This window comes from Chionomys nivalis, chromosome 16, assembly GCF_950005125.1.
Source record: "Chionomys nivalis chromosome 16, mChiNiv1.1, whole genome shotgun sequence".
Lineage (NCBI taxonomy): Eukaryota > Metazoa > Chordata > Mammalia > Rodentia > Cricetidae > Chionomys > Chionomys nivalis.
The window spans coordinates 5,996,601-6,107,880 of NC_080101.1; the positions used below are offsets into that span (position 1 = coordinate 5,996,601).

The window sequence follows — 111,280 nt, forward strand, 5'->3', positions numbered from 1 at the left end:
CTCCAACTCGCCTCCCTTACTCCCCAGAGTCTAGGCTTCCACTAACAAACATCCCCGGGAGAGTACCCACGGGTTCCAGGGTGCAAGGGTGTGGCGGCCGCGTTTCACACCAAGAATACACGGGGCCGCATACCTGCCACCAAGCTAGTAATATTTCGGACGGAATCCGGTCCCCAAGAATAGACCGGTTTGAAAGAGAAAACTCGAGGGAACTACACCTCTAGCGCTTTTCAAAAATGTCAACATGACCTACCTTGCCCCTTGGTGGCTCGTGGCAGGGGCTGGGGGTGGAGTTGGCGGTGGCGCAAGAGTCTGTGGGCGCACGCTGAGCTGGAGACCTTAGTCAAGTCACACTCCCAGAACAAATTCAAGAGACGGGGTGGAGAGCGTGGGGATAGGGCAGGAAATTTAACAAAAAGCTTATTTGGCCGGATTCATGGAGGACTTTTTGAGGCCGGCAGGCAGATGCATTTTATTTTGTATCCAAAGCAAATCACAGTTAAAAGTGCTCCGATCCTGGAGGGCGTTCCGGCCTCAAACCCACTTAACGAAGTGTATAATAGAGAAGAGGCTGCAGGGTCCTTCCTCCCGGGGTCCCCTAGCTACTGTGAGCACTGTGGTTGCGCCCCGGGTCCTGCCTAGTTAGCTGGGCGTCGGGTTCTGCGGTTGGGGTTTTGGGGGTGGCTCCTCGCCCCGAGGTGGAGAGCGAGCGCCAGCTCCCGCGCCGGGTCGACGGGCTGGGCCCGCAGGACTTGACCCTCCCGCTGTTTGCACTTCGAGGTGTGCTGGGCTCAGGGGCGGCTGTCCCCGAGTTCCGCAATTGCCCGCACCACCTACCCGGGCGGCCGTAGGCCGGTCCCTCCCAGGCGCCGCGCCCAGGGCCTCACCTCTGGCCTCCTTTGGCCTCCCGGCGCCTTGGCCTTTCGCGCGACCCTTCAGTTCCTAACCCCACCGCCAAGGCTTCCCTCGAGCAGGGACCCTTTCCCCGCCGTCGCGGGCCCTAGGCCCCCTTTCCCGGTCTGGCCTTGGCTACCCCGAGGGTGACAACTAGCTCTTCCCCGCCCCCTCCCCTCCTCCTCTCCAGCCCCGGCCTCCCCATTCATCCAGCCTTTGTCTCCCGCCCCCTCCTCGCCCTCCCCCTCTAGCCCCCCCCACCGCTGCCACGTCGTGGTTTGAAGGAGCCAATGGGCGGGCGCCGCCAGGTGTCTCTTACCTGCACCACGTGGGGGAGGGGGAAAGGGGCGGGCAGGTAGAGCCACATCCCAACACAGAAAGGCTTTCAGCCATTGCTCGCGCCTCCCGGGGGTGCAGCTGGGCTCCTCGGCTTTTTTCATAGACGCACCAGCAATTGGATACAGAAAGGGCAGGCCGGCTGCTCCCTCCTTCCACCCCCCTTCCTGCCCTGGGTGTGGAGCGCCGGCCAGGTGTGGGCTTGGGTGGTTGGTTACCGCCTTTTGCCCTGGCGGCCGCGAGGAGGGGGGTGGGCGCTTTCTTTTTCTCTTGGAAGAGGCTTTTAGCACAGGTTTTCTCGTTCTTACTTCCAACCCCACCTCGCCACCACCCGAACCCCCTCCTCCCCCTCCCCACCTATCGTCATGACGGCGTCTCCGGATTACTTGGTGGTGCTTTTTGGGATCACTGCTGGGGCCACCGGAGCCAAGCTGGGTTCAGATGAGAAGGAACTGATCCTGCTGTTATGGAAAGTCGTGGATTTGGCCAACAAGAAGGTACTGCACAACGTTCTGGTCCAAACAAGGCGTGGGGCAAGAACTTTATCGTAGAAGTTAGAAAGGAGATAGAGGGCTTTTTTTTTCTTTTTGTTTGTTTGCACGCGTATGAAGCGGGGCCCCGAGGCCTAGAGAATCCGTAGTAAAGCAAACCTTTTGACTAAACAAACCTTGGGGCCATTTCAGTCTTCCGAAACCTGGCCCAGGTAGAGAGGCCCGCGCTGCCGAGCCACGTTCTCTGCGGGTCGTGGGACGCCTGGGCCAAGCTGTGGTTCTTGGGGCGCTGGGGTCCCTTCTAGGGCCTCGGCGACTTGATCCGGGTAGGGTGGGGGTGGGGCGGGGGAGCCGAGACCAGATCCCTGGCCGTCTAGGGAGCCTTGATTCTGCTGCTGGGTACCTGGAAAGCCTCGAGCCGCCCAGGGGAAGACGGGGGAGGAGGAAGAATTTTCAAATTGAAAAGGGGGAACTGACCCCTTATTCTCCACCCTTCACCCCCCCAAGGTGGGACAGTTGCACGAAGTACTAGTTAGACCGGATCAGTTGGAACTGACGGAGGATTGTAAAGAAGAAACGAAAATTGACACCGAAAGCCTGTCTTCCGCGCCGCAGCTGGACCAAGCCCTCCGACAGGTGACAGTTTGGGCCGGGCCACGCCGTCCACCCCCATTTCCGCGGCCCCCAGACCCGACCCAGCCCTGTGACTCTACGCCCTCGTGGAGCAGTCTCCGCTTGTTTCTGGGGCAAGGTGGCGAGACTCCCAGCCTTGTGTGTGGGCGTCCGGCCGGAGGGCGGGGAGGGGCTCTGTGCTTGTTCCTGGCCCCCCGGGTCTTAGGATAGAAAGGGATAGAAATTCGCAGGACTCTTTGGGCGGGAGTATCAGTCGCGTTTTCCCCCGGTGAAGTCTGAATCCTAGCTCCCGCAAGCCCAAGCACGGTCCTTAGTGGGTTTAGGTCTGCAGTCCAGCCACGTAGAGGAGCAGACCATCCGTGCACCCGTCATCCCGAGCTAGTTCTAGCTGCTGAGCGCCCGCCTGATTTCTTCCTCACGTCTCAATTTCCAAAGGCTCGGCTTCCTCATTGCTTCTTTAGTGCCTTCATTGGGATCCCAGGGAGGGGTTGCAAGTACGGACCTGTGGGCCTGCCTGTTGGGTCACCGTGGAGCTGGCGGGATCCCCTGTAGGAATTGAGGTGACCTAAAAACTGGCTGCTGTGCGTGCTGACGATTGCTAGAAACCTGGATAGGGCGGGTCTCAACACCTGTGCAGAGCTGTGTTCTGCGCCCTCCCAAGCTCTGCCGTAGCGCAGGAGTCTCCTATTAAAGGAGGAAGTTATTTCTACAGTATTATCTAAGAAAAGTATTACCCGCCGTACAGCGTTCTGCTTATTCAGTACACCCCCCCCCCTTGCGTATCGGAAGTGGGTGATTTAAAGCTGAAACATCCCAACATTTAAAAGACAGCCCCGTGGAATGATGTAATCTGGAGGCAAACTGTGAAAAGAGACCTCCGATAGGCTCATCCTGAATATCAGGGTTGCTGGTTAGTGAAACCCACTTCTCCCCAGCGGAAAAGCTGCAGATTGGTTGGAAAAGCATCCTTGCCTAGGACAAAGTGACAGGTTGGGGGTGGGGGTTGCGATATTGCCCTTGTCAGGCCTCAGAGTCCTCAGGATGATTTTTCTCTGATTATCTTCAAATTGGGCCCCTTTGACATGTTTGTAAATTCTGCTTTCGTTGCCTCCCTCCCGTGTTCTTGTTCTTGCAGTTTAACCAGTCAGTGAGCAATGAGCTGAACATTGGGGTAGGCACTTCCTTCTGTTTGTGTACTGACGGGCAGCTTCATGTCAGGCAGATCCTGCATCCCGAGGCTTCCAAGAAGGTAAGAGTGCTGGCTTCTGGAGAAGTGGATGTTCTCAGCGGGGGTGACTTGGGGAATCTGAAAACAAACGAACAAACCAGATCGTTTATTCAAATATGTTTATTCCGGCTTCTGGAAAAACAGCTGTACTTTGGGGGTTGTCTGGAGGCTTTTTAAAACATCATCCAGATTATTCTACTTTTAAAGAAGGGCAGACCGTGACTTCTGCCTAATGGTGCAGCTTTTCGTTTTGGAGCTGTAAACATGTTTTGAATCAAAAGGATGGTGGTGAAAGTCTCAAAGTGGCTGGAACTTGACACTGTTGTATTTGCAAGCAGGAGATAAAGCTGTAGTGAACAAGGGGTAACACGGTAGATTTAACATTATGTATATTTTATCACAATTGAAAAACTCATGTAATTTTCATGGAGGTGTCTGGGATTGTAGTAATTTTATAGGTATCCATCAGTGATTAAAACATCTTTGTTATGTATCAGCTTGACACTGCATTTTCCAAAGCTAATATAAGGTTTGAATTTTTGTCACTTACAGTAGAAAAGACTGGTATTTTACTGCCTTGAGGTAATTTTCTTGTGTGAGATGCTTTATCCGTGAAAGAGAATCAAAAACCTTGTAAACTTCTAAATACTTTTATTTAGGGCTGCTTAGATAACAATCACCAACATAAGCAATATTTTAGAACACTCCCTTTGATTTGAAGTGTTGAAAACCAAATTTTAAAGGTTTTGTTTGTTTTTGTAAATGGGTGGATTTTTTTTGAGACAGTCTGGCTCTGGAGTCCAGGCTAGCCTCAAATTCCAGGCACTCCTGCCTTGTCTGTGTGCTGGGATTGCAGATGCACTGAAGTCTTCTCTCAGTAGGGTTACCTTTAATTTACTGCCTTTTCTCAGTGTGGAAAAGACCATGCAATAAGCAAAACTAGTCTTATCCTGGATCCCCCATTTCTCTCGCTGGGAAGAGTGTTTTTGACAGGACAGTGAAGAAGAGCATAGACAACTGGCCCAGGGTAGCTGATTTGTGCTGTTTAGGGTAGCTGTGGCTGCGCCGCAGAGGGGCGGGCACTGAGGCTGAAAACATCGTGCGAGACTAAGAAAGTTGGTGGATTGGCAGAGACACGGGCAGGTACAGTTAGCCCGGTCCCCTTGTCTTCATTCTCTGAAGCAGAAAAAGCTAGTAAGTTAGTTAAATGTATAATGGCTTGAAAGTCTGCAGAAGAAGCCGCAGGTCCTCCACCTTGAAGGTGATCAGTCCTTTATAGGAATCTTAGTAGCTGGTTGATGTTCTGGAATGGTTTACCAGTAACCATGTCATGGACTCAGAAGTACAAAGGAGGCTTCCCCTCCAACCCCCAAGTCAACTTTTTACAATAATTTAACCTCTCCCAATGTTTTGAGATGGTTATAGCCCAGGCTAGCCTTTCATTGTTTTGGAGGACGGTCTATAGAGCCTCTCCCCTTATTTCCTCAGGTTCCGGGTTATAGGTAAGGGGCACTGTCCCCTGCCTCCCCACCCCGGTTTCTTCTGGTTTTTTTAGATGGATTGCTTTGAAGGGGAGAAAACTTGCAGAGAAAATAAGTTTGCTATACAGAAAACAGTAGGTGAAAATTTTCCCCTAACATGAGAATAATATATTTAAATTATATATAAAATATATAATATATATTGAATACTATAGGTGGAAGCATTATTTTTGCAATAGCATTTATACTATACAAACTTGTTTACTTTGCTTTATAACTTAGTGTAATGTCAATACATTTATAAAGACTAAATAAAATGCTAAGTATTTCAAATGGGAATAGTGATTTAAACTGATGTTTTCTGTTGGGTGAGTTAGTGCTGTAGATTTTCATGATCATAAGGCGTTGTGATTCATGCTTCATGCAGTTCTTCAATCATGCTGATTTCACATACAGTATAAGGAAATCAAAATGAGTAGAATCCACTAGAGATCTTATATATATTTAGTATTTCCTGGCTGGAGAGAGAGATGGCCCAGCAGTTAGAGCACTTGCTCATGAGAAGGACCTGGCTTTGGTTCCACAGGGTGGCTCATAACCATCTGTAACTCCAGTTCCAAGGGATCCAAAGCCTGCTTATAACCGCTGTGGGCACCAGGCTGACTCATGGTGTACATACACATGAAGGCAAAATACTTACACATAGAAAAATTTTTAAGCTTTTTTTAAAAAACATGTAATTTTTTTTAAAAAAAAGTAAATGAGAATTTCAAGTTTATGAACATTAACAATTATGAAGTTAAAAACCTCTAGGGCTAGAGGTGGTTCAGCACGTAAAGATGTTTGCCTCCAAGCTGAATAGAGTTCAGTCCCTAGACCCACATGGTAGAAGGGAAAATCCTGACTTTTCCAAGTAGCTCTGACCTCCACATTCATGTAATGGCAAGTGTGTGCTCCACCCAGCACATAATGTAAAGAGGGGGGTGGGATCTAAATTCTTCCTTGTAAGAAGTTAGTTTTATCGCAGTGCTCTTGCAGCTGAGCCAGGATGTGAGTTCAAAACCAGCCTGGGGCCATGGACAGTAGGTTCTGAACGAAAGCAGAATCCCAGAATTGCCTCAGCTACTCAGTGTTCGTCTGGCATCCTGGGTTCATTCCCCCAGCCTGCATGAAATTAGGTGTGGAGGCGCATGAGTGGCAGGGGATGAGAACTTCTAGTTCCGGGCTTAGCCAGGCATGGTGCACACACCCTTAGTCCCAGAACTCAGGAGGCAGAGGCAGTTAGATCTCTGAGGCCAGTCTGGTCATGAAAGAAAGAAAAGAAAGGGGAAAAAAAGGGTCAAGGTTTGCCCAGCCTTGAGTTTGAGGTCAGCCTGGGTTGACACAGGGAGACTCTTGTCTTACACAAACAAACATTGACAAAAGACCTTAACCAACGGTGTAGTATTTGTTTATCTGCACAGTGATCCTTACTAGCTAAGAGTGGAATAAGAGCTAAGAACCGCAGGTAACTTTCTCCTCTCTTTGGCATAAAGAGCCCTTTCCTTTTTGGTCTTTTGCTAGGAATTGAACCTTGAGAGCGTTGCACATGCTTGGGAGCCCCCCCTGGCTTTTTTGAGACAGTTTTAGTATATAATTCTCCAGCATCCCCCCTGGAATTATGTGCACTCTCTACCCTGTCTAGTTGTGTCTTTTTGTTCACATGTGCATCTGTGTGTGTGAGTGTGAGCGTGCACGCACACGCGGTGCTAGTATGCTACATTTCTCACACTGAGGTTGGGATAGATACCTTGGAGTCCATTCTCTCCTTCCTCTGTGATGTGGGTCTCAGGGATATCAAAATCAAGCCATTGGGTATAAGCATTTTTCTCTCTGAGCCACGTGAGCAGCCTGTGGTTTGTTTGATTGTTTAAGATTTATTTTATTTTAGCCGGGCGCACGCCTTTAATCCCAGCACTTGGGAGGCAGAGGCAGGCGGATCTCTGTGAGTTCGAGACCAGCGTGGTCTACAGAGCTAGTTCCAGGACAGGCTCCAAAACCACAGAGAAACCCTGTCTCGAAAAACCAAAAAAAAAAAAAAAAAAAAAAAAGATTTATTTTATTTTTTGTATGTTTTAGTGTTTTGCCTGCACAGATCATGTGTGCCTTGTGCATGCATGCCTGTGGAGGTCAGAAGAGAGTGTTAGATCCCCGGGCTTGAAGTGACAAGTGATTGTGAGTCACCATGTGAGTGCTGGGAATTGAACAGGTGTTTAACCACTGAGCCCCCATCACCCCTTGTGATGCATAGTTTAAAATCCAATTCAAATTCTCAGGTAAAGCCAGAACAATGGGCAAAAATGGATATGGAACTATAATTTAGGTCAAAAGTAATATTTTGCAAAGTATAAGGACTTCACTATTCCTAGCTTGTATAATAACAAATACGCATATCACTCGGACTCAACAGATCTTACCAGTTAATCGTAGTCTAAATTTTTCTGTGTAAAAACTGATACCTAAAACCACAGACAGTCTAAAATGATAACAGCTAGAAAAAGTCTGTTACAACCTGAAAAACAACAACTCAATGTTGCACATATATAATAGCTTCAGAAAGGGTTTGATAGGGGTAAGGAGTGGCTCAGCACTTAGCAGAGGATCTGTTCAGTTCCCTGCCCTCACAGCTGAGCTCCTGTCCCACAGGTTCTGACAACCTCTTCTGACTTCATGAGAACCCACACACATCTGGTGTGCATGCAGGCAACTATGTACAGATACACAAGACTAAATTAAAATGAAAAAAAAAATGGCTTGATGACGAGTGGTGGTGGCGCACACCTTTAATCCCTGCACTTGGGAGACAGAGGCTGGAGGATCTCTGTGGATTCGAGGCCAGCCTGGTCTACAGAGCGAGTTCCAAGACAGGCAAGGGGTACACAGAGAAAACCCTGTCTCCAAAACAAAACAAACAGAAGACAAAATGGTTTGATTAGAAGACACAGTGAACCAAAAACATTGTTATCTGTTTCATTACATTGAGATGACTTTATGAAATTGCTATGGGATCTCATGTATCGTGACCAAGCATTAAAAAATAGAGCCATTCCACATTGAATTTTATATTTCTAAAAATTGTGGTAAATTGTGCAATATCCCATTCATAGGTTCCTAGTTATTAGAGAAATATGGACCAGATTCATGTCTGTAACAACTTCTGCCTTCTCCTCCCTCAGAATGTATTACTACCTGAATGCTTCTATTCGTTTTTTGATCTTCGAAAAGAATTCAAGAAATGTTGCCCTGGCTCACCTGATATCGACAAGCTGGACGTAGCAGCGATGGCCGAGAGTATCCTTTAAAGTTATTTAAGAAGGCTTTGTACCCCTATCCCGTGCTTTTCTTTTTCTTTTCTTTTTTTTGTTGTTGTTGTATTTTCACTTTTTTTTTTTAATTTAAGTTTTGGAATTAAGAGCGGGGTTATGGCCTGGAGGGAGGTTGCCTTCAAACTTGTAGGTGTTCTCCCTGAGAGCCCCCGAGCGCTGGCATTAAAGGCATTAACCACTGTACCTGGTCAGGGAAATGCTTTAAACTTTGTCAGTTGCGTTCCTGTTAATTGTACCAGGAGGAAGTAACAGTGTAAATGATAGGTGTCTTTCAGAGTAGTCATGACTGAACTGGAGCTGATACGTGGTTTAGAGGTTTATGTGAGGTGCCTGCATTTATGGTAATAATTATGTGAATGTATCTTATATAAGGGTGTATGTGTGTGTGTGAGAGAGAGACAGAATGAATTAAACACACATAGACAGTTGATGGATTAGAAAAAATAGGAAGAATTTACACTGTCTACAGATCCCAAAGCAATTTGCGCTTGGTTACTTTGGTCTTGGGGTCTATTTGGCTTCCTTGTAGTCAATAAGATTTTTGCTTTGAAGTGGTAAGTGCCCTTTAGACTTGACCTGTTCAAAAAATATATATTAGTCAGGTCTTGTGATCATAATAAGATACTTGGGGGCATGATGAAACAGGGACTAAGCCAAGACGTCACGGAGCACACCTTTAATCCCAGCACGGGGAGACAAGGGGCAGGTGTACACACCTGTGAGTTTGAAGCCAGCTAGAGATAGATACACATGGTGAGACTGTCTGAGAAAATTGAGAGAGGGAAGCAGATTGTCCCCGAAGTATTTACTTACAGAGATAGTGTCTTCCTTCCTTCCTTCCTTCCTTCCTTCCTTCCTTCCTTCCTTCCTTCCTTCCTTCCTTCCTTCCTTCCTTCCTTCCTTCCTTCATTTCTTTTTAAGACAGAATCTCACTAAGTAGTTCTGTCTGTCCTACAGCTCACTATGAAGACCAGAGATCCTTCTCTCTCCCAAGTGCTAAGATAAGGTGTATGCCATCTGGCTGTGAAGATAGTATATTGGACGCTTCATATATTGTAGTCATTATGCGTACTGGATGATAGAGTCTTGACTCTTTTAAGCTCGTGTGTCCCACTACTAACCAGAGTGTGCAGGTTGTCACACTAGTAACCAGAGTGTGTAGGTTGTCACACTAGTAACCAGAGTGTGCAGGTTGTCACACTAGTAACCAGAGTGTGCGGGTTGTCACACTAGTAACCAGAGTGTGCGGGTTGTCACACTAGTAACCAGAGTGTACAGGGTGTCCACTAGTAACCAGAGTGTATGGGTTGTCCCACTAGTAACCAGAGTGTATGGGTTGTCCCACTAGTAACCAGAGTGTGTAGGTTGTCACACTAGTAACCAGAGTGTGCAGGTTGTCACACTAGTAACCAGAGTGTGCGGGTTGTCACACTAGTAACCAGAGTGTGCGGGTTGTCACACTAGTAACCAGAGTGTATGGGTTGTCCCACTAGTAACCAGAGTGTGCAGGTTGACACACTATATTTTCCCTACTGTGCAGTTAGTTGTGTTATTTTTAAACCTCAGTTGTTTGAGATGGTCTCAAGTAGGCCAAACTGACTAGAACTTGCTGTGCCATTAGGATGATCTTGAACTCCTGATTCTCTGTCCCCACCTCTTAAGTGCTGGGATGATAGGTTCTGCCGCCCTGGCCAGCCTGGTGTATTTTGTTGTTTGGAAAGCAAGTGTAGAAATGTGGATTTGTTTGGAATGTCAGTGGCTGTGGTACTGTGTTGGGAGTATTTCTTCACTTTAGATCCAATTAAAATATAGATTCCTGCTACTGTTTTGTTTTTGTTTCAGTTTGAAATTGGGGACTTGCTCTACAGTTTCAGCCTTGCTTGGGATTTGGGCTGTCCTGCATCAGCTCTTCCGGGTGCTCAGGTTGTATGAATGAATGCCACACCCAACTAAAATCTTCTATTTTTTATAGTGATTTTAGATCAGAGCAAATTGAGCAGGGAGTGCAGCTTTTCCATTAGTTTTCCCACCCTCTCCCACTGTCTGTGGCTTATGCACACAAGTTTGTTAAAACTAACCCCCCCCAGGCCAGGTGGTGGTGGTGCACGCCTTTAATCTCAGCACTCAGGAGGCAAAGGCAGGTGGATCGCTGTGAGTTCAGGGCTAGCCTGGTCTATAGAGTGAGTTCCAGGATAGTTAGGACTGTTTAACACAGAAACCCTATCTCCAAAAATCAAAACAACAACAAAAGAACTGAACCTCCTTTAAACACATATTCTCAGTCTATACTAGCATTCCTTTTGGTGTTGGGCGTTCTTGGGTTTTTGTAGGTATGTAATGATGTATCCACCATGTAACGACATGACACACAGGACTGTTCTTCCCTCTCTAACCATTTTACTGTTCCTGTGCTTTTGTCTTTTCCGACTTTCTTGTACTCAAAATGAAATAGCAGTAGTCTTTTCAGATTGCTTTTTAAACCCAACAAGACACGCCTAGTGTACTTGGCGTGTATTTTCATATTTTGGGGTCTCGTTTCCTTCTAGAGATGCAGTGTTGTCTGGCTGTACCTCAGCTGATTGCCTCTGCCTCCGGAACTTGCCGTCGATCCCCAGTGTGGCTGCTTTGAGTAGAGTTGTTCTAGCCATCACGATACCTGACTGCAGGTAAACATAGGTTTGTAATTTGTTTGGGCTAAGTACCGAGAATTGTGATTGCTGGGTTGTATATGATACAGCTTTGACCATTTGGGCTTCATGCAGTTTAGAAAGAGCGCATACAGAAGATGGCGAGAGTGCCGTCTCGTTCTGCACAGTTGTTCTGCCACTCAGCCCTGGCCCCCGTGATGTCACTTTCTGGAGGAAAAGGGAAACTTCAGTATTGAAGTCTTGTAACTGGGACTTGAGAGGGCACTGCCGGTCTGTCGATTTGCCCTTTGTGTTGGATATTCCCCGATGAAAGTTTTGTAGCCCTAGTCATTCTGTGTGAAGGGAAAGGAAAGACAGGGTTGGGGATATTGGGATGTGGCTCTGGTTCCTTCAACCCTTCTCCCCTCGTGTTTTTATGTATTTTTCTGAAATTGTTTCTAGCCTAGGTTTAGGTGTCTGGAGTAATTCCAGCTCCGGATATGCTAGCCACTAGTGAGTTACACGATGCTGGTGGAAAGGCCTTATCTGTCAGGTGCACTGTGCAGTGTAGCGTCTTTAATCAGGAGGTGCGGAGGGTGATGATGGCATGGTGGCGCGTCTTTTTTCTTTTTTTTTTTTTTAAGGAATTCTATTACATCCCTCAGAGAAATTAATACGAGCTACTTCCTATTGGCATTTTGATTATAGAGCCACTTGGTTTTTTCCCCCTTCCTCTTCTCTCTCTCTCCTCTCTCTCTCTCTGTGTCCCTTCTTCTGAAGAGGCAGCCTCTGTCTGCCTCTTTTTTCCCCTTCCTCTTTTCTCTCTCTCTCTCCCTCTCCCTCTCTCTCTCTCTCTCTCTCTCTCTCTCTCTCTCTCTCTTTCTCTCTCTCTGTGTGCGTGCACCTCTGCCTCCCTTCTCTTTCCCCCTCCCTCTTCTCTCTCTCTCTCTGTGCCCCTTCTGAAAAAGCAGCCTCTGCCTTCCTTTTTTTCCTCCTCCTCTCTCTCTCTCTCTCTCTCTCTCTCTCTCTCTCTCTCTCTCTCTCTCTCTCTCTCTCTCTCTCCACACCTCTGCCTCCGTTTTTCCCTCTCCCTCTTCTGGCTATGACAAAAAATGCTGCTGCTATGAACATAGTTGAGCACATGTCCTTGTGGTACAATTGAGCATCCTTTGGATATATACTCAAAAGTGGTATTACTGGGTCTTGAGGAAGGTTGTTTCCTAATTTTCTGAGAAATCGCCACACTGACATCCAAAGGGGCTGTACCAGCTTGTATTCCCACCAGCAATGCAAAAGTGTTCCCTTTTCTCCACAACCTCTCCAGCATAAGTTGTCATCAGTGTTTTTGATCCTGGCCATTCTTACAGGTGTAAGATGAGATCTCAGAGTTGTTTTGATTTGCATTTCTCTGATGGCTAAGGATGTTGAGCATTTGTGTCTTTCAGCCATTTTAGATTCCTCTGTTGAGAGTTCTCTGTTTAGGTCTCTAATCCATTTTTTTTATTGGATTATGTGATCTTTTGGTGTCCAATTTCTTAAGTTCTTTGTATATTTTGGAGATCAGACCTCTATACTGTAGCTCTGTAGTAGAATTTGAAGTCAGGGATTGTGATACCTCCAGAAGTTCCTTTATTGTACAGGAATTGTTTTAGCTATCCTGGGTTTTTTGCTTTTCCAAATGAAGTTGAGTACCGTTCTTTGGAGGTCTTTAAAGAATTTTTCTGGGATTTTGATGGGCATTGTATTGAATCTATAGATTGCTTTCGGTATGATTGCCATTTTTACTATATTCTGCCTACCCAAGAGCATGGGAGGTCTTTCCATTTTTCTGGTGTCTTCTTCAATTTCTTTCTTCAAAGATTTAAAGTTCTTGTCATACAAGTCTTCCACTTGTTTGGTTAGTTACTCTAAGATATTTTATGTGGCTCTTGTGAAGGGTGATGTTTCTCTGATTTCTTTCTCAGCCCATTTATCATCTCTGTACAGGAGGGCTACTGATTTTTTTGAGTTAATCTTGTATCCTGCTACATTACTGAAAGTGTTTATGAGTTGCAGAAGTTCCTTGGTAGAATTTTTTGGATCATTTATGTAAAGTATCATATCATCAGCAAACAGTGAGAATTTGACTTCTTCTTTTCCAATTTGTATCCAATTTGCACTCGTGAATGAAGGAAAACATTAAAGCAGAGAAGGGCCGGTTTTCACAGTCTTACCTAATTTGCTTACTCCATGTAAATACCTTTTTGTCAGGTTTGAGTGGGTCACTGAGGATCTATGGCTGGCCTACTCTAGATAATTTGTTCTGGAATGACCTGGGCTACATGAGATTCTAGCTAAAAAATAAACCAGGAACAAAAAATCCTTTATTTATGTTGTGGTTATTTCAATGCTGAAGACTAAACCTGGCAAGCACTGTGCCAGTCTTCCATACTCTACAACTCTTAAGTATACCTGTTTTCTCTTGTTGTTGTTGAGATGCTGTTCCACTGTGGTACTAGAGTAGCTTCACACTCATGAGCCTGCATTCGTAGCTTTCCAAGTCACTGAGATCACAGATGGAAGCTGCCACATTCACTTCTGTTGGCCAGTGCCTACATCTTACTACTTGTAGGGTATATCCAACTCATCAGGTTTGTTTGAAATTCCATTACTTGGCCCTTCATTAAGCTAATACCTCCAGAAAGTGGGTTTTGGTAGGTAGAGATCTTTGTCGTCCCCCCCTCCCTGGAAAGAGTAATTGGTGTTAAACTAGGACTTTAAATTCTTTTCCCTCATATTTCTGGTGTAAGAAGTTTTCCTGCTGTGGCTCCTACTTGTATTTTACAGTGGTATCAGGAAAGACTTTGTGAGTTTAGTCAGCCAGTACAGATGGGTTTAAAGGGGCTAAACCTTCAGGCCGTTTCACCGATGGTGCTGAACCTCGTCTATTGCTCCAGCTTTTCTGTGGATGGACACTTTGTTCAGTATAGTTTGAAACGAAGGGTTTTTCGGTGCTGAACCTCGTCTATTGCTCCAGCTTCTCTGTGGATGAACACTCTGTTCAGTATAGTTTGAAACGAAGGGTTTTGTTCCCACCGTCCTAGGCTGTATTCTTCCTTCCCTCTTGGCATTTCTGGTTTGTAAATCTGGCTGAGCCTGTCTGTGCTGTCGCGGCTGCCTGAGGGCACAGTGAGTCACTCCCATGACCAGCCCTGCAGGAGATCAGGAGGCACAGGCTCATCTCACCTTCTCAAAATGTGACGTGAAGCAAGTAATTGAAAATATAATAGGCCTCGGTGGAAGAAAGTATTGGTGCTAAAGCATTAGAAAACCCCAAGCTGGAGAGATAGCTCAGCAGTTAAGAGCGCTGACTGCTCTTCCAGAGGACCAGGGTTCAAGTCCCAGCACCCACACGGTGGCTCACAACTCTCTATAACTCGAGATCGAGGGGATCCAGCACCTTCACACAGACATACACGTAAGCAAAACACCAGTGCACATAGAAAATAAAAAAGGAATCATCAAAAAATAAAGAGATAATCCCCAAACTCACCTAGGACCAGGTTTGTAACTCAGCAGATGTGCATTTCCTAGCGTGTACAAAAGACAAGAAGGGAAGCCCTCCCTTTGTTGTTTGTGTTTGGATTCTGGTAAGGAAATGGAGTGAACAAATTGAAGAGGTGCGTATGAGATAGACACGTGTAAAGAGGTGAGCTGGGCATGGAGCAGGTCCAGTGGCTTGTAAAAGTTGTTACGGCTTCCAGCCGCTGGTCTCTGTGGTGGCACAAAGGGAAATAGGTTGGGATGTATTATATAAAGCCATATTAGCCAAAGGCCAGTGATGTATTCTTAATGAAAATGAGAATTTAGTAACATGATTCTTCAGCTGCCAATCGATTTCATCAGGGAAAGAGACTCTTCGTTTTTATTTTTGATTTCCCTCTCCTTGACTTATAAATTTAATTTTTTTTTCTCAAAAGTATTGCTCGAGGTAAAACAAAGTCAGTGAAGCTTTTTAGCCTAAAGCAGGTATGTGTGTACAGCAAAGTATAGAGGAACAGTTGGAGAACATCTCCAAATCGTAGGTCTTTCTTTTGTGGGTGTTGCTCTCCTACCTGATGGAATGTTGTGAAGAGAAAAGGAGGCGGATGATGGCACGGTGTGTTTTAATTGCCTTTGCTTCTGCCCTGTAAACAGATGCATACGTTTGTGTATTATTTGGCTATGCCTGTTTGGGTGGGGATCCTTTAAATAATCTGGTTATGATTTGTTATGTCGTGTATCTAGGTTTTTTTTTAATTGATATTTATTGAGCTCTACATTTTTCTCTGCTCCCCTCCCCCCTTCAACCCATTTTTTTTTTTTTAACGACAGGGTCTCTTTGTAGTCCTAACTGTTCTGAAACTTGCTGTATAGACCAGGCTGGTCTCGAACTCACACACGGCTTCTAGAGAATTATTTATTGGTGTATATTTGATTTGTTTATGAAAAGGAAGACTAAAATCACTAGAAGTAGGATTAGAAAATCTCAAACCTGGTTGGACGTGGTGGCTCATGTCTTTTTAGTCCCAGCCCTCAGGAAGCAGAGTCATTGCAAGTTCAAGGCTAGCACGGTCTATAGGCAAGTTCCATCCCAGCTGGACTGCACAGTGAGGTTTGTCTCAAATTAACAGAACAAAAAAGAACTCTCAAACCTCTATGTGAAACAAAAAACTGAGGCTCCATCTCTTGTCCGGGACCTTGTTTGTATGTGATGAAAGTGGCCATGTAGTGATGGTAATTGATGGGCTGACCAGAGAGAGGTGCGCCGCAGCCTGGTGACGGCCGCAGCTCTGCAGAAGCAGCTGGGGTGTTAGCATCTGTAGTTCCTGTCAGGCTTGGGGAGGAGTTCAACACCCGGGACTCTCTAGCCTACAGTGAATCATACCTTTTGCTCAGGTGTTTTCCCTGTCGGCGGTGGCTCGGAGGAGGCACTGTTGTTTCTCTGTTTTCGTGCCTTTACTACAATGTAGACAGAGGGCAAGATGCTGTTATTAAATGTCTACTTTGTGTCTTTATCTTTGTCTTCACACAGACCCCAGAAGGTGAGGTTGTCACAGCTTTGGCTTTACAGATGAGCTGGAGTTTAGCGGTTAAGTCGTTTCCTGGGAACTGTCTCTATGGAGAGGAAAGGGAGGCTGAGGGGTGGGGAAAGACTTGGAAGAGATGGGAAAGAAGTACTGTGGTCTCGACTGATTGACTAGCTTCTGAATTGTTGACTTTTGGATTCGACTTTTCCCTAAGTAGTCCATGAGGGATCTTATCTTTATTTCTTCTTTTTTTACAAATACTTTTTTAAAGTTTTGAACACTATCAGCTAGGGGACAGTATGGTGTAGGCAAACATTCCGCTAGGTGTCAACAGGTGCAGTTCCCACAGTATCATCTTTGATTCCTGCTAAAACCGTAGTCTGGGCTGTAGAGATGGCTTGGTGGTTAAGAGCACTGGCTGCTCTTCCAGAGGTCCCGGGTTCAGTTCCCAGAGCCCACGTGGCAGCTCACAACTCCAGCTCTAGGGGAACGGACTCCCTCACACAAAGTATATATAGGCAAAAAACACCAGAGCACATTAAATAAGTCTTTAAGCATGTATTCTGGACCTGTGAGATGACTGAGTGCTGCCGTGCCTCGGGACACGCGGGTTGTCCCACAGCACCCCCACACGTTGAATGCCAGTTTTTAGAGGCAAAGACCACACACAAAAATAATTAAAATACAATATAAATTTTAAAAATACTTCATTGTGATTTACACATAATACAAAATGTGGGAGACAAGCCCTGGTTTACCCAGAAAGTATCCTGGTGTGATCAAGGAGCATTAGGGTTGGTCGTGGTGTGTTCCTACATTCTCGACATGCTAAGGCTGAAGTAGGATTGCTTGAGCCCTGGAGTCCTGACCAGCCCGAGCAGCGTTGAGGTCACCATGTCAAAACACACATGACATTGCTGGTTCAGAGTGCTTGAATCATTTCTAAAATCTGCTGTGAAAGCACTTGGGTTTTATGGAGTACGGTTGAAGATAGGCTATCCCATAGGGCTCTGTGAGTATTCTGGAAGGGACGTTCTGGGTAAAGGCATGGGAATTGTGCCACTGGTATTGTCAAGTGTAGACTGCAAAGTTTAGACCTGGTCTTGACTGACAGCTTTATCTTCAGGTTACCTGGTCATTGCCTTGTATGGGTAATGATAAAGAATTTGAATTAACTTGGTTGCTTTATGATTCGACCCTAAGCGCACACAGTTTTCTCATGCATTTGTTTTTTTCTAAGTGAACAAACTTTCTTATTGAGGAACTTCCCTGGCTTCCAGGTTAACCTCTGCCTAGATCTGCCTTTACTTCTCCAGATGTTTCCTTAACAGCCCCACAGGTCTAAACTTTGAGAAGAATGACTCCGTCTCCCGATACGGAGCCTCTCAAGTTGAAGATATGGGGAACATAATTTTAGCCATGATCTCAGACCCTTACAGTGAGTATCGCAGTAGTGATTGATCTCGCAGCAGCGCCGGGCTCTGATCGCTTTGCTCAGCTTTGCCATCCGTAGCCAGGATGACGACTGTGTTTTCTCCTTTTCAGATCACAGGTTTTCAGATCCAGAAAGAGTAAACTACAAATTTGAAAGTGGTACATGGTAAGTGGTTGCGTACTAGTCCCTTGAACCTTAGACTTGTTCTTACTCATGGTTTTGAAGTCCCTCTAGATTTTCCTAATTTTATTAAACCTTCCAGTTACTATTCTTATTGTCAAGTAATCTCTTACTTAAAGCAAGCTTATAAGTTGAGGTTAAAATTTGATGTCGAGTGCTGGTGGCATGGCACCTTATTCCAACACTCGAGAGGCAGAGGCAGGAGGATCTCTGAGTTTGAGGCCAGAGTTCCAGAACAGCCAAGGCTGTTACACAGAGATACTCTGTCACAAAAAAAAAAAAAGAGAGAGAGAGAGACAGAGAAGAAAGAAAAGAAGATAAAAAAAAATTAGAAGTTGCTGTGTTTAATTTCTTTAACTGGCTTAGGCATATGCTGTTTAAGATATGATTCTTAAGTTAGTCTTCATGTCTGCCTAACCTTTCCAAAAAAAAGTGATAGGATTTGGAAGTTGTGGGGTGATTGGAAAGATGATGGTCATCTCTTAAGGTCATTACTGCTCTTGTTGAGGACTTGGGGTTTGGTTCCTAGAGTCTACACCAGGCAGTTCACAGCTCCCTTGAACTCCATTTCCAAGGGATCAAATGCTGTCTGGCCTCTGCACATGGTGCACATAAATTCATGTAGGCACACAAACATACACATAAATAACAATGGATCTTAAAAGGGGTTTTAATGTTCCTGGGCTAAGCTACCTATATACTATAGTAGCTACTGTATCACAGCAGACATCTAGGGAGGAGTCCGGAGCGGAATCTCTGTGATCATAGGTAGATGTGGCTATACTAGTCAGTCACTGTCGTGAGACTGTCTGGCACCTGGTGATAACCAGAAACTGCTGGTTTTACTGTCAGAGAGACCTTAGCGCTGAATTTTGTTGTACAGAAAGAGAATCAGTAGGAAAATGTCCTAGGATTAGTGAAAATATGGATGGGAGACAGACCTTTAAAAGGTCAAAATATATACTGGGCGCAGTTCAGGTGACTCACCAAGGTGTGGAGACTCCCAAGTGTTTCCATAAACACCCTGTGTTGCCTGGCACTCCCCTTTGCCGATGGAGATTCTTATACAGACCTCTGACCACACGCTCACACTCTCGGCGTGGGTTAATTGTAGCTCTGTTCCCATCCTTGCTGCCAGGCTGGATTTAACTCCCACACACGTGCTTGATACCTGTGAAAAAAGATTGAAACCCCAACCCTGCTTGACCTCAGTATGGTGTCTCAGTCCAGGAATCTTAGTACTGAGGTAGGAAGTTCTCAAGTTCAAGGTCAGTCAGGATGATTTATTGAAGGGCTGTCACCACGACAAAGAAAGAAACCTTCTTCCTTCTAGGTCAGGCCGTAAGGGTTTGGAAAGAAGTTGCTTCCTATAAACTGATCTGAGATGCTTTTGAGTGCTTGGCGGGCAAGGAGCTACGCAGCTGATAGACAGTTTCCTAGATGAGCTAGCTATACTGGACCTACACAGACAGCCATCTTTCTGTAGTGACACGGAAGATTTTTGTGCCATTTCCAGACAAGTTGTGAGGGTCCAGAGAAGTTGAACCTGCAAGTCAGTCTGGTCTCAAAGGGAAGCAGGTCTCCTCCGTCACCATGCAGCCTGTTTTGCATCAACTATGCTACATGATGTTGTGTTTGGTTTGCAGCAGCAAGATGGAGCTCATCGACGACAACACGGTCGTGAGGGCTCGAGGCTTGCCCTGGCAGTCTTCGGATCAAGACATCGCCAGGTTCTTCAAAGGACTCAATATCGCCAAGTTGGTTTTTCTTTGTTTCACCCCTCCCCAGAGGCGTAGCGGGTTTTCTGTCCTCACCCCCTTTCTTCCCTCTGTTTTGTTTCCTTCAAAGGGGAGGTGCGGCACTCTGTCTGAATGCTCAGGGACGGAGGAACGGAGAAGCACTGGTTAGGTTTGTAAGTGAGGAGCACAGAGATCTAGCCCTGCAGAGACACAAGCATCACATGGGGAACCGGTATATCGAGGTACGCGTCACGTCCCAACACCCTGACCTCTGCCCTTGACCGCTAACATGTGATGGGTGTTTTAGAAATGGTTTCATAATGTCTCTTTATTTTCTTAGGTTTACAAAGCAACGGGTGAAGACTTTCTTAAGATTGCTGGAGGTGGGTTGCTCTTACGTAGTACATACTTCATTGATAACCTGAGGTTTTGCGCGCACACTGCAAGTGCATTCCTGTGACCATAAATGGTTCTTTCCTAGTAAAACCTGGGGGTTGGTTTATAAATAGGGAGAAGAAATTTCCCATACCGCTGGTGAATTTAATGGACTGTAACATTTGCCCTAAGGCCTGAGCAAATCTACTATGTCTAAATAGCCATTGAGAATGAGACCATATAAAGGTGAAAGGGTCACTCACGTACAGTTACATACAGAGAGAAAGGTAGTTCTTGAGAGAAATGTTTCTGAACTGTCGGAAGCAGTCGCCTGCAGTGCCTGAGGCTATTATAAGTCTATTTCTAGATTTTTCTCAGTTATTGAGCTTCTCAGTGCTCAAGACCATGGTAGTTTCTTGAATTTGGAGGGATAATTGTCTAGATTTGGTTCTTTCTCTCCTTCTACCTTTATGTGGGCTCTGACGATTGAACTTAGGTAGGTCATCAGGTCCTGGTCTAGTATTTTTAGATACGTGGTATTCACAGAAATAAGAATAGAGGGGAAAAAAAATCATTTTTAGGTTGTTTTTTTTTTTTTGGTTTGTTTTTTGAGACAGGGTTTTTCTGTGGCCTTGGAGCCTGTCCTGAAACTAGCTCTTGTAGAACAACAGGGCATCCTGGAGTTCACTTTGTGGACCAGGCTGACCTCAAACTCAGAGATTCACCTGCCTCTGCCTCCTGGGAGCTGGAATTAAAGGCGTGCGCCCCTGTGCCCCTACCACCCGGCTCGTATACCATGTCTTTGTACATCCCCACGGAACTCCTGGAGCTTATTTTTAAGTATGCTGTAAAGTTTTATGCTTGTACTATTCTTTAGGGTGGGTCTCTGAACTGAAGCCGTCAATAGATTTTGACAAGGTGCCAGATTACGCTAGGGTGCCTCCGATTTTTCAGTATGTTTCTTTTCTGCTACTTTCTTTGGCTAAATCCTAAGGCTTCAGAGTTTAAGATTTGACTTTTCTTCAGGTGTCTGAAGTTCACAGCATTGTTTGACGTGGACGGGGCATAGATGGTGTATTTGCAGTTGCCGGGTTCTTCTGTGCCCTGGACTTGGATGGTAAACACTGCAGACGGACAGATGAGCTGGGTTTTGTTGTCTGCCTAGTGTGACCAGCCGTGGTGTTAGCGGGAACTGCAGATGTGCATTTCAGGGCATGCTTCCACGTGCACTGCTGCCCCGTGCTGCACTTGGAGCAGAGTTGGTGAATGTTGGAACTGGGCATTTGCATCTTCATTATTCTCTATGAAAGTTTCTTAATTAGAGGTAATGAAGCAATTATAAACACAATGCACTTTATTATCCTAATTCATTCTCCTAGTTTGTGGAGTTAACTTAGCAGATGTGGACACTAAGGCATAGATAAACTTGAATAAAGTCATGCCCTGGTAGACAGGATAGCTAAGATGCGACGTCGGTGTTCTGGATCGAGGGCTTGCGCCTTTGTTGTTGTGTAGCTGGACATGGAACTCAAAGACGTGCACTAGGCACAGAGTCCCAGGACCTGTGTGTCTGTCGGTGCCATGGCACTCTCTGTGAGAAGAACGAACAGGTGACCACTGATTTGTGTGGCCAGCTTCCAAAGATAAGGGGGGTGCTTTAGAAAAGTGCTGTGGGAAGAGTTTCAAATCTGCAGGGACTCCTGAGTCCTAGGATATTATCATTATGAATCTAGTGGTGGTGCAGATCAGAACGTTGGCAGAGGCCTCGTGGAGGCTCGGCAGTAGAGCGCCTCCTGGTGCTAAGGTACTGGCTCTGCTTCCCGGCATCTCACACCGTATTAAGAATTTTGCCATTCTAAATTTGGTCATATTGCTATCTTAACTCTTTCTCCCTGTGTATTCTAATATTCATTTTCTCTAGGGACATCCAATGAGGTAGCCCAGTTCCTCTCCAAGGAAAATCAGGTCATCGTCCGCATGCGGGGGCTCCCTTTCACCGCCACCGCCGAGGAGGTGGTCGCCTTCTTCGGACAGCATTGCCCCATCACCGGGGGAAAGGAAGGCATCCTCTTTGTCACCTATCCGGATGGCAGGCCGACGGGAGATGCCTTTGTGCTCTTCGCCTGTGAGGAATACGCTCAGAACGCCCTGCGGAAGCACAAGGACTTGTTGGGTAAAAGATACATCGAGCTATTCAGGAGCACGGCAGCCGAAGTGCAGCAGGTGTGTGCAGTCATGTGTTAAATAACTTCCTAAATAGAAATCACATAGACGTGAGAAAGAAGTTAACAAAAAATATTTTCAAACTGGCAAGGTGGTTCCTGAGGCCGTTCTCTTTACTTTATTAGTAGAGTTCAAAGTTCGGCTGTGAAGATAATATTAAGGGATCACTGTATGTTAAATGTATTACTTCGTGAAATGAAGTTGAATAAATTTCCGCAAAAGTCCGCATCTTGCAATATGTCTAGGTTTTTAAATACGTTTACCCAGATAGACACTGCCTAATGAGTACATTGTATTACATGGAGTATGTGCCTTGGTTTATTTTATTGTATTCATTTTTTTAAAGACAGCGTCTCACTCTGTAGCGCTGGCTGGCTTAAAAATTGCTATATACAGCAGAGCAGCCTTAAATTAATGGCAGCCCTCCTGCTTCCTGAGGGCTGGGATCGCAGGTGTGTAGTTCCGCGCACCAATTTACTTCATGTATTTGGCAGAAGTGGGCATTGCACTGTCCAGGAGGAGATGCATGAGCCCCTCATCAGGGCTTCTCAAACTTCCTTGCCCTTATCAATCACCCAGAGGACCCTGAGAAGCAGTCATATTTTATAATAGTTGTGTCTTGTAGCCATGTGTATACCCCACTGCATCCTTACCCCTTTGAAGATTTGATTGAGAACCTCCTGTATTCTACAGTGTGCCATACAGCTGATAACACACTAACTAGGGCCTGCAGGTCTAACAGGATTCTTGGTGAGGTTAGCGGTACTATGGAGGATGGGTTAGGAGCAGCAAGACTCTTTAAGTCCCTTGTGTTTTGCCTTTTATATAGGTGCTGAATCGATTCTCTTCAGCCCCTCTGATTCCACTCCCAAACCCTCCCATCATCCCGGTACTACCTCAGCAGTTTGTGCCCCCCACAAATATAAGAGACTGTATTCGTCTGCGAGGTCTTCCCTATGCTGCCACTGTTGAGGACATTCTGGACTTCCTGGGGGAGTTTTCCACAGATATTCGGACGCATGGGGTTCACATGGTGTTAAACCACCAGGTAAGGAAGTTAACTGTTAGAAAATGGGTTTGCTGTTCTGGGGGTCAAGCACTCCCCTCTACCAAGATCTAAGTATAATAGTCCAAAATTTTACATTACATATATTTATTTATTATGTATACAATATTCTGTCTGCGTGTATGTCTGCAGGCCAGAAGAGGATACCAGACCTCATTACAGATGGTTGTGAGCCACCATGTGGTTGCTGGGAATTGAACTCAGAACCTTTGGAAGAGTAGGCAATGCTCTTAACCACTGAGCCATCTTTCCAGCCCCAAAATTTTACATTACATTAAGAGAAGATTTAGCTGTACATATAAGACATCTTTAAGACATACTCTAAAAATTTGCCTGCTATTAGTGCGATTGTTGGAGTTCAGCTGTCTCCCTTATCAGCATTTATTATCAGTATACGATGAGTGTGTCCAGCGTTTCCTGTTGTAGCTGCTCAACTCTGCAGTTCTGGTGTGAGAGTGGCCACAGACCAAATGTAAGCAAAGAGCACACCAGTGTTTTGAAACACTTCACACCCACAGACGTGTGTGAGGCGTCCACTTGCACTCAGTAGAATGTGGACCCGGAAAGCTGCAGTCCTTAGCAATAGGTGTGGATCTTCGTCTCAGCAGCAGCAGGAATAATTGCAAAGCTTTTCTATAAAAGACTGAATTCTTCCCTATGCCGGGAAGCACTTACTTGCTTGGTGCTACTTGAGTTTTGGTTAAACAAATTTAATCCTGCTAGGTGCCGGACAGTCGACTGGTGTCTTGTGCCGTCTCAAGCAGGACAGAGTTCCAAATACTCACAGACTAAGTAGCACTAGATTAAAACTTTGCAAGTCTGTTAAAAGCAAAGAATTTAATTTTGGACAACAAGCATTTTCTCAGAGTGTTAATGGACGGAATGCAGACTTAAGAGTGGAAATACTCATTTTTTTCTGACTGCTTATTTCCCACGTGTTCCCACTTGAGGGTTTGTTCACTTTTGTAATTATCTTCCTACTTACTGGGCACAAGTAGTCACAAGCTCCAAGCCCTTGCACAGCCTTCTACACTAGCACGTTCTTCTAACACTTTGTCTGTGTAAGCCACACAACCTTTTTAATCTGACAAGTTATAGCCCACTTTGCCAGTGGGCGACTCCACTATTCGGCATCACTAGGGAATTATTTCTTTCAAGTTACTGTTTTCTAATAACCTTGGGGCTGTTACCCTTTGATTAACAACAGTAGACAGATTTGCCTCTCATTTGACCTCCATGACCTGGGGGAAAATGTTCCTTTGATGATGGCTCTTATCTGTCTTGTAGATGTTGGGTTTTCATCATGGACTGGGTTTGTTGCTAATTTCCCTGGTATGGTGACTATTATGGTAACTTGCATGGTAATCATTTGTAAAATAGTATAATATTATAAATGTTCCCTAGGAGACTTGGAGAACTAACTTTAAAAAGAGCCCTATAAACTGCTCATCTTCCCCCCCCTCCAGTGTGGTTCAGATGATAAAATATTGCCAAGGTGTTCGACTTGTATATGTAGCACAGACAGAGGCTTGATTCCCCCCTCCCCCGAGGGGAATTTTTGCTAACAAAAACTACCTCAGAGTACTTCTTTGAGCAGTTGAGAGAGAGAGGGGGAGCATGTTGGAAGGAATGGCTTCCCAGCGTTACAGATGGCATCTAGCCACTTAGTGTCATACTTTGCAAATCCCTGACTTACCCTCAAGACACCCTAGTCTCCAGCAGTGAGGGACAAGGATGTGGCAGGTCAGAGAGGAAGCAAGACAGAGCCAAAGGGCACCCACAGGCTGATTTAGTTTCCTGTCGGAGGATATGTTACTAGCTTTTCTCATCAAATGATATTTAATCGGATTTTTCAGAAGGGAGAAAAATCCACGATATAATCCTCCATTCTGAAGCTGCAGTCACAGCGAGCGAGACCTCTGGAAGCCCTGTAAATTTGACACTAACTTAGCAGAAACCCAAGGGATAGCTTTCGACCATGTCTCTCAGAACTGTTTTCTTCAAGATTTTGTAGGTCATTCTGGTGATTAGGGAACGAAGCCCAAATCAGATTTCAGCAGATCACACTGTCACCCAGATTTTGTGGCTACACACGTCGTATACTTGGGTGCTGGTCCCTTGGCATGCTGTGTAAGGGACGTTTACTTCCTTGTTGAAGGAGACAGCCTCCTTTGTTTCTGCTCTTCCTGCACACTAGGGCCGCCCGTCAGGAGATGCCTTTATCCAGATGAAGTCTGCAGACAGAGCATTCATGGCTGCACAGAAGTATCATAAAAAGGTCATGAAGGACAGATATGTGGAAGTCTTTCAGTGTTCCGCTGAGGAGATGAACTTTGTGTTAATGGGGGGCACTTTAAATCGAAATGGCTTATCCCCACCGCCATGTAAGTTACCATGTAAGTTTTTCTTGGGTCTCTGCGCTCTTCTACGCTGTGTGCTGGTAGGTGCTTCAGCTGCTCTCTGCGACACTCACTTCCTGTGCCCCTGGTTCTTCCTGAGGCAGGCAAGGGGGTTACACAAGGCTTTCCCATCTGAAATCACTAGTGTCTGGTAATCAGTTAAGACCTTGGTTGTGGACACCCATAGTTAGAGATGCTACACATACCTCCTTTCAAATTATATTCTTGCTTTTCCAGTGATAAGCATTTGGTTTCTGAGGCTTAGTGTGCTCCAGATAAGCACTGACTCTGGGAAGCAACCTGGCTATGTAGATAATTTAATACGCATTTAAAGGTAAAATATACGTTTGGCTGGATCCCTTCCTTTCTGTCTTTATTTTTTAATTTATTCACCATTCTTTTACACGTTGAACTTTAAGAAGGATGATTTGATGCCCATTTTGGATTCTTAACTGTTTTGAGCATCAACTATGTCTTCAAAATGATACCCTGGAGAGCATTCCTGTTGCTGTCCAGGATATCCGGAATGAGCAAGTTAGTAAACCATGTTTATATATAAATGCGTAATTGATTTGGCCAACGTTTGATTGGGTCACAGGATCAGTGCTTAATTCCAAGCTGTGCTCTTGCTCATTGGCAACTGGGTGCAAGCCGTCTGGAATCCTGTTGGAGAGGAATAAGCCCCGTAGTCTAGAAGCAAGGTTTAGTCAGTGGCTAAGGAAACCTGATGTTTCCAAACACGAGTCTCTTTTTAAAAATGCAGTTTTTAACCTGCATGTTGGATATGTTTAAAGACCTTGGGATAATAGTTCAAAGATAACTGGAAAGGGGCACCGGGTTGGTTTGCTGGATTCTATTAGAGTGGGCAGTTAATAGGCATTCAGTTTTATTTTGAGCAAAGAGAGATCTGTGGCAGTTACCTCTTTCAATTGTTTGTAGAATGTCTGGTGGGGCTTAATCCTTTTTTTCCCGTTGGAATTCCTGAACTCTAATAATTCCATTTACCTGCTGCTTGCTGTTGGTGAATATCTAATAGTTTATTGTTAATGAGATACAAGGTTTTAGAAATTATGATTGAGTGTAAAAACAATACTTTATGGTAAAACTTGAATGTCTTCTGTCCATAAATCACTGTAAATGTCAGTAACATTAACGTAATATCCCTTAGTGATTGTCCGTCAAATATCATGAAACAAATTCCCCATTGTTTCTTGTCCAGTTTATTATAGACTCAAGTTTTGAGACAAGGTTTCGCTATCTACCAGGCTGGCCTGGAGCTCAGTATCTAGGCCATGTTATCTTGGAGCTCACGGATACTCCTGCCTCATCCTCCTGAGTACTACTAGGACAATAGGTCTGAGCCACAATTCTCACCTAGCAAAGGAGGAATTTTAAATCCTATTTCATATAAAATTGTATTTCTGAAGACCTAGTCTTTAATAACAATTTTTTAAGAATATATTTCTGCAGCCGGGCGAATAATGGTGCATGCCTTTAATCCCAGTACTCAGGAGGCAGAGATAGGTGGCTCTTGGTGAGTTTGAGGCCAGCCTGGTCTATAAATCGAGTCCAGGAAAGCCAGGGCTCCTTTAACACAGAGAAATCCTGTCTCGAAAAACAACAACCAAAAAAGAATATGTTTCTGCATCTTTGGTTACAAAATGAAGACAAGATTTTTTCCTAAAATTGGTCGTGTTTCTTTGTAGCAGAAGAGTTGATTTCTTTAAAAGTCAGGAGTCCGGTGAACGTGTGCGTGTTTTCTGCCCCCCTGTGCTGCCACTCTTAGGTGACTGCCTAACCATACCACAACCACAAGACTTACAGAAATTGCCTGTTTTTTAAATCTAATCTCAAATACTTAAAGCAATTTAAATAATGATGGGGCTGATATTTCCCACTGAAGACTTTCTTGATGAATTTGGCAAAAGAAAATGCTGGTAGTGTCTTCATACTGTGCAGCACCTTGATTCACTGGAAGTTAGCCGGACCTGATGGTGCACACTTTTGATGCCAGCAGGGAGGCAAACACTCGAGACCAGTCTGGTCTGCATATCTAGTTCCAGAGCAGCCAAGCTCAGAATTACCCCCCCCCCCAAAAAAAAAACCAATGTAATTTCACAGTCAACTTTATTTTATATCCTGTGCTGTTTTTTCTTTCCATTTTTGTGTTGCTGGAGATGAGTCCGAGGGTCTGCTCATGCTGGACAAGGACATTCCCGCTGAGCTGCAGGCTCACCCTCTGCTTGTCTTCATAGCACGTAGCATTTACATCATGAGTTTCTTTCTTTTTTTTTTTTTAATATTTATTTATTATTACACAGTGTTCAGTCTGCAGGCCAGAAGAGGGAGCCAGATCAAATTACAGATGGTTGTGAGCCACCATATGGTTGCTGGGAATTGAACTCAGGACCTCTGGAAGATCAGTGCTATTAACCTCTGAGCCATCTCTCCAGCCCCATCATGAGTTTCTTGATGATTTTGCAAACCAGTTAGGAGTACAGGCTACACAGTGTTCTGTGGTGCTTCAGATCTTGGGGTTTGTGTGTGTGGTGCTGAGGACTGAACCCAGACCCTTCACATACTCCGTCACTGAGTATGCCACAGGCCTGACGTGAACAACAGAATTTGCAGGCTTGGCGGAGTTTCTGTTCACTACCAGGTGTGATTGTATGCATGTGGGTCCCACCACTGGGGAGGCTGAGGCAAAAGGGTTATGAGTTTGAGGCCAGCCTGGGCCATATAATGAGACTATCTCAAAAGTTCAAGGGGTGCCGATGTAATTACCTAATGTGCTCAGAGATGGGCTGGGCCCCTGGCACTATAATAGATAAGTATATACATACGTACTTACTTAGATGTTGAACCAGAAGTCCATGGTCATAACTGCTCACCATATTCTTCATAATGAAGGAGAAACTCTTAAGAACGAGGAAAGCCAGAATTCGTCTTGGAGATTTTCCTGTGAAGTTACCCCTTGGGGCCCAGTCACAGAATCTATTGGATCTCAGTGTGCTGACCCCATATTCTGTTGGCTTAGCTATCCATCTTCCATCCAGTGCATACGGTCTAGCTCGTGTAGTCATGCTACTTGGGAAAGCTCGAGACTACCAGCAGCTCCAGTGTAAGGGAGTCTGAGATCACGGAAAGTGCAGGGTAACTAGAAGATAGAGGAACTCCCTCTCCCTCCTCCCATTCTGCTAGGGATTGGACCCAGGGCCTAACCCAGGCTGAGCCCCCACCCCACCGCTTAACTACACTCTCAGCCCTAGATTGCATTTTTTAAAAACTTGACCCCCTTTTTTATATGTGTGGGGTATGGTTTGGTTTAGGTTTTGGAGACAGGGCCTCATGCTGTAGCCCTGGTGGCTGGCTTGGAACTTGATACATAAACTAGACTGGCCTTGAAGTCATGACCATAACCCTAGCCTCTGCTTCTTGAGTGCACCACCATGCCGAGCTCTTTCCTCTGGACTGTTTCCTAGTTGAACTTTTCTTATATGTCTGAAGGTGTAGATTAACTTCAAAGCCTAATTTTTGGATTGCCTTTAGGTGAAGATAATACACAGTTTATCTAACTTGTCACCTGTGGAACAGCTTTAGTGTAATATATGGTATATCCTTTTATCCCAGTCTCTTTGATTCATGTCATACTAAAGGGCAAAAGCATCCACAAAATCAAATGGAAGTTGCTTGGGATATAAAGAACTGTGGTGGTTTTTTCATTTAAAATGTGTAGCTGAGGCCAGGGTGATGGGTCAGCATTATGAGCATCACTGTTCTCGCAGAGGACCTGGTTTCAGTTCCCAGTACCCACATGGCAGCTCACAGCTGCCTCTAACTCCAGTATTAGGGGATCTAACACCCTCTTCCGGCATCCAAAGGCTCCTGCATGCACGTATTGTACACTGACTCACACAGGTACACACACACACACACACACACACACACACACACACGATCTTCACAGATACGCAGGTGGAAGAGTAACCACAGCCTGAATGCTGACACCGATGACAGCTGTTACCAGTGTGACTCAGAGTGTCTCTCTCTCTCTCTCTCTCTCTCTCTCTCTCTCTCTCTCTCTAGGCCTGTCTCCTCCTTCCTACACGTTCCCAGCCCCTGCAGCCGTGATCCCTACGGAAGCTGCCATTTATCAGCCTTCTCTGCTCTTCAGTCCCCGGGCACTGCAGCCCTCTACTGCATACTACCCGGCAGGCACTCAGCTCTTCATGAACTACACAGCCTACTACCCCAGGTAAGGCTCCACAGGAAGTGACTGCAGGGGCAGAGACAATGACTCCTTTGACAACCAGTGTGTGAGCTCACAAAAGAATATTGTCTCTCTCACTGAAGGTTAGGTGGCCGGCCATAGCTTCCGGTCACATCTCTGACCAATAGGTTGTTTTAAGACAGACTCGAAGTTTATTATTTATTTTGCGGTATGTGACTAGCATGGTCTTTAGGTTGCCTGTGAGTTCAGCTCTCCCCACGCTATCTCCTGTTGTTTGAACAGCTCGTGGGTAGTAGCTCTTTGTTCCTTATGATGAGGTGCTAACAACATGGAAATGAATCATGAAACAGAATAACTCAATAGGAGCGATTCTATTTTTTTAGGTTTGAATGTTAGCCCATAATAAATATAGTTGCTCTAAATGTCCCAATGCTTGTATTTGTTGCTCTTTAAATGCATACTGTAAACAAACCCAGAATGAAATTGATCAGTGTCTTCCTAGGGTTTGCATGTTTTATGTCTCTGCTGCTTTTCGGTTGGAGGCAGTTCCTTGGAGGTGGAACTGTGTAATGGAAGGAGTGTAATCTTGGGGAGTTGGGAGCTTTATCGTAATGTCAGTACTTTTTATTCGTTAGCTTGTTTCCTTCCTTCTGTTCCTCCCTTTATGTTTTAAGGACAGGGTCTCACTTCGTACCCCGTGCTATCTATACTGGCCTCAAATTGGCAGTAATTCTGCTGCTTCTGCCTCCCAAACTGCTGGGTTTACAGGTGTGTGCTACCATACCAAATCTATATCTCTTTAAAATTATGCTCACACACACACATGCCAGGGTGCATATGAGAAAGTTAGAACAAGTTTGAGACTGTGTGGTCCCAGGGATGGGACAAAAGTTGGCTGTCTTGCATCTTATAAAATGATGTAATTGGTGAAGAGTTTTGGAATCCGTTTTATATCTGTGCCTGTGATTCTAGTTTGGATATATAAGGAACAATTTTATTCTTCAGAGTTTTTTTTTGTTTTTTGTTTTTTGTTTTTTGGTTCTTGGTGTTTCAAGACAGTGTAGTGTCTCTGTGTAGTCCTGTCCTGGAACTTGTTCTGCAGACTGAACTCTGGAAGAGCAGCCAGTGCTCTTAATTTCCGAGCCGTCTCTCCAGTCCCCACACGTCTGTATTTCTAAATATGTACCTGTTTCTTTTTTAAAAACTATCCAGTTAACAGGCATGGTGGTGCACTCAGGAGGTTGAGGTAGGCAGATCTCTAATTTCAAGGCCAGTCTGGTCTACTTAGTGAATTCCAGGACTACACAGAGAAACTCTGTCTTGTGGAGATAACTTCATACCCTCACGCACGCACACAGCATAATATAACAATTTAATTTTAAACATTTGAGATTTTAATTTTCTCTGTGTTCCAAAGTTCATCTTTAACTTCTATAGGAGGATTCAGGCATGGATTTTCTGAATTGAAGTTGTGTGCTTTAGATTTTTCTATCCTGTGGGTATTGGTGATTGAACTCCATCCTCTTGGTGATGGCAAGCATCTTGATAGTGGTACCTCCTCAGCCCAAAGGGTGTGACTTGTTTTGAGATACATACAGGGGTGATGGATGGGTGTGTGTGTGTGTTCATCTATTTCTACCTTTCTGACTCTGCTTTTGACATCAAATCTAAACATATGGTTCAAAAGCTTGCTACAATTTCCTTGTGTTTTTATATTTTTAGCTTTCCTATTTAGATAAATGACTCAATTTGAGTTTGCTCTTTTTATTTGACTCTTACCTGTGGGCCTATGTGTGGTGTGGGAGTATAGGCTTATGTGTGTGTCGACCAGAAATGAGCTTGTACTCATTTACTTGGGTTCTTGGGATTGAGCTGTTTGCCAGGTACATCAATTGGAGTTAATTTTTTGTAGGATTTTGGGTGGGGATCTAAGTTGTGTTGTTTCATAACCGCTTAACAAACTGAATTTTGTTTATTAGTTTTTGTTTCTTTGCTTTAATGTATGATAAATTTGTATGTGGCTGGACATGGTGGCATGCGCCCTTAATCCCAGCACTCAGGAAGCAGAGGCAGGTGGATCTCTACGAGTTTGAGGTCAGCCAGGGCTACACAGAGAAACCCTATTTCAAAAAACCAAAAAGAAAAAAATAAATTAGTATGTGTGCACAGAGCACATGTTGAGGGTAAAGACAATCTAAGTTAAACTTCCTCTCTGCCACGGAGCTACATTGAAACTTACAATGTCTATGATCTTAACACTCAGAAGGTTGAGACAGGAGGATTACAAATTTGGAGTGAGCCTCAGCTATTTACTTTATCTTAACTAAAAAGATATGGGCTATACTGGGCAAGCTTTTTAGCCATTTTTAATTTTTCTGATGCTTTCAAAGTTGGTGATGGAGACTTCTTTTTTTTAGATTCCATGTGGGTGTACCCATGCTCTTGTCATTAAGGTTGGGAGGTTAAAGCCTTTGGGAGTTAGTTCCACCTTCCACTTTGTTGAAGCAGGGTCTCCTTGTCCCTGCCTCTGGACAGTGGACCTCAGGCTAACTAGCACAGTGCTTTGAACCAATGTTTTTATCTCTACTTCTCATCTCCCCTGTGAGTGCTGGAGTCATAGGTCTGCGTCACCGCATATAGGTTTTTATGTGTGTTCCAGGTACTGGACAGGTACAGTGGATGCTTTTATCATCTGAAACATCTCCCTGACTCAGGGAGTGAAGAATCTTAGCAACGTTCAAGTTTCTGTTTATCAACCTGGCTTGTAGGTCTTTGAAGTAACATCTCCCCTGGCCCAGGCTGGCCTGCAGCTTGCTGTGCAGCTAAGGATGGCTTTGTGCTCCTGCCTGCAGCTCCCAAGTGCTAGGATTACAGGTCGCGAGCATAAGCTTTATAGATACATGGTGTCCAACTCCTGTACTTTTGTGAGCTCTCCCTGGGAATGTTCCTGTAAATAGAATTTTTTTTATTGTCGTGGTGTTCTTTTTTATATATAGAAAAGCAATTGAAGTTTGTGTTCTTTAAAATGACCCTACTTATTAGTCTATTAGGTTTTTTTAGTAACTCTCTTTTAGTTTTCTATATGATAAGTAAGTACATGTTTGACTGTCAGTTTTATTGAAAAGTTTATTGATTTTGCTGATTATTTGAATAATCCTTTTAAAATCTTGGAATTTAGATTTTAGGTTGATAGAAAACTCTTCCCTCTCAAGGAGATAGACAGGTTCCTTGAGTTTCCTTATGGCTTCTAGAATATAATCAGTAATTACAGTTATGAAAATTGAAACTAGAAGCCAACTGGTGTGCACGCCTTTAATTGAGCACTCACGAGGCAGAAGTAGGAGGATCTCTATGAGTTCAAGGCCTACCTTGTCTGCTTTGTCAGTTCCAAATTTATAGAAACAATTTGGGCAAAAGCAATAAATTATAATAGGATGGTGTCTATGAATAAGGTCGCCAGGAAAAGGACAATACTTCCAGTGCTTTGCAGAGAAACTCTGTCCCAAAAAACTGAAAGAACAGTTAGGTGAACTTGAAGTTGGGATAAGTTTATTGGAATGGTTGCCATCTTGAGAGCAGATTTATTGTCCTTTATAATGTTAAACTTCAAATTGTGGCTTCTTAAAGACATGTTGAATTGTACATGCGCGGATGTGTGTGTGCAGGCAAGGGTTGCACGTGCCATAGCGCAGGTGTGGAAATCAGAGGATAGCTTTGTGCAGTCAACTGTCACCGTTGCACTTCGGTGTGGGTTTCAGGGACCGAACTCAAGTCATTTATCCAGTGAGCCATCAGCCCTTCTGGTGACTACTTGTTTGTTTAAGAAGCCCTATTGTATTTAATTAACACTATATCCATTTTGTGTTTGAATGTGTGTACGTGTGCCATGTCTCTCTCCGCCATGTGGGTCCCAGGCATCAGACTCGACAGTCCTTTACCCACTAAGCTGTCTCCCTGGCCCATTATCCGCTTATATCTTGAATAGATTTTGAAGATACCAGAGACCCCATCTGAATTTATAGAAGATCTTCGGGCAAAAGCAATAAAATGTGATAGGAGAGTGTATGAAAATAAGTGTGCTAGGGACATGACAAGACTTTCATGTCCTTTATACAGGAGTCCAGGTTGTAGTGACGTATATGGAGAAGTCTTTGTATATTACACTCAGCATAGCAGATATTTGATATAAACAAATACACTCACCGAATACTGGTTAAATATGAAGAAAATATTGAACTTGAGAGATCAGTGTGGTTTTCTAGTTTGACATGGTGCTAACTGATGTTTTCAGTAAGAAATTATTTAATTTTAGGGTCTCTCTCACCTCTGTAAAAACAGAGTTATTGGCTTGAAGGGTGGCTGGAGCATTAGATTCAATTCAGCATACGAACCATTTCTAGTGTTGATTGCACAAGTCTCTTAAAACAGTGATTTCAATCTCATTTTTCATTAAATTCTCTTGGATTGCTTTAAAATATATTGGTACAGTCATGGGACATCTGACTTTTCTTGAGTCTTTGATTTGTAATTTGGAGGGGTGGGTAGGCAGGGTTATCAGAAGTGTGAAGGTCTCCCAGGGCTATTCAAATTTGTCACATAGTTGACATCTACTGATTAGAGACTTAAAGGTTTGGTGATGGATGCCCAGTGCTGTTTCCAGGCTTCCAAAATTTAATGAGTGATAAGATAACAAGAGTAAGAGAATGTCATGGAATCTTGGGAGTGATTGAATGTTAAATCCTGGTCTGGGAACTGAAGGTGTTGATCTTCCCTGTGTAACCGCAAATGAAAGAAAGGATTCTGGGCTAATTCCTGTCATCTATGGCTGGAGGCTCATCTGGTAACTTGTTTGTTACTGTCATGTAAGGTGGCTTCTCTGAAATGTACAATTAATTACCTCTACAGGAAGTGGCTGGAAGTTCATAATCTGAAGTTGGAATCAGCATTGCTTCTTAAGTTTATGACTGGGAAGGCCGGGCGGTGGTGGTGCACGCCTTTAATCCCAGCACTCGGGAGGCAGAGGCAGGCGGATCTCTGTGAGATCGAGACCAGCCTGGTCTACAAGAGCTAGTTCCAGGACAGGCTCCAAAACCACAGAGAAACCCTGTCTCGGAAAAAAAAAAAAGTTTATGACTGGGTTAAAAAATTTTCCTGTTCATATTTCAAACTGTAATTATCTGACCTCCAATTGTAGAGAACTGATTGGGTGGGAATCTCATAAAGCTGATTGATGAGTTAATTAATGAGACTAATACAATGGTCGCTAGAGGTACCACGTAAGGTAGGCACTGACTGGCCCTGTGCTTCATGGAGGAAATTGCTGCAGAAAACGCCTGGGAGCCTCATTCATTTCAATGGTGATCAGTTCAACTTCTTCTGTGTCCTTCTAACCCTCTCCCTTTTCTGTTTGTAAAGAGTCATGTTGGCAGAAATTGCCCGGGTGCCTACTCTGCTGGTTCTTGTGCTCTGCTTTCCTTGTGCACGTGGGTGGAGCTGTTGGCTCTCGGGAGCGTTCACTGTGGACTGTTGGTCTCTGGCTGTGCTTCCCCTTAGTCCCTCATAGCCATGCCTCTTTTTCATGCCTAAAACCGGCTCATTAACCATCGGGGACCTGGGCTTTGGAGGTGGTTGAGTGACTGAGATGTCTTAGTTCTTCCTCTCCCTTTGAGAACCTGAGAGATTGGGGAAAGTTCTGCATCTAATCCTGCATTAACTCCACTTCTTCTCCACTTGGCTGCTGTGGCAACATTCTTACCTCTCTTAGGAAAGGTACCTCATCGAAGGATAAAGAACATCACCTTCAAAACGTCAGCTTCTTAAGTAATATGTTTTAGAGTAAATACGCAGCGTTGTGTGTTCCTGTCAGTTCACTGTGCTTTCTCTCCCTTTAGCCCCCCAGGTTCGCCTAATAGTCTTGGCTACTTCCCTACAGCTGCTAACCTTAGCAGTGTCCCGCCCCAGCCCGGCACGGTGGTCAGAGTGCAGGGCCTGGCCTACAATACTGGAGTTAAGGAAATTCTTAACTTCTTCCAAGGTTACCAGGTCAGTAGCTTGAGGAAGAACAATCCTCAGTGCCCTTATATTAAAATTGGTTTTCTGAGAAAACGCAGCTAGGAACGGAATTGGTTCTCTGCAACATGTGTGCCTGTGCTCGTGGGTTCTCTTGTCGAGGTGTGAGATCGAGTCTGTGTTGAGGTCTCGCTCCAGTCTCATCCTCTTGACCAAATTAGGACTTTCCTCTGCTGTCATAATTCTTGCCCCATAATCTTCTTTCCCTGTAATCTGTTTGTGCTTTTTGAAACCTGTGTGCCATGGGAACATTCATGTGGACGCAGCGGTTGCAGGTGTGTGCATAAGCAACAGGCTTGCTAAGGGGGCGGTTTCCTTGGAATTGTCTTTTAATTCCTTCACTTAAAAAATAAGTTGTGCGTGCCTTTAATCGTACAAAAAGACAGGCAGATCTGAGTTCCATTCCAGCCAGCACCACAAAGAGGGACACTGTCTCAAAGTAAGTAGATAAATAAAACAGAGGTGGCTTGCCTGCCACTAGGGCTTCCTGCTCTTGTGGCGGGCACCAGCAGTTCTCAGAGCCCACGTGGCTGGCTCTCATCATCAGTCACTCCAGCTCCAGAGATTCAGTGCCTTCTTTGGCCTCAGGAGGGCATCAGGGGTGCACAGGCAAATGACTCATATACAATACATAAAATAAAATTTTGTTTTGTTTTGAGATAGGGTCTCACTATGCAGCCCTGGCTGTCTTGGAACTCATTCTGTAGAGCAGGTTTGAACTCAAAAAGGCTCGCCTGCCTCTGCCTTCCAAGTGCTGGGATTAAAGACATACACCACCACACCACCTTAATTTTAATGTATTTTATTTTTTTAAGGAGGTGATTTTGATCCCTGGGATTCACTCGTGGAAGTTGTTTTCTGACCTCACAGCGTGTGCACCTTCCCAGACACACACAAAATAAGTAAATGTCACCTGGGAACGTTTAGATAAACAAAAGGGGTTGTAGGAATATACAGCTTCTCCAATCTCCATACTGCAAATAATAGATGGACATTTAAACGTGGAGTTTTAAGTTGAATATTTCAAAACCAGGGAGCCTCTTCTAATGGCTGTGGGGAAAATCTCTTTATAACCTTGGAAAAAGAAAACAGATACCCCAACTAACAGACTTGTTCAGGCCTTGACCTGGAGGGGGCGCATGGCCTCCACGAAATGACCCCATTCTGCCGCTGGCTTTGCCTGCACCCATCACTGTCTCTGACTTTAAGAACAAGCTTTCTTGGCAACAGGTTTGTAACAGCGGATAAAATCTGTTCTTCCCAGTTCATCTCAGCAAACCCCTTTCCTTCTTGAAGTCACTTGATTAAAGTCAAAGAGACTTCTGCAAAGTGTACAAACCAGTAACCTGAAGTCTTACTGGTCTGAGCAGATACTGTCCTCTTTCCTTGACTGTCTTAAGGACAGCTTCTGTCAGTGAGGAGAACGTTGTCTTTTCTTCCGTAAGAACTCGGGGTCTCGATGGGTCAGTCAGTATCTCTCTCCAAATGATTATTCAGTCTCTGAAGGACCGGATGTTAAAAGGTTACCTTACATTCCTCCTTCTCTGATTAAATTATACAGCCGATTTGTGGTTCTGCTTTTTTGTTTTGACTTTTTGAGACAGAGTTTCATTGTGTAGCTCTGCCTGTCCTGGAACTCTCTCTGATCTTGAACTCAGAGCTGCCTGCCTCTGCCTCCCGTGTGCTGGGATTAAAGGTGTGCATCACCACCAATCATCAAATTATACAGTTTTTACTAGAAGTGAATTGAAAAGGTTACTCAATCTTATGAAGAAAATACTTTGACTTTTGTATTTTTCCTTTGTAGAGACTCTGAAGAATTTTCAAGTTTAATGGCCAGCTGGGCTTGATGGTTTAGCTTGGTTTGAACCAATTTCATTTACTTTCATACTGAGTAAAATTAATCAGCCCTATAATACAATAATAATGAGATTAAGTAAAATTTTATATAAAAAGTACCATGGTTGGCAATTATAGATACTGATTTCCCCCAAACACATAATTAGGATCGCTTCTAGATTTGTGATGAAAGTTCTGACACAGACAGACAGGATGGCTCAGAGGGCAATGGTGCCTGTCGTCAAGCCTGAGTTTCTCAGCCCTCGAGCTGGAGAACCAACCCCAAGAGTTATCCTCTGACTCCACCTCTGTGCTGTGGCACACGCTTGTGCTTAAGCATGCCTGTGTGTATGCACCTACATGTGCAAATAAAAAGTGAGAAAGATTTAAAACTTTAAAAATCTGGCCTGGTTCAGAAATATCTCGTCTTGAGTAGCTCCTAGAGTCATCAGAGTTAGAATTATCTGCTGTAATCAGAAACACAGTATGGTACATTTATTTCTTCTAGATATTTTGCTCTTTGGAATTGTTTGGAGCTTATTTTTATTTTCTTACTTATTAAGTTAGTTTGAGAGGCCTCTGGAGCACTATGTAGATCAGGCTAGCCTTTAACTTACCGTCACCCTCCGGGCTCTGCTTCCCAAGTGCTGAGCTTAAAAGCATGCACAGCACACCTGTTGAAGACTTAGAATCTATAAACTGGATCATCAAATTGGGATGGCTTTGGAACTCCGTCATCCCAACCTATAGTTCCAGTGTCTCTTCCCTTCAGTAATTCAAGCTGTGAGACACGAATTCAACTCTATACCTAACCCAGTTTCTTCTCATTCCTACATAAAACTTAGATTTCCTGCTATCGTTTCAATAGTCCAGCCACCTTCTCTGCTGTTGGCTCTTCGGGTAACCGTTGGTTCCTGTGGGCTCCGGAGTGCCTTGGCTCTGTCACAGGTGGTGACGTCTGTCGATGGCCTCTTCAGAGCTGTTCCCTTGAGTAGAGACTGTTTATCTTTGCCTGCGGTGTACTTGATTGCTGTTGGTTACTTTTTATTTGCTCTTGTTTAGAATCATCCTCCCTTCTTCTCTACCCCCCTCCTTTTTCTCTATTCTGTCAAGATTTAAGTGTGTAGCCCTGGCTGGCCTGGAACTCACTCTTTTGACCAGGTTGGCCTGGAATTTACAGAGATCACCTGTCTCTGTCTTCCAAATGCTGAGACACTAGGAATGCATCTCTGTGCTAGTTACTGTTGTGAATATTTTTTTTTACAAAAAAGATTATTTATTTATTTATTTATTTATTTATTTATTTATTATGTATACAGTATTCTCAGTATTTCTGCATGTATGTCTGCAGGCTAGAAGAGGGCACCAGATCTCATTACAGATGGGTTTTGAGCCACCATGCGGTTGCTGGGAATTGAACTCAGGACCTTTGGAAGAGCAGGCATCTCTCCAGCCCACTGTTGTGAATCTTAATGACATATTTATTTTATTTCTGGTTCTTTCTGGTGAACTTTATAGGATTATGACTACTGATTAATTTTATATGCTTACATAGTAAGCAAATATCCAGGAAATAATTGGTTGAATAAATGAAGTTTGCCAATGGTGTCCAGTTTTATCTTTTAAATGAATATAAAACTTGGTGTCAAATGTCATTTTAGAAATACATTATCTTTGGGTGTGGTGTTGCACACCTTTAATCCTAGCACTCAGGAGGCAAAAGCAGGTGGGAGGCCAGCCTGGTCTACAGGACAGGCTCCAATGCTACACAGAGAAACCCTCTCTCGAAAAATGAACAAATAAAAAGAAAGGTTATATGTAGTTTGGATCTAGGCTGCAGTATGGAGAGGGAAGGAGGTGCTGCGGAAGACGAGAGGGAGCAGAATTCTGAGGGTCAGATGCTTTGACAGCGTCTGACAGTTGTTAGAGGGCTGATCGGGCATGGAATTGAAGGCACTGGCATCTTGCATGGTGGATTGCTCATCTCCTAGGGACTCTCATTGCTGTTTTCCTTAGCCGTTGCTCTCAAGGGCCTTGAGTTTTAAATAAATCTAGCTTCCTTTTCAACATTCTGACTTTGGTTCTTTCGATGACTCATTAAAAATTTTTATTTAGTATTCAACTGAGAATTTATTTCAGTAGTTTATTTCAAATTTAAAACTGTTTAAAATTCACTGGGTTTGGGGGTTTAATGTATAGTGTCTGACAAAGTGATTGATGCTCAAATAGGCGATAGCCTGTTGTACCTAAAGTTATCATGTGAACTTTCTATTGAGAGACCAGATTATATCCCAGCACTTGAGAGGCAGAGGTGGGCCTAACCCCGTGAGTCTGAGGTCAGCCTGGTTTATCAGCCAAGTTCCAGGGCAGCCAGAATTGGTTACACAGAGAAACTGTGTCTTGGGGGGGGGGGGGGGGGAGAGCCGAGTTTAATTCCCAGCACCCACATGGTGTTCAGATCCAATGACCTCTTCTGGTCTACAGATGTACATGCAAACAAAGTATCCATATATATGGATACTTTGTTTGCATGTTATATATATATATATAAAACAGAAGATCGGATTTGCTCTTCCTTGATTGTGGTCTGGCGTTTTGTTATTGTTGTTGCTGCGGGTTTTGGAGGGGGGTTGTTTTTGCTTTTTGAGGCCAGGTTTCTCTGTAGCTTTGTAGCCTGTCCTGGAACTAGATCTTGTAGACCTCGAACACACAGAGAGCCTCCTGAGTCCTGGGATTAAAGGCATACGCCACCACTGCCTAGCGTGTCTCAGTTTTTAATCAATATATCCAATGTAACTTCCTCCTAGAAGGGATTTTTGACATGTAATGAATGAAGCATTGATTGTCTGTGTGTGGCTTGTAACGGTGTCATCTCCTACGATCTAAGTGTTATTCTTTTGTTGACGTATTTAGTTAAAGTAACATCATAGTGACAAGCTGTCCATCTTTTGACCTCTTTGTTCTAACTTGCATTTTAGTATGCAACTGAGGATGGACTTGTCCTCCACACAAATGACCAGGCCAGGACTCTATCCAAAGAATGGGTTTGTATTTAAGGGCCCGAGCAGTTAGATCATCCTCAGAAAAGAAGGTAAGGACCTCTAAGGACCTATCGTGTAAGCTAAATCAGAGAGGCCCAAACAGAGATGCCAAGAATCTGAGGTTTTTCTCTAGGAAGGAGGTGAGGAGAGGGTTCCCCTTTTCTCACTGATGTCAGGAGACCTGGAAGGAACGTAGATTGGAACATGAAGTTTGTGATCCAAAACCACGGTATCAGTATGATAGGAGCGCGGTCTAGGTGCTGCTGGGGGGTCGTGGCTCTGGAGTGCGTGTCCTTATGGACACTGCTTTCTCTCAGTTGGGGGGTAAGATAAGAGTGCTTTTCTTCTTCCTCATTCTTTCTGCCTTCCTCCTTTTTCTTCTTTCATCTTCATTTTTTTTTTTAAATTGAAGGTGGCCAACTAGATGGCTCACTTGCTGCTTATCCAGATGACTTGAATTTGACCCCTGAGTCCCACAAAGTGAAAGTTAAGACCATATATGCACTTTACAGAAAAGAAAAATTCACCTTTTTGAGTGTACAGCTCAGCCAGGTTTATATATAGAATATGTGTGTGTGTGCGTGTGCGTGTGTGTGTGTATATTATGTGTATGTGTATCATAGCTATTTCCTACCAGGAACCTCACTTGAGCCTAGGGTAGGATTTGAGATCAGCCTGGACAATACTTTAAGACCTCATGTTCAAAAATGGCTTTTTTCCAAAATTATTAAAAAGCTTTCATTATATGCCTTTTTTTCTCTCCTTTACTAAAGCTAGCAAGAAGAAATTGGTAGTTAATGGGTTGCTGTCAAGAAGGACCCTACCTATTAACCCACAGCTTTTCCCAGAAGGATACTGGCATTCTATGTGTGGTTGCCCAAGTGGTCACAGGGCCACGGCCAGGCATTGGTGTGGCTCGGTTCTTCATTCAGTTGTTGGAGTTCCAGACTTGTCATTTTCATGGTGTGAACTTTAACCAGGTGGACCCAATACTGGGAGTGCAATTGCCAGTATTTCATGATCTTTGAGAATTGTGACTCTGTGTGTCGCCCCTCGTTCAGAGCCACACATAGTTTTGGGGTGCAAGGAGGATTGGATCTGCCTTTTCCAGTGAGACTTTATAGCACTGGGGCCTTGCAAGGGTTGTTGCACTCTGGCGTGGGAACGTGTCCAGGTCCCACTGGTGAAAGCTCATTGTTTTAAGTCATTGGTACCTTTTCCGTTTTCACTTTGTCTCCTCATGTCCCCAAAAGATCGTGAAAGCACTTCACAAGTTATTCAGTATGCTCAATGGCCCCTGATCCCTAAGGGGGCTTGACATCTGACTGGAAGAAATGTCTCTTAACTAGATAAGGTTTTTGTTGTTTGGTTGTTGTTGTTTTTTGTTTGTTTTTGTTTCATGGTTTTGGTTTTGTGGGGTTTTTTTTGAACAGTATTTCTCTGTGCAGATTTGGCTGTCCTGGAGCTCACTCTGCAGACCAGCCTGGCCTCAAACTCACAGCACCTGATTCTGCCTCCAAAGTACAGGCGGCACCACTGCCTAACTAGACAAGTTTTTTGTTTTTGTTTTGTTTTGGGCTTTTGGGTTTTTTTTCTTTTTTCCGTTTTTGTTCTTCCCCTGTGCAATTCTAGTCTATCCTCCTGAGGTTCCAAAGGTAGTGTTTGCACCTACATTTCAATCAGTATCAATATTGCTTGTCTATAGATGTGTTCTGTGCTCATAGAGATGCGAGTTTGTTCAAGGTGGCATTTCTCCATGGAAAAGACACAAACAGTGTTGTATATTTGACTTACCGTTATCTGGGAATCAGGTGGACTAATGAATATAAGCAAACTTTGTAAGCTGTTTTTGTGGAGCTGCAGACAGAACCCTGGGCTGTGTATCTACTCGATGAGGTCTTTGCTCCTGAGCTGTACCACCCCCTCCTGCTGTAAGCTTTATAAAGTTCTATATTGATACTGTTGGTCTTAGGGTTACAGAAATGTAGTTTACTTATTGTCTGAGTTATTGTAATTAAGAAGTAATGAAGATTTCTTCGGTTTTTCCGCACAAATCCTTTCCTATTTCAGACTCCAGCCCAGGACTGTCCCTAGGATTGCATGTGTCCAGTGCTGCCCAGAGTGTTAGCCAGGATTGTCCCCAGGATTGCGTGTGTCGTCCAGTGCTGCCCAGAGAGTTAGCCAGGACTGCCCCTAGGTTTGCGTCGTCCAGTGCTGCCCAGAGAGTTAGCCAGGACTGTCCCCAGGATTGCGTGCATTGTCCAGTGCTGCTCTGTGCTGCTCAGAGTGTCAGCTCCTGGGACTTAAGAGCTCACTTTGCCCTGCCTGTCCCTGTAGCGAGGTCCCTGTTTACAGTCCTTGAATGGAGCTTAACTAAACCCTTGACTTCTTGGTCTCCCTGGCTTCCTTGGATCTTCACTCCTCGAACTGTGTCGTCTTCCACCCACAGTCATTGTGCTTTCGATCCCCAAACATCGGAACTGCACTTGGGAAGAATGTTTTCTATTCCTTACACACACACACACACACACGTTCCATCATGTTCTAACATGTAGGGTGTTTTGCCTACATGTATGTCTGTGCACCACAGAGGCCAGAAGAGGTCGTCCTTAGCGATGACTGTGTAATCCCAGCACTTGAGAGAAAGATGGGAACAGGAGCTGGAAGGAGCAAGGCCAGCATGGGGCACCTAATGAGCTCCTGTCTCCCTTACGCTAGCGTATTTAAACAAGCATAACTTGTCAGAAATTTGGACTTTGATTTTTTTTTTTTCTTTTTTGTTTTATTGAGACAGGGTCTGTTAGCCCAAGCCAGTATTTCATACCTGGTGCGATCCAGTTATCTTTTAAAGTTCCTGTGTCAGCTAGGTGTGTTGGTGCAAGATCACAGCCATCTAGTCCTTTAGAGGCTGAGGCAGGATTTCTATGAGTTCCAGACCGGCCTAGATGGCACAAGAAGAACCCTGTCTCAAAAACTAAACCCAATCCCAGTGAGCTTCCAGACAGCCTCAGGCTGGTCTGCAGCATGAAGCCTTCCTTGTCTCTAAAAGGAAAAGGAAAAGCAATTCTCTTGTGTACATAATACTTTAATGATAGTTTATGACAAAATAAGACAATGTTTTAACATGCATCGCGCCAGAAAGGACAGACAGATTTGTGAGTGTTTGCATGTAAAACTTCACAAGTTATCTTCGGGTCATGATATTTGTTTTATTGTTGCTAAAGAAGAAAAGGAAACATTTTTTTTTCTGTGTCCTGAGATTCTCTTTTCTGTTGTTGGAATGCTGCAGCTTCATCATTAAGCCCTGACGTGCCACTGACATCACAGAGACTGAGAAGCAGGTCTGAGGAGGCCAAGCATCTAATGTCCTCTTAATAATTTTGACCCTTCCCCAAACACAATAACTTAGGATGGCATACACTTCTAGGGGCCCATAAAGGTGATTCTTAGTAATATGTATAATAGTTGGGAATAGAAGGTGGAATTGATTGACTGGTAACTGACAGGCTGAGATTTGACTGACATGGAAGATTCAGGGCCTTGTGTTAGCCAGGCTCACGTCATGTAATACCCATCAACAACTTTCAGGTCAGAAGCAAGTCAGAACTTGGGTCTCTCTCATCCTGGATTATGCAGGACTTTCATAGAACCTTGATGCTCTTTTAGCTGGTGGTAAAATTGCTTTTCCATGGTATTAGCATTGGGAGAAGCAGAGTTCTTTAAGGAAAACTAGGCTGGTGTAGGCTAAAGAAGTGGGAAGTTGTGTGACTATGATAATGGATAGATTTCCTAGCTATATTTTTTTTGAATCCAAAGAGAAGTTTGTGCATGCTTAGTGTTTTAAAATTGCCTCTTTGTAAGCCACATTTTAAACATGAATGCTAAGTAACTAGCATTTGGGATTTTTTTTTTTGAATACATGATTTTAAATTTATACCAATTATGTTACTTAGTCTTGACCATATTTCAGACTGGCTGTATGAAGCTAGAGCCATCTCCATTTCTGTCTTTGTCTGCTTCTCATTTACATGTAGAAGAAGCACTCACAGTGTGGACAGTTTTCCTTATAATATTTAAGTGTGCCATGTAAATAAAACAGCATATGGGAAACCTGTGTGTGTGTAAAGAGTTTATCCTGGTCTCTCCATTCCAGCCAGCCCTCGGAGTCTCTGAGGCCTCCTGTGCCAGTAATCCACAGGTGTTCCCAGCCTTCATACAAAGCTGCCTAGCATGTGTTTATAGCCCACACTCTTCCTCCTATTTTCTTTCAAATATTTCTAGATTCCCTATAATATAGTGCAAAATGAATGTTGACACACAGTGTTACTGTGTCTCCTGGCTAGTCTTGATACACACAGAGATTGTACAGAGAAACCCTGTCTGGAAACAAAACAACAAAAGAGCACATACTGCTCTTGCTGACAAGCTGAATTGGCTCCTACCACCCATGTCACAGGGCTCAGAACCATGTACAATTTCAGCTGCAGGAGATGGCCTCAGACACCTGCATTCACATACACATACCCCCCAACACACACACACACGGCTATACTTCAGTAAAATTAAGACGTCTCAAAAGAGGACACGCTGATTGTATGATCAGAACTTGGGCTTTTTCTCCTGAGTGTTCATCAGCAGCTGATTAAACATAATCCCTGGATATGGATGGCTCGCTGTGCCAGTGGGACCACCATCTACTTCACTTTCCCCGTCTTCAAGGCGGCCACGGACTCGGGTGTGCTCAGTAGCCCTTAGCTAACGTGTGTGAGGACCTGGATTTGATCCCTGGTGCCAAATTCAGTCAAGGGATGTAGCATGACAGCCTAGAGCGGTGGTTCTCACCCTTCCTTGTGCAGTGATCCTTTAATACAGCTCCTCGGGTGTAGTGACTCCCCCGCACATACACACCGTAACATTATTTTCGTTGCTACTTTATAATTTTGCTACCGTTGCAAGTTGAAATGTGAATGCTTTTGGAGATAGAGGTTTGCAGAAGGGCTTTAGACCCACAGGGTGTGTGCGAAGGAGCTGATTGGCCTGAAGCCCTGAGCCTTCACTGGCTCGGAGAGTTCCTGTTTGCCATTGATCATATACCTTGGTGCTGCTTATAGGTTTTAACATTTTGTTTGAAATTTGTGAATTTTAGGAATTTTTTTATTTGCTACTATTTATAAAGTATTTTTTTCAAGATTTCGTTCTCTTTTTGATTTATTTTATGTGCATTGGTGTTTTGCCAGTGTGAGGGTGTCAGATCCCTTAGAATTGTAGATATAGACAGTTGTGAGCTTCCGTGTAGGTGCTGGGAATTGAACCCAGGTTCTCTGGAAGAGCAGCCAGTGCTCTCAACTGCTGAGCCATCTCTCCTGCCTCTCATGATTTATTTTTAAAGTCTTTATTTGAATTGTGTATCTGTGCCTGTGCCGTGTCTGCCTGAAGAAACCAGAATTGTTGATAACCTGGATCTGGTATCCTGATACCTGGAGTTACAGGCAGTTGTGAGATGCCTGATTTGGGTCCTGAGAACTAAACTAGGTCTTCTACAAGAGTAGTTTGTGCTCATAACTACTGAGCCATCTCTCTAGCCTGTCTAGGGGTGTGTGTGTGTGTACCATGAGTAGGTAGTGCCCACAGAGGTCAACAGGACATCAGGACCCTTGGGGCTGGAGTTACTATGAGCTACCTACTCTTGAGAGCTAGGAGCCTTTTCTCCAGATCTATATTTTTATTTAGGTTGGTTGGTTTTTTTGAGACAAGATCTTCTCTATGTAGACCAGACTGGCCTAGAACTCAACAGAATTCTCCTACCTCTGTCTCTTTTCTCTTGGGATTGTAGACTGTTAGGAATATTTCTTAAGACCAGCCTCTCCGCCGATGCAAATAATTCCAATCAGACCAAATTAGACCAATAAAAGATGCCCATGTTTAATGCAGTGCTCCTTCCTGAATGGCACTGGGAAAAAGCATGGTGAGGGGAAGGGGCGGGGGAGACCGTGTGTTTATTCTCTAGGGGCAGCCTAAATAGCCTGTGGGAGGGGTCACTGCTTGGCAGGCTTTCCCGGAGGTGGAGTCCAGATCAAGGCAACTCCCAGGGGAGGGGGCTGACATGGAGCTTTCTGCCCCATTCCAAAGATGGGTGCTAGGGGCTGGAGTGAGGTCCCCGAATATAATATTTCAGACTCTGTATAAAAGCGTGTTAGAGAACTGGGGTGATACTTTCAACCAAACAGTAGACCACAATTCCCCATCCTCCAGCTCTGTGTAAAGCCTTTAATAGTGAGTTGAACTTCTGCTGCTAGAAGAATATCATAACTACTTGACCCACGCTGAAAAATGGGTAAAATTGGAACTGAATTGAGTTTGGCAGGTGCGATGTTTCATGTTAAATATACTGTTTCATACAAAGGGAAGGGTAGTGCAGAAATATTGAAGAAATGGCCAGATGCCTTTGCCAGTCTGTTAAACTCTATAAACCATTGACTATGAGTCCCACTGTGAGAAGTAGGGCTGTCTGAAGAACGTTAGTCTCCTAAGAATTGGAAGAATTAAATGTAGAGGTTATAACGTTCTCTCTCTTTTCTCCTCCCTTCAGTGTTTGAAAGACGTATAGTGATTCTGAAACCGTCAGACAAGAAAGCTTCCAGCAATTCCGGGGGATGTTTGCCTACATTCGGGCTGCAGTATTTTCAGCCAGCCCGACTGGACAGCGGGCCTGGGCCTCATCTTTTGGTGGAGTGAAAAAAGTTGAGCCAGTAAAGCCAAATCTTGTTGTTTTTCCCCACGTGTACTGGCAATGCGTTTATTGACCGTTTAGGGCAGTCACACACACACAAAGACAAAGTACAAGACAATGAAGAACCCAGACCTGCAGCACAGTCCCGTCCCCTTCAGCATTGTCTGCCTAACCTCCTCATGACCCTCGTGTCTCGTGGGCCTCAGAGAATGCCCCCTCCTCCCTGCCTCTCTCATACTCCGGTGCACAAAGACCCACTTGGAAGCCAAATCTTAATAGCAAGCAGCACACACACACCTGGCTCCTTGCTGAGGGCAAATTGGAATTTAAAATGTGAATTTGATGTCCAATGTCTCACTGCCAGCTAAAGTGGCATTAATTACTTCCTAAGTTTAAGTCTTAGAGTAAAACATATTCCACTAGTGCCCACCATTCACCATTAATTGCTACGGAAGCTTCTTTGTGTGTTCCCACTCTTCTGTCTCCCCGTTCTCTGTAAAATAAAACTCCCTTGCTAAGTAATTTAAGTGTACGTTCTTAGAATACTTAAATACCAAACTAAGAAAAGGAATAAAATAAACTAATATTTTCTTAAATATTAGTTTTCTTCAATATGCCAGCATGATGCCTTATAGTTAAAAATAGATTTTTTTAAAGCACCTCAGACAGACTGGGACTGTGGCTCAGTGGGAGAGAGCTTGCCTAGCATGCTTGAGCCCTGAGTTCTAGTCCCAGCACCCCCTGCACTCATGCCTAGTTAAAGGGTTTGGATGTCTTCTCAGCAGGTACCAGTTGTAAATAAGAATGAAGTAGGGGCCAAAATTGGAAACCAAAAGTGAAGCAGCTATGTGTAGTTAATAATTTCTAGTGTGAGCTGTAACTGAGTGTTCGGCTTCGTATGTATTATTTTATATTGTACTTTTTTCATTGTTGATGGTTTGGACTTTAATAAGGAAAAACTCCATAGTTTTTAATGTTCACAGAAAGAAGATATTTGAACAGTGTATTCTGGAAGCAATATACTAACCAAAGTGAATGCTTGTACATATTATGAGCACTCTTCCCCAGTGCCTCAACTGTCAAGTACTTAAAGCCTGTAAAACCATAAGACTGTAGTCACGTGCGGACTGACGTGATGGATGATGCGGCAGCGTGGAACCCGCGCTCCGGAAGTGCAATCCTAGACGCTAACCAGCCCTCTGCCTCGTGTAACTCAAGGGGAAAGTGATTTGATTCAATGCACGAATTTCTTTGTTGCTTGTGTTGTCCTTTGCTTGGATGCAATGCCATGCGGCTTTTGCGGCTGCGATTTTTAGTTACTTTGCATTAACGCCCTCACTGGGAGTCAACATTACCCTCTTACTTGACCAACACTAGCCCTTCAACTGCAGCAGGAAGAGAAGACGGAAAAAAAACCATTTTGTGGGAAAACTGTTGAGATCCGGCACTCGAAATCAAACAAAAATAAAAGTTCATACTTGATGCCTTAAGTCACTCATGCCCGAAGCTCCGAGGGGCTTAGACAGGCAGTGATGCTTGCTATAGTACTACTGTATTTTTTGTAGAATTGTTACGTTCACTAATAAAACTTGCCTGCTTAATCTCAAGGTCGGCAGTCTGTTCCTGACAAGGCTCGTGGGAGTGGTGACAGGTCGGCCTTTCTGTTGGTGGGTCGGCCTTTGCCCTCGTTTACCGTACACAATTACAAAAGCTTCTAACAAGAGGCTCTCTGAGTTCTGGAAATTTCAACACCTGTGACGTATTTGATACTTTCATCTTTTGTGTTGGGCACCTGTCCAGGCCCTTGTGTGTGAAGTTATTCTCCAACGTAGATTTGAGACAGGAACGCCACTGAATCTGCAGCTCAGTGATGATTCACCTCCCAGTGCCGGGGTTACCATGGTTACCACCGTGCCCGTCTCCGTGATTCACCTCCCAGTACCGGTTACCGTGGGTACCACCGTGCCTGCCTCCGTGATTCACCTCCCAGTGCCAGGGTTACCATGGGTACCACCATGCCCGTCTCCGTGATTCACTTACCAGTGACGTTATCTACAGCTCCAGCTCTTTGTGTAGAGACAGGGTTTCACTAAATTCTCCAACCTAGCGGTTCCCCTATTAGAGCCTTCTTAATAGCTGTAATTGCATGCTTGTGCCTGACTAAAGCTTTTCTGTCATGAAATCCTGTTTTCTCATTAAAAATAATTTTTATGCAATATATGCTGATCATGGTTTCCCCTCTCTCTTCTTCCAGGTCTTCCCCGCCTCCAAGTCCATGGGCCTTATTTCTCTCTCTTTAGAACACAAACAGACAAAAAAGAAACAGCACATGAAACACAAAAACAACTCATAACAATACAAAATTGGAAACCGTAATACACAACCAAAAGACCAGTTAGGTTAAAGAAAAAAAAAACACCGTCAACCTCCAAAAATATAATTGTTTTTTATTTAGTTTTTGTATTGCCTGTCTCCTGCTGGTCGGATGGTTTGTATGCCAAGGGGGCTGCATTGGAGAAAATATTTTTCCTTTGTAGTGGGTATCAATTGGAAGGTCGGTTCTTGGTTAAGGATGAGAGTTTCTGTCCACTTTCACTTCTCAGGGCTGGGATCCCACGCAGGTTGAACCTGTGCAGGCCTATCTTAGCCAGAGTTCCTTTTTTTTTGGTTTTTGAGACAGGGTTTCTCTGTGGTTTTGGAGCCTGTCCTGGAACTAGCTCTTGTAGACCAGGCTGGTCTCGAACTCACAGAGATCCACCTGCCTCTGCCTCCCAAATGCTGGGATTAAAGGCGTGTGCCACCACCACCCGGCTTAGCCAGAGTTCCTATGTGGCAATGAAACACCATGACCAAAAAGCAAATTGGGGAGGAAGGGGTTTATTCGGCTTACATCAAAAGAAGTCAGAGCAGGATTTGTATAAGTGTAAGAATGGATTCTGTTGATGGAGGATGCAGAGTACATGGAGCCTCTTTCATAGGGATGGGTTCCATTCACAGAGACAAAGCTCAGGATATTGCAGGCATTCAGGTGAAGGCTGGCTCCTAATAGAATAGCAAAGGGTCCCCGGGCGGCAGTGCACTTGCCTTTAATCCCAGCACTTGGGAGGCAGAGGCTGGTGGATCTCCGTGAGTTGGCTGTTTTCAGGATCCTCTACCCATTGCCACTACTGGGGACTTGCAGCGCTTCTGCCGCTGCAGCCTCTGGGGATCCAGCAGCATTTTTAGTTAATCCATTACAGGAGCCATATAAAGATGGACGGAGACTTGCATGGTGTGGCAAATGCACATACAGTCACTAATAAAGACACTGAGCTTGACTTCTGACCATCACATGTATATACATGCATCTGCCCACACACAAACACGTATGCACACACGAAAGATAAGGGAAATTTTAAGCAAAAAAGAGCTAACTTCCCACTGAAGACCCTGTCACTTCTCTACATTCTTATATTCTTTACCAGTCATACCTGCCTAGACCACCCTCCCTGGGGCAGAGTACTTCTCAAGCAGCTAGTTCCTAGGTCTGGAGCGCCAATGGACAGATCTACGGACTTCCCCGTGTCCCATATGTAAAAGCAAAGAAAGAGCCTTTATTTTCTTTATTTTTATCACAAGTTTGCAAATTTGGGCTCTCTGTGTCCAACGTACTGGAGTGATCAGAGAGCTCCGAATTCAGTTGGGGTAGGGTTTTTATAGCAGCAAAGGTAGGGGTGAGGGATTTCTAAGGTTCAGGACCCCTGGTTGGCTGACATTTGTCTAGGGGTGTCCTGGTGAAAAGCTATGGGTGTGGACTGGCAGGTGATCCTATCTGCAATGGTTGGAATGTTAGGAATTTCTTCCTTGGTGAAAGGGGATGGGTGCCTGCTGGGCTAAGGGGCATCTGTTCCTGGGTGGAGCTTGGGTGTCTGGTCTTTCTCAGAACCAGGTATTGCCTTAGGGTAAACCGAGGCTCGGGCCTACCTTCCTGTCTTGGCAGGTGTGTACCAAAAGCTGCTGGGTCCTACGCTTATGTATGATCCTCACCACTCCTTTGGCAACCACGTTCCTGGGACATCCATGCTGGCACTACCTCTCCAAGCTCAAGCAGTCACCTCTTCAGGATACCTGGCCTGTCCCCCAGCTGGGGCCTCCATCCTCTGGTTTTCCAAGATGTCCCAATGAAGGGCGTATCTGCTCCTGGCACACTCATCTTTGTCAATACAGCTAGAACAGGTGTTAAAAATCTAGATTTTTTTCCCCAGCAACTTGCCTTTTCTGCTTCCTCATGAAACAAATGCCTGAGGTTTCCAGGACGGCAGTTAACCCGATGCTTATCCACCCACACCTACCACTGAGCATGAGCCCACCAGCTCTGCTCCTCCCCCACGTCACCTCATGCCCTCAGGAAGCAGCCAGACATGAACTGATGTCCATATACCAAAAGAGTCTGGTATGTTCTGGTAGAACATTTTCCTTATCCATTCTTAGATCGAGGGGCATTTAGGTTGTTTCCAGGTTCTGGCTATGACAAACAATGCTGCTATGAACATAGTTGAGCATATGTCCTTGTGGCACAATTGAGCATCCTTTGGATATATACCCAAAAGTGGTATTACTGGGTCTTGAGGAAGGTTGTTTCCTAATTTTCAGAGAAATCGCCACACTGACATCCAAAGGGGCTGTACCAGCTTGCATTCCCACGAGCTATGCAGAAGTGTTCCCTTTACCCCACAATCTCTCCAGCGTAAGTTGTCATCAGTGTTTTTGATCTTGGCCATTCTTACAGGTGTAAGATGGAATCTCAGAGTTGTTTTGATTTGCATTTCTCTGATGACTAAGGATGAACATTTCCTTAAGTATCTTTCAGCCATTTTAGATTCCTCTGTTGAGAGTTCTCTGTTTAGACCCCAAAGTGCTGCCAAGGCAGACGTGGCTGTGGTGGTGTGGAAGGCTGAGGAAGGTCTAGGCATATATAAAATAGAGTTAGGGAACTGCAGAGATGGCTCAGAGATTAAGGACTCACTGGCTGTTCTTCCAGAGGTCCTGAGTTCAATTTCTGCAACCATATGGTGGCTCCCAACCATCTGTGATGAGATCTGGTGTAGTAGGACCTGCTGCCCCAGCTCCTGGTCGCCTGGCTAGCTTATGCCCCGAAATAACAACAAACTGTATTCTTTTAAACACTGCTTGGCCCATTATATCTAGCCTCTTCTCGGCTAACTCTCACACCTGGACTAGCCCATTTCTAATAATGTGTGTAGCACCCCAAGGTGCGCTTACCGGGAAGATTCTAGCCTACGTCCATCCTGGGTCGGAGCTTCATGGCATCTGCCCCAGAGAGGAGAGGAAATGGCATCGCGTCTGGCTCTGAGAGGAGCCCTGCATCTGAGCTCACTTCCTCTTCCTCCCAGCATTCTGTTCTGTTTACTCCACCCACCTATGTTCTAACCTATGAGGGCCAAGCAGTTTCTTTTTTAATTAACCAATGACCTTCCTCCATCAATCTAGTGTCCTCTTCTGACCTGCAGGTATACATGGAGGTAGAACTCTATATATAATAAATAAATCCTTTACAAAAACCTTTTCAAATATTTTAATAGAACACACTTTAAATTTCTTAATTTTTTTATTCTTTTATGAATATTGGTGTTTGCCCACTTGCCTGGTATCTGTGAAAGCCACGATCTTTTAACTTCTAAGTCATCTCTTCGGCACCACTTCTTCAGTATTTTAAAAATTAAAAAAAAAAAGTATAGGTGGATAGTGGTGGCGCACGCCTTTAATCCCAGCACTCAGGAGGCAGAGGCAGGTGGATCTCTGTGAGTTTGAGGCCAACCTGGTCTACAGAATGAGTACTAGGACAGGCTTCAAAGCTACACAGAGAAATCCTGTCTCAAAACAAAAGAACAAACAAACAAACGCAAACAAAAGGTACTGCCAAGTGGTGACTGATCATTCCTTTAATCCCAGTACTCGGAAGGCAGATCTTTGTGAATTTGAGGCCAACCTTGTCTACAGTGCAATTTCCAGAACAGTCAGGGCCACACAGAGAAACCCAGTCTTGAAATAAATAAATAAATAAATAAATAAATAAATAAAGAGAAAATAAAAAAAGAGGAAAAAAAGAAAGAAAAGTAAACTACAGAAAGCTGGGTATAATGTTGCATGGTTCTATTCTCAGCACTTGGCACCTGGAGTCAAGAGCATTGCCATGAGTTCAAGGCCAGTCTAGGGCACATGAGACTCTGTCTCAAAAATAAAGAAAAATACTGAGAACTAACAAGTGGAGACAAAAGAGCAACATGATTAGCTCAAGATAGCCGTCTCAGAAATCTTCAGTTATCATATCAAAAGAAAAGCAGTTCCTCTTCTATCTCTCTCTCTCCCTCCCTCCCTCCCTCCCAAATTCTGGGGTTACGATAGGGAATAACCTAGTACAAGCTTCTTTTTTGTAGCAGTCATGTGTGTTCGAAACCAAACGGGATCATTCTTGCCATCTTTGTGGCTGGGAACCCGAGGCAAGAGGTCTACAAACTGAGTCCATCTTGGGCCATATATAGTGAGCTCCAGTCTCAACAACAAACAAACACTGTCCTCCCAGTCCACAGACCCCCGTCTAGAATGTTTTGCCTGGCTTTGAAACCATCGTGAGAACATGCAGGCACTGACAGAGGATCAGGTCCAGGGTTCCCGCTCTAGTGACTTGCTCTGCGCCTGGACCTCAATTTTCTCTGTGTAAAATGGGACGGACATGGGAACTAGTTCTGGACAACAGTCTGTGACTTCCTGAGTCCAATCCCAACGTCACGAGACGCTCGCTCTGGCTCCTGCTTTGCGGTGCGTGTGGGTCACGGCGAAGGGGGGAGAGGGCGGCCGCGGGCTCACAAGCCCCGCTCCTCCCTGGAGCGCAGCCAGCACTGCGCCGTCATGGGCTCGCGCCGGGCGCGCCGGCGAAACGCTCCGGCCGGCCTCCGTTCCCCGCACTCTGGTTCCTGGAGCGCCTGGGGGGACACAGTTGGCGGCGACACCCGAGGGGGGCGGGTCAGGAAGTGGGGGCGCGGCGGCCGGGAGCGGGCCGCGGCGGCCGCGGGTTGGCAGAAGGCGGAGGTTTGGGATACTCCGGTCCGCTTGGCTGCCGGCGGGCCACCCAGGCCTCCGCGGAGACGATGGCGAAGGAAGAAGGTGACGGCCGCGCCGTGCAGCGCGCCAACCGCCGCGGCGGGCTCGGGAGAGGGGTTGGGGCCTGGCTGCGGCCCGCGGGGAGCGGGGCGGCCGGGGGCTCGCGCCCCTGAGTTTGCGGAGGACCCGGGCGCGCGGAGAGAATGGCCCGAAGTTTTGTCTCCCGGAGTGGGACGCTGAGGTGGAGCTCAGAGTTGGGAGTCTCGGAGAGGGAGCTGGTGGGGAGTGGCGGAGCCGTGGGTCCAGAACTGCTCGGCGCTGGAAAGCGGGACGAGGTTGGGTGGGCTCGGGTGCGCGCCGGGAGCTTGGGATCGCACCCTGCTGGAGGAACGGAGGCGGGGAGCCTGGATGAATGCGCAGAACCTGACGGTGCTCACTTGTGCTGTGAGGGATAACGAACCACAAAGGGCAGGGGCTTGCAAGTGGTTTTGAGGGAACGAGGAGTTCAAAGGACCTCTTGGGTTAAAACTGATGGACTGGAGAGATCTCTGCACGCCCCTCAGGGTCAATGCCAAGAAACGGATTTTTTTTTTTTTTTTTTTTTTTTTTTTAAAGCCAGCAGTATTTATCCAGAGTGGATGCCCACAGTTAGAGGAAAAGTAGGAAGCGGTAAGAAACTAAGTTGGCAGTGATAAATGTATTTGTAAATACTTTTTTATACAGTAAAAAAGTATTTGTGGTACAGTAACTGCATGGTACGGGTATGCACGACTGTGCTCTTATTAGACTTTCCTCGCTTGGCTGAGCAGTTAGATGCTGCATTCTGCTGAAAAATAGTTTATCTTACAGAGTGGAGTTGGGAATGGGCTCGTTAGTTCCTCGGATTTAGATTTAAACCCTTGAGCCGAGGGTACAAGAGGGGAGTTTGCAAAATTCAATGCAAAGCTATTCTTGAGAAGGTTATCAGAGCTGTAGTGCTGACTGGGACTGTCCCTGAAGTCAGGATTTAATCACTCCTCTTTCTGCAGTTCCCCGCATTAGGATTCACCCACGTTTAAGATACTGCCTAAAAAACAGCCTCAGAAACAGGTAGTTTGTAAGGACGACCGTAATTCCTCTTGTTTCCTTAGTTTTACTTGTTGCAATGTGTTATCATTTGTTAAAAAAAAAGTTTTTGTAAGTTTTATTTTTGTGGTTAGCTCCAAGTCTGTGATCCAGGAACGTTGACAAACCAGTTTGTGTGCCCTTGTGAGCACATTAAAAAAAAAAATGCACTACTAAACTTGATATTGTAAATATGCAAAAATGTCATTTATGATGTAGTCATGCTTAATAGCTACGATGCTGAACTTGTTAAAAGACTTATAATTTTGTAAAAGTATTTGACTATAAACTAATAAATGATTTTTTGGTTGTAGAATTATAGGTAATCTAAAAACCAATGTGTTATATTTCGGACAATTAGTGACTGGCAGTTTATTGAAATATGTTGTTTACTTCAACAAATGTTTAATTTCATGGCTAGGCCTCTACTTTTTTAGGCGCAGAGAATGAATAAATGTTCATCATAATGATGTTGTTGATGGTAGGATTTATAGCAAACATGCAGGTGTTCCCCTGGCTACTTTCTGTTTACATATTTTGCATTTGTTATGATAAAATTAGGCCAATCTGTATATTTTTATTTGAATCCGGGTACCGTTTCTAGCTTTTGGCTTATTCACAGGCACTTGGAACCTCGTTGTTTTCCAACTGTCTCTCACAGTTAATTCTTCCAAACATCTTTCTTGATGCAGTAGAAGTTTATTGGTGCTTACATTTATACCCCCTGAAACAAACGTAAGTCAAAGGAACAGCAAGCTTTTCTCCTGGGCCCTCCCTGTCTCTTCTACACACTTTGATAGAACAGTGTCAGCCTTTCTCCTGGGCCCTGCCTGTCTCTTCTACACGCTTTGATAGAACAGTGTTACCCTTTCTACTGGGCCCTGCCTGTCTCTTCTACACGCTTTGATAGAACAGTGTTACCCTTTCTCCTGGGCCCTCCCTGTCTCTTCTCCATGCTTTGATAGAACAGTGTTACCCTTTCTCCTGGGCCCTGCCTGTCTCTTCTACACACTTTGATAGAACAGTGTTAGCCTTTCTCCTGGGTCCTGCCTGTCTCTTCTAGATGGACACCTAGAAACCTATTTGTAGCCGTTAGCTCATGTGATGATGATGGGACTAGAGATTGAAGTAGCAGATTTTCCTGTGGATATGTAATCATCATTTGGTTTGGCTTTTTCTTTATAATATAAAAATGTAACCTTTTGAAGGGGACTCGAATTCATCCCAGAGACTGCTTTCAGCTTTGCTATTCTCCACGCCATCCTTTGGTTAGTGTTAGCTCCGACCCGGGTCTAGACTTTGCTGCCTGGCTTCGTCATCCCCATGGCATAAATTTTGTCTTTCTATTGTTCATTTACCTGGATAATACAAAGGAAGTGAGAATTTGCATTTATTTAGCTTTTTAGCACCATGCAAAAACTTGGTTTTATTGACAGAATTTATAAAATAATTAAAATACATGTTTTCTTTGCCAGGTTGTGCTTTTCTCCCTCCTTTGGAAACAGTGTCTTACTCTAACGCTGGCTAGCCTGGAACTGGCGTTGTTGGCCTTCATCACTTAGAGATCTGCCTGCCTCTGGCTTCTGGGGTTCTGGTAGTGAGTCACCTCACCCAGCTCAGGTTTTTTTGCTGCAGTTTTTTGTTGTTTGTTTGTTTTTTGAGATAAGGTTTCTTTGTGAGCTGTGGTTGACCTGGAACTCAGAGCCACTTGCCTCTGCCTCCTGACTGCTGGGATTAAAGGCGTGCGGCACCGCCACCAGGCTTTGCTGCAGAAATTTAATGTAACTAAACAACATTAAAACTCATTTTTTTTGTTTTTATTTATTTTAAAAATATTTTTATATTTTTGAAATTGTAATATAATTACTTCTTCATCCTCCTTTTTCTTCTAAACCCTCCCATATACCCATTCTTGGTCTCTTTCAAATTTATGGCCTCCTCTAATTGTTACATACATGCAATATATATTTCTAAATATAACCTACTCAGTGTGTATGTTACTTGTGTGTGTGTTTTTACGACTGAACATTTGCTATTGAATAACTAATCGGTTGTCTTCCCTGGGGTAGTCTGTCTCCCTATCAGCATTCCTTAGTTGCCTTTTGTATAGGGTTGAGGCCTGGTGGTCCTTCCCTCTCCTGTGGCATGTCCATTATTGCTCTTGCTCTGGCAGCCGTGCTGGGGAGACTTTGTGGTCTCAGCAAAATCCTTCATCCTCTGGCTCTTTCTGTCTTTCCACCCCCTCTTCCACAGTGTTCCCTCAGCCTTAGGTATGCGGGTTCTGGAGATGTGTCCATTGGGCCTGGCTCCCGTCTTAGCATTTTGCTTGGTTGTGGATTTCTTTAATGTGCACAGAGGCGTTTCATTGATGGGGAATGAGAACACCGTGGGAGTTTAGAGTGCGGTTAGAGATCATGGCACCATGAAAGCAGGTGAGAGTTGGACTGTGAGACCAAACCTCCAGGCACAGCTCACCTTTTATTGCTGCACTGTGATCTAGAGACATTTTAGGAAGCGCGAGTTTGCTTGGAAACAGTCTCTGAATCTGTTTTACACCGTTTCACAGTAAAGCTAAGGAGTTGTCTGTTTGATCCGCGCGGCCCATTCTCATTGCTACTGATTCCATCCTTTGGTCCACATTTTATAGCTGAGTGACTTAACTAAGAGGAAGGAAGAGAGATAAAAACCTGGGCCACATTATGAACTTGACAGGGGCCTCTAGCCTATCACAGTAGTTTCTATTCTGCGCGATAATTTTAGGAAAGGAAAAACTTATCTGTGCCAAATTCCTGTTCAATGTGTATTCTTTTGTTCTTTAATTTGGAATTTAACTTACTGGTTTACTAACTTCTGCATTACATTTTAAAACATTAGAGATAGAAAAGGTGAGCATTTTGGTATTAGGGCACTTTTTTCAAGCTCTTCCCCATGTGTGATAGGACCTACCTTTGTGAGCTCTGTGAGATCCTTCTATGGAGAAGGCCTGGCTAGGCAGTAGTTCAGCAGTACAGTATTTGCCTAGTGTGCTCAGGACCCTTTGTTCAGTCCCAAATCCTGGGAAGAAAAATGGTGGTGCATGCCTGTAATTCCAGCATTTGGAAGACTGAGGTGGGAGAGTCAGGAGCTTGAGGCTACTCAAGAGCTTGCCTTTAAAAAGAAGGGGGAACAGGAAAAAGCATAATTTTATAAACGATGGATTTGTTAATCTCGGGTAGCTAACATAGTAAGATTAAAAATATTCCTCAGAATTTTGGGGAAAAAATTAACTTTTTTTGGAATATTTTTTAATTATTTATTTGTTTTGCCCACATGTGTATCTGTGTGAAGATGTCAGATCTTGGAGTTACAAATAGTTGTAAGCTGCCATGTGGGTACTGGGAATCGAACCTGGGTCCTCTGGTTGAGCAGCCAGTGCCCTTAACCACTGATCCATCTCTCCAGCCTCCTTTTTTTGGAACATTTTAAAAGAGCATCATTTCAGGATAAGAATTCGTAAGCTTCTTTACCAGTTAGTCTCCTAAAATGTGAGTGGTGGTGGTGGTGGTAGGAAATGTATGTTTGTTGTTGTTTCCGTTCCTGTACACTAAAGACTGTTTGAGGAAGAGTTCCAGATACGAAAAGTTACTTCCAGCACTATTGGATCTCACAGGACCTGTTTTAGTCACATGATGCCAACATTTTCTCTTTATAGAGTCACAGATGATATACTTGATTCCCTCCGTATCAGAGTTGTGCCATTTGTGCCAATTTATCAACCAGGGAAGCTCATTAGAGATAGGGCCTGGGGGTGTGTACTGGGATCTGGCCATGTAGGTAGCAGAGTTGATGCACTCGAGGTACCAAAGATGGATGCATGCATTGCAATAATGTTTTAAATGTCTTAAGGGTCATCTGTAGAAGTCCGCCAAAGGAAAAAGCACAAGGCTTCAGGAAACCAGGAAGCCAGAGCACAGAAGACCAGAAGCCCCGCAGTTTCTGAAAGACTTTCAAAATGTAAGTCACGTAGGTCTGTGTGGATGCTTGTGTGGTACACCAGCTGGAAAAATATGTTTTTGTCATGTCAGTGGGTGAACTTCAAAATTATTTCTTGCTTTTTGTGTTTTGAGGTGTTGGTAACTAAGCCTGAGCTTGTGTACCAGCCAGACAAGCACTTTCCACTGAGCATGCCCCCATCTTATAGAAAGATATTTTGAGATTAACCTCATCATTAAAACAATTGATTTTTGCTATAAAATAACCCCTAAACTGTATCACCTTACAATATACACTTATATCTTGTTTATGGTTTGTGGCCATGGTATGACATGACGTGATATGAAAAACATTGATTTCTGAGTTATGTTACATGTTTGGTCACAGGTTGGCTGGTTGGGCTTCATGTCCCAGGAAAGAATAGCCACTCTCTGGCACATTTTTTTTCTGGGATGCAGGAGAAGAGCCGGAGAGTATGTAGAATCATACGTGCCCCTTGGAGCTTCTGCTAGACTGGCCCACTGTCACTTGTACTTCTGTTTGTGGTCCAAGCAAGTTCTAGTGAATCCAGATAATGGATTTAAGGAAGCACACCGTGACTACAGGAAACAGAAGGCGCATGGTCATGGGTAGAAATACATCATTTTCTGTCTCCATTCATTTATTTTATCACATTGCAGATCAAGCCCAAGGCTTTGAACATGTGGCTCACGCTGTCTGTGAGCTATATCACCCTATAATCTTTCCGTAAGGAAGGAGAAAATGGTTGGTAATATTAACACCATCTTACTACACTTTATCCCTTTCCTTATAAATATTTGGCCTTCTCTGTAGTAAGAGAGGCCGCTTGTTTGTTCCCGGCTGCTGAACCCTAAAATAACCACACAGAAACTGTATTAATTAAATCACTGCTTGGCTTATTAGCTCTAGCTTGTTACTGGATAACTCTTACATCTTAATTTAACTCATTTCTATTATTCTATATTTTATCACGAGACTCGTGGCCTACTGGCAAGATTCTGGCTGTCGACTTGTGTGTTTCTCCTCTGGCAGCTCCATGGTGTCTCACTGACTCTGCCACTTTTCTCCCAGCATTCAATTTAGTTTTCCCCGCCTACCTCTATTCTGCCCCACTAGACCCAAGACAAATTCTTTATTCATTAAGCAATAAAAGCAACCCATATACAGAAGGACCTCCCACACCCTCTGTCAGACAGAGCACACCCTCCCTGCACTAAGGAAGATGTCCAGTTTTATTTTGTCATAACATCAGTTTTAAAACTCTTATTGTCGGCCGGGCGGTGGTGGTGCACGCCTTTAATCCCAGCACTCGGGAGGCAGAGACAGGCGGATCTCTGTGAGTTCGAGACCAGCCTGGTCTACAAGAGCTAGTTCCAGGACAGGCTCCAAAACCACAGAGAAACCCTGTCTCAAAAAAACAAAAAAAAAACAAAAAAAAAAAAACAAAAAAAAAACTCTTACTGTCCTTAAACTATGATTCACTATAGTGAATAACATAAAGTCAGCATAGGGAAAGGCCTTTTGGGTAAAGTGTAAGTTATTGGACATACACTTCCGAAATTCCTCTCCCAGTGGACCTATAGGACCCCTTTATCTCTTTGTCCTCACATTGTGGCACCTACAGCTTTGCCAGCAAGGGAAGCGCATTAGAGCCAGCCCTTGGTTTTCAGAGTTGGCCATGTAGGTATTGTAGGTATCCTTTGCCTATCAGCTGACTAAATTTTAAACTCTGGAGGAAAGTATAAACAACATTGTACAAATAAGGTAGGCGCAGTAAGCCCACACTTATCACAGAATGGTAGGAGCTCTTGAAATCCAAGTTCCCGGATGCCTAGGAGCCTGGGCTGTAAGCAGTCGTGTCTTATGGCGCTGGCTCAGGCCTGCCCTGCTAATTCTTTCCTGTATGTGTGTGCCCTTCCCTACATACACTGTTGGTATGATGCTGTAAACGAGTCTCCCAGGCTTCATCACACTTTCCATAGCAATCCAGAAATCCTGCTAAGTGCAAGATCTCCTTACCCTGGGCTGGGAAATCTTCTCTGCGTCCTGTAGTGTGTTTTGGGAGTTTCTTGAAGTTCATTTTTCCTTGTGGCCCTTCACTTGTCTCCCAGAGGCTCTCCCTTCCCTATTATCTTCCTGGCCTGAAGAGGGCATTAGAACTATGTCACATATAGGGGCCAAACAGCTTTCTTAGATTGCTTCCTGCCTGTAGAAAGTTAAAGGCCTGTATGTATTTGCTCAATGCTGGCATGGTGGATGCTCGCCTGTAATTCCAGAACTCAGGAGGCCACAGGAAGGAGGAGTGAGAGCCAAGGCTGACAAACAATACAGAGTGTAACCTTATCGTAAACACACAATCATACTATACAGTGGCAAACCCTTGGTAATGCTGTTGCTGTGACTGCTTGCAGTTATTATTTAAATTTACATATATATGTGTATGAGTGTTTTGTCTGCATGTACGGATGTTAACCTCTTCACACCCTGTGACTGCTGAGGCTGAAAATCTGATCTGAGAATGGTGAGCTGAGGGTGTCAGATTCCCTGGGAATGGCAGTTGTCAGCTGCCATTTGGGTGCTACGAATTGAACCCTGGTCCCCTGGAAGAGCAGCCAGTGCTCTTAACCACTGAGCCATCTCTACAGCCCCCCCCCTTTTATTATTAGCGATGTAAAGGTGTGTATGTCAGTGTGTAGGTGTGTGCATATGAGTGTAGCTGTCTAGAGAGGGCAGAGGTGTCGAATCCCCCAAAACCTAAGTTACAGATAGTGTAAGCCACCAGAAGTGGGTGCTGGGGATGAGCTGGTCTTCTGGGAAAGCAGCAAATCCTCTTAGCCACTGAACCTTCTTTCAAGACCCCTGCTTAGCAGTATTTCATGAACTTTGTGTTTGTGGATGTATATTTTTATTTCTCATAGGCAAACCTTTTTATTAAGGTTTTTCTCCTTCCTTCCTTCCTTCCTTCCTTCCTTCCTTCCTTCCTTCCTTCCTTCCTTCCTTCCTTTTTTCCTTCCATCCATCTCTCTCCTTCCTTTGATTGCTTCCTTCTAGACAGGCTTTCTCTGTGTAACCCTTAATGTCTTGAAGCTCACTGTGTAGACCAGGCTGGCCTTGAACTCAGACATTGCCTGCCTCTGCCTCTTGTGTGTTGAGATTAAAGGTATGTATTATCATTCCCAGCCTTTTGTTTTAGAGTCAGGTCCTCACTAAGTTGTTCTGGCTGGCCGCACACTCTTGAGCTCTTGCTTTACCTCAACCTCCCAAGTAACTGGATTTGAGGTTTGTAACTTTACCTCTACCTAATTAAACCTTTGCGAGTGCCTGTCAAAATTAAGAAGGCCTGAAACTTTCCAACTCTCTGGGCCTTAATTGACTTTGAGCCTGTCTGCAGGTAGGAAGCCGTCTGAGAAAGCTGTTGAGTGTGTTGTGCTTTCAGGAAGGAAATAAATATTTGTGGCTGTGGAGACAGATAGTCAGTTACTATTTTTTTTTTTTTTAAGGAGCACTAGTTACAGCAGTGTAGATCTGCTCCTTATTATTCTTTATTCTTTTAAGATTTATTTATTTACTAAGCATACAATTGCTGGCAAGGAAGGCACCAGGTCTCATTACAGATGGTTGTGAGCCACCATGTGGTTGCTGGGTATTGAACTCAGGACCTCTGGAAGAGCCAGTGCTCTCCCCCCCGCCCCCCGAGCCATCTCTCCAGCCCCCGTCAGTTACTATTTTTTATTCATTCCGAAACATATGCTGTCTTTACATCCACTATTGCATGTCCCTTCAGCTGCCCTCTGAGCAGGGCAGGCAGGCCTGCGACTGGTTTGAGCCTGTGGAGTAAGTGGAGGGAGGAGCCGTGCACTAGTTCTGAACACAAACTGCCTTTTTGCCCTGCTCCGCTGTCATAGGCATAAGCATGGCAAACACAGGCAGGAGCCTGGCAAATATGGCACTGGCAGGTTTTGCCTTTTTCCCTTCTCCTCCTTGCTAAAAACGTTAGATTACATTCCTAGAGATGCCCGCCAAGGTCCATTCCCTTATTTGGCCACTGACTTGTTCCTGAGACAAAACACCAAGGTCCAGCAATCAAAATTCATTATTTGGCTAATATGCCCAATCAGGATTTAGCAGCTCACCCTAGCACAGACTCCTCCTTTTTCTCCTTAAAATCCTACTCAAGCACAACACTCCTTCACAACACTCCTTCACAACACTCCTTCACAACACTCCTGCACAACACTCCTGCACAACACTCCTTCACAACACTCCTTCACAACACTCCTGCACAACACTCCTTCACAACACTCCTTCACAACACTCCTGCACAACACTCCTTCACAACACTCCTTCACAACACTCCTGCACAACACTCCTGCACAACACTCCTTCACAACACTCCTGCACAACACTCCTGCACAACACTCCTGCACAACACTCCTTCACAACATCCCTGCACAACACTCCTTCACAACACTCCTGCACAACACTCCTGCACAACACTCCTTCACAACACTCCTTCACAACACTCCTGCACAACACTCCTTCACAACACTCCTTCACAACATCCCTGCACAACACTCCTTCACAACACTCCTTCACAACACCCCTTCACAACACCCCTGCACAACACTCCTTCACAACGCTCCTGCACAACGCTCCTGCACAACACTCCTGCACAACACTCCTGCACAACACTCCTGCACAACATCCCTGCACAACACTCCTGCACAACACTCCTGCACAACACTCCTGCACAACATCCCTGCACAACACTCCTGCACAACACCCCTTCACAACATCCCTGCACAACACTCCTGCACAACACCCCTGCACAACACTCCCCTGCACAACACTCCTTCACAACATCCCTGCACAACACTCCCCTGCACAACACTCCTTCACAACACTCCTTCACAACACTCCTTCACAACACTCCCCTGCACAACACTCCTTCACAACACTCCCCTGCACAACATCCCTGCACAACACTCCTGCACAACACTCCTTCACAACTCCCCTGTACAATGCTCCTGCACAACACCCCTGCACAACACCCCTGCACAACATCCCTGCACAACGCCCCTGCACAACACCCCTGCACAACACTCCCCTGCACAACACTCCTTCACAACACTCCCCTGCACAACGCCCCTGCAGAACACTCCTGCATAACACTCATGCTTGTAAGATAACTGTGTGCACTCTTTTTCAGTACTTTTGAATCAATGGACATTTTTCTCATGTTTTTTGTTTGTTTGCTTGTTTGCCCTTTTAAAACAGGATTTCTTTCTGTAGTTCTGGAACTCACTATGTAGACCAGGCTGGCCTCAAACTGCCTTCTTTGGCCTTCTAAGGGCTAGGATTAAAGTCGTGCACCACCACCACCTGACTTTTTTTCATGACTTAACCAATTTTCAGTGTATTGTTCTTTAATTTTAAGCATATTTACCTTGTTGTGAACCAAATCTCTGTAGTGTGTTCATCATGTGAAATAGACCTTAATTAAAATAATTTTTCTTGTTGGGCGGTGGTGGTACGCACCTTTAATCCCAGCACTCAGAAGGCAGAGGCTGCCAGATTTCTGTGAATTCGAGGTCATCCTGGTCTACAGAGCAAGTTCCAGGACAAGCTCCAAAGCTACACAGAGAAGTCCTAGCTTGAAAACCACCCCCCAAAAAATTAGTAAATAAAAAATTACTTTTTTTCTGTGTGTGTGTGTTTTGACATATGAGCACACATGGAGATCAGAGGACAGCTTTAGGGAATTAGTTCTTTCCTTTCACCATGTTGGTACCAACGATTGAACTCAGGTCATGGTGATTGGTGGCTGGTACATTTCCCCACTGACCCTTCCTGCTGGCCCCAGCCTCTGGTACCTCTTTCCTCGTTAGCATTTTAATTAGTGTGGTACGTTTGTTATAGGGAATAAATACTGAGGTGTTACCCTTAAGTAAAGCCTGTACTTTATTCAGATGTTCTGACTCTTTGTCTTATGTGACTGAACTCTCAGTTGGAGGAATCCCAGTCAGGTGGCCTATAGGATGGACCTCTATTGAGTTTAATGTTTTCTCATGCTTAGACTGGGGTTATGTGTTTTGGGGAGAAACCGTTGAGTTAGGATGCCATTTTAATCACTCTGCCTCCAGACCACGAGTCACTCCGGCTCCTCTTCCTCAGATTTGTCGTTTCAGCGCTTTGCCAAGGTGCTTATTGGCTGTATCGCGGCCGTCGTCAGTGGCGTGATGCATGTTTTCTACTTATCAGCGTACCACGAGCGGAAATTCTGGTTTTCCAACAGGCAGGTAAGAATTTTGAGCATATGAAAAGTATTTTCATACTTATTATTATGAATGATGTGTTTCAGCCGGGCGGTGGTGGCGCACACCTTTAATCCCAGCACTCGGGAGGCAGAGACAGGCGGATCTTTGTAAGTTTGAGGCCAGCCTGGTCTACAAGAGCTAGTTCCAGGACAGGAACCAAAAGCTACGGAGAAACCCTCTCTCGAAAAATAAAAAAAAAAAAAGAGCTAGTTCCAGGACAGGCTCCTGTCTCGAAAAACCAAAAAAATGAATGATGTGTTTCTCAGGTTATACATATCATATATACATATGAAAAACATTTTCATACTTATTATTTTGAATAATGTGTTTCTCAGGTTATATATATCATTTGGTAGGTATGGCAGATACCATCTTATTTATAGGTACTAGCAAAATGTTATAAAAGCTCTTTTGAGACACAGTTATAGTATCAGTCTTAAAATATATAGTAAGCTGGGCATGTTGGTTAATGTCATTAATCCTAGCACTGGGGAGACAGAGGTAGGCAGATTGCTTGAGTTCTAGGCTAACTTGGTTTACATAGCTAGTTCCAGGCCGACCAGGCTTTCATAGAAAGACCCTGTCTCAAATAAAATCTAATAAGGTAATTCATAAAGTAGAAATTATTAGGGTGCTCTCCTTGTACAGTTAATTTATCTGGGGCTGTTAGGAGAATCTGGTTCAAGTGTATGAGAACTGGCTGCAGGAGTCAGCATACCGAAGACAGACAGGTGGATCCAATTGCAGGGCAGTTGGGGCTTGTGTGGATGTAGGTTGTGGGCAGTAGCCAACAAGGGAGGCCTTGAGATTGGAATCCAAGAGAAGTGGTGACAGAATGGTCAGCGCAATGCTGACTTCTTTTTGATGGAAGAGCTGGTACCAAGGACATCAGGCACATTCGTGGTGCTGATGTAGGTAGGATGTAAGGCTAAGATTCCAGGTGCCCACTCTGGTAGTTGTGTTCATTTGTAGTAGCTAAGAGACCGGGAACAGATCAGAGCTGCTCTGGAGAGCCATGGTCAGACCAAGCTGAATCTCTCTGAGGACTTGCAGTAAAGTCTGGTGGTATTGGTCAGCCTCTAAGGAGTTTAGCTCATATTTCAGAAATGTGAATTTCAGCATTAAAATACTTTAATGTTTAGATTATGTAGTTACACATGTTTAATTTTGGGATTATATAATTGCAGTTTCGGGGAAGGTTGAAGATGATTATCAGGTACAACAGAATTTACATTTTAAAATGTTATTTTTAAATTTTAAATTGCATTTATTGATTTATTGTGTATATGTGTGCAGTATGACAGGTGCCTTGATCCACTGCATCATCTAAGTGACCCCACTAACAGTGTTAAGATGTTGTTGCCTCGTGGTTAATGTTTGGGGTTTTAAATTACGTGTATTTCACAGAATCCTCAGTCTCTGTAGTTATATTTGAAATTTCACCGTTGGGCCTTTGAATAAAGCTGCTCTCAGAGCTCACCTGACTGTGGGCTTCTCAGAGTTCTGCACTCGCGGTGCTGCTCTTCCTCATTGATTCTGAGCAGGCAGTCACACTGACCCTGCTTTGTGTAGAGAATGGATATGAGTAGTTACTCCTCACATCTGTGTGTTGGTCATGTTAGCACAACAGCCTGTACTTTTTCCTTCAACGTCTGGATCAAAGCAGGCCATTTCAAGGGAAGCCAAATATGCACATTAAGTTCCAGAACAGCAAGACCTTGTTTCCAAAAAGAAAGAAAGAAAAGAAAAGAATCTCTATCATTCTAGTTCTCCATGCCAAGTATAGGGAAGTCGCCCAGGAACCATCAGAAGGTGGCCTTCCTCTCAGTTCTTCATGCTGGACGTCTGCAGTGTGTAGGACCTGGTCACTGTTGTAGGCAGGACTGAGGACACTGGAGTGAAGATGCAGCCGTGTTCTGAAGAACATGGAATCATGTAGTGCATACAGATAGGGACGGTGACATTGAGAGCTTCTGCACTTGTGAAACCCACTTTAGGATCAGTCTACATTTAGTAAACTTTTTTATTATTTATTTATTTCAAGACAGAATTTCTCTGTGTAGCCCTTGCTGTCCTAGAGCCATCTCTGTAGACCAGGTTGGCTTCAAACTGAGAGATATCTGCCTCTGCCTTCTGAGTGCTGGGGTTAAGGAGTGTGCCACCACACCCAGATAGTTAATAAGGCCTTTCTGTGTTTCATATGCAGAGTTAATTTAAAATATGATGGTTAGAATTTCACCTTAGAAATCTTGGAAGGAAACAAATGTGGTTCTGTCGTTCCTTTGTTGTTGAGACAAAGTCTTGCTCTCACTCTGTTGATTAGTCCGGGAGACTCACTGCGGATAAATTAGTCTGTTGATTAGGCTAGTCTGGGAGACTCACTGCGGATAAATTAGTCTGTCCTCACACTTACAGTGGCCGGAGTTAGAAACGTGAGCTTCCACACCCAGCTGCAAACAAATTTTCCATCCCCCAAAAGAATTTTTTTGTTTTTGTCTTTTTTGAGACGGGGTTTCTTTGTGTAGTCCTGGCTCTACTGGAACTTGCTTTGTAGACCAGACTGGCCTCCAGAACTCACAGAGATCCAGTTGCCTCTGCCTCCTGAGTGCTGGGGTTAAAGGTGTGCACCACCACCATCTGGCCTCAAAAATAATTGTAAGAGAAATTCATTTAGGTGTGTCAGTATATTTGGGCTGTGAAAACAAAATATACAAATTGGGTTTGAAAGCCAACATAAGTCACAAGCAGATGCTCTTTGTCGGGATGTCTGTCTGTCTATCTATCTATCTATCTATCTATCTATCTATCTATCTATCTATCTATCTATCTATCTATCTGCCCACCCCTCCTCTCTTACTTTCTAAGACAGAGTTTCATTATGTAACACTGGCTGGCCAGGACATCACAGTTTGACCGGCTTCTGCCTCCATAGTGCTGGGTTAGAGGTGTGTGCCACCAGGCACAGCTCAGACATGCTTCTTGATCCTGTGGCAGAGGGATGAGGGAACTCTGGGCCTCTTTCATAAGGGCACTAACCCTGCTCATGAAAGCTGTGTCCTCATGACATACCCACCTTCCAAATACCCTCTTTCAAATACTACCTAATACTGGGGATTACATTTCAACATACAAATTTGAGCCCTGTCAGGGGACGCTAACATCCAGACCCCAGCAGTTTCTAAATGGGAGAGAGGTTAATTGACCTGGGAAACATTTTCTCTTGGAGATTCACAGTAGAAAGCAGATGTGGAAGTGGAAAAATTTTACAAGAAAGAAACTCACGAGACCATTTAATCAAGTTCTTTTTTAAAAAAATATTTATTTTATTTATTTATTATGTATACAATATTCTGTCTGTGTGTATGCCTGCAGGCCAGAAGAGGGCACCAGACCTCATTACAGATGGTTGTGAGCCACCATGTGGTTGCTGGGAATTGAACTCAGGACCTTTGGAAGAGCAGGCAATGCTCTTAACCTCTGAGCCATCTCTCTAGCCCCTCAAGTTCTTTTCCAAACATAACTGCACACTATTTACTATTTGTATTTTTACATTTATTTAAAGGCAGTCTTGTTGTGTAGCCCAAGTGACCTTGAACTCTCAATCTTCCTGTTTGACCCTTTAAGTGCTAGGATTACAGACTTGAGCTCCAAACACTTAAATGTTTTATTTGTTTATCTTATAATCTTACATGTGTTTGTTCAGGGCAATTAGAGGACAACTTTCTCCTTCCAACATGGGTCTTCTGAGAATCAAACTCAGGTTATCAGGTTTGGTAGCAAGCGATCTTACCCATTGAGCCATCTTGCTGATCCCAGGACTGTTTAAGTAACACTCAGTGAAACTGTAAGAAGTTAGAACTTTGGAAAACTGCTCATAGGGGCTTGGGTGTTAACAGAGTCTGCTAGTTCATTTTCCAACTGCCCTGACTCAAAATAATCACACAGACACTCTATTATTTAAATCACTGCTTGGCCAATCACTTAAGCATATTGCCAACTAGCTCTTATATCTTAAATTAACCCATTTTTATTATTTTATATTTTACCATGAGGCTTGTGGCTCCAGTGGCAAGGTTCCGGCTGGCAGCTCATGTCTTTCTCCTCTGGTTTCTCCCTGACTCTGCCTACTCTCTATATATCTTTTTCAGCCTGGCTGTATTCTGTTAAGCCATTGGCTGAAAGCAGCTTCTTTATTCATTAACCATTAAAAGCAACACATATACAAAAGGACTTCCCACACCATTTCCCCTTTTCTGTTCAAATTAAAAGAAGGTTTGAACTTTAACATAGCAAAATTACATAATACAAAACAGCTTTCAAGTAAGAATTACAGTTACAATGTTTATATCTACTTTATCTTTTCTCATAACTAAGGAAAATTATAACTATTCTTCAACACCAGAAGGAAATAATATTACCTAAGTTAACAGGAAGTCCATTGTAAACAACTTCCAAAAACTCAAAAATTGACGGAGATGTCTTACTATCTAGATAGTCGCCCAAAATTCTTCTGTAACATTGAGGCATCCATCTTCAACCTACAGGCCTCATAGTATCTGGCAGACTTTTCCATAAAGCAGGAAATTTGAAAGACCTATATTGGCAGTTTGTCAGTTACTTTCTTCCGTTTCCTGCAGAATGTCTGTCAGACTCTTTCATGAAACAGGAACCCTGAAGGACTGTCTCACCTTCTTTAGGCAACTTTACATTTTCTCTGGGTTCTGCATGTCCAGTTTATACAACATACCATCAAGCAGTCCAGGCAAGAGCAGTTTCTTGCCCAAATAGCTAACAAACTCTATAAGGAGCCTCTTTCATGCCCATCTTCCTCTTGAAGTAGATTGGTGCTGCCAGGAGCAAATGAATCTCATTGTCATGATAAGTTCTAAGTTCTTAAAACATTTTAAATGCCATATTCTATTAGTCTTTGAAAGGTTTGAAGAATAGTTATCCATCTGAAATATATCTCTGTACATATAGAAAATCTAACAAGACTACAAGCTTGACTGTTACATATAGGTATTTTTTTATTTCAATTTTTTAAAATTTTGCAGTATTTATATATGTATAATCTGATGTCTTGGGGAGGGGGTTCCAAGCCTAAACACAACATTCATGTATCATACAGTTTTATACATGTAGTCTAGGGTATTTTTACATTTCTGTGTGCTAGCTAGCCTTTTTACTGTTCTTCCACAGAGTCAGGGTACAGCATTTTCCACTTGCACCAGCATGTCCACACATACAAGTTTTAGCCTTTGGAACAATTGAAATGCAGATTTTGGAGCTGAGTGTGGTGGCACACGCCTTTAACCCCAGCACTCCCAGCAGAGGAAGGTAGAGCTCTGTGATTTTGAGGCCAAAATGGTCTCCAGAGTGAGTTCCAGGACATCCAGGGCTACACAGAGAAACCCTATCTTGAAAAAAATAATTCAGAGTTTGAAGTATCCCTACTTAACTGTGTTATGTGTGAACACAGCTCAATGTTAAGAGGTGATTTGATCAGGCCTGCGATTGTAGTGCAGGATTTAGAGCTCTTGACTAGCTAATGCCAGGCCTAGGGTTTGGCCCCAGTACAGGAGGAAATAAGGTTATGGCAGAGCAAAAGCTGACTTAGCGTTGAAGAATATAAAGCATTCTGATGGTGCTTGTTTGTTTGAGATTGGGTCTCACTGTGTATTTTCTGGTTAGCCTGGAACTTGCTAACAGAGCAAGCTCGCCTCAGCAGAGATCCGCCTGCCTCAGCTTCAAGAGCCCTGGAGCTAAAGGGGTGGCAACCACACCTGGCCTTTACCCTTGTGGTTTGGTGTGTCTTTTTGTGAGTGCTCTGTCTGCATGTCTGCCTGCTTGCCAGAAGAGGGCATCAGATCCCAGTACAGATGGCTGTGAGCCACCATTTGGGTGCTGGGAATCCAACCTGGGTCCTCTTAACTGCTGAGTCATCTCTCAAGCCCCTACTATTACATTTTTTTTTCTTTTCCATTTTTTCCAAATATCACACACCATGTAGATGCACGTGTGTGTCTGTGGAGGAACCTTCATCTGCCTTCCACGATGTCCTTTGAGGCAGGGTCTCTGAAACCCAAAGCTAGCCAATATGGCTGGCTAAGCTTGCTCCAAAGGTCCCATCTCTGCCTTCTGTGGCTGAACATCCAAGGTGGGCCCACTTCACAGTTACATGGGTTTGGGGATCTGAACTCTGGTCCTCTTGCTTGAGCAGCAAGCGCTTTAATAGCCAAGCCATCTCCCCAACCCTGTTATATTAATTGCTACTTTTTTTGGTTCTTTATAGTTAAACCTTAGGCTTCTTTTCTTTCTGATGTGAAGATTGAACCAGGACCTGCAAGCCCTCTACATGGAGCTGCATGTCCAGCCTCTTAGAGTTGGGAATTTCGCTTATTTACAGAAAACACTGATTGAGAATCTGTGGTTCTTCAAATGTACCTGTTAAGGCCTCACTCTTATCAGTACTTAAGGTTATATATAGTCACAGAAAACACTGCTTTCTGCATTAATTTATTTTCTTATTTTGGGCTTTTTGTTTTTAAAGTCATTTAATACTTTTTTTTTTTCTTTTTTTTTTTTTGGTTTTTCGAGACAGGGTTTCTCTGTGGTTTTGGAGCCTGTCCTGGAACTAGCTCTTGTAGACCAGGCTGGTCTCGAACTCACAGAGATCCGCCTGCCTCTGCCTCCCGAGTGCTGGGATTAAAGGCGTGCGCCACCACCGCCCGGCCATTTAATACTTTTTATACAGTGTCACACCAAGTAGCTCAGGCTGGCCAGGAATTCACTATGTAGCTCAAGCTAGTCTCAAACTTGATCCTCCTGCCTCATCTTCCTGAGTGCTAGGACTGTGCCTGGCTTTATTTTAAATCCTGACAAGAGTTTATTGTTATTACCTTTTACTACTATTGCTGTTTTAAGGATATTCTTTGGGTTTTCCTTCTAGAATTTCCTTATATATAAAACATAATGGACCAGTTGTAATTCATTTGAAACCATGTTTTCACTAAAATGATTGCCAGACTGTTGAGATATTTAATCTTAGTAATATGGTAATTAAGGAAAATTCAAATATCTCCTGGAATAAAATGGTAAATCTTTGTTATGTCAATTTAAAATATGAAGGAGACAAACAACCAAACACAAGAAGATGAGGGGAAATAAAAGAGTACAGCTGACATTTAACACTGACATCTCAATCCTTGTTTCATTATAGGAACTTGAACGAGAAATCACATTTCAGGGTGACAGTGCTATTTATTACTCCTATTACAAAGACATGTTAAAGGCGCCATCGTTTGAAAGAGGTATGGACACCTACACTTAAAATTGTAGTAACATTGTTCTAAAATAAGTAACTATTCCTAGAGAATAAGAGCTTTAGGAAGGGAATTTGTCTTAGAATGTAGGCTATGTTTTTATGTACATGATAAGAGTGTTGGGGAAATGAGGCACCCATGTTGCACTTGAGTGTCTTTCTTTCCGTGTTAATCGTGGTGACTGATGAATGCTGTGATGAGCCGTGGTCAGAGAGAACTCTGTGTGTTTAGGTGTTTACGAGCTGACGCACAACAACAAGACCGTCTCCCTGAGGACTATCAACGCGGTGCAGCAGCTGTCTCTGTACCCGGAGCTCATTGCCAGTGTTCTCTACCGAGCAACGGGGAGCCATGTAGGTAGTGCCCTCTACTCTAGATGTAGTTCATGTTTGAGAGTGTTGTGCTTGCACACCTGTATGTGCAGCACATGCGTGCCTGCCTGGTGTCTTCAGAGTTCAGAGGGCATCAGCAGATCACAGCGGTGTTCAGCCGTGGACCTCCACCCCTTTGGAGGTTGCATATCAGATACTTACATTATAATTCGTAACAATAGCAAAATTACAGCTATGAAGCAGCAGCAAATTTATTTTCTGGTTGGGGGTCACCACAGCACGAGGAACTGTGTTAAGGATTTCATTCAGCATTAGTAAGGCTGAGAACCACTGCTCTAGAAGGCACAGGTGGTTGTGAGTCACGTTGTGGACTCTGAAATGGAACTGAGGTCCTCTGCAAGAAGAAAAACCCTCTTAACCACTGGGCTATCTTTCCAGCCCCCCTCTTTTTCACTTTATTGCCATTTTCTCACACAGTTGTGTATCCTTGGGTTGTTTAACGTCATCCTCTGTCTCATCCCCTCTCTCTTTGCCTTTAGGAGATGATTGAACCAGTATATTTCTACATTGGCATTGTCTTTGGATTACAAGGAATATATGTGACAGCTTTATTTGTCACAAGTTGGCTTATGAGTGGCACATGGCTCGCAGGGATGCTTACTGTTGCGTGGTTCCTAATTAATAGGTATGAAAGGCTTTCTTATTGATATTACAAAATTTTGTTCCAGAAATATTCCCATCCTTACAATTCACAGCTATGATCTGCAAAGTCTATTGATTGTTATGCCATACGGTGGAGTTTAGGTAGATTCCCCTCAGGGCCTAATCTAGATATGATCACTGATAAAGCAGGTCTGGGAGCCTGGCAGTGGTGGCACACACCTTTAATCCCAGCACTTGGAAGCACAGTAAGACAGCCAGGACTGTTTCACAGAGAAACCGTGTCTCAAAAAAAAAAAAATAAAACAAAATAAAAAAAGAGAAAAAAACAGGTCTGGGAAGCTGGTTCAGTGGTTAAAGCAGTTGCTGTACAAGCGTGGGAACTAGAGTTTGTGTTCCCAGAGCCTGTTAGATGCTGAGTGGACGTGGGCCTGCCTGTGATTCCAGCTCTCAGAAGTCTCCCTCGAGCCAGTTGGTTAGCCAGTCTTGTCATGTTGGCAAGCTCTCTGGTGATCAGCGAGTTAGATGGAGCACAATCGCGGACGGGTACTGAGTCAACATCAGGACTCTTTATACGTGGTTACACATGTGCTCCCGTACACGTGACAACACACACAGGTATATGCACACCCATATACACATGAGGGTAAAACAAAGCAGAAAGGGTTCTCTAGCGACAGAGTGGTGACATTAAAGAGACTCAAAGTTGGGTAGGATTCACTGGGCCACAGCTGACTGGAAGCAAAAAGAAGGTAAATTCTGTGAGCACTCAGTGAGTGTGTGCTCAGCCTGATGACCGAGTTTGATCCCGGGGACCATATGGTGGTCCATCCAAGAGAACAGATTCCTGCAGATTGTCCTGTAACCCCAACGTGTACACTGGGGCGTGTACCTAACTGAGTTTTAGGTCCTCCTTGTCTGACTCAAAAAAACTTTTTTCTTTTCTTTTTTTTTTATTATTTATTTATTTATTTATTATGTATGCAATATTCTGTCTGTGTGTATGTCTGCAGGCCAGAAGAGGGCACCAGACTTCATTACAGATGGTTGTGAGCCACCATGTGGTTGCCGGGAATTGAACTCATGACCTTTGGAAGAGCAGGCAATGCTCTTAACCACTGAGCCATCTCTCCAGCCCTGACTCAAAAAAACTTAATCCTAGCCTGGTGTAATGGTGCACAGCTTTAATCCCAGGACTGGGGAGGCAGAGGCAGGCGGATCTCTGTGAGCTGGAGGCCAGAGTTCCAGGACAGCCAGAGCTGCTACACAGAGAGACCCTGTCTCAAAAAAAAAGAAAATGCTGTTTACAGTAAAATAATCCCAGAGACTGAAAGAATGTCATTGGTAGATGTCTTTTTGTTGTTGTTGTTGTTGTTGTTAGTTTTTTTGTTTGTTTGGTTGGTTTTTTGAGACACAGTTTCTCCAAAGCCCTTAGCTGTCTTGAAACTAGCTTTGTAGACCAAGCTGGCCATGAACTCCCAGAGATCTGCCTGCCTCTGCCTCCTGAGTGCTGGGATTAAAGGGGTGCGGCACCCCCCCACACCAGGCTAATAGATGTCTTTTTATAACCGAACCTTGGAGACAGAATAGCATCACTGATACATGTACTGTGGAAGATGACAACATTAACGCCAGAAGGCAGGCACCATTAATACCAGTATAGAGGCTGCAACGTTTGATAAAATTAATACTCTTTTCATTTGATCATTAACTATGTATCATGGCATTTTGGTAAGAAGCCTGAAAAACCTTTTAATCTTTTTGTTGTTGAGGAACAGCATATAGCTTTTTACATGCTAGGTAGGGATTCTCCCACTGAGCCAGTTTCCTGGTAGTTTTTGTTTTTGAGACAGAATCTTGCTGTGTTGGCCAGGCTGGTCTCAGCTTGCTTTGGTGTGGTATCAGATGCACGATCTTCTCCAGTACTGGAAAGGCAGATGTGTCCCATGTGAGACTGGAGAGTGAACCCAGGTTCCGGGGCATGCTAGGTAAGCATTCATAGTAGTTGGGGGTGGGTGGGCATCTTACTGATGAGGTTTTTTTTAGAAATATTTATTTTTACGTATATGGGTTTTGCCTGTGTGTATGCCTGTGCATCATATATGTATTCCTGGTACTCACAGGGACCAGAAGAAGGCGTTGGATGCCCTGGACTGTAGTTACAGACCACCACAAGTCTGCTCTGTGCGTTTTGAGAATTGAACCTGGGTCCTCTGCAAGAGTAACCTTTCCCCAGCCCCCTGATGAGCTTATTCTTAAAGGATCAATCCTCAATACCACACTCTGCAAGGAAAAAACAAACTGCTTCTGAAAGCAGCTGCTGGCTCTTCTCTCACGGGAGCTGCACAGCTAAAGCTGTGTTCAGTTTATTTTTTGTTCCTGCCTTTTTCTTTGCTCCCTTCAGGTATCCTCTGCTTCCTTTGTAGATTTTTCTGGCTTTCTCTTTCACGAGCTCATACTTGGTGCGCCAGCTTCCCATCTCATCTGGAAGTCACAGCATAAGCTATTTTAAGCAAAGGAGCTTTCCCTAGCTTTGTTTCCCTTTAGCTTTTGTTTGGGTAAAGCTGGATATTGAGCCCTGGGCCTTGTGCCTGCTAGGAAGTGCTCTGCACAGAGCCCTGTAGTTGGCCCTAATATAAGCCACTGCATGTGCACGAGGGTGTGCAGTGCTGAGAGCTTGTGGCATCGCAGGTCCTATAGCTACAGTAATATCTCATGGTAGCTTATTATTCCTATGTTTTTCATGAGCGGGAAGAAGGGAATTTAGTTTTCAGCATGGTTGTACTAGAAAGACTAGAGACCAAGCCCTAGGTACACCACCCAGCATCCCAGGAATTGACCTGAGCTGTCAGTGTAGGTGAGGAAAGGGGACAGGTACTCACAATTAAGCAGGCTTGTTTTCTCACTGTCTTCAGTTTTGGTTCTGGGAAGTTGCTCCCTTAAGGAGAAGTCTTCGTTGACATTTTGCTTGAGGGAACCACTTGGTTCCCATTGTAAGATGTTCCCTTCTGCTGGGGGAGTTTGGGGAGTGGTGTAGTTCCCTTGAGGGAGCAATGAGTTCTGCTTCTAGGGGCTGTCTCCTCAGAGTTTCTCTATCTGTAGGGCTCCAGTGCCTTTGAGGATGCCTGGAGACTTGAGGCACTATTATGATAGTAAGAGCCCAGAGTCTGCAGGATCCTCGGAAAGGCCCTTAGCCTGACTTCTCAGAAGGCTGCTTTTGCTGACCTGTGAACTGCTGCATTTTCCTTGTAGACCTTACTTGAGCATGGTTTTGGAGATTTGGGGCCAAGATTTGCTGGATCTGTTGCCTTGGGTGTGTGCGTCTCAATCATGGCCAGGAAGCAGAGTGTAGTTTTAATTTTCACGACTTAATGCCCAATGATGTTCATGCTCTAAGTTGGTAAAGTCTCTTTACATCTTTTCTAAAAACTTGAAATATTTGTGTAAAGTATCTTCACATCCTCTGTTTTACAGGACTGAGGGATGTTCTCAGGTCATGCTCTAAAAGCTCTGTGAGTCTGAGCTGCATGCCGGGTGTGTGTGTGTGTGTGTGTGTGTGTAGGGCAGTGGTGACCTTTCAGGGCTAGTTTCCTCTCCACTGTTGGTCTCAGGGGTTGTTTGTTGGAAGCACCTTGGCCTATTGAGCCTCTCACTCACTGATCCTGAATTTTTACTATTTTATACTCTTTATATTAGGTAACTAAAAGCTGATTACAACTTCATAAGCATGGAACTAATCTAATTTCTGTCACTTTTTCATTTTCTATTTTTAATACTTTTGAGATAGGGTCTTGCTATATTTCTTTGTCTAGCATGGAACTTGATATATAGACCAGGCTAGCTCCAAGCTTGCAGCAATCCTCTGCCTTCCAAATACTGGTATTGCTGCTGTGAATCATTAAGAGCTGTGGCTCATCTTCAGAGGACCCAGGTTCAATTCCCAGCACCTGAGTGGCAGCTCACGACTGTCTGTAGCTCCAGTTTCAAGACTCTGATGCCTCTTCTGGCATCCAGGAGCACCAGGCACGCACATGGTACACAGACACACACAGGCAGAACACCCGTATACATATGCATAAAATAATAAGGACTGAAATAAAGAGAGAAGCGTATTGTCGCGCGTGCAGCCTCACTTCCGCGTCCTCTGGTCTGTTTTAGGACGGATACAACAAGAATTGAATACTCCATCCCTCTAAGAGAGAACTGGGCTCTACCATATTTTGCGTGCCAAGTTGCTGCACTTACAGGCTATTTGAAAAGAAATCTAAACACTTATGCAGAGGTAAGACACACATCTGTTTTCTATATCACAACTAATTCTGATGTTTTGCAAATGTGGCTCATGTTTGGTTTTTTTTTTGTTTTGTTTTTGTTTTTGGAGACATAATCTCTTGTCATTCAGGCTGGCTTTAAGCTCATTACGTAGCTGAGACTAGGCCTTCATGTAGTAGTAGAGTGATGCTCAGTGAGCCATGTCATCACGTGACGTGTAGCTGGGTAGTCGCGTCACCATGTTTTTCCTATAATCTGATGGCAGCCAAATAATTTTAGGAAGACAGATGTTGTATTGCTTTTAGTGTGGTTATGTGACAATACACGAAGAATATCTCATTTTGGAGGTTAATCTAGCTGAGTATTGTTTTTACCGTTTTTCTTACTTCAGGGACATGCATGTCCTTTAGTCATACGAACCTAAAGAAACGACCCTGAAGATGCAGTGGTGACGGAGGATGGCAGTGTTTCCTGCCTGCCTGTCTTCCCTGCCTGCGAAGTAGTAGGCTAATCAGAGTGGAAGGAAACATCCATCTCAGATCATTTAGATCTTAATTTTTTGTTACTGTTATTGCCATAACCCTATTGGCAATTGAATGATGCCTATAGATTGAGCCACAGAATAACTTTAGTAAGATGCATGTCTGCAAGCCGGGCAGTGGTGGTGTACGCCTTTAATCCTAGCACTCGGGAGGCAGAGGCAGGAGGATCTCTGTGAGTTTGAGACCAGCCTGGTCTACAAAGTGAGTTTCAGGACAGGCTCCAAAGCTACAGAGAAACCCTGTCTCAGAAAAAAAAAAAAAAAAGATGCGTGTCTGCAGAGGCAGTTATTTATGTCACAGTTGACTGGAATGTAGCAGCCCTTTGGCAACCTGCCTGTCTTGAAGAGATCAGAGAGACCAAACAAGTCTACTAATAATAAACCCGACTGTCCGGAATACAGGGCAGGAATAAGGGCAGGAGTGTGGGTCCATAGAGGCGAGTATGTGCAAGGGCTGGAGGTTCTAACTCAGCACCATAACCAAACAAAAAGCAATGAGAGGAATCAATTGGATTCCTTCCTCTATTTTAAATCTCCATTTGTTCTTTACATAAACAAGAAGTAAACATACCCGGTGGTGCATGCACTCTGGGGACACAGTCAGGTGGATCTTTGTGAGTTCAAGGCCATCCTGGCATACAAAGCTAGTTCCAGTATAGTCAGGACTATTATACAGAGAAATCGAAAAACAAACAAACAAACAAAAAAAACAAAAAGAAGGAAAACACAACAGGAAACTGAAAGGTAATATTCTTTTTACTCTAGGTTCATTTACAATGATGGCTGTTGTGGAATATTATTTTAATTTGGCAAAAATGTGCTATATTTGTTTATGTTTGTTGCAGGATATTACTTTAACTGTGTAAAGGTGTGTTACATTTGTTTAATGATGTAAGGATGTGTGTTTATGTAAAGATGTGTTTCACCTTGCCTGCCTAAGGCAGCTGATTGGTCTAATAAAAAGCTGAATGGCCAATAGCTGGGCAGGAGAGGGACAGGCAGAGAGGATGCTGGGGAGAGGGGAATGAGGGGAGGAGGAGGAGAGAATGAGTAAGATGCCTGGGGCCACTGCCACCTGTGTTCTTTCCGTCTACCTATCGGGTCCTGGGTATCACTTGGGTTGTCAGACCTGCAGAGTCTCTGGGCAGTCGTGCTACACACAGCTCCATGGTAGAATACTTGAGTATTCACACTTGAGTGAGATTCCCTAGTACCAGAAGGAAACACAGAACTATGGGAAATTGCTCTGACAGATATGAAATGCGTTCATGTTGTTTACATGAAGATGAAACATACATGGTATAAAAGTTAAACTATAAAGTGCTGTGTTTGGGGTGCTCGTCCTGCTAAAAGGAAGAACAGGATGTGTTCAGACTTATAACCCAGGCTGGCCTTGGGTCTTCTTAGTCTGCTTCCCAGAACTGAGATGGGGAAGCACAGTCCCAAACATGGCTCATTTTTAGCGTCCAGTTATACATGGCTGATGAGTAGAGCATTGGAGGAAAACAGGCCAGACTTGGTTAGGAACAGAGTCTTGGCCAGGCATCCCCAAACTCCTGATAGTCTTCAAGAAAATAAAACCAGCACGGATGAAAATAAAAATATTATTCTAGGACAAAAGAAGCTTCTGTATTAACAACAGCTCACCACCCACTCCACTGATGGTGCTCCAGCCCCGCCCCCTTTGTTCTACCCCTGTGTAATATAGTACTGGAGGACGGGTGCTGATGCGCTGATATCTGTGTTGTGAAGATCCTGTGGATTTGGTTTTTGTTTGAGACAGGCGCTCTCTACATAGCCCTGGATGTGTCCTAGAACTGACTGTGTCAGACTGGTCTTGAACTCATAGAGATCCACTTGCCTCTGTGTCCCAAGGGCTGGGATTAGAACCTGCACCCCCACCACTGGCTGGCATTGTGATTTGTAGCTTCAAGTGCTGGGTGGCTCCTTGGTTTACAGTGTAATCTACTGATCTTATCTGACTTTTCTCTAGAGGTTTTGCTACCTGTTGATGAGCGCCTCAACGTACACTTTCATGATGGTGTGGGAGTACAGCCACTATGTCTTGTTTCTTCAAGCAGTCTCCCTACTGCTGCTGGACGTCTTCTCAGAGGAACAAAGTGACAAGGTAGTGTGACATTTTCAAATGAGGAATTTAAATGCAAAAACTAGTGATTTTACAGCATTGTCTCTCAAAACCTTTTCTATATCTCCGTCCCTTATTCTCAGCTGTTCAGAACTCTGATGAGCATCATGATTTAAATTAATTTAACAGAAAGAACCTAATGTAAAGATTTAATAACCAGGACTGTGTGCCACGTTGAGTGGCAGCGCCCTGTGCTTACCGTGCGGAGGACCCAGTTTAGTTGTCACACCAGAGCCCTCAACCCTTTCCACCTCCCAGAACAGTCATTAATCAAGAGCAAAGTTGTTGTCTTCATTGGTTAGTTTGGAAGGGTGGTGGTAATAGGGGCCCTACGGTATTATGGAAGTAGCGACCACTGGAAGCAAGAGGGATGGAGCACATGACCAAGTGTTGGAAATTACACCTGTCTTCTCAGCTTCAACAGGAAGAACTGTTCTGTTGGGATCAAGAACTGACGGTCTTAGGTAAGGTTTGGAGAAAGTGCAAGCCAGCAAGAAGCAGGAAGAGAGCGAACATCTCCTTCCAGCTCTACACTTTCCCTGAAGCTGTCCTATTGCCAGAGCTTCATCTAGAAAGAAGTGTAGACGGAAGGGAGAAGTGGGCTACACAGCTGAGGGTGCCTCTGTTCCTGCACACACTTGTATGGAATTAGCCAAGAATTGCACATTACCAACACCAGAAGACTATTATACTGAGGCATGCTAGCATCTCCGAGGGTATCGTGACTTGTTAACAGTGAAATCTCTTTTCAGATTTATTTATTATTATTTGTTTAAGTTATGTTTTGTTTTCTTTTGTTTTTTTTCCAGATAGGGTTTTTCTACTTAACCCTGGCTATCTTTGAACTCTCTCTGTAGACTAGGCTGGCCTCGAACTCACAGAGACCCGAGTGCTGGGATTAAAACCATGTGCTGCCATCACCACCAGGTGCCTTTTTTAATTTTTTTGAGACAAGTTCTTGCCATATAGTTCAAGCTGGCCTTTCCTCATAATCCTCCTGCATAGCCATCTATGTTTGCTGACAGTGCTGCACCTCATCTACACAGAACCGACTTGATAGCAGAAAAACCAACCCAATTCAAGTATGGTATTAAACAAGGTTCTTTAGCTCTCACTTGTGAATTTAGAGCTCTTTACTTTTCCCATAGGATGCTAAGAAGAAATTGGTAAATTCATTATAAACTACAATGGTAAAAATACAGATTGAAGCTGGGTGGTGGTAATGCACGCCTTTAGTCCTGGCACTTGGGAGACAGAGGCAGGTGAATCTCAGTGAGTTCAAGGCCAGCCTGGTCTACAGAGTGAGTTTCCATAGCCAGGAACTCTGTCTAGAAACCAAAACCTACAGATTGAACATTTCCTGGCATTACCTTAAAGTATAACTGAGCATTTGCTTAGAATTATGATTTTAAAATTCATTTTATTCTCTTCTATTTTATTCTGTTCCAACAGATTTACGAGGTGTATAAAATCTACATATTTTCCCTTTTCCTTGGGTATTTACTGCAGTTTGAGAATCCAGCTTTATTGGTGTCTCCTTTATTGAGTTTAGTAGGAGCGTTAATGCTAATTAAGTGCCTTCAGGTAATTAACATTGCTGTTTTTAAAAAGTAGTCTTATTTTAGATTATTAATTTTATAACTCCTTTGTTCATGTAATGTTTTTCTTTTGTAGCTGAATGGGAAAAAAGGAACTTTTGTGGCTAAAGTAATCAAAGTGTTTAAGTTTTATTTGGTATGTACTCTGCCGCTGACCTTGAATTTGATAATGAAGGTAAGGAACTCTGAGATTTATTTCTAGATTAATTTGAGTAGAGAAATATATTAGGCCAGCTTTAATGAGAATGATAACCTAACAAAGGAATAGAGTACATACAAAATTATCTTCAGTGATACAAGGAGTTTGAGGCTAGTGTCCTCTACATCACTGTGTCAAAAATCAAATGAATCAACAAAATTTCTTCAGGAGCAGGGATTATTTGAATTAGCTTTCCTAGGTTGTTATTTTCATCCTCTAAAAATGCCATTTCATTTTTGCCTAAGCATACAGTAAATGTGTTCATAGTAGACATTGTGTGCTATTTAATTCACCTTTCTTTTAATCAGGCTGTGTTTTCTATCATTAGTAACTGAAAATAAGTATATTAAAAGCATAGACATATCTGGATGGTGGTGGTGCACGCCTTTAATCTCAACACTCAGGAGGCAGAAGCAGGCAGATCTCTTGAGTTTGAGGCCAACCTGGTCTACAGAGCATATTCTACAATAGCCAGAGCTAGACGGAGAAACCCTGTCTCGAAAAACCAAAAAAATAAAAAAAGAAGAAAGCATTAGGCATGGAAAGCATTCTTTGTTTACGTAATGTTTTCTGTGAGAGTGGCGTGTCGTGTTCATGATGCCTGACTGCCTGATTCTCTCTCTTCTAGACATTTGTCCCACACAAAGAAAATGAGCATGTGCTAAAATTTCTTGAAGTAAAATTTGGACTAAATGTGACTAAGTAAGTTTCACATTTGCAAGTTCACCTAATCTGTAGCACCTAGAAAAGAACCCTTGATGGAGGGAGTGTGTACCTTGTTACATGTCACTTAGAAAATAGTTTTGGATATTATGTAGAAGATTACTTTTTGGTTTTGGTTTTGTGGTATTAAGGATAGTCTCCAGGGTCTTGCGAATTATAGGCGATGTCCTACCCCAAAACTATAGCCCTAGCTCTATTGAAGAGACATGCTGTCACGAATGGTTTTAGAAAATGTGTTTTGTCTCCGTTTACTGGGAGTTTTAAAATACCTTTATGTTCAGTGTTTCTGACAGCACACATTCTGTCTCCTGCAGGAATTTCACACTGAACTGGCTGCTCTGTCAGGAGTCTCTCCAGGCACCGTCTCAGGATTTCTTTTTACGACTGACACAATCTTCCCTATTACCATTCTATATTTTAGTGTTAATTATTTGTCTTCTTTCTATGACACAAGTTATTTTTCGGAGGATGAAGTAAGTGTTTATAATAATTGTAAAGATATTAAATACTTTAAGTAGTGCATGGGTGTGCATGCCTCTGTTGGTCTGGTGCTAGGCTTTGATAGCCCAGGGCCTTGTGAACATTGAGCTTCTGCTCTGTCACCAAGTTTTACTCATATCCAGCTGTTTTTTGGAGACTGGGTTTGGGACTTGGGGTGCAGTGCTATGGCAGAGCACCTAGCTAGCCTGCTTGGGGCCCTGGGTTCCACTCTTGAGGAGGAAAGGAAGAGAAAGGGTCTGTCATTGCCATGCTGCCACAGGTGACCCCGTGCTTAGATCCTCTCCTCCCCCTGCCCCGCAACCCTCCTGACTCAGCATCCAGATCACTGAAAACTGCAGGTGTGTGCCACCTCCATCTCAGCACTGTTGGGTTTAGAGCCTCTGATTCTGCTCTTTTGTTGGTGGTCATTATAAATTAATCAGGAAAGCTCAGGTTAACGTTATTCAGTGAAGATTTATAATCCAGCTTGGATAAACAAATATGTAAGTAATAGATTAAGCTTTTGCAGACTTACTTATTTACTAAAATTTTTGTTGAATTAAAAATAATATATTTGACTGGGTATGATGGTGCATGGCTTTAATCCTAGCACTTAGGACGCTGAAGTAGGCTGATCTATGATTTTGAGGCCAACCTGATCTACAAAGCAAGTTCCAGGATAGCAAGGACTATACAGGATAACCCTGTCTCGGGGGATTGAAACATTTTTATAGATATTACAGTACAAATCACACTAGTACTTTCATTTCAATGTAATTATGTAATTGCTGTCAATTTTTCTGAGTATGATAGGTCATGCCTATAATCCAAGCACTCAGGAGGCTGAGCTAGGAGAATTGTGAATTCAAGGGCAGCCTGCACTAGGCCACATAGTGAGAACCTGTCTCAAAATATGAAAGAAGGGAGCTGGAGAAATGGCTCAGAGGTTAGGAACACTGACTGCTCTTACAGAGGTCCTGAGTTCAATTCCCAGCAACCACATGGTGGCTCACAGCCATCTTTAATGAGATCTGGTGCCCCCTTCTGGCCTGCAGGAATACATTCAGACAGAATACTGTATACATAATAAATAAATAAATCTTTAAAAAAAAAAGAAACAAAAGCAAAATCAAAACAATAACAAAATAAAAATAACTATGTATGTAACCATATTTAATACATTATTAAATGTATTTAATAATTTCAAATATTATTGATATATTAATTATTAACATATTTATTTTCTATCGTTAATATGAATATATTAATATATTGATTTATAATAGCATCATTATTAATAATTATGTGTATTAGTAATGTCTTTTATGCTAAAAGGTAGTTGTGTATGTTTGTAATTTCAGCACTTGAGCGGTAAGGGCCTGGTTTTGAGTTCAAGGCTAGCCTAGCCTACATACCAAATTCAGAGCTAGTCAGACTACAGAAACTCCGTTGCAAACCAAACATAAATACATATAAGAATTACTAGTAGTTAGTTCCCAGTCAGTTTCCCTGCTTGTAGAGTGCATGCTTCCTTACAGGCAGACAATACATACAACACTTATTTAATGTATAAAGACCTATGCTTGGTGAACCCAACACTATAATAAAAGAAAAAAGTATCTTGAAGACCTGTAGTCTCAACTCTGTATAACCTAAAGCAAAAGGATTGCCTGGAGTAGAGACAAGCTTAGCTACAGAATGTGTTCTAGGTCCAGCCTGAGCTAATGGTGAAGCCCTTCATCCAAACAGCAACGAAAACCAAGCAGACAAACAGAAGCAGGATGATGTCAAGCACAGCTCCTGAGCTCTGCGGTCTGAGTGCCATGGCTGGCACTGCTAGTGTAGGCGTAAGGGGTCTTGGAGAAGGGGAAGAAATTCAGTTTTAGGTATAGCCTTCAAAGATGATAATGTATCTTTGATTTTCTATGTATATTTTCCAAACTGTTAAAAACATATTTCCTTTATATAGTGGTAAATCCCAGAAAGAAATTGTAACTCTTGAAGACGGGAGAATTGGAGAAAGGCCAGAAATTATTTATCATGTCTTTCATACTCTTATACTGGGTTCTCTTGCAATGCTGATGGAAGGGTAAGTTCATTTGTTTATCAGTTATTGCTATAAAATTTATCCTCTCTACGGATAGCTTGTGAGTACATTTAAAACAGTTTGTGAATTTAATCCCAGCACTCAGGAGGCAGGGGTGGACAGATCTACGGGTTCCAGCCAGCCTGGTCTACATAGTGAGTTCTAGGACAGCCAGGGAGGGCTACACAGAGAAACCCTGTCTCAAAAACCAAAACACCAGTAACAACAACAAAAATTATAAACTTTTAAAATATAAATAAATTTAGCAAAGGTTTTGTTGTTGTTGTTGTTTGGTTTTGTTTTTGATTTTTCTTTTTTTAAAAAAATATTTATTTATTTATTATGTATACAATATTCTGTCTGTGTGTATGCCTGCAGGCCAGAAGAAGGCACCAGACCTCATTACAGATGGTTGTGAGCCACCATGTGGTTGCTAGGAATTGAACTCAGGACCTCTGGAAGAGCAGGCAATGCTCTTAACCTCCGAGCCATCTCTCCAGCCCCTGTTTTTGATTTTTCTGCTTTGGGTTTTTGAGACAGAGTTTCTCTGTATAGCTTTGGACCTGGCCTGAAACTCTCTTTGTAGACCAGGCTGGTTTCGAACTCACAGTGATCCGCCTGCCTCTGCCTCCCGAGTGCTGGGCTTAAAGGCGTGCGCCACCATCACCGGGTTTAACAAAGATTTTTATAATATGGCAAACTGATATTATTCATTTGTTAAAACAATCTTGAATGTCTTCTAAGATTCATGCATTGTCCTAAATACGTAAAGTACAGTAGTAAGTGACGTGAACTCAGGGTTTCTGCTCTGTGTAACTGTTGACTAACGAGCCAGCAGATGTGAATTACACAGGCTGAAGTCATAACTTGATAGTTGAAGGAAGGATGAATGGGGCTGTGGATGGGACTGGAAAAGCTGCCTGAGTGGGGCCTGAAGAGTGGGCAAAGGTGGATTTGTGAGCACTCCAGGCAGAAGGACCCCACTGCCAAGCTCTGGTAGGAAGCAGGGTGAAGTGCAGTGTTCAGATCTCCTTAAGGCCATCCCTACTTTTGAAACCAACCACAAGTTTAGAAGTTCCCCAGACATTCTTGGTTCTATTGCTAGAATTCACAACCATAATAGTCATTGTCTTCATGTTTGCTACTCATTACAGCGACACATGTCTATATAATGAGCAAAGACGGAGACCCACAGAATGGGGTTCAGGAGAGACATCGGCACAGGGCACTAGTTATCCTCACGCTGTGGAGATGCATGGACTGGAGCAGAGCGTACACAAGGGCCACAGCTGTCAGTCAGGGAAGCCCATCTGTGTTCAGTTGTCACTGGTGCTCACAGGAAGTTGGCCATGTGTGTGGCTGGCCTGATTGTGAAGCCTCTCCAGAGATTGAACTAATACTCTTGTGCCCAGGAACCCACAATAAGTCATGTTCTTAGCATAACTCTTATTCTTGGCCTACCCATCCCATCCTACAAAGACATCCCTTTCAGGCAGGTGCTTCCTTCCTAGGAATAGAGGGCAGAGGCCGGAGCACTCTGTGGAAATTAACATTGATTCACAATAAGTGAGATGCATGAAAATAAATACGATGGAAGGTAACTGGTGATGCTTTTTGCATGATGATTTATTATTATTATTATATAATTCAAGGGACTAGAGACACAGCTCAGTGATCAAGAGCACTGGCTATTCTTCCAGTGGTCCTGAGTTCAATTTCCAACAACCACATGGTGGCTCATAACCATCTGTAATGAGATCTGGTTCCCTCTTCTGGCCTGTAGGCTTGCAGAAGTGTCAGAAGTTCAAGGTCATCCTTGACCTGGCCACATCACTACTTCCTTTCCCTGACATTGATTCTTGAAACCTAACCTAAAAAATAAAGTTAAAAAAGGAAAGTCAGATATGATAGCTCATGCAGTCAGAAGGCTGAAGCTGAGGGATTACCTTGAGTTTGAAGACAACCTGGGCTACAGGATGAGATCCTGTCCCAAAAACCAAAGGAAAAGCCAGTCACAGTAGCTCATGCCTGTAATCTCAAAAGGCTGAGGAAGGGACTCTCGCTGGTAAATGTCAGCCTACATAGTGATTTCCAGAACAGCCTGGACGACTGAGGGAGCGCACCTGTCTCAGAAAAGAGGGAAAGAGGGCTTCACCTTGAGGTGCACTCCTATAATCCCAGCACTTGGAGGCAGAGACATGTGGATCTGTGAGTTTGATGCCAGCCTGGTCTACACTATGGGTCCTTGTCTCAAAAGTAAACAACCATTTGGGAGCTGATCTGTTGCTAACATTAGAAGTAAAGATTTTTCACTCTGCCATAATATCTGTGACTAGTTAAACAGAATTTGGAAAGGAGAAATCAGATAATGACGGTTGTAGGGTGCACGATTTGTGACTCATTTTGGTGTGGAACTTACTTTTTTCCAGCCTGAAATTCCTCTGGACCCCATATGTGTGCATGCTGGCCGCCTTTGGCGTCTGCTCCCCTGAGTTGTGGATGACACTCTTAAAGTGGCTTCGGCTGAGGACTGTGCACCCTATCCTGCTGGTGAGCCATTGTTTCCTGTGCAGTACTGCTTACCCACCAGCTATGTCAGATAACACAGCAGGTGACCTGTCGGATGGATAGCTCTGATGGGGACCCTACCTGGGAAAGATCGTGGGGCTTTACACTGACTGCCAATGGTTGGTTGTTTCTTTTTTTTTTTTTTTTTTGGTTTTTCGAGACAGGGTTTCTCTGTGGTTTTGGAGCCTGTCCTGGAACTAGCTCTTGTAGACCAGGCTGGTCTCGAACTCACAGAGATCCGCCTGCCTCTGCCTCCCGAGTGCTGGGTTGGTTGTTTCTGTCTGCAGTTTTCCTCATGTGCCAGCCATGGGTATTTTCCACTGCCTGGTGTTTGTCTTGGGAAAATATTCCATCGACTGGGCACACATAGAGCCGTGAGTTATCAGGAAGATGATTTCTGTTAAGAGCTGTTCTTCTGCCGGGTGGTAGTGGTTCACTCCTTTAATCCCAGCACTCAGGAGGCAGGGGCAGGTGGATCTCTGTGAGTTCAAGGCCAATCTGGTCTACTGAGTGTGTTCCAGGAGAGCCAGGGCACCACCACCCAGCTATGACAAACATTTTTAAAAGTTTTCTTTTCTTGTTCTTTCAGACCGGGTGCTTGGCTGGGTAGTGAAGGGTGATCTTGATCTCCTGGGTTTGTTGCCTTTATCTTCTCAGTGCTAGAATATCAGGGGGCTAGGGCCTGAATCCAGAACCTCCTGAGTGCTAGGCAGGTTCTCCACTGGCTCATCTGTACCCTGTTCTATGGTTTGTTCATTTGTTTTTGAGATGGGGTTGGATGTAGCTCAGCTGGCCTTGAACTCCTGATCTTGCTTCCAACACCCAAGTTCTGGGCTTATAGGTGTGCACCGCCACACCGCCACACTGAGCTTTCAGTTTCATTTTGAGACAGGGCCTTTCTTTATAGCTCAGGTTATCCTCAGACTCACAGCAATCCTCAAAAAGTGGAAATACAACCATGAGCGCTACTCTTGGCTTATAATTTTTGGTTTAAACAAATGCATTTCTATTTATGTACTTACAAAATAAAAGGGAAAAGTTGAAATGAATCCGTACACCACCATTCCTTGAAAAATTACCTATGTGTATATGTATGTGCTTTAGTGCATGTATGTGCACATACATGCCTGTGTATATGTATGTGCTTTAGTGCATGTGTGTGCACGTATGTGCCTGTGTATATGTATGTGCTTTGGTGCATGTATGTGCACATGCATGCCTGTGTATATGTATGTGCTTTAGTGCATGTGTGTGCACGTACGTGCCTGTGTATATGTATGTGCTTTAGTGCATGTGTGTGCACGTACGTGCCTGTGGACATTAGTGAGCCACCATGTTTCTGGGAACTGACCCCTGGTCCTCTGCAAGAGAGGTAAGCACTCTAACTGCTGAGCCGTCTGGTTTTATTGAGCTGGAGTCTCACTGTGTAGCTCTGGTTGGATTGGAGCTAGTTCTGTAGACAAGGTGGGTGGCCTTGAGTGCAGTTTCATCTACCTCTGCCTCCAGGTGCTGGGATTAAAGGTGGTTTTGCCATGTTCCTTCCTCCTCCCTTTTTGATGGTCGGCCTTGATGGCAGACGTTTTACCTCCGCGTGTTTGAGACGCACTCGTCCTCACTCACCTCCCTTTAGACCAGATACATGCTCATGCCAGTCTCTGACTGAATGGGTGTTTTTGTTTGTTTGTTTGTTTGTTTGTTTAATTTGGGGGGGTTGTTTTTTTTGAGACAGGGTTTCTCTGTGTAGCTTTGGAACCTGTCCTGGAACTAGCTCTGTCGACCAGGCTGGCCTCGAACTCCCAGATATTCACCACCTTCTGCTTCCTGAGTGCTGGGATTAAAGACATGAGTCACCACCACCCGGCTGTGATTGAATTTTTAACTATAAGGATATTATCTTGGTCATAGTGTCAGTTTGAATACCTCCATGTATTCTAAAATGTTTACCCATAACCCTTTTTGCTTTACTATTTTAGGCTCTTATTCTGAGCATGGCTGTGCCTACTATTATAGGTCTTAGTTTATGGAAAGAGGTAAGAAAACTGAATTTTTACTTTATGAAAATGTACTCATCTATAAAGTAATAAATGTATGTGTGTGTGTAGGAAGTTTCTATCAAGACACGGTACTAACAAATCTGATTTTATTTATTTATTTTCTAGACAGGGTTTCTCTGTGTGATAGTCCTGACTATCCTAGAACTTGCGTTGTAGACCAAGCTGACCTTGAACTCAAAGGGATTTACCTACCCTACCTACCCTCCCAACCCCCATCCTCCAAGCTAATAGTGTGTTTTTGGTTTTTTGTTTTTTTTTCCCCCAGTCATTGTACCTATAATTTCTTACGGCATTGACCTGAACTTTTAGAATAAAATGTTAAGGTCTTATAAGGCACATGAATGTGGCTTTGCCATTCAGGTAGCCGGGAGTGAGAAGAAGAGAAAGTTATGTTCAAAATATCTCCTTCCTTCCTTCCTTCCTTCCTTCCTTCCTTCCTTCCTTCCTTCCTTCCTTCCTTCCTTCCTTCCTTCCTTCCTTCCTTCTTGATTTTATTGAGCTCTACATTTTTCTCTGCTCCCCTCCCTGCCTCTCCCCTCCCTTCAGCCCTCTCCCATGGGCCCAAGAAAATCTTGTCTTTTTCTACTTCCCATGTAGATTAGATCCATCATGTATGTCTCTCTTAGAGTCCTCATTGTTGTCTAGGTTCTTTGAGATTGTGATTTGTAGGCCAGTTTTCTTTGATTTATGTTTAAAAACCACTTATGAGTGAGTACATGTGATAATTGTCTTTCTGGGTCTGGGTTACCTCACTCAATACGATGTTTTCTAGCTCTATCTATTTGCCTGCAAATTTCAAGATGTCATTATTTATTTCTGCTGTGTAGTACTCCATTGTGTAAATGTACCACAATTTCCTTATCCATTCTTCAGTCGAAAGGCATTTAGGTTGTTTCCAGGTTCTGGCTATGACAAACAATGCTGCTATGAACATAGTTGAGCACATGTCCTTTTGACATGATTGAGCATCCTTTGGATATATACCCAAAAGTGGTATTGCTGGGCCTTCAGGGAGGTTGCTTCCTAATGATCTTGGCTATTCTTACAGGTGTAAGATGGAATCTCAGAGTTGTTTTGATTTGCATTTCTCTGATGACTAAGGATGTTGAGCATTTCCTTAAGTGTTTTTCAGCCATTTTAGATTTCTCTGTTGAGAATTCTCTGTTTCGGTCTGTACTCCGTTGTTTTTTGTTTTTGTTTTTTTTGTTTTGTTTTGTTTTGTTTTTCTTTTTTTTTTTTTGATTATTTGTTCTTTTGATGACCAATTTCTTGAGTTCTTTGTATATTTTGAAGGTCAGTCCTCTGTCTGCTGTAGGGTTGGTAAAGATCTTTTCCCATTCTGTAGGCTGCCATTTTGTCTTGTTGACCATGTCCTTGGCTTTACAGAAGCTTTTCAGTTTCAGGAGGTCCCATTTATTGTTGCTCTCAGTGTCTGTGCTGCTGGGTTATATTTAGGAAGTGGTCAAGCTGATATTGTTAAGGCTGCTGCTATTGCCTTTTTTTTTTCCCACATTAGGAACCTCACTCTCTTTCCCTTCCTTTTCTTCCTTCCTTCTTTTCTCTCCTTCTTTCTTTCTTCCTTCCTCCCCCCTCCTTCTCTCCCTCTCTTCCTCCCCACTCCCCTCCCCCTCATCAGTTCTTCACTATTTAGCCCTGGCTGGTTTAGAATATATTATGTAGATAAGGTTGGCCTCCAACTCATCAGAGATCTGCTTGCCTCTATCTCCCAGGTGCTGGAATTAAAGACATGTACCACCAACCTCTGCTCCCAAAACAAAACAAGTAAACAAATAAAAAAAAAAGTTTTGTTTTCATTTGCTTGTCTTTTTTTCTTTTTTTAAATATTTATTATGTATACAATATTCTGTCTGCATGTATGGCTGCAGGCTAGAAGAGAGCACCAGACGTCATTATAGATGGCTGTGAGTCACCATGTGGTTGCTGGGAATTGAACTCAGGACCTTTGGAAGAGCAGGCAATGCTCTTAACCTCTGAGCCATCTCTACAGCCTCTCATTTGCTTGTCTTTTGAGACAAGGTCTTACCACATGGCCCAGGCTGGCCTTGAACTTGTGGTCACCCTCCCGACTTGGCTTCTCAAGTGCTGGGGCTGCACATGTACCGTCACATCAGCCTGAACATTTCTTTCATGCCGTTGTACATGCTCATCATTGATAAAAGTGTCCAGTAATAAGTAGGTCTTAATATTTAAACATATTTTGGTAAGTTCAATTTTAATATCTGAAATGAAAAAGGTTTTGGCTTAAGAGAATGTAATGTAACGGGAAATTAATTGCCAATAGACCTGAGAAGAAGCCGGGTGGTGGTGGCGCACGCCTTTAATCCCAGCACTTGGGAGGCAGAGGCAGGCGGATCTCTGTAAGTTCGAGACCAACCTGGTCTACAAGAGCTAGTTCCAGGATAGGCTCCAAAACCACAGAGAAACCCCGTTTCGAAAAACCAAAAAAAAAAAAAACCTGAGAAGTATTTGTCTTGGAATTTTAATTCTTTAGTATGTCTGTGCTTGAAAGCTGTAACTGATGATTGCAGGGCTAACATTAGTCACTGAGTCTAAGCACTGAGGAAATACAAAATTATTTAGGATGAAGTAAGTCAGTGAAAACGGCAGAGACCAGGCAGTTTTGCTAGGTCAGCAGTATTTGGAGTTAGTCTTTTGAAATACTTTGAAACAGTTTTAAACCTTCCAGTTACTTACACCTCTGGGTATTTTGTTTTGTGTTTTAGTTTTTTCCGAGATTAATTACAGAGTTAACAGAACTACAGGAATTCTATGATCCAGATACAGTGGAGCTCATGACCTGGATAAAGTAAGGACCACATTGCCCAAGACTGTTGCTAACTGTCATTAACCAGTTTTTGTGTGCCACCTCATGAGCTAAGGGGCAGTATTCAATGAATTGTTCTCCACATTCCCTTGTAAACCTCGGGAGCCATCACTCTGTACTTCTAATTATGTTGACACGGCCCTGGTAAGTATGAGAGTGGAGGTTTGCAGCCCTCCTTTGTACACAGCGGAAATGTGGGCCGGCCTCCAGGGACAGACATCCTTTACTTACTCGTCAGCTGAAGGTGGATGCCTCTGGGACTCAGGAAAGTCTGTATTGTCGGGGAAAACATCGAATAACAGGATACCCAGAATAGCCGTGCTTCCTCTGCTTGTGAGCTCTCAGTCAGAAACAACCATAACAATAGAAAGTCAGGTTCAAGCCGGACGGTGGTGGCGCACGCCTTTAATCCCAGCACTCGGGAGGCAGAGGCAGGCGGATCTCTGTGAGTTCGAGGCCAGCCTGGTCTAGAAGAGCTAGTTCCAGGACAGGAACCAAAAGCCATGGAGAAACCCTGTCTCGAAAAAAAAAAAATCCAAAAAAAAGAAAGTCAGGTTCATCTCTGAGTTTGTAGGAATGGATCTGAACTCACAAGTAGTGGCACAGTGGGAAGATTCTCCCGGCCTCGGCCAGCTCAGGTGGGACTAGATGGTCTGAGGTGGCCTCTTCTGTGTTTGCTGGTTGTCAGCTGAGATCAGATTGACTGGGCCTGTGGTCTAGTGGTCTGTGCACCTGTTTATGAGGTAGTAGCTGGAAAATTCCCAAGAGAAAGAGTGGCCATGGTTCAGTGTGCTGGGATAAAACACCATCACTGAAGGAAGTCAGGCATGAATGTGCAGGCAGGAGCTGATGCAGAGGCCATGGAGGAGTGCTGCAGACTCACTTGCTCTGCCTGCTTTTGGGGGAGAGGGCTGGTGTTAAGACAGGGTTTCTCTATGCAACAGCCCTGGCTGTCCTAGAACTGGCTCTTGTAGACCAGGCTGATCTTGAACTCACAGAGATCCACCTGCCTCTGCCTTCCAAGTGCTGGGATTAAAGGCGTGCGCCATCACTGCCCAGCTACCAGGCCTGCTTTCTTATAGCATTCAGGACCGCCTTCTCAGGGGTGAACTGGGTCCACACACAATCAATTATGAATCAAGAAAATTTACCGCAGACTTGCCAATCGTATGGAGGCATTTTCAATAAGAGTCCCTCCCCCCAAATATGTCTCTAGCATGTGTCAAGTTGACATGTAACTGGCCACTATTGTCCTGGATCACTATGATCCAGGAAATCTCATGGCTAGGATTCACATTTCCCTCCATGTCCATGGCTAAGGGAGAGAATTACTGCAGCCATTTTTATGATCAGTCTGCTCCTAGATAGACTTCCAGATAATTATGTTGGAAGTTGTTAAAGATCAAGTGAAGGAACAAAACACAAAAGAAGTGGCGAAACACTTTTAAAAGTCCTAGAAGAGGTTGGTGGTTGTGGTGGCGCTCGCCTTTAAGCCCAGCACTTGGTAGACAGGCAGGTGGATCTCTGTGAGTTCGAGGCCAGCCTGGTCTTCAGAACAAATTCCAGGACAGGCTCCAAAGCTACAAGAAACCCTGTTTCACCTCCCACCCCCGGCCGCAAAAAAAAAAAAAAAAAAAAAAAAAAAAAAGTCCTGGAAGAGCCAAACTTGAAATCGAATAATGCAGTGTTGAGTACTTGGGAGACTGAGGCAAGGAGATCGTTGTAAGTTTGAGACCAGCCTCAGCTACAGAATGGGACCCTGGTGCTGCTGGTGCTGCTGGTGCTGCTGGTGCTGCTGGTTTTTAAGGCCTGGAAAATAAAGGGGATAGAAACAAAAATTATCTATAGAAATGACAAGTTTGTTTATGGAATGAGTGAATAAAAGTGAGACTAGGTCTTTTAATGCAGTCTTACTTATAAAGGCATTCTTTTTTTGGGGGGGGGGTTTGAGACAGGGTTTCTCTGTGGTTTTGGAGCCTGTCCTGGAACTAGCTCTTGTAGACCAGGCTGGTCTCGAACTCACAGAGATCCGCCTGCCTCTGCCTCCCGAGTGCTGGGATTAAAGGCGTGCGCCACCACCGCCCGGCAAAGGCATTCTTTATATAAAAATGTTTTTAGGTCACCTTAACCATTGCTACTTATACTTAATCTCAGCACTCGGAAGGCAGAGGCAGGCGGATCTCTATGAGTTCAAGGCCAGCCTGGTCCACAGAGCTAGTTCCAGGACAACTAGGGCTACACAGAGAAACCCTGTTGGGGTGTGTTTGTGTATTGGGAAGGGGGGACGGACACAGCAAAGACTTGAACAGTTGGATGTTGTATAATTGGGTATTTGTCTGATTGTAATTATTTTGGCTTAAGTCTGTTTCCCTACTCCTGAGTCTTCCATTGGCCAGGTGCTGTTCCTTTCCTTCTGGAGCTTAGCTCTGTGCACAGTCCATAGTAGCCAGGCACTGAATAGCACATCCTTGGAGTGAATAGATAATTAAGGATGGCTGGGGGTACAGCTCAGATAGATTGCATTTGTGCTTGTGTCTTAGGTAGGGACTGTTGTTGTGAAGAGATTTCATGGCCATGGCAACTCTTATAAGAAAGACATTTAACTTACAGTTTTAGAGGTTCAGTCCATTGTCATCATGGCGGGGAGCATGGTGGTGTGTAGGCAGACATGCTGCTAGCTAGGTCTTGATCAGAAAGCAACAGGAAGTGGTATGTCCCACTGGACCTTATCTTAAGCATATATACGAGACCACAAAACCTGCCCCCACGGTGACACACTTCCTCAAGGCCATACCTTACTCCAACAAAGCCACACCTAATAGTGCCTCCCTATGAGCTTATGTGAGCCAATTGCACTAAAAGTGCCACAGCATGTGTGTGTCATGGTATGTGTGTAAAAGTCAGAGGACAAGTTATTGCCACTGTATAGGTCTTGTGGTCAAGCTCATGGCTTCAAGTTTGGCAGCAACCATCTTTACGTGCTGAGCCCTTTCTCCAGGCTGATAAGTACTCTCTGATCATACGCAGAGGTGTGAAGTTTCATCCTAGCACTGTGAAAATAGATGGGGGGAGGGAGGGAGGAAGTTATTTCTTGGTTCCCCACCCTGTAAGTGGACTCTGCGGAGTGGTCCACACTGCTGTCGACAGGAGCAGCAGGAGGGTGGATGGATGTGGAAGGATTTGAGTCATGTGGATTAATGCTTGCAGAACAGGGATGTGAGAACCAGCTACCCTCTCTGATGTAGTGTATTCTTGTTTCTTATCTCTAGTCCCTTTGATTTTAAGAATTTCCTTATCTTCAGTACTTAAAACAGCCGGTGGCATAAAGTAGATGTTCAGTCTAGCCTGCTCTTTAGTAATACATAGTGAAGTGAGCCGCACTGACTGTGAGGTCTATGTGCTGTATATCGCAAGGAGGTGGTATGTGAGCGTTGGTATAAATCAGTGATCCTAAAGCATATGATAGCATATTGCGCTTTATCATGTACTCTCTGGTTCTTCATAGGAGGCAAGCTCCAGTTGCAGCCGTGTTTGCAGGAAGCCCGCAGTTAATGGGTGTGATCAAGCTGTGTACCGGCTGGATGGTGACGAGCTTGCCACTTTACAGCGATGACGATCTTCTCAAGAGAAACGAAAACGTAAGCCACTTCAGATTCTATGTTTGGGTGTTTTAAAGTGACACTATATTTTAATCTTGTTCTGTGCTGCTACGTGCTTCTTGGTGGCTAGGGAAATCCAGTTTGAGAAGATGTGGTTCACTTTAGTTTCTAGAAGTTGTTGGCAGGTTGAAACAGGAGAGCCATTGTGAATCTGATGCCAGTCTGTGCTCCATAGTGAGTTCCAAACTAGCCAGACCATAGCAGGACCATCTCAACAACAAAAGACAGAAAACAGGTGAAAGTTGTATGCTTAATTTACCCAAGAGAGAGCCCAGGATTAAAATGCTAAGCTCTCTGTTTTGTGAGGGGTTGGTGCACTTCTGTAGTTTCTGTAACGCTGTCAGTGGGATGGCTGGATAATATCACAAGACGGGCACCAACCTTCCAAAGTATCGTGGTTCTCACATTGTTGAAGAAAACTGTCATTTCCTATCTCAGTAGGTGCTGATAACATAGGAATGTAATCTGGACATTTGTGGAGCTAGAGAGAGGGCACAGCGAGTAATTTGCTCGCCATCAAGTGTGAGCGCCTGAGTTTGCAGCCAGAGCAGCCGTGTTAAGGACCAAGTGTGGCAGCCTGCGCCTCTGTCCCAGTGCTGGGGGTTAGGGACAAGATCCTTGAGGCATGATGACCAGCCGCGTTAGCCCAGTCAGGGACGTCCAGATTGAATGAGAGCCTGTCTCAAAATAAGGTGGAGTGCTGGGGAGGGGGGGGTTGAGGGTGGGCGGTGGTGGTGCACAGCTTTAATCCCAGCACTCAGGAGGCAGAGGCGTAGGGATCTCTGTGAGTTCAAGGCCAGCCTGGTCTGCAGAGCAAAGCTCCAGGACAGCTAGGGCTGTTACACAGAGAAACTCTCTCTCAAACAAACAAAAAAAGAAAAAAAAAAAACCAAAAAAAAAAAAAAAAGTTGGCAAGAGATTGAGTAAATCAATTGGTGTATACTCCTGCCCCGCCCCTCATGAACACATATGTACTGTTTTGATTTATCCAGACATGTTAGCATCCTCATCCTTATAATGCAAGATATTTGGAAGATGGAAGCTATTTCAAGATCAAACTAGGAAAGAAGCAATTGCTTTGGGAAAAAGAAAATGTAACTGAATGGTGCTATTTGCCAGGCATTCCTAAGTCTTTGGGTTCAATCCTCAGTACTGCAAAAGTCAGTCAGCCAGCCAACTACCCTACCTGTGGGGTTCCTTCTGCTTTATTTTATTGGTGTGGGCTTTTATAAATAATTCTGTATAACATCAGAATGTGGTTTAGAGGGGCTGGAGAGATGGCTCAGAGGTTAAGAGCACTGACTGCTCTTCCAGAGAACCTGGGGCTCAATTCCCAGCCCACATAGCAGCTCACACCGTCTGTAACTCCAGTTCCAGGGGACTCAGTGTCCTCTTTTGGTCTTCATAGGCATCAGGTACGCTCATGGTGCACAGACATACGTGCAGGCAAAGCATCCATATACAAAAAATAAAAATCAATTTAAAAAATATTTTAAAAAATAATAGTTATGGTTCGTCCTACTGAGGAGAATTAAATTACCAAAACAGTAAAACTTCAAAAGGCCTATTTTTGGTTTTTTGTATTTAGAAAGAGGGTCTCAAGTTGTCTGTGTAGTCAAGGTTAACCTTGAACTCATGATTCTCTTGCATCCACACCTGCAAGTACTGGGCTTATGAAAATGTTCCACTGTGCTCAGAATGTACTGTTAGGTTGTGATTGTCTGTGCATGCGTGTACATACATGTCCATTACAAAGAGTCCAGAGGCAGGAGGAATTATTTTGCCTACAAAACCTAAGAATTCATCACACATTTGGTCATTCACTTTGATCTCAGCATTGAAGACTAGTGAAATGCTTGTTTGGAAATGGAATATGTGTGATTGCGTGCTGAGACTTATTTGTACCAACTAGAAAGTGAGGCAGGTTCTGTGAGCCTGTGGAGTCGTGTGCAGGAATTTCGGTTGCCTTTGAGGCAGTTGGGAAACATGTTTAGAGTTGACTGAGGCCAAGTGGCTCCTTATGTCTCTAATCCTAGCTTTTGGGAAACAGAGGCAAGGATTGCAGTAAGTTCAAGGCCAACCTGGACTATAAGTGAAACTTTGTATCGTTCATCCAAGAAAAAAAAGTTTTAGAAAAGGGACAAAGGGGAAGTTAATAATAGCAACCAGAGAACAGAGGGACCCAGAGGGAGGTGAACCTACAGGTGGTTTGGTTGATGTTTGCTGTGCTTCAGAGAAAGGTTGGTGTTGGGTAGAATATGGACAGAATTCCTAAGAAACCATCAACTCTAGCTTTTTGTTTTTGAGACAGAAATCTCACTGTGTAGTCCAGGCTACCACAATGCCCAGCTTCTTTGTCTTCTTTTGATAGGACTTTTCACCAGTATGGTGTTTCAGAATCAGTTATTAATATTTTGTTTTATGTTTTATGGAACTTGGCTCTAAGACTAGTAATCATGTTTTGTTTTATTTTGCTTTTTCAGAGTTTGCCTTCCTTTATGGTGTCTAGTCAGTAGTAGTTACTGGATGATTTTATCTAATCACAAATGGGCAGATGAGACAGCATCTCTAGCCTATAATGCAAGACTCATCTTTGTGCCGGGCGGTGGTGGCGCATGCCTTTAATCCCAGCACTAGGGAGGCAAGAGACAGGCGGATCTCTGTGAGTTCGAGGCCAGCCTGGTCTAGAAGAGCTAGTTCCAGGACAGGAACCAAAAAGCTACTGAGAAACCCTGTCTCGGGAGAAAAAAAAAAAAAGATTCATCTTTGTATGATTTCTTACAGTCAGCTCAGGAAGAGTGCCTGGATAGGACTGTCTTTAATTTTTACTTGTGTCTGGGTTCATTTGGAGACAGAAGGGTGCATCAGATTTAAATTTTGAAAGGAGGCTTTTTTTTTTTTTTTTTTTTTTTTTTGGTTTTTTGAGACAGGGTTTCTCTGTGGGTTTTGGAGCCTGTCCTGGAACTAGCTCTTGTAGACCAGGCTGGTCTCGAACTCACAGAGATCCGCCTGCCTCTGCCTCCTGAGTGCTGGGATTAAAGGTGTGCACCACCGCTGCCCGGCTTTTTTTTTTTTTTTTTTTTTTTTAAAAAACAGGGTTTCTTGTAGCTCTGGAGCCTGTCCTGGAACTAGCTCTTGTAGACCAGGCTGGCCTCGAACTTTCTGAGATCTGCCTGCCTCTGCCTCTCAAGTGCTGGGATTAAAGGCGTGCACCACTACCACTCAGCTAGGCAAAATACTTGTATAGGCAATTTTTTTTTCAAAAAAGGAAAAAAAAAAAGTGACTAATTTGCATATGAAAAGGTGCTTAACTTCATTAACCATCAGGAAAATGAAAGTCAAATCCACAACTAGATCCCTCTGCGGAGCAGGTAGGATGGCTAAAATCAAAGGGACACATATGTCAGGCTTGGTGGTATACACCTTTAATCCATCACTGAGGGTTATGGGGAGTAGGGCAGCCTGGTCTACATAGCAAGGTCGAGGACTGCCAGGGCTGTGTGGAGACTCTGCCTCAACAAACAAACAAAAAGGACAAACAAGTATCACTTAGGATTTAGATAGCTGGAACCAAACCCTAGACACAGTTTGTGGGAAACTAGTCAGAGTCTTCGCAAAGTCCTGGTGGAAAGGAAGATGTGTGCTCTGCACAAACTCCTGTGTGAACACTCATGTTCATTATTCCTAATGCCCCCCAAGTACACGCAACCAAACCGCTTATTAACTGATGATAAACAAAATGTCTTATCCTTGTGTTAATAGAATAAAAATTTGACTCTGAAAGATTATATATTATATATCTTAAATACGAACGAGTTAGGCAAACTTTGTGCCAAGTGGAGGAAGTCGATCACAAAGGATCCCATGTTATAGACCCATGGGTGTCAGGTGTCTAGAATCGATACTTTTGTAGAGACAGAGTAAATTATTGGTTATAGAGGGCTAGGGCAGGTGGGTTGGGGGTGATCAATAGGATCTAAAGTTGTGTCCGTAGGTGTGCGACTTTGTAAATATACTAAAAAACACTAGTTAGTGAATTATATGTGGATTGAATTGTTTTTTATAATTGTGTGTATGCCGGGTGGGGGCATGTGCATGTGAGCACCGCCATCTGAGGGGTCCTAAAGAGGACATCATACGCCGTGCAGAGGGAGTTACAGCTGTTGTGAACTACCTGACTAGATGCTGGCCATCTGCAGGAGCAGGTCATGCGCTTAGCTGCTGAGCCAGCTCTCCATCCCTGTGTCTTATTAAAGCTGTGCAACTTTAATTAACAGGTGCTTTCAGTGTCTTTTAAATTTTGTCTTAATTATTTCCTTCCAGATTTACCAAATCTATTCAAAGCGATCTGCTGAGGACATTTATAAGATACTAACATCTTACAAAGCTAACTACCTAATTGTAGAAGACGCCATCTGCAATGAGATGGGAACCATGAGGGGCTGCAGGGTTAAAGATTTATTAGATGTTGCAAATGGACATGTAAGTAACCATTTGAAAAGCTGATTGTTTCTTTGAAAAATGACTTGACTTGGTCTTATAATCTTCCTACATGAATTTTCGCTGCTGCAGCAAGTGACCCTCACACTGCTACCTAGTAACCAAGGAGGCCGCAGGGGAGTCTGCAAGTCCGATAACCAGTACCGACAGGAGGAGGTGCTTTTACTCCTGCAGGACTTGAGGAAAAGATGAGTAGATCACTCTGAGTTGTAGGGCAAATTCTGTCTAGGTGTAGCCAGGATTTCTTTCTTTCCCCTTCTGAAATAATCATGTTCGTCTTAATAAGCTAAGATGAGTTTGTAGGTGAAGAGCTTATTCTCACATTGCCGTCTTTCAGCATTAGAGAGGTGGCTCAGCATTTCAAACCCCTCTTGCCCTCATCAGAGGACCCAAGTTCAGGTCTCAGGCCTCACATAGCCGCTCACTACCTCCTATAACTCAATCTGAGGTGTCTGATGCCCTCTTCTGTTCTCTGAGCACACTGCATGCATGCAGGGCACACATGGGGCTCTTGTGCGTGGGGGCACATGCCCTTCATATATCCAATGAGTGTCCTCAGACAAAATACACACATGGAATGAAAATAAATCTTAACGTATTTCCCATTTTCATGTCTTCATGACCCAGTAAGCATGCATTGTAAACTTATGTGTGTATTTTGAATATTCTCAGGGGTGCTTGATAATGTGATTTTGGTTTATTGGTGATAGATTTTTTTTTTCCAATTTTATTTTACATCCCGACTGCAGTTCCACACCCCCTCCCCAATCCACTCTTCTGTTTCTGTTCAGAAAGGGGCAGGCTTCCCATAGTTATCAATAAAGAATGGCATATCAATTTGCCTTTATGTTATTTTGGGGCCCACCTCTTTATTCTTTCTTTCATATATTGCCAGATGTGGGCTTGAGCTACTTTACTATTGGCATTGGTTGTCTGGTGTCTGGAATAGGTGTACAATATTATAGACACAAGCAAGCATGGGGCAGCAGGCTGGCTTAGTGGGTTAAGGTTTATGTTTCCAAGTCTGACAACCTGAGTTCATCCCTAGCACTTCTAAAAGTTTTGCTCCCCCATATCTCTCTCTCTCTCTCTCTCTCTCTCTCTCTCTCTCTCTCTCTCTCTCTCTCTCTCTCACACACACACACACACACCACGGATGTAATGGAAAACCCACAGAACTTAGGTTTAGTTGTGCTGTGTTGGTGAGCACTGTAGATGGAATGTAAAAGCCTAACACTAGGCAGTGTCACGTGTGTGCTTGCTTACTAGGTGACTGCATAGGCGGGAGATGGTATGTTGATTTTTAAATCCTTAGAAGCTGTGTGAGTTCTTCAGAGCACTGGTGACAGGTGATAGAAACAATGTCAGCTAAATTTTAGTATTAAATCCTTTATAAACTGCAAATATTTTATGCTTATTTCTCAATTAGAGTTCAGGAATTCAGTGGTCATGAGGACATAGGAAAAGGCTTAAGTTTGCTAAACAGCATGAGGTATTTTATAGTCGTGTTTAGCAGGTAATTTTCATATATATATACTAGTACAAGGATTATATTCCTCACAAATTTAGTAAGTTTTTTATATTGTTTATTATTTTTTGATAGGTGCTTTGTGAAGAAGACAACAAATTAACCTTTTCAAAGTACGGACGGTTTTGTCACGAGGTCAAGATTAACTATTCTCCGTATGTGAACTACTTTACTCGTGTGTACTGGAACAGGTCCTACTTCGTGTACAAAGTCAACACTGTGATCTCCTTCCAGTCTTAGAATAGCAGAGCCTTCGCTTCAGAGACTGCTACTTGAAGTCACATGCAGGGTTCTGGACCTGCACGGTGTCCTGCAGGTGGTGTGGATGTCTGAACTGCTGCTGCTCCTCCCACGCCTGCTGCTGATTCCTGGGTTTACGGTTTTGTTGGAAGTAGATGAGATGTCGCTGTCTTAGTAAAATGTCAGATCCAGCAATCTTCCGACAGCTTTCTTCCTTAGTACATGACTTAAAGATTTCCTGTCGCATCATCTCCTCGTGAACCTTATCTATCATAATATTGGTCTTTAATTTGGATATTTTTCAAGGTCAGTGTTTACTTCAAAAGCATAATTTTTAATAAGTACTTAGTGTGATTTAATTCTACAGTAGAAGAGGAAATTCACAAAGCAAGTTTGTAACAGATGTGAATTTTTTACAATTAAAAATAATTTAAATGTTAGTTAAAAATATGTGACATTTAAATTAGAAGGGAAATAACATAAAGGAAAGTGATTCTTTTTATGATATTGTTCCTGTCATCTGCTGCTCAAGTGACCTAGCATATTCTTAGCAACACATAGGATGAACTAGTACTTTGATTATTTCATGACTATTAAGTGATTGCCTTTCTCACTTATGCCCATTAAATGCCTAACAATTTAATCATGCTAAAACAACTTTTGTTTGTTTATATATTTATGTGTGTGTGTATGTGTATGGACACATATGTACACACATATACATACATATGTATGGACATTTCAAAGAATTTTAGGTTTTTGTGGATGTGGAGTATACAATCTAATCACGTTTTCTATGGACGTATTAAATAAAAATAATGAAGACTGTCACAATAATGATATGCACACTGCCGTGGGCACCGTTTTCTGGAGGTGTTGCAGACACTTTTAAACACACCTGCATATAGGTGTATTGGTTAAAAAGTATAGCCAATGAAGTGATGTTATTTATGAAACATTATATGTTTAACAGTAAGAGCAAAGTGAGGGTTAAATAAAGTTTTCACCATTTGACAGTATAAATGCTATATTCCTTTGTGTATTTGCACTTTGTTATCATTAAAAGAAATTCTAAGCCAGGGCAGTGACTGGCACCATTAATCTCAGCATTTGGGAAACAGAGGCAGGCAGGTCTCTCTGAGTTCCACGGCAGCCAGAGATACAGAGTGGAACCCTGTTTCAGGGAGGAAAAAGAAAAGAAAGAAATTGTAAATTAATTTGGCCTTTTAACGAGATTGAGGATGGGTGAAACCCATAGAGAAATGGTTTGACTGAAATGAGTATTTAGACAGTTGTTGAGTTCTCTACCTTATTGTTAGCGTGCTGTGAAGTTACGTTTTCAGAACTCTATATAATCTCTTTTCTTTCTGTAACAGGTATGTACAGAATTATTTTTCTTTCTCAGGTATGTGCACTTAGAGTCACTTTAAGATGCTTTACCGTTGTGGACCCTAACTGACGTTTTCATACCTTCTGTCTAGCATCTCTGGCTGATTCTGAGCACCTTGGGAGTCAGTAGTGGTTAGCATCAGTCTTTGTGAAAAATGACCAGTGCTCAAGTACACAGTGAGTAGCCATTTGGTCATACTTAGGATCAAATCATGCAGAAGCCAGGCAGTGGTGGCAGGAGGCAGAGGCAGGTGGATCTCTGGGTTCCAGGCCAGCCTGGTCTACAATAGCTAGTTCTAGGACAGGCTCCAAAGCTACAGCAAAACCCTGCCTTGAAAAACCAACCAACCAACAAACAACAACAACAAAGCAAAATAAAACCACGCAGAAACAGCTGTAAAGTATAAACCCTGTTCCCCTTGTGATATGAAATACTCAATTGAATTTTTACTGACATGGTAACGTGTGGTGTTTTATTTTATTTTATTTTTTTATTTCTTAAAGATTTTATTTATTACATATACAATACAGTGTTCTGCCTCCATGTATGCCTGCATGCCAGAAGAGGGCACCAGATCTCATTTTAGATGGTTGTGAGCCACCATGTGGTTGCTGGGAATTGAACTCAGGACCTCTGGAAGAACAGTCAGTGTCCTTAACCTCTGAGCCATCTCTCCAGCCCACGTGTGGTGTTTTAGTTTCTGTTTTTTTTTTCCCTGAAATAATAATTTGCTTTGCTCCTGTCAATATATTTCTTAAATAGACACAGAATTTCTTACTTAAAAGTTTATAGTTAGTCCCAGGCATGGTGGTATACTCTTTATTCCTAGCTCTCATGAGGCAGAGGCAGGTGGATCTCTGGGTTCCAGGCCAGCCTGGTCTACAGAGTGAGTTCCTGGACAGCCAGAGCTGTAGAGTGAGACTCTCTCAAAAAACCAAAAATACAAAAAAAAAAAAAAAAAAGGTTAAAGAGTTTATAATTAAATTTTCACTCAGAATCAACTGAAACAGAGACGTAAGCTTTATTGTAGCGATTCTATTGGCTGTGACTGTAGGGCAGTGGCAGAGGGCTCGGGTGGCATACACACGGCCCTGAGTTTAGTCCCTGGCACTACCGAAAAAAAAAAAGAGAAGAATAAAATGATAATGGTAGGTATGAGAGATAAGTTGATTTACTTCTATCTTAACTGTCACCAACACTAGAAAATATCACATGCTGAAAGCATTTTTACTTAGTAACGTATAGAACAAGTGAAAAAATCTGCAAGTAGTAATACCTGGGTGCTTGGCAGCCGTCAGGTTCAGCAGTGGAGCTGCGTCGGAGGAGCAGAGCTTGTATGGTTGGGGTTGGAAGGAGTTCCTCAAAGAAACCTAAAACAGTTTGCTCTTAGTATAACAAACCCATCGAAATAAGTGCCTTATCGTCTTTATTTCTAAATTCGTTTGATATTTCATATCATATTAGCCACTTTCTTTCCCATAAGAAAAGATCGGTAACTGTTTGTACATTGGTGAAGTAGAGAAAGGCTGAGGAGGAAGTCCTGCGGTAGAGTACTTCCTTGACATTAACTCCACTGTGCACTGTCACCATTAACTTCAGTAATGAGCAAATCTGTGTCCGGAATGTCCAGTTTCTTCACTAAGTCATCCAGCCTTTCAGGTGCCAAGTAGTCCGCAAAGAGAGACTGACCTGATAAGGGATGCGATAGGACTCTGTGAGTGTAGTACTTCTGATGGCTTGGCATCTGCGTGCTGGTGTTGGGCATCACCCTGGCAGAGTCGCACAGTCTGTGTATGTGTGCTGTACTTCAGCACTAACTCGGCACACGCATGCACACAGGCTTTCCTTTCCCCGACAGTAACCCAGACTGCCAGTCGCCTCAGCATTCTGACTCTTCCATACCAACCAGATTCAGTCAACAAAGAATGAAGAAAAAGAAGTCGAAGTGTTAACCATTTGGGCTGAAAAATATGCCTCAAATAGATTATTAATTTCTTGTATAACTCTGTTACTAAATTAGTTTTGAGAAATCTTTGGGGCCTCTTATTTTTGAACTGGTAATACATTTTGATGCCTCTTTTTGTATAAAAGTAGTATTTTTTTTCAGTTGGCGGAGTTTTTAACAGTTCTATGTAAATCAATCTTTTGGTAAATTTATTTTTAATGCATGAATATTTCAAGGACATGTTCTACTAATTCTGTATATTTAGGAACCTTTCTAAAGCTAATAATTACTTTCTAATTTATATCCTTTCTTTGTTTATCCCTCTGTTAACATTTCCAGTCTTGCTGTGTTTGATGGTAGACACCTGTGATCACAGCACTTAGGAGATAGAGACAGGAGGATCAAGTGTTCAAAGTCATCCCCAGCTACATAAATGAGTTTGAGGCCAACCTGGGTTGCATGAGCCCCTCTATAAAGAAAAAAAAATCCAAAAATTAAATGTAGAATCTCTATTGTTGTCATTTGCTAATAGCATTGAGACTCAATATGTATTAGAATTCTGGCTCTGGCCTGGTGGTGGTGACGCACATGTTTAATCACAGCACTTGGGAGGCAGAGGCAGGAGGATCTCTGTGAGTTGGAGGCCAGCCTGGTCTACAGAATGAGTTCCAGGACAGCCAAGGCTATACAAAGAAACCCTGTTTCAAACAAAACAAAACAAAAACAAAAAACAAAAAAGAATTTTGACTCTGCAAATTACAAGAAAAATCAAACAAGTTCTTACTTAAATTACTGAGTTTTTTTTAAATGTATAAGGTTAATGCTTTAAATAAGATTAGATGCAATGTTACAAAGGAATATATATGATACCTTATTTTCTAAATAATGAAGTTGCTTTTGTAATAAAATGTACATGTCGGAGCCAAATGTGTTGTTTTTAGTATAAAGGTTTCATTGCATTGTTTCTACTTCTTGACATGTAGAATACTATGTGCAAGTCTATGAGAAATAGACTTTACTTGTGATTGTTATCTATATTTTGTGAAATAATGGCATAACATAAACCTTCAGTATCTAATGTAATACCCTTCTCTGTTTTAAGCCGCTGCCTCCTACAGCTGTTAACAGCGAACAGAGGTGTGGGTGGTCTCTGAGTCCGTCTACAGTGTGTGCATTTAGAGTAACTGTGTTCTTCCTGCAACTAGGTTACATTGCCAAAAAAGTGTAAAATGTCAGTAAATACGAATACTTTAAAAGAATTTCCTAGAAATAGCTTTATTCCAGATTTTGTAGCATTAATATCCTTTTATCAATAATGAAGTTCATGCTCGTTTACCCTTGTTTTGTCTTCTTAATAAAACCTCTCAGGATTTTAAGCTGTCTCTTACTCATACTTGAACTTTCTTGTAAATTTGTTGAGATACAACTCACTCCTTTAAGTGTACAGTTGCTTCCACCTCCTTCAGCCAATAGCCTTTAAGATACCCGCCCACTTGGGCGTGGTCTTGTATACTATAAATGGTGGCTGTAAAGCAAGGCCTGTACTCTCTTGCTTCTGCCTCTCATTTCCAGCTGCTAGACTCTGTTCCTGTTCCTCGTTAGTGCAGAGGACTGTGATCTATAGCAAACAGTCATCTGTACGTCTCCCCTAAATAAATAACCCGTTATTATACGTAATTCTGAGCTAGTGTGCGATTATCTTGTAACTTCCTCCATCCTCTGGCACCCACATGGATCTGAACTCCACACCTAACCAGTCCACAGCCCAGAACATCTCCCACCCCCACCCACATGGCTTGCTTTTATCTACTAAGTGTTTTTTTTTTTTTTTTTTTTTTTTTTAAATAAAATTCCCACTGCAGCGGAGCTAAGTGCGTGTGGCGACTTGGAAATTTCCCAAGCTCGCGCACATCTCCCCCACACACACACTATCGTGTTCCCTGCCATATGGCGACTTGTGCAGTTTCTGGTTTGTGCTCCCTGGCCGTGAGTTCTGGGCTTCTTGCTCCATGTACAGAATTGATTTAATTGCCTTTAATTTGTCAAGCAAAGCATATTTCTCAGTATTTACCCAACACAAGGCAAGAAAATCAAAGCAGCTCAGGACTGTTCATGGCACCAGGTTATGCCTCTAGTCACAACTCTGCAACCACAACACCTGCTAGACAATTAAGTTTATTCACCTAAAATAATTTACCAGACCTCATAACATAATAATACTTTATTAATAAATCAATAATCTTGAAAGTTTTATATTGACAATATTGACAATATTACCATAGAGAATTTTAGTGACTTTTTTGCTTATACTATGGATTGTATTCTGTAAGGCTTATATGGTTATTGTGTTACATCCATTTATTGGATATTGGGACTCAGTCTTTTTCTTCATATTATATCCTTAATAAAATGGTTTGATAATAGAGCCAAGAATGAGGCACTTTTAGAAATGATACAGTCTTTACAGACTAATAATGAACAGTTAGCTGACAGGATTAATACCATCGATAGTCAAAAGTTGCTGTAAAAATACTATTGAAAGGGGTAACATTAATTTGACAGACAAAATTGAATCCATGTCAAAGGGTACTGAAAAATTAATTATCTGAAAGAACTCATACTGTTGAATTTGACAATCAAAATTTGTTAAAAATTTATGATAGGTTAGCAGATGGAGTATCTCTCCAGGATGACAATCTGCACACTATCCAAATAATGTCCAAGGATGAGATGTTATCTTTAGAGGAAAAACTCAGACCTTAGAATCACGTGTGCAAGCCAGGCGATGGTGGCGTACGCCTTTAATCCCAGCACTTGGGAGGCAGAGGCAGGCGGATCTCTGTGAGTTTGAGACCAGCCTGGTCTACAAGAGCTAGTTCCAGGACAGGCTCCAAAACCACAGAGAAGCCCTGTCTCGAAAAACCAAAAAAAAAAACAAAAAACAAAAAAAAGAGTCACATGTGCAGAATGAGGACCAGAGGTTAGAAATCACTAGAAATATATACAGGTCAAGAGATTCATGCTTTACAAGAGACAGTAGTAAAAAGATTTGAAACAATTGAGGAAATTATTGGAGCAGATGAGCAGGGAAAGAAGGTGCAAGGACAGGATTCAACATCCCCAGTACTTGTCAGAAATGACTTACCCAGGGTTTTAGCTTCCTACCCTGTAATCTACTCTGACAACGCATCAAGTTCTAAAGGCCCAAAAGGTTCCAAAGAAGGTAAATGGATACCTATAGGAATGAATGATCTAAAAGAAATTAAGCAAGCTGTCATAACTTATGACTTGCATTCCACATTTGTTAGGGAGATGGTAAAGACATGGGCTTCTAGCATCAAAACCACACCACATGACTGGCTTCAGTTAGTTTCAGCAGTCCTGAATGATGGGCCTCATCTCATGTTTAAATGTTATTTCAGGGAAGAGGCTCAAAACAACAGGGAAAAGCAAAATGACTTGAGACTTCCCAAGATCAAATTCTTGGTGAGGAGCCAGGCGGTGGTGGCGCACGCCTTTAATCCCAGACAGGCTCCAAAGCTACAGTGAAACCCTGTCTCGAAAAACTTAAAAAAAAAAAATTCTTGGTGAGGGCCCTTGTGCTGACCCACAGGTTCAAGTGCTTTACAATGAACAAATCTTGTCCCTATTGCCACAAAGCAGCTTTAAATGATTGGGACATGGTTCAGGAACTAGAAAAATGAATTGAATCCTATACCAGGGTTAAACTGGGCCAGAGAGAAGCTGTTAGTAACTTTTTACAAAGATTAACTAAGGCTGTACAAATAGTAACAGACCCAGATGCTAGATGAGTACTTATTGAATCTCTGGCTTTTGAAAATGCCAACTTAGAATGCAAAAAGATACTTGGACCTTTAAAGGTCAGATCAGCAACAGTGGATGAATGGATCCTGCATACAGTGAACATCAAGACATTTGACTATAATATGGAATCTTGGGTAGGAGAAGCGATTTTCAAAGGTATGAGGAGACATCAAAATGCCAAATATTTTAATTGTGGTAGAATTGGACATCTGATAAGGGACTGTAGACAAGGAATTTCTAGGAATAATATCTCCTCTGGGAATGGCAAATATAGGAGGACTTGGCCTTCAGGTATATGTAGAAGGTATGGCAAAGTCCAACATTGGACCAATGAATGCAGATTAACAAAAGACAGACAAGGCAACCTGATACCATTGAGAAACTCCTTGGGGGACCTCTCGCAGGCCCCCAAGTCAAGAGTG

The 111,280-nt window shown here is 43.5% G+C and overlaps 2 protein-coding genes across 3 annotated transcripts; both read left to right on the forward strand.

Annotated features, from left to right (window-relative positions):
• The first annotated feature begins 1,282 nt into the window (after positions 1 to 1,282).
• On the forward strand, positions 1,283 to 47,511 carry Esrp1 (epithelial splicing regulatory protein 1). Its single transcript, XM_057790539.1, has 16 exons — positions 1,283 to 1,727; positions 2,229 to 2,357; positions 3,490 to 3,603; positions 8,279 to 8,393; positions 17,443 to 17,541; positions 17,649 to 17,703; positions 19,365 to 19,475; positions 19,567 to 19,699; positions 19,798 to 19,840; positions 21,754 to 22,055; positions 22,885 to 23,103; positions 25,319 to 25,505; positions 29,607 to 29,775; positions 35,643 to 35,793; positions 40,638 to 40,750; positions 47,290 to 47,511. The coding sequence occupies exons 1-15, from the start codon at positions 1,596 to 1,598 to the stop codon at positions 40,713 to 40,715; spliced, it is 2,037 nt and encodes a 678-aa protein (XP_057646522.1). The 5' UTR covers positions 1,283 to 1,595; the 3' UTR covers positions 40,716 to 40,750; positions 47,290 to 47,511.
• Positions 47,512 to 54,464: 6,953 nt separating this feature from the next.
• Dpy19l4 (dpy-19 like 4) lies at positions 54,465 to 108,547 on the forward strand. Of its 2 annotated transcripts, none has more exons than XM_057790519.1 (19): positions 54,465 to 54,594; positions 59,521 to 59,628; positions 65,803 to 65,927; positions 73,165 to 73,255; positions 73,499 to 73,620; positions 74,139 to 74,284; positions 78,418 to 78,541; positions 81,066 to 81,200; positions 82,671 to 82,802; positions 82,893 to 82,991; positions 83,644 to 83,717; positions 84,053 to 84,211; positions 86,188 to 86,307; positions 88,734 to 88,854; positions 90,846 to 90,902; positions 93,671 to 93,753; positions 97,277 to 97,409; positions 101,754 to 101,912; positions 103,534 to 108,547. In XM_057790519.1, exons 1-19 carry the CDS (start codon positions 54,579 to 54,581, stop codon positions 103,696 to 103,698), a joined length of 2,169 nt encoding a protein of 722 aa, XP_057646502.1. In that variant the 5' UTR covers positions 54,465 to 54,578; the 3' UTR covers positions 103,699 to 108,547. The 2 variants fall into 2 exon arrangements, with proteins under 2 accessions (XP_057646502.1, XP_057646503.1); XM_057790520.1 differs by lacking the exon at positions 103,534 to 108,547 and adding an exon at positions 102,003 to 102,142.
• The last annotated feature ends 2,733 nt before the right edge of the window (positions 108,548 to 111,280 follow it).

What these genes read in the sequence shown, in the direction of transcription:
- Esrp1 (XM_057790539.1), top strand. Translation starts at nt 1,596, where the DNA reads ATGACGGCGTCTCCGGATTACTTGGTGGTGCTTTTTGGGATCACTGCT. An exon ending in TGGGGAACCGGTATATCGAG is followed by an intron (nt 19,700 to 19,797) that starts GTACGCGTCACG and finishes TTATTTTCTTAG; the next exon opens with GTTTACAAAGCAACGGGTGA. An exon ending in CGGCAGCCGAAGTGCAGCAG is followed by an intron (nt 22,056 to 22,884) that starts GTGTGTGCAGTC and finishes CCTTTTATATAG; the next exon opens with GTGCTGAATCGATTCTCTTC.
- Dpy19l4 (XM_057790519.1), top strand. An exon ending in TTTGGACTAAATGTGACTAA is followed by an intron (nt 83,718 to 84,052) that starts GTAAGTTTCACA and finishes TGTCTCCTGCAG; the next exon opens with GAATTTCACACTGAACTGGC. An exon ending in TTCTCAAGAGAAACGAAAAC is followed by an intron (nt 97,410 to 101,753) that starts GTAAGCCACTTC and finishes ATTTCCTTCCAG; the next exon opens with ATTTACCAAATCTATTCAAA.